We start from the raw sequence: 121,896 nt of genomic DNA on the forward strand, positions 1-121,896 counted from the left end.
AACTGCAGGATTTGAAGAAGTATTTTGACAGCTGCAATGGGGATCTAGATCCTGAAACTGTGAAGGTATGAGATAAACATCCTGGGAAACCCAAGAAGAGTAACCAAGTGCAACGTGCCTGCTTAAATACATATTGTGTGGATAGCTTGCTGTTTAGATAGCATCATCTTTGGCGTGTGTTTATGTCACATCTTGTGAAACTTGGACTTAACCACTTAAAGATGGTTTTGTCTGTATTAATCTCAGTCTTTCCCTCTCTGATGCAGTCATTCATGTACCAGCTGTTGAAAGGCCTTGCTTTCTGCCACAGTCGAAATGTTCTTCACAGAGATCTGAAGCCGCAGAATCTCCTCATAAACAGAGTGAGTGTTTATGCGCATTTGGATGGTAAATATTTGTCACCGTATGAGAAGATGATATGGTCCAGCATGTTAAAACCCAAAAGGAAAGCAAACCAAAACCAACTTGCAAACTTGACATCAGTAACAGTGTGTGTGAAATGTATAGCTAAATCTGCTGAGCTGTACGATGATGCTGTGGTCTGTCAGTCAGTGTTAAACTCACCTGGGAGGATTTGGTGACTTGTGTCTCTGTCCGTAGAATGGGGAGTTGAAGCTGGCTGACTTCGGGTTGGCTCGAGCCTTTGGCATTCCTGTGAGGTGTTACTCAGCAGAGGTAGGTTGTACTTCACTAACTGACTTCTCCCATTTTAAATGACATTTGGCACGTTCAAGATTTAAAGTGAAACCAAATCAGACTGATTTCTGAACATTTTGACTGCCGTTAAATCGGGTACTGACTGACATGAAGACATTAGTGCTCTTTAATCCAGGCTTTCATAGATGTTGTTTTCACCCCGTGCAGCTAATGTAAATGATCCCATATCTCATGCAAAAATATATGCTCCTAGCTAATATATGTTCCTAAAAATCCATGTCAGTATGAAAGGTGGTATCAACATATGGCACAATAGTCACATCTAACTCACGAACTGCAGCAGCATCGATGGCAGATCCATGGCCTCTTGTACAATATGTCATGGCTTTAGACACTTACTGTGCTCTTATTATTTTTTGTGAACAGTCAGTGGCCTCAGTTTGTTTCTCCGTGGTGCTGAAGTGAAGCTGTTAAATTAATGATGGAGAAAGAGTGGGACACACAGCAGCATGTGGTTTAAGTGCTGTTTGACTTCTTTTGTTGTTGCTGATGCCATCAGAGAAATGACAAGGCAAGTCCCAGAAAGGTTTAGTGGTTTTTGGTTGGCTGACCTAAGGGCCCGGCAAGCCACTCTCATGGGAGGGGGGGCACTTGACCCAGGGTGACAATACTGATCTGAAAATGTAATAGAGAGAAAACCAGGAGGGGAAAGGAGTGTGAGGCACTGAGAATTTGAAGTAAGGTCATTTTGAGAGGTCATTTCAGAGGATGGATTGCCCTGAGACTCAGCAAGTAGAAAAGAACGGCCCTGCAGTGGTTTCACACTGCATTTCATATCCTGTATGTAGTACATGCAGTACACATTAAATACAGTGAAGTTTTTATAATGATAATTTGGGGATTTTGTTTGCCGACCAAGTCAAATACCTAAAAATCCAAGTGAATGGTTCAGAGTGGAGATCATCAATGTTCTTACTTTTCTTAGATGCCAATGAAAACTGGCCTTTCAGCTAATTTGGTTTACATTTATTTGAATGTTGATTAATGCACGCTGTCCTTTTACAAGTGAAAAAGAAAGAAACTCCTTCTCTGGCAGCCTAAAGTTTGAGTTAAGCAGAGGCACATCATTATTTTCTATTCTACAAAAGTGCAGAGTCTCCCACACTTATCTTGAAATTTCACTCGATAAAACTGTTCATCCAGACAAATTAAAAGTCTCCCACGAGCCACAGGTGGGTAGCGGCTTTGAAACGCTCCGCTCTCGGATGTGTTGTAAAGCATTAAAAAAGGCAGTACGCTCAATTGATGTCATCTTTGTGCATCATTTTTCTGAACATTATGAATAAAAAATGAACTCTGCAAACGGTCGTGATCCACGATGCAACATTTTCACATTACTTAGCAGCTAAAAGTGCATTTATGTCATTCCGGTTGGAGAATTTACAGATTTTTCTCTGTAAAAATGACTTGTGAAAAGTTCGTTAGTGGTTTTGCAGCGTGTGATGACGTAATTCACATCTGTACAGAAGTGAACTTTTAAACTTTTCTAGCTGAATCATAAGCACTCGTAGCTGCTTTCAGTCGGCCCACACGCTCTCTCTGGGAAGCAGAACTTTTCTAGTTTCATTTTATTCTTTTTACTCCATCAGTGCACTTCACCAAACACATTTTCACATAACCTGGAAAAATGTCCATACGACACTCGACAGCTGACAAAGCAGCGGTTTGTTAAAATGTCGAGAAGGTGTAATGGGAAGCAGATGGCTGATGCGAGTCGACGGTTTCGCTTTAGTGACGGTGCTGCCAAATCCCTTTTTTTGTGAAATCAGAGTCATTCTGAGATGACACCGTCCCCAGAGAACGGGCATTACGCTGAACGCCTGGACGGTTGTGTTAACACCAGTTTGGCCGTGATAATTGGTGTAATTGGTCTAATTCTACCACTCCGCTCTGTGTTTGAACGTAGGTGGTGACATTGTGGTACCGGCCTCCAGATGTGCTGTTTGGTGCTAAACTTTATTCTACCTCAATTGACATGTGGTCTGCTGGATGCATATTTGCAGGTTTGTTAGTGATTGTTGACGTCAGTGAGGATATTATGTTCCAGACATCTCTTCTTTCTTTGTTCTGTTATACACTGGTATACAATAATACTAAAAAAAAATCAGAATAAATTGAAGTATAAAGCATTTTAAATTTACTACAATGGTTAAACATTGTTAAAAGGGTCGTATCTGCATAAATGCCTAATAATCTTATCAATGTTAGGCTCGAATGTGGATCAGCTTAGTGTTTCTATGCAGTCATGTACCAGTTTTATGCACAATACTTTGTTTTATATGCTGTTTATGTTGGGTTTTTCATACTTGATATAAAATACTAATCGTGTTCCATTTTGATTCCACGTCCCGCTCAGAGCTGGCCAACGCTGGAAGGCCGTTATTCCCCGGGAACGATGTGGACGACCAGTTGAAAAGAATCTTCAGATATCTTTTTGTTTTTTTGGACGTCATTAGTAGACAGTGTGGATGTGGGACTCTTGTTCAGGCAGAACTGTTGATTTGCTCAGTGTTCAGAGGTTGGAGACACGTGTCTGTTGAAAGTTTTTCTTTAACCATGTGGTACATTGTTGGGTACACCGACTGAAGAACAGTGGCAGACCATGACGAAACTCCCTGATTACAAGGTAAATTATTACCCTCAGTGGTTGGAGAAAACGCTTTGTTACTTTTCTTTTTGACCCCCCCCCCCCCCCTCCTTTTTCTGCCTGCAGCCATATCCCATGTATCCAGCCACCACCTCACTGGTGAACGTGGTCCCCAAACTAAGTAGCACAGGACGGGATCTTCTCCAGGTAATTCTGTTTTTGGCTTGTCTGCTTTTTATTGTTTCAGAACAAATATAATAATAAAATGTTTCTTTTTTTATTGGCCTTCCGTGGTAATGTTTATGTAAATATTTCGGCACCATCGGCTAAAAGACCCTCCAGTTGTTGCTAATATGCAGTTTTTTTTTCCTTGCAAGAAATGTGACATCGCTGTTCACTTATTAAAATGTCTCCTTTGATCTCACCCAGAACCTGTTAAAATGTAATCCAGTCCAGAGGATCTCTGCAGAAGAGGCCTTGCAGCACCCTTACTTTGCCGATTTCTGTCCACCCTAAACGCAAAATTGCCTCTCGTTGAACCTCAGCCGCAGAATCAATCATCCTTCACTCTGCTGGGTCATTAGGACCAGTCCCAACAAGGCAAATCCCTCCCAGGTTTCACCCCCCCGCCCCCCCCCCCCCCCGCTTTAATTCTGCTGTGCCTCTGTGTGGAACAAAGTCCTAGTGGCTCTGCAAGCTTTTAGGTTCTTTTAAGTTGCCAGCCTGTTTAATTTGGTGCATATACGTCTCCCGGTTAATTTGTACTGATGTGGGAGGGGGCGTCATGTGCTGCACTGAAATGGTTGTCATTCAAGAAGCCCCTCTGCTCCGAAAAAAATTAATGTGCTGTTTATTTCATTTTAATGGTTGATCAGGAATGAAAATTGGCCCCTTGAATCTGTGGTGGTCTCATTTGGTGAATTAATTTTGGATACATAAAGTTCAGAGTGCTAGCACGCACGGTGGCGTTTCTGCTGCCATTGTGTTAGCAAAGCAGTTTTTTCCATTTGTTTCCATTAAAAGAAGTCTTAACGTCTGTGGAGACTGCAGCCACACCGATAAAGGAGTTTTGATGCCAATGTTGATACGACAGTTTAGAAAATGAGATGATTTATCAGCCAATATATAAATTTTTATCCACAAACGCCAAACATAAACAAACATTTCCGATGAGGATCACTTAAATTGGATCATAAAATCAGTGTGACTGAGAGGAGATTTCTGTTCTGCAGTTTGTTGGTACTTATTAGCCACAATATTCAGCTGGACGGAGACGAGTTAATGTCCGCTGATGTATCGCCGCTAGTGGAGACCACAGATTCCCGGGCAGCTAACACGACAATGCCGCTTAATTAAATGGATCGATTTGTCAGTTTTAGCAATTAATTTGAAAATTGTGAAGGTTTAAGTCAATGTTTCTGTTTTTTTAATGTTTTTTTTTTTTGTTGTTTTTTTTTGGACTGCATGTTATTTTTTATTTTTATTTTTTTTAACAAGTCTGTTATTTCCTTGGAACGTGTAACTACTGAACTCCAGTTCAATCTGAGTAAATATTCATAAACGAATCATTAATTTCTGGAAACTTACTCTTCCATATACAATAAATTGCAAACAAATTTCAAGTTTTTGCACGTTGAGATGATCATCTAAACTGACAGACAGACTCTCCAGTCTTCACTTGCTGTTATAACATGATTAATTGGAAATCCACCAACAGAACCCTGTCTATACTTTCCCTGTAATTAGTACCAAATCACATACTTACTGAAAATTACAAGGGAATGACAGACCTGTAAAATACACAGTTAATGACTTTTTTTTTGTTCATGTGTCTAGTCTTTGAAAAAAAAAAAAAAAAAAAAAAAAAAAAAAAAAAAAAAAAGACCAGGACACACGCCAGACTTGTAATACTGATGTTTCACGCACCAACAGTAACTCTTTGTCCCACTACCTATTACAAGATTGTATCATAGCATGGGAAGCTAATTTATCATTTTCTTTGTTCTCAGGCTTTTTATTTCCCCTTTTGTATTTGTCTTTTGTGCACTTTGTAACTGACAGTTTTATTTGAAATTGTTTAGTTATCAATATTACGAAATATGTTGAACACTGACAGCCAGGATTATAGCCGGTTATCAATAAATGGGCCAATGCGCATATATATATATATATATATATATATATATATATATATATATATATATATATATATATATATATATACACACACACACACACACACACACACACACACACACACACACACACACACACACACACACACACACAGTAATGACTAGTGGACCATTAGTGACACGTGATTTTTTTCTTTCTTTCAGTATCATTATACTAATGTCTTTTTAGTTTTTTTAATGCTTTTGTAATAGTTTTCATGATTGTTTTGCACCATCAGCTGTTTCCATTCTGGTTACATATATTAACATGGTGAACAGCTTGCAGTGTTATTCTACTCCTATAACATGATGAGTTCTTTGAAGTAACTGTTCATAGGGAAAGGCTTTATTTTCATTTTGCTGATGTAAGACAAGAAAATGGATGCATGTATTTATTAATGATGGAATGTCTGCTCATGTTTTTTGCATTTGTTAAAATGTGGCACAACTTCATTTGGTACAGAAACTCTCCTTTTGAATGATTTAATGATACTGGGATCCAGAGCATTTAGCCGGCTCTTTTTAGGATTTAAAACGTTTGAAGGGTGTGTATGTGTGCGTGCGAATGTGTGTGTGTGGATGAAGTTAAAATGAAAAAACACAAAAGCACCTGCTCTCAGTATTTCATTATCTCGTGGTGACAAGACATTTCAGGCCAACTGCTGTAGAGTTGTTTTATACAGCTTGAATTTTAATTTTGAATGAAAAGTGGATTTTGCACTTTGCTCGTGTTTTTGCTTTGGTTGGTAGAATTTGGGACGGATGTCAGTGATTCTTTCAGTGTATTTTTCAGCCAGTAAGACATAAATACATGTTTGCTTTTCAGATTGCAGTTCATTCTTGACCCTTGACCTCTCACCACAGAGTCCATTTAGCAGCCGTTCTGTTCTTCACGTTTTCGCTCTCATGTTATTTTAGATTAGATGTTCATTCTCGCCAAAGACGTAGTCGACAAAAAAGTCTGGCCACAAGTTTCTTTCATTTAGCGTCTGTGGAGCTTTCGGTCATTTCCTCGACAGCTGAGCAAACTCAATCTGCCGAGTTGCGGAAACAGCTGCTGAATAGACCTTTGTGGTGAGATTCATTTACAAGTCACCTTGACTGTTTCAGCATTTTTGCAACATCTATTAGATCTACGACAGCCATGTTTGAAATAGTAAAAATAAAACCAATCCAGCAGACTGGATCTCACCCTCTTGACTTTTTAATTCTGCCAGCGTCAGTGTTTACAGGCCAGGCTGCTAGGTTTGATGCAACTGGGCGTCAACTTTGCATAAAAACCTTGAAAACTTGGTTTGAAACTTGAACTTTTTTTGCCACCTTCAGGTGGGACTGTTCTGGGTTAAATCACGAGAACGCTGCTGCTCAGCAAAGGCAACATGGACATTACTGTCTCAGCCTTGCAGTCACAGAGGCTAACAGTTTAGCAAGCTAGCGAGCGGGTAATGTCATGCAGAATGATGGCGGGAAAATGAGGTTGTTGGGAATATCACCATTTCTTCTCTACATGACTAAAATTATTACATATTAACTTATGTAACACAACTCAACTCATGAACTCTGAGGTTTCAGCAAAGTTACACTTCTAAGGTCATGAATACCACAACAGGGGGCGTCCACGCTGTACGGAGTGGTGAACAAGGTGAAGACGAGCCAGTGTGAAGGCAGCGTTTCACAACAACGTGGAAAATGTCTGAGTAAGAAACAAAGTTAGGAAGAAACATGAGGTATTATGTCAAAAAAATCGGCGATGAAGAGGATATGTTTTCAGGGCCTTTAAGTTGGCACCCAGTTTGGTTTATGAGTTGAAACGCTCACGACAGTTTCACTTAAGACTGACTACGTTACACAGTTAAGTGTGTATTAACTATTTAATGTACAGTTCAGAGTTAAAATCACATATCTACAATAAAATGCACATAAAGCACATAGAGCCAGATGAAGCAAGTGCAGCTCCCCAGATGTCTGTGCACATGAAAATCTTCACATTAACCTGTAAGAACCAGTCTTGAAGGCACATTTTAGTTTCACTTCAAGCCACATTATGTTCATCTAATCCAGAAAAATTGACAGAAGGATATTGCATTTTTTCCAACATTTTAACAATATCTTACTTTTTTTGAGTATTGCACAATCCCGAGCCTGGTTAGAGGAGGATTTTTTTTTCTCTGTATGTCATAAAGATTAAAGATCACATGATGGTGGAGAACACCACTTTGATTCATCTGGCTCCAAAAATACATTTTGGACCATACAAAGTGAATAGCATGGCTGAGATTACATTAAGAGACCAGAGATAATAGGAATACACAATGGTCATGCAGGGAAGAAAATGGGACGATGGGAGATAAATTATTAACTCTAAGAATAAAATAGTTCAAATGTAGGTGTTGGGTGACAGAAATATTTAGAATACTGTTTACTACTTGGCCATTACTATGCAGTAAATATCAGTTGAGGACTACCTAATGAGCACAAACAATTCAGTAATAGTTTCTGCCAGTTCACATACACTCTGCTGTTCTCTGACTGGTCGTAAGGCAGGGGGTGGGGAGAGAGAGAGGTAAAGACCCAGAACACGTTCACAAATCCTTCATCCACAGTTTGCGGTAAATTCTGGATCATTTTTATGCTTTTTAATCTGGCAACATGACACACACGCACACACACGCACGCTTTAAATCATCATGGCAATGCAGCATCAGAATAGCATCATTGTGTAACATGAATTGGCATTTGTGTCCCTTTATTCAGCTAATGATGGTTAATGTACAGTCGACATATCATACATCTGCGTTGCAGCTGGCAGCTGATCAGTCTACATCCATTCCAGCTGTTGAATAGCTCATGAATTGAAAAATGGGGATCCCCAATATTTTTGTGTAAATTTAACAGTTGGATCTGATTCAGTGCACTTATTGCTCATGACACAACGCCACTGATTCACCTTATTCTGTTTCCTGAAAAGTTTCCATTCGGATAAAGTCTCTGCACGAGGCGATCTCAGGCTCCTGCTGGAGTGCGCTCTTATTCCCCTTAATGCTGGAGCAGTGAACACACCGCGCGCAACAGTGTGTGTGGTTAAAACTAGAGCCATAAAAGGTAGTCACAACCATAGACGTCCGGTCATTGGCTTTCAAGTGATGGCTGATCTCCAAGGGTTTGTGCTTCACATCAACAGTCATCTAATACACAGACAACAGAGTAATAAAGCTACAGTGTTATGAACACCATTTACTTGATTGGCATTATACTTGAAAGTTTCACAAGTTAAAAAACAAAAAATAAAAATTTTCAATAAAGTATGTATGGTGAGGATATGTACCTATAAGTCCATTACTGTAGTGTCAAGGATTTAAATAACAGTGAACATTAACCATAGAGGAAGTAGACTCACACGAAGATAAGAAGAAAAGTTGTGTTCGTGAGTAAGATGGGTAAATATAGAGTTTATTATACTTAATCATTTATACATCACAAACTGTTATTTGTGACTTATTACATGTTCTGGAATAATAATAATAAAAGGACACAATGGTAACGTACAATGCATTTCTGCTGTAAATCAACTGAGCTGAATGGGGCTGAGGTGCATGATTTCCATGTTTTGAGGCAATTCTCTTGTATCTAATAAAGTCTTTTTACTTGTCAGTCATGTTATAATCACCAGAAACTCAAAGACACTTATGGTCCACCCAGACAGAAAGTCCAAATTCCTTCTGGTGTAAAAACAGATGAAGAAACACTTTTTATCTCTCTATATATCTATATTCATATATACAGTCGATAGATATATATTTGACCAATGTCTCACATGAGCAGTATAGAATTTCTTCATGGCATTTGATTGTGGGTATTTACAAATTTCTGTCAAGTTTAGGAATGTCATCGACAAGCCTTTGAAACTCTACTTATGTTCCATAGAGAATAGATTACTATCACAGGGCATTGTGCTGATGAACACCTTTAAGACACCGTAATGAAAAAAGAAAGAGCTGAGAAGTATTAAAAAGGCAAAAAGGAAAGGCTGATTGTTTCTCTTCCAATGGATTCAATGTAAATAAGGGCCAACTTTTACAACAAGCTGCATGCTAGTATTTTTTGACAGTCAGCAGGGTGACACTACCCCTCCCACCCCCCCACCCAAAAAAAATAATGAAATGTCAGCTGTATAAAGATAAAAAGATACAATCAACAGCCTTTTTCTGGCCTCCTGATTCTCTTTTTTGACCCTTACTTTATGTAAAAAGTGACTAAAGTTAACAAAAAAACATCCAATTCAGTAGTTTCTCGCATCCTGGGATCCACATGGAACAAAACTATACTTGCATATACACAAATAATCAAGTTCCTCTTCTGTTTCTAAATTGAATAAGCACAGTCGTCTAATCGATGAGACAATTCACAGCCTCATAGGAGCAAAAGGCAACATGAAACACTCGTCCAGTGTTTTTTTGATTCAGGTGTGAGCAGCTCTTCTGACCAACTCGGTTAAAGTTGAGCAGATTTCCAAAAAGCTGTTCAGTCTGGTGACAAGTATAAGGTCACTCGATACAGCATCAGTTAGACGCTGGAGACGCAACACGGATAAGAAACTGCAATGCTACACATACCAACCCAGGTCTATTATTCTAGGTTTTTTTTTTTTTTTTTTTTGGATTGGTGTACAGCAAAACTAGCACAACAGTACTGTGAAACTCATCTCACCACAGGTCAGATATCCCGTCTTTGGGCACATCTGTCGTCACTGATAGTATATTCTCAAGTGACAGCGTAAGAGAAACAAATCCACATAATGAAAACATAAATAAATCAACACTGATGCCTTGACATGGCAGTTAAACCTGAGTTCTGTTCTGGAAGTTGTCTCTTTTCTTCTGATGATAGTATTCTATTTCTATTCAGGTATTGATAAACTCTACTATACGTTTTTTGAGTTGTACACTCCGCCGTTTTCTGTTAAATACATACATTATTTCACAGTTTGCTGTCAAGTCCCCGGATGTGCCACCCTGCCCCCAACCCCTACTTTATGTTGTCAACAAGCAAACTCCTCAAAGTTGCCTAGAGTCGGGTGACGAGGTAACATGTTCGGCGTGAATCCGAGACTGTCCGAGTGACTCCGGAGGGTGTCACAGGTGCTCTGCAAAACAGAGGGAAGGGAAGGACGGAAGACGAGTTCAACCGGGTTAAGGGAGGGGTGATGAAGGGAGTGATGATGATGGTGATGTGGGAGGGAGAGGAGCCACAGGTAAAATGAGAGCGACCGGAACAATGGAGGGACGCGAAGGAAATAAAACAACAAAAAAAAAAGGTATGTGTGGCAAAGAGCAAAAACAGAAAAAATATGAGGTTGATCGTTTTCAGCGCATCAGACACGAGGATGGCGTGAGCAATGATCATGAATGACAGAAACAGTGACGAGGTGATGAATACAACAGATTTGGAAGTTCCAAGATCGGCCACATCGCGTATGTTTCACAGGTAGTGAAAAGAGAGTTTAAAGAAAAATCAGGGGAAGGTGGGAAAAAGATGAGTGAAAGGAGGGAGAAGAGAAAGAAAAACAGCACATTTTTAGTCCTGTTTTTTTTTTTTTTTTAGCATGTCAAATTGCTATAGTTACGGAGGCTGAAACATCCACATAGGTCTGCATTTCCCTGTATGTGCTCCATGAGTAGATAACGTGGATAACAACCACTGGTGGTCCCATTGGCAGAAGGGGCTATTCCAGCAGACAAAGAACCATTTGTATTTTGTGCAAACTCACTGCATGCAGACCTGTGATAACATCACAAAGTAATGCATCTAGTGATGTTATCCGGCATGAGCCTCAAATGCATTGCCTCTAAATGGACCTCAGTGCTGCAGGGAAACAAATAGATTCTCACGTGGTTCAGCTTTTTTGTACAACAATTCAATAAATTCGAAATCTTTTTTTCACAGGAGTACTGCTCTTAATCCTACGGGAGAGAAAGCATCATTATTATTCGGTGGAAGGAGCAACTTTTGCATAGTGCAGAGAGTCAAATCTGTTTGCACTTGGAGAATCCAACCAACTCATGTCTTCTGTTGAGCCGATAATACAGAAACACACCAGACTAACCTATACCGATATTAGAAATGCTCACTGCAGTTGTATAATCACCCCCTTTTTTTTTGTTGACTGTCTACTAAAGCCAACCAAATCATTTGTAGCCACTGAGGAAATGATGTATGAGATGGCATCAAGTATGTATGAAAGAGAGGGACAGCATGGGAGGGAGCATCTATTATCAATGGGGTGTGCTACCTGGGGGCATGATTAGGCGTGACACCAGGGCTGGTTGGGTTCTCTGGAAACTCCTGGAATAGACATGATGAAAAGAAAGATGGGTGAGGGTGACTGAAATGAAAATAAAACACAATGCAAATGCTAATAGTTCAAAAACTGTGAGGGAATACTGCAAAAGGGTGTTTTCCCCTCAGTGATATCACTGAAGCACTGGAGGGTGCAACTGCTGTGCCAAATGAGATTTCAGTTTGTCTAATAAGCTGGAAAAACAAAAGCCAGTCGCTGTCATCCGTAAGTGATCATTGAGGAGAATTAAAGTAAAATAAAGTCTAGCAAACTGCTTAATGCTTTACTTTATCGTCAGGTTGTTTGAGTGGAGATGTGACAATGGACTAGTTGAAAAACGGTTATTGAACATGAGAGAAAGGAAGTACAAAAGGATGGTTTATTGTAAGCAGGTGAAAATATGACATGAATGGGGCAGAACACAGTCAATATCACACTATGCAAGACTCCAGTATAAGCATGACACACTGTAAATATCAGCCCACTAAAGAAACGCTTCTTCTCCTGCCACTGTTCTAAGAACTGACCCTCCAAAAGCCAGACGGACTAAAATAAGCTCCTTCCTAACTGCACTGCCTTAAATGAACATATCTACACTTCTACAAAAGAGAATAAAACAACTTCACTTCAATCTTTTCCTCCACATCAGCCAAACCAAATCCTGAACCCGAGGCAAACCAAGCATGCAAGAGTTCAATCCACATGCAGAGACAAACCCATGGCTTTTTCACCCATTTGAAGAAAACTAAGCTCATGTCGAATTGCTGGTAATGAAAAAGTCTTGGGCTTGTACGACACACACAACAAAGTATTAGAGTATCAGATTCTGCCAACACGACTGGATGCAAACAGTACAGTACACTCAGGGACAAAAGAAACCGTCTGCACGTAACAAAAACCTGCTTCAATGCTTTTGATTAAAACAGCACCAGAAAAGAGTCAATGTTTTAGTTTTCTGTTCGTACAGTGAGCTGCAGAGTGGGATTAATGGTCTGTACTTGGACTTGAGACACGACCCATGGTCGATTGGGCTCTACCAGTGCTATACATAAATTAAGTTGTCCATACACATACATAAATGAGCATTTTCAGGAATTAATTCTAAAATAATTCACAAAAAAAAGGGAAAAAAAAGTGGACCCAAGCACGTTCCTTGTGGGACTCCTCAGGATTTATTTAGCAATTTGTTAACTTTGAGATAAAATTCTTGCTTTGTTCAGAGCTCAAGGTGAAAAAATACAACTTCTATGAAAATGAAAGCTATGATTAATGACATCAATTGAAAATTTGACTGAAAATGCTAATACACTAATGGCTCTAGAACTGCAGACTTTCCATCTTTTGGTAAAGGTTTGATTCAGCAGTCTGTGCTGAACATTTGCTCATTACTGATATTAAGAAGGTGCATTTCAGTTATAAATAATTTCTTAACTGCTCTGTATAAAGCTTACATAACAGTCTGCAGGGGAAGTGGAGGTGCCTCTGGATGCAGCGTTGAACCACTGGGCTCGACAAAATACAGTGATTTAGGGCAGGACAGAAATGCCTCGCATTACTCTAGTTTTCATTTTGAAGTTAAAATGGGTTTCATTGCCTTGAAGGCTTTGAAAATGAGTTGATCATGAAATGTTAATAAAATCTCCAGACCTCTTAATCTTGTTCAGCTTCCAGCTCATTCTTCTGCTCTCACATGAATCCGTTCTGGGTTTGCTCTGATTATACTGCCAGACATAAAGAAGTGAAACCTGAGCATAAAAACAGCCTTTTCCTGCTCAAAGTGAACCGTAATTACATGACTGAGGGTGACATGGAGAAGCTCTGTCCTGCATATTGTGTAAATGCTGAAAAGTGGGTTGGTCTGTGGATCAACTCAGGTAATTATACAGTAACAAATCACAACAAAGCTCAGAAAATTAGGTTTACAAAGTCAATTTTCTACTTGTAAATACTCATCTGCATTCCATCTATAAAACTACTGCACATTTTTGTTGTAAGAGGAATAATTCCTGCTGATATTCTATAATATTCAATATGTAAATAAAGCGCACCGTGTGGGTATACCATTAGATCCTCTGATAATGCATTCATACTGTGCAATAAGAGCAACATTTATGTATTATTAATGATTATGTTTTCCAGCACAATACATCTTTTCTGCATGGGAAATTGAAACTAATGGTGACATAATGTCCCATGGCTTTGCTTCCGCTCTGGTGCTGTTCATTAAAAGCATTTCCAGCATTAGCAGACATTTTTTGTTGTTGTTGTTGTTGTTCCTGAGCTCATCTGATATCACATCACACTCATTTCATTCCATCAAATGCATTCTGAGAGGCTAAAATTACCAGATTGTCGCTCTGACAACGCTGTGGTCGTTTCTTGCGTATGAAGTAACCCAAAACCTTATCCTTAAACACCTAAATGCAAAAACATCAGATAGACATTACTCACACATGGTATGCATCATGGTCAGTGACAAAGATTAAACATTAAAAAGTACAATTATGTTGGGAAATAAGCTTATTGGACAGTCAGATGATAACACTCTCATGTCTGTACAGTAAACATGAACAGCCAGCAGCCAGATAGCTTAGCTTAGCATAAAGACTGGGAACAGAGGGACGCAGCAACAGTTAAAAAGCTGTATTTTGTTAATGTTATCTGTATAAAAACTGAAGTGCAACAACTACAAGTTGTAGTTTTACTGGAGGTTATGTGTTAGATAGCTCATGGCAGGAGCTGCTGTCTGGCAACAAATGAAACAAACGAGATATAATAAGTTAATTAGTGAGCTTTTAAAGGTTCCAGTAGGTAGATTTTGTTATCTTCAGACAGAGCCAGGCTAGCCGTTTTCCCAGATCAAGTCTTTATGCAAAGCTAACCAAATGCTGGCTGTGGCTTCATATTTACCGGATGGACATAAACATGCTGTCTACATAAGCTTCTTTCCCAAAATGTCAAACTACTCCTTTCATAAGCAGTACAAATTTATTCAAAGGATAAATCTGACTTATTTTACAAGGTACAGTATATAAAAAAATAAAATCAATTAGCGATAAAGTGTTACACTGAAATATCTGCCTTTATTTACACTAGGGCAAGAATAAACTGAATTAGTGTTTAAAGTTTTACATTTTTATTAATGAAAACCATCACTTTACCTCATATAGGTAGTCAAATATTTCCAGTATTGTTAAGACACTGGCTCCGATAAACAGCCCCATTTGACCTCCAATGTCACCTAGAAAAGTAGAGATGAACAGATATGGGCAGGTACAGGAATTGAACAATGGTGTGTGAAACCATTCCCTGCGCTGTCACTTCCAATTCATAATCTCACACAGTAATCTGAGCAGAATTGTCAAACGTGTCCATCCAGCCCCAGCTTCTCCTCACACCCAACCTGGCTGCCCTTGCAAGAGCATCAGATTATGAAAATGTGTTCAGCCTGTTTCACAAGTTCAAAGAGGAACCCTCAAAGCACCAGGCGTGAACGCGCGATGTGAAATGTGCGGCGGGGACCCGCTGAGAGTGCTGATACTGAGGTCAGCCACACTTTTCTGTCACAATGAACCTGAGAAGTGCGAGAATCTTACCAAGAAGCCCTGCAATTTCATAGGCCTTCTTCTGCTCAATCTTCTCATAATTCAGAGCTTCAAAGAAGATGTCCAAGACCAATATATTTTCTCTGGGGAGAGGACAGACAAGAGCACACCCAAGTTTATTTCGGATGATTTTAGATGACACCAAATGATATCTCACAATTCCTGTGCAACTATCTTTCATTATTGTTACATTGAAGGTGAACGATGGAGACCCCAGTCATGCTGTGCCACAGTACATCCATCCATCAACAGAAAAATGAAAAGAGGTTGAGACCTGAATAACTGACTGCTACCATATAATACTTACCCAATATATTGCTCAGTTTTGTTGAATTTCTTAGCCAGATATTTAGCAGATGCCTTACTGGGGATCTTAACCATGGACAGCTCCTTGCCATAGCGAGTCATGTTGCAGGGGGTCTGACACACACAGTAATCGTTGTCTTTCTCTACCAAAAAGTCTGTGGATGATCAAAGTCATTTAAAAATGTTGTGATCACTGCGAAGAATCAAACAAACCTGCATACAGAGGCTCTGCTGAAAATATCTCTGCACACAAAAACTACACTCGCTGCCATCGTTCACTTTCCATGAAAGCAAATAATGACTGAAGCTATAACACAGAGGGAGAAAAAAGCTCCATGGGATTTATTTGATATCACCGAAGCATAGACACATCACAAATCTTCCTAATGGAATTTTTTAACAATAATTTTACTTTATTATTTTGCTTCAGCACTGTCTGAGATTAAAGCAATTTCAAGTTAAGCTACAGAGGCATTATATAAAGGATGGAATGGTCTCATGGCTCTGCTGCTGAACACTTGGTTGAATTCAGACATTAACGTAAAACTATCACACCAACATTTCATATTCATGCAGTGAAGTGCGTGGGCTCACCTAAAGCTGGGTCAGCACAGTCTTTGTACTGCTCAGGCGTGCAAACTGTTGAGGTTCCTGTTTGAAAAACAGAATAATTACATGTAATGTTAAAAAAAAAAAAAAAAGACATACGGACACAAGTGCATGCCACATTTTTTAATTGGTCAAGCCTTGAAGCCTGTGAAATCATACCAGGCATGTGAACCATTCTGCAGTTGCAGTTCTCCAGCAGGTAGCGGGTTTCACAGTCAATGCGGCAGGCGGTGATGCTGTACGTAGAGAAGTATTCAGAGTCTATGGGAGTAGACTTGCAATCCCCCCAAGGCGGAGGGAGGTACTGAAGCTGAAAGAGCAAACAGCACATGTTTTCCCTCAGTATATCAGCACACAGGATTACAATGAATAACATAATACAGGTCCAGTACAGCAGAAGTACAAAAGAGGACAACAAGCTGACAAAGCCCAACACAAATGTCTCACACGTAAAAAAAAAACAAAAAACAAAAAAAACATAGGCACTTAAATGAACATGTGCACTGACACAATATTGGCACAAAATATCCATTCAGACCAACATTATTGCTCATGTGTAGCAGCAAGCAGACGTCATGCAGAACATTACTGATGCAGGTCTAGTCCCCGGTAGGAAGCAGAATACCATGGGAATAGAGACAAGCTTAAGAGAAATCTGTAATATACGGAGTTTCAGACAGGACACCACAATCAATGGACAAATCTTACAACCCTGAGAACACAACTCAGAACAATAAACAGTTTACAGTTTTCAAATGAACAGATACATGAACTGAATTTAACAGACATTATACACAGCATTACATTGCAGTTTATATTAGATACTTGACGAATAAATAAATCCTAATGAATAAACTACTCTCCAGAAGCTTAGAAAAGTGTTTCTTGCATCGTCAATTAACTGTTTAGATATTGTAATCTGAGCTCATGAGAGTTCATTGCTAAACTGCCCTGCCCGCATAGCCCTGCGAGTTTAACAATAAAGTCAAAATGTAGTGTATATTCAGTTTGCAGTCTCATTAGAGGTAAAAGTCTCATTAAAAGGTGAAGAGCAGGTCATTACTTTTATGAGTAACTCTGGGAATTCTAAATGAACCCACTAATGAGGAATATTTAATGCCTGAATTTTAAGCTTTTGGTTCATACTTAACATTAAACCCATGGTGCTCGTCTTATAACTGCAGCAATGTGCCCCGTGTGTGTGTTTGTGTGTGCGTGCGCAATCTGTTTAGAGCTCTCTTTAACACTTTGAAGGAACCCCCTTTCAACACATCGACAATTAGGCGCCAACAAAACTTTCAGTCCACTTTAAGAGTCTTGTTTACGCCAATTTATGGTAATGAATGCGTACTACTCATTTTTAACACAAAAACTATCCCATTATTTATGAAGGCCACAGATGCTTGTTTGGGTATTTGAGCATGTAGCTACTAATTGCAGTGGGAGCTAGCCAACAATCAATGCCAAAGGCTCCTTCCTGACAAAGGGAAATGATAATGCTATTGTCACATTACGGCTCACTGTAATTCCCACTCGTCTCCACTGGCTCTAAGCAGGCTAACTGACAATCTCGTGGTCATTTAGTCAATAAAAAGTGACAGAGATAGAGTGGAATTCACTGAAGGAGTGGACTTAAACTGGTAAACATGATTAAGGCTTTATTGAACTCCATTTCTAGCCCACAGACTCTCATAACTGGAGTTACACTGGAGATAAAACCCTGGTGCAATAAATGCCAGACTTCAAACTGATGCCGGAGTCCTCGTGGGTAATAAAACCTAATGAATCACATTGTCTGGTCTCTCCAGATGACATTAAGCAGCGGTCCAGTGGATCGCCCCGAGAACACATAAAAGCAAGACGAACAAAAAAGAAAAAAAAAAAAAAAATGTTAACAGAAGTGTACATGGCAGTGAAAGGGTAAAGCCAAACAACAGCTTTGATGAGGACACAGACTCGGATGAATGGCTTAAAGCTGGAATGAAACACATTAGCTGCTAGTTGCTAATATCTATTAAACAGAGAAGACAATGACAACAAGGACAGACTGCGGATGTTGTTGCATGTCGTTGCTTCAGCCACACGGAGGGGGGACAGATGGATCCATTCCTCGGGGAGGGAGGGGTGGACCAGCAGATGAAAGTGAGGAACTCGATGACGGGTGTGTTGCTATTTAACAATACAGAATTTGTGGCATGCAGCAAGCCCAGACAGTCATACGCTACCCTCTGCTCTTGGGTGGAAACGAACGTTTGGAAGCCGGGGGCGACCCCGAAGCCCAGCTCATGGAGGAAAGGAGGCTCTGACTGAGTGTGAAGCTGTACCTTTATTCCGGCCTCATAGGACGTCTCATCTAGGGCGGGGGGGTGAGGGAACACAGCCCACATGATTATCAAAATTAAATGAGGAGCAACTGCAAGGCAACGGGCAGAAAGTGGTCAACCCCTCCGGACAGGAAGGCAGCCTGTTGTCAGTATAACAACCAAACAGCTGCAACTCCCAGCGGTGCGTGGAGACTTTCATCACAGCATCAGAGTACTGGTGGGTTTGTCATTCAGCCATTCTCTTCTCATATCCACTCAAGCTGGCGTGAGGACACAGTTCAGTTTCAACCGTTACATAATTCTAGTCCAGAATTTGGTGCTGTACTGTAGTCCTCTCTGAGCTCACAAGTCATAGCCTCCCATTAAAAATTTAATTCCTCTGACAGAAGCTTAACAAATGAAAAGTCTTGGAATCATAAGCGCTTCAGCCAGCTGTCGATTATTACACTGAGAGCAGTGTCACTGTACTCGTCGGAGACTGACTGAAATTAATTCTGGCCAGACTTTAATGACAGTCTAATTAATTCAGCCCATCTTTTAGGTCGTAAACACGTCCTTTAGCTGTCACTGGTGTGGGCGCGTGTGTCATCATTATAAATGACAATCCATGCACTTTTGCTTTCACGAGGAATCTCCATGATGGTGATTAATAGATCCGGTTCACTTCTCAGAGATGGCTGAATGATGGTGCACTTGGAGCATTTTACAACACTCGTACAGAGAAAGAGAAAGAGGGTGAGAAAGAGACATTACATGTTTCAAAGCTGCTTCCCAAAAAATAACATTTGTCATCTTTGTGGTGTCCAAGTGTCTGTTTTCAGAGACCAAACCCTGCCTCGATCATCCCATGTTATTCTGCTAAATCAAGGGTGGAAGATTTTATGTGACCATTTATCTCATGCTCATGAACTGACGAAGGCCATTAACTTTAGGAGCAAAATCATTTAAATTAGACTCAATAAATTGCTAAAATTAGGGCTTTGATTAGCCGCTGGAGTATCCATTTCTTCAAGTCTTCACGAGGACAGCTTATGTGGTGGAAATCTTAAAGAGCCTGCAGCTAAATCCAAAAATAAACTCCATCTCAAAGGTAATCATCGCAAAAACCTGATGTGTAAAATCCCCAAATCGAAAACGTTAGAATATTACATACAATGACATTTCCCTCCTCTGTCGCTGTTTCTGTTTGAAAATCAAAAGACTTCGAGTTCGGACTAGCGTGGACAAAAGAATTTGAATTTCTTGTCTTGGCAACATCACATTTACGGTAAGGTTACCGTAGATCTTGAATAGAAAAACCATGTGAGCTCAAGGTTATGACCTTGCACACAAGCTTTCCATATCAATTCTTACTCTTCATCCTTCACTGGCGGCAGTGAAGTTGAGGACTAGGATTTAATTTTCAACACTTTCTGCTTCACTTGATATTGTGCGCTAAATCACTCATTTTCCTGTGTCCCTAAATCATAATACATTCTAAAATATGTCTTCAAAATAGCTGAGGGTCACCTCTCTCATGTAATGACACATACTTAGAGTGTTAGAGGAATTAGGAAATAGATTAATATGATGACAGGTGGACCAGGTTTCTTTTAATAGTTCACTTTAACATCAAAGACATGATGATCGTTTTAACATCTTTCCCTGCGGATACAGGAAGTCGTGAGAGGTCAGTTATTTATAGTGATTCTTTAAAGGAGTCTGATGAAGGCTAAAAGCTGCTGCCTACAGACCATTTTAGCAATAATTTCAGCGAGAAAATCATTCCTAATGTTTAATATTACTTTTACAATTTCTTTACAGCCTGTTAATTATAGGAAATTGTTCATTCTTACTTCAAACACGTTATTTCTTATTAATCAGAGGTAATGTTTTGATCATTAAAGCCTGTTAACCGTGGCTGTGTGAGTCTTCTTCACAGTTTTTCTCTTTGAATGCGCCACTTGAGACAATTTTCACAGCATTCAAATAAACTGGATTTATTTCTTTTCCCATGCTAAAAGTAGCTCAATATGAAAAGTAAAACAAACACTGTGAGCTGCCAGATATTTCTGCATTCTGTGAAGTCTGAGTTTCCTTTGGCTCAGATAAGGACAGTATGCTTGCATGCTTCAATCCAATCATGACTTGGCCCCGCTCTGACAATATGCCTCGGCTGCTGTAATTCGTCTGTTTCATGTACCTAGAAAAACAGGGTGTTTGTACAACATTCCCCTCACAAGGTAAATCAAAGATCTGATTTTGCTCCAGGCTCTGTGACACAGAGGTAATGGGCACTGGCTGGCGAGGATTTGGGGACAAACACAAAACGAAGCGGAGCAAAAAAATAAAAATAAAAAAGGTCGAGGTTGGAGGGAAGGAGGCTGAACATTAGGTACCAGTTGCTGCTGACATGACACAAAAGTTTGAAAACCAGGGGCCACACCAAATCCCAGTTGGTCAATGAAGGGCGGCTCGTCCTGGCTGTGGATCTGAACCTTGATGCCTGCTTCGTAGGAGGTCTCATCTGTGGATATAGCACGCCAGAAAATGTAACAACAAGCACGGGTCGCCTATGGAAGCCCGCTTTTTGGCTCTGGCACTGACACTAAGTGCTCCCAAATCCCACGCTGAAAGCTAATATCAGAGAGAGACTCATATGTTAGCGTGGTGGACCGGTGTTAAACAGATTTACAACCAACGATTTACGACATACTGTCTACTTTATGATCATATGGCTCAGTGGCATTGTTGTCTGCCATAAATTGAAAACAATATGTCAGTGAATGCATTCTATTAGACCTGATGTCAGCTGTAAACATGGAGAAACATATCAAGATAATATGCTATTAAACATGCTAGTACATCACTTCTCTGGAGTGAATTCTTCAGACATTTAGCAGTAAAATGAAGACGACCTGAGAGAATCTGGGGATTTTGTTATCTATATATCAATGGATACATCCACATGTTATAGAAATGACTCGAGGAGTAATTGAGATTTACAACAAAAGGTTTCTGCAAGTTAAAACCATAAAAAACTGCACTCACCTGTCTCTCCCCAAACAGGCAGGTATTCATCCTGCTGAATATCCAGCATGATCTCCAAGCCGTTCCCCGTGCCGCCTTTTAACGTCGTCAGCAAAGGGTTGCCGTCTAACCCCGAGTTGAATGTGTAGCATTTTCCGTAGCGTGTGTAGATCTGTAAAGAGCACAGGAAACAACAGGAGCGTAAATGAAAAGTCAGAGCCTTCCCATCGTGCTGTGGTAAACTGTGCACCTGTACAAGACGTATTACAAGTCAGCCTGTAATTGTGCAGGACAGCTAATCATTGCAGAGGTTTCCTGATTATCAGAGAAAGCAGCGCCGGCTTTAAACAGGCACCTGGCTATGATTTGGGAAATTAATGAGCTTTCCTTCGCAGCAGCAGCAGCAGTGGCTATCAATCTTTACCCAATTTCACTCCAAATTTCCCCTGAGTAACTGAGAGTGAATGTACTAGCTTGCTGTCATTAAATAAGAAACATCTGAGGTGGAAGCTCTCTGGACACGCAAACAAACTCTGAATTGGGTTCGAAAGAGCCATCTGTGTGTCCTGACTTACAAACTTCTTAAGAGGCCGAACCTGTGCCAGTAAAGCTCAGCGGTGCTTAACATTTGATGTGCAGTCGCTGCGGCGGGTTTGCTCACACCAGATATCTTTCTGATTTAATTAATCCACGTGGTTTGAGTTATTTATTTTCAGTTTTTGCTTCAGCACTCACAGCTGACACCGTTTCAGAGTTTATGGATTTCCCCTGTGATTGGAAAATTCTGTCTTCTGCCCAATAAGTAAAACTAAATCTGTATCGTGATTAGATGTGGTGACATTTTAAATCCAGTCCACAGTTCAGATAAAGAAAGCTTTGCTCTGAATACAGCTTGAGGGGGTGAGTAAATACAAGATAACGCTATCAATCTGAGATAAGACCATGAAACTGTTGCACTGATTAGTTATGCAACACTCTGAGGAGCCAGAATATCTATTTTTCATGCATTTCCACACAATATAAAACCCTGCAGTGTTAAGAACAGCTGCCGTACTTGTTTTATACCATTTAAAATTGTGACAACACCGACATAAGGCTTACACACAGGCACACATGAGTTTATCAGATTACACATGCAACATGTTTTCAGCAAACAAGTACATAATCATGAAACGCCATAATACTTTGGAAGTAAAGAAAGGCTGAAAGGATTTTAATTTTATAAACAACTGAAGATCTAACAGTGGAATTTAGTCACTTCTGAATATTTCCAGTTGTTAATTGATACTACTGAATTTATAGTACAAACATATTTTACAATAAAAAACATTTATATGAATTTATGTGGTTCTCCACTTTTCAGTAAATTATTTCAGGTTGTGTAATTTAAAAGTTTGTTTTTCGATAATTTCATTGGCCTCACGAAGAAAATTCAAGTGTCCAATAAGAAACAAACAAACAAAAAAACCTATACTGAAGCTGCTTCCAGTCAATTGGTCATTTTTGGATTTCAAAATTTGAAGCCAAAAACCAGGTTGCTCAAATTGGAATGGAGAAATTCAGACAACGAAATTGAAGATGAAAAATCAGAGAGATCAAACCGGGCGGAGTCGATTCCAAAATTTGAAACGACCTCCTGGAGATTTCAAAAGCGGGACTTCTGTTCAGACGGTGAACTTAAATGTTTCGATGCAATAAAATCAGCGGTAATTTCAACATTAATTATGAATGGACGATGTCAAAATTAGCTCTGACGACGACCTCTTGTGGCTTCCATATAAACCCCTCTACAATTACAGAATAATTTGATACATTGTGCCAGATTAATGATCACAGTTGTCTCACTTGGCCACAGAGAGAGCTCATGCATGACACGGTAACACCCTGACAACAAAAATAATGCCTGCTGGGACGATGTTTTTGCTGGCTATCTCAACAATCTGGCTGTCTACGTTTAATAGTGATGACAACATCACTATTATACAGCAAGTGCTTGTAGGAAGGATGATGGTTGGTTTTCATTCCCCAGTGTGGCGAGGTCGTGGTGAGCAGCCTGATGGCAAAAACTCAACCAGCATCGCAAAGCTGATCTCAAGAGATCAGAGTCAGTGTTCCATGTCCAGACTCAGAGAGACTTACATGCAGCTCAGACAGATAAGACAGTGCTTTGGTCCTTTCCCTCTGCTGGCTGCATAATGAGGTCTGCAAAGTGACTAGTAACCTATTTTTAAAGATGCAGATTCAAGTTCAGATAAAACGGGAGCTTTGTTCAGTCACACCATGTGTTGCTTAAGATGCGAGCACGCAGCGCAGTTTAGATCCCAATTAAGAATCCAGTCTGGCCGTGAAGACTGGTTTTATAGATTGTGGAGGCTCTGCACTGGTTTGTGCAGAACATGGGAGCCACCGCTGACAGCTGACATCTCGTCATGTGCAGGACTTTGCATTTCAAACTGCCTCGAGATGAGCTGAAGTTGTTACACAGTTACATTTTTTTGTGTGACTGGAATCTAGATGCTCAGATCTACAAAGGCAAGTGGTTAAATGGGATGCCAGTAACGGGTTGGTGTTCTAAACCTACAGGATTTCAATTATTCTCAGTCCTGTGAAATAAATGAGTCACTCTGCAAGTGTACTTCTCACTGCAGAAGTTTCTCCATCGAGGCTGTTAAATATTTCCTGATGACGCTGTGTTGAAAGTATTTGATAGAAATATTATCATTCGGAAAATGAAACTATGGCTTCCAAACGTCTTCCACTTCCTCCATGCAGCCATAATAGACTTAGATACGGTGTCTTAAATGGTAAACTCAGCTGCATTTTGGAAACAAGACCATAAACGCCTCATGCCCTCCAGATGTTTAATTAGAGAAGATAAAATTTTAATTTGAACTGATCTACGACGTCTGAATTACTTATGATCTAGTTTTTCTTCCTTAATATGTTGTCACGGGTTATAAAGTAAAAAGGCGTTAAAGCAGCTGGCAAGTCAAGAACTCGCGAGGGTGAATATAACCGAATGAGAAACTGTGAAAAAAAAAAAAAGTGTAACGTAGACAGTCATTGATGATGACGTGACATTGATTTTCCACCACAACATGAGGGTAACAATGTATTTGTTTCCTTGAGCGACTTTTTGAAGACATCAAGTTTAATAAGGAGAAAAGCTGCCATGTCTGACAGGTAAAAACAGGACAGGCTTGTTTGCAGCTTTGAAACATCGACACCTTAAAACACCCTGAGAGAGTGCCTGCTGGAGGCTGCGTTGTCAAATGCTTCCATGAATTATTAATACACCTCGCAAACAACATCAAATCCACACCTGACAAACACCATCTTTCTTTCTGTACATACAGTGCTGAAGTTTTTGTAGGTGCAGGTTTCCCCGCGGAACTTGCACTCCAGCAGCATCTCCTCCAACTGGTGACCGAGGCGTCCCATCATCTCCGTGGTGTTGATGCGGTAGTCAGGGTGCGGAGTGTAGTTGTTGAAGTCCAGCAGACTCAGGAGACCCTGCTTGTGGCTGTCTTTAAGGATGGACAGGCTCCTCTCCATTACTGTGTGATTAGGATACATGAGGTCCATCCAGTAGCCGCTGTGATACAGGTCATCCTTGGTCAGCGTGGAAACACGGAACACATTTTTATTGCAGAAAGTAACAGCTGGGAAGGACATGTTGTGAGCCCACACCATGTAGATCTTGGTGATAGCCGGGTAGGACATCAGGTAGAGGATTCGATTCCAGGACCAGGTGACGAGAAGACTGACGCAAACAAAGAAGGCCATGATCCAGATGACCCGCTGCGGTTTCGACTTGTCCGGAGAGAAGATGAACTTCAAACCGTGGATCTTGGTCCTCATTATGAAATCCACCGTGATCTCTTTCCACGTCGGTTTAAGCGAGCTGGGCTCTTTGTTTTTGCGAGGGGTCTCTTGGGCATCATTCTGTCTGTGTGGCCCCAGGGCAACTGATTCGGATGTGGGTGCTTCAACCATAATTGCTTGTGTCAAGGCGGGCGTTTCTTTACCAAATACGGTTTCTTAGCAGCCCACTCTAGAGAATCCCAATTTACACACAGTGGCTTTCTCCACAACCATCTCCAGGTCTGTGTTTCTCAAATTCCAGGTAGCAGCGACTGGAGTCCTAATATACAGCTGTCCCCCTGTTCAGGCAGGAAAATTCTTTGCCGTGAGGATATAAACAAAAGGAAGTGAGCTCCTTGGGGGAGGTAAAATTGATTTACATAATGATTCCTTTATGAGAAAAAACAGCTGAATCACTCCATTAACAAAAACCATCAAGCGTAACAATCACCAGTCCTTCATCAATAGATAAATGGACGTGATAATTGCAGATGTAAGCGACGACTTCACTCCCAGAGGCAATCACTTTGAAAATCCGGAGAGGCTTACCCCTGTTGCTCAGATCTTTCACTCCTCCATCTCCCTCTCCAGTAGCAGACAATACTTGCAGATTTCGGTGGTTTCTGCCTTTGTGCTGTAGCTGCCCAGAACCCAACTCCTCCCTTTTTCCACAGATTGAAGAGATGCTTTTTAGTCTGTTGACTTGCAGCCTGCAGAAAGGAATATAAAGCTTGTTGCCCCCCTACACACACTCTCTCTACAGTCGAATGGAGAATGAGGTGGAGCCAGTGGATGAAATTGTTTTCCTCCGGTGATGAAGTAGACCTCCACTAGTATAGAGAGGCGGGGGGAGGGTATCAATCAAAGTAGAAATAATTGTGAGAAAGAAATTCTGCAACAGAGAAACGAGGAAGTCTGCTTGCTTGTGGATCAATGTATCTATATAATTGATAACTGAAGGGAGCCAGCTAGTTGGAGAAAAACACACAAAATCCCCTTCAAAATGTGTTAGAAATCTCCGTTATAGCCCATTTTCTGGTTCTCCTTTTCTGCCAGTATCACATATAATTTCACAAATGCACTGTAATGAGGGCTGACATCCTGCTGCATGCAGATGTGGCTCTGGCTGATATTAAAGGTGCTTTGCTACGTTTATGCGAGACTATCAGAGGATTCTGCTTGGCAGAAGGCTCAGCTTCACACTGAGGCTATTTCTTTCATTATGTTAGCTGGAATCTGTTCAGTCTGTAATGTGAGTATTGGCTGGGTAACCTGATCACAGCTGTCCTGATGTATGGTTGTAAAAAATGATTCTGAAAAGTGAAAAATAGCTCTAAACGTTGAATTACTGCATGTGCTTGGAGGAGAGGGGATGATATGCAAATTTAGATGGAATGGATTGGACTAAATAATTGTATTCGTCCTAGTTTAAATATAACAGAGAAGGGAATGACTGATGGGCATCACGCAGTCCCTGTCTCACTGATGCAGAAATGTCAAGAGATGCCAGAACTGCTCTGCCAATTCTGAGTCCATTATTACATTTTAATATGTCCCCTATTTCATCTTAAAGTCTATAATTTAAACCACAACTTGTTTCTCCCCCCCCCCTTTAGACTTCTGCTATCCAAACAGCCATCAAGCCTTATCTCTAGTGCCTTTCTTATTTACATACGTTCTAATGAAATTACTTGTGGTAGTGTAAATGTCTAATTTTTTTTCATAATATGCTTTCCTTTAATCAAAACCAATGATGAGTGATAAGCAAAAACAAATGAAAGCGTAAGTAGAAGAGGCTTTTGATTACTGTGTGAAATGTAATTGGATGTCATTGTTACAAACTGGGAGCATGGTTTGGTAATCACATGTTAACTTTGTGAGCACCACCCTGTCGTTCAGCAGGAAGCATCAATATTTAAAAAATGAGACAGATTTTCCTTCATTCAACAGCAATACCAAAAGGTCAGCTGTAGACTTGGGGGTAATTATGCAGCAGGCGTCTCTCTGTCTCTAATGGCACAACTGTTATTTAACTAAGATGCGAAACTTAATTCAATAAAAAAGATAATTTCAAAACACTAAATTCATCCCTAGCCATTTAATTATAACTGAATTGTTCATTCATAACAAAGGGGGGGGGGGAGTTTTCTCTGTGTTCAAAAGTTGTGGTTATAACAGTCTGATAATATTAATGAATGTCTGAATGATGAAAAATAAAGAGGCCAAAGTAACAGCTTCAATACTCTGGTAATAGTTATTTTCCCTCTGTGTGCTTTCAGGGCTTTCCGGCAGCAAAACAACTAAATTAATTGCCTGGATCCAGCTCCCCCAGCAGCTCCTGTATGTCATGTCCACACCACGCCTATTTTTTCCTGGCTTCCAGGCACGACAGATGCCTGGCATTGCTTTCTTTTTTGTCTCGCGCCCGAACCTTTTTATTCTCAGAAAGAACGGGATAGGCATTTTTTTAATTGTTGAATTAAGCATTATCTTTTTGTGAGAGAAAGATCCAATCAAAGTGAACAATAGCCTCTATTTTGGCGTCAACAGGGATAACTACCTCACTTTCAGACCCAATAGCGAAGCAAAAACAAAGAGGAGAAAACACTAATGCTGCGTGAGTGGCAGGCGGGTAAATAACTCCAACAATAGCACCTTATCAGAGTCATAGCTGACTGCCTGGTTTCTCCACTGATTGACCAGCTGTATTGATTCCCCTCATTCTTGGTTTCTTTGGAAACATGTCGATAGATATGAGGCACAATTGACTGGTGGCTTAAATGCTTGAGCGTGAGGCTCTCCCAGTCTCTCCCAGTCTCTGAATCGTCCCCGTCAGCAGTTTGATCCGAAGCTCAATTTCATTACTCCCAGGCTGCAGAGGTTACACAGGCTGTGCATGACAGTCATCATTACTCTTATTTTCATTTGCTTTCCGTCTTCCAGCCTTTTACTGTGTGGTGCGTTTAAGAACAAGCATGTTTCCGAGGCACCTCATATGCAACGTTTGATTGCTTTAATGTTACATTCGCGTTTGCGCATGTGCTTTTAAACAATTTCCCCTCGGGGATCAATAAAGTATTTCTGATTCTGATCTTTTCTGTGTGACTGCCTGTGTGTCTGTGTTATGCCTTTGCATCTAAGGTCCTGATTTTGCTGAAATTATGTAAAGGTTGGCACTGGAGTTGAAGTTGATTAAGCGATTAGTTGATCAGGGGCAGCACAAACGAGCTGTAAAAACAACATTAACATGTTATCCTCTTTTAGAGAGACGGTGGCAAACTTGTTGGCAAATAGTTGCTTATTTCCATATCGAGCAGACACAGATTCCTTGGTGGGCCATAATAGAGAACAAAGTGACCAGATGTGAACTGCTTTGCACCCTAAATGTAGAGATATCACGAATGTAGACATAAATAAATTGATTTCTTGGTACCTTGGGGCAGTGCAACAAGCTTCAAACACATTTGCACATCCAGCAGACATGGAGTGACAGCATGCTGTATGCAGTAACATTACCATTCATTAGCAATCATGTGTGTCCACCTGATGAATGAAATCTAATAGTTATCCCTCTTTTAGCTTTGTTTTTGGTCTTCATCAGCTCCTGAGCGAGGTACCTGGCTCTTTAGCTGTGAACTGCTCGCTGTCACTAACATAGTGTGTAAAGCGAGGTGTACAGCGTGTTTACAGCTATTTTTGCTGCAAACAGCTGCCTGCCTCTGCCACTGATGAATGCTGAGAGAGGGGAGCAAAACAGCTAAACTGGGGGCCTGAAAATCAAAACCATAAACTGAGACATGGTGAAACACTTGAGAGATGAGGGAAGCTGCTGGGTGGAGTTGGGCGATATATACCAAATTGACATATGATAGTGTCCACAGTAAAACATCATGATGGATGATGATATTGTTATTGGGGAATGAGTGATGGCTCCTTTTACGGGCTATTCCCATAAAATGATACTTTTTATACATATATATGTTGGATATTAATGACTAATTCTACTTTTTGCACATTTGAGCTCATTCACATCCCATCCTGACCTGCTTACCTGATCTGTCCTTGCTTTTCCACCCTATAGCCGATGCTTAAGCTGCCTCATTAAGCAGTTCATCTGATTATACAAAAATTTTAAATACTCGTCATTCTGATAAAACTGCAGAGAATACCAGTGCATTTAATTTACAATTAAAACATGTAGTTTCCTGGGAGAGAACAGGAGAGTTTGCTCTGTAGCTGAAGTTTTAATTCTCAGTTCTGTGACATGAACGAACCCCTCATTTATTAAACAGGCAGATTTTAAAATCATTTCTACTGTATGTTTGTACCTAAATTAAAATGTGCTTTCCCTGAGCAATAAATATCATGATTAAATAATAATTTCCTTTAGTAAATCAGGAGTGAGAAGTTATTAGAAAATTAGAATAAACCCATCCTTCATTTTGCACTCTATGGCTGACGCTCATTAAAATACATATTCATGATAAAATTACACTGACTGACTGGCAAAACATTTACTGCACTTTGGAGTGTGGCAGGTGTTAATTTCAGGCGCTGTTTGTTTAGTGTGTGTGTGTGTGTGTGTGTGTGTGTGTGTGTGTGTGTGTGTGTGTGTGTGTGTGTAGACTCCCCCCGGTGCAGCTTTTAAATTACGATGGCTGAGGGTTCAGTCATCAGTGACTATCAGCCATCGTCAATGCCGGGTGCTGTGGGTTCAGTCATTTTTTCCACTGTTAATATAAAAATATTGATTAGTGCAGCTTTAAGTATAATTACTGAACTACCTGAATGGTGTTACCAGCAGAATCAATGAAGCTGTGAACAGAGAAAAGAAGGTGGCAACAAGGCTCTTTCTTTGTATGTACAGGAATCTTTGTGTTACTGGAAATACAGTACGACCTGACTGTAGAAAGGTTATAAAGGTTTCACCATTTTCAATCTACTGTATGAAACAAAGCTTTCAAATCTGGTGTAACGCTGCAATCACGTTTCTGCACTGCTGTGTTTTAGAACTTTTGTCTAAATATGACGGTCGCTAACTTTTCTTAAACTGTCTTTATTTGTGAAATCGCTTCATAAAATCATTAATTTAATTAAAATATTCCCTCCAAGACCGTGCCGCAATCACTCCAGAATATAAAGCGCTCCGGGCAAAAGTTAATGATTTTTCTTCTGTAAAATTGCTATCCTCCTTATTGAAAACACATTTCTGCTGCTCATACATTTCTATTGTTATCTTCCTGAGGAGGCAAACACATTTCATCTTTGTCTCAGTATTCAAGCATGTAATTAGAGGATCAGGGTGTAATAAACATTTACCAAATTGAAACGAGCAGCTGATTGCCATTTGATGGAAAAGAAAAATGGGACTATTTGAAAGACGTATTTGCACATTTATTACCCAACTTTAAGACGAGCTCAGATATCCCTGAGACAGTCAGGGAAAGACACTAACCATCCTCTTTCATGTCAAAGCCAAGCTGAACCCCAGAGGTCTCATTAGAGGAGGAGCAGAGTTTTGACTGAGTAAAGGAAGAGCTCCTTCAAGGGCCAGTGAGAATGTTCAGCACCAAATGAAATACTGGCAGCAATTAGATGCACATCAGAAATGCACACGACACAGACAGAGACAGGGACGGAGATAAAAAGAATAAAGGCAACACTCAACATTAATGTCCAGTTCCTGTAGAGTGAACTAATTAATCCATAGTTGACAGAAATCTATAACAATTTTGATAACTAACTGTTTAAGTAATTTTGGCTGAAGCTTCTCAGTTGTGAATATTTGGTGCGTTTCTTACGGTGTCTTCACACCTGGCTCGATTGCAGCAGCTGCTTGGAAACTGGGAGCGTTTCCCTCAGAAAATCTGTTTGTTTGGCCATGCGTGAACACAGCACTCGCACTCGGAAGCAGGACAGAACAAGCGAGCCGAGACGGCCGAGAGAGGGTGGTCTCTCCGGTCGAGCTGTGGAGCCACAGCAAATGGACCAACCACCAGCGCTCTGTGCTGGAACATGTGTGATTCCAGCACCATTTCAAAAGCTAAACTACTAATAAATTCATCTGCTGATCAAGAAATCTGTTCAGGAATTGCTCTTATAATTGATCTGGAGTCAGGAACACATCCCTGATTTAGGGATGCTGTGAAAACGTTAATAAAACCAGAACACCATGATTCTGAATGTGATGCCTGCATGTTTACCACCGTCTTCCATCACCTTCTCCTCTAACAACACTCATTCAGGGATCAGAGCTGTATTTTTATGCAAATAATTTGAAAACCATGCTTACACATATGCACATCAACACGTGCATTTTCCATGATTAATAGGTCAAAAGCTGTTGAAACTTCTGTGCTTGTATCTCACTTCATTTACTTTTTGTTAAGTCCATCAAAGCGTGACAGCGATCCACAGCAATAAGCCGTAATATAACTGTACATTCTATACCTCACACATCTGTTAGTCATTATTCATAACATGAGTTGGAATCGCAGTCTAATAACACTATTAATGCTTTTATCAGTTATTTCTCTGTGAGCTCTGTGTGACGTCAAAGAACATAAATCTAAGCATCAGAAGCATTAAAGTGCTCCATAACCTCCTGTCAGTCACCGGCATTTGATTTCCCCTTGTGGGTCCTGATGATGCAGAATGACAATCTATCAATCAATCAACCAGTTACCTGTCAGTCTGCGTAACTACGTGTTTACCCCCCTTGGTCTGGACAAAATGAACTGCAGGTGTGAAGAAACCTTTACTCTTATGTCATACAGTTTTTGGATGGTTGGAAAGCAAAAACAAGCAATTTGGTTATGTATCTTGTTCTCTGGGAAACTGCGATGGGCAATTTACACAATTTTCTGACATTTCATAGGCCAAATGATGAGAGAATAATTAATCAGCAATGAAAACTAGAGGGGCACTCAGAGCGCACAGACCTCTGCCAAGGAAGACAGTCGACTCATCTATAATATGCAAATCTGCAAGCAACCCTTATATATGTCTGGATATATTTCCAAACTGTTGGAGTTCTGTCAAAACATGGTTATGCCGAGCTGAAGCCTCATCATCTCAGCTTTGAGTTCACTGCAGACAATTCACATTTGGACGTAAGAGTATAATTAGTCGCACAATATGTAGTTACGTTGCCATAGCTACAACTGCTTTCTGTGTGAAGTTTGAGGGGCTACGTGTCGGCTACCTGCCATGGAGTCATCATAGTGCTGCGACTGTCTTTATTTTGTCACTTTTGACATTAAATACCATTTAAGAATTTAAGATGTATGAGTGTTTTTCTGCCAAGGCCAAATGCTTCTCTCTCAATGTTAATGAAAGGGAAAAATAATTCATGGATCCATCTTGTGATTCAGATGGGCTCAAAGTTTAACGGGTTCACCCTTAGCCCATGCGTCACCTAAAAAGCATCTAGTTATCATTTAATTAAATCAACAAATCAATTCATTGACTAATCATTTCCATGTAGAAATCTTCCGCTGGCTTTGTACTGTATTCTCCATTGACAGCAATACATTCGATTATGTATTCAATGAGTTTTAATGGACAGACAAAATGAGCAGGCGAGCCGACAGCCACTGACATGCATAGTAGTCATGAAATTTATAGATAAAAATTAATGAACTTCTGTAATATTTGACGCTTGAATAAATAAAGCTGCCTTAATGAATATCAAGGAAATGTTCCACATATATTACACCAGACTTTTTCTACCAGTTCATGATTCCTAATGGTGTTTCTTGATATGCAGCATGTCATACGTTCACTACTCGCCCTCCGTGAGACTTTCCATACATGAAATTAAGGCCAGAGGAAGTCCCACATTAACACTGTGATTTAACATGACCAAACAAATGCAGATCTGGAGGAGACAGACGATTAGAGCCGGAGCATTTGCAAACAGGGACGTCTCTCTGGTGGACAGGCAGCTTCTTTAGCAGAGGGAGACATCTTGTGGCCTGCCTCTAAATGAAACTAACCTCCCTGCTGCCTTGAAAAGCACCACAGCCACTCTGTATGCTGCACAAGTAATGCAAGGGAAGCAAGAATGGATTTTTAGCTACGATGGGCTTGTACTTTAAAATACTTCATATAAAATTCATCAAAAGGTAAAAACATTGGCATGTACTTTGAGAGAAAACTTAGAACACCCCCCCCCAGCCCCCAAAAAAAAGATGGTTTGGAGGAGAGTACATTCACTGTATATTTTACTGGCCATGAAACTCTTTTATTTCACTGTTTATTTTTCTAAAAGTGTTATCTTGCTGCAGCATGTTTTTCGGGTTCAGTAAAAGAAAATGCAGGCTTATTTGAAATGTACAGTAATTGTAAACATCTCTGACACAGCACAGTACAGTACAGCACCCTATCCCACCCTGGCAGACCAGGTGGAGGGCAGATGCAGTCTGTATCAATAAAAAACAGACGTTGCTGGCTGCGCCCGCCGTCTTCTTCCCTTGTTCCATTCCAGGCAGAATCCGACGAACAAAACATAAGAGAGCTGTCACTCAAGCTTTCAGTCTGCAGCCCCAGAGTCACACTTTGATAAACTCATTCCTAAAATTTCCTCACCGGTACTTTCATTTGCAAGGATAATCTTGTGTTCTTTTTTTTAGCATGTTCTCATCTTGTTTGCTCAGCTGCAGGCTTTTGGTATCCGCTCCTGAATCCATTCTGCCCGCTTGCCCACAAATTAACCAAAGCAAGCACTCGCCAGAGGGCCTAAAAGTGCCATCGAGTAACAGCATTCCATCAAGAATTTCTCCTGCTGTCAGGTGAACGTATTTGGAATTCAAATCATACCCCTAAACATCCACAAGGCTACACAGACTGTCTCTCTTCCCGACGTTCAAAGAAATGGCATAACAGAATCGAAATGTAAAGGACTTTTTTAACACTTGGAAACGGATTACATCACCACTCACACTTCCAAAAAATGATTCGCTGTTTCCAACAACCTGTCACACCTGGCTTCCCCTGTACATTGACTCGCGGTGTCGAGGGGAATCTCGGTTTACTTGAAAGGAGATAGCGATAGAATACTTTAGAAGGTGCAAGGCTTTGCATTTATTGGCTAAGAGGGCAGGATATAGATCTCAGAGGCCATTAGTGGAAACAAAAGCTAAATATGGGCTCGACAGGCAATCTAAGATCAAACGGACATGTGATATGAAACCACGAGTAATTCTTTTTGCCATATAACTATCTAGTAAAATGTGAAAATCTGGACATAAAAGGGCCGAACACATGCTTTTGTTTGAATAGCAAACGATGCCAGAAGGCCGGTAATCTACAACATAACATAATGGCACTATTGGTTTTGGACGGAGCCATACTTGTGTCCGGTGTCTCAACCTAACAAGCTAATTAACTTAAGAGGTTTTGTCGGCTGGCACCTCTAATGTCTGCCTCTGGTAGTATCTGTTCTGCAATGTGCAAGTCAGCAAAAAGTGCCCCCGTTATGAATTCCTTCACTATTCCTCTTCAGAGCCATTGATCGGACTGCCAATACAGCACTTACAGTAACAGTGACTCCCAAACTGGCCTTTACTGACACTGAGTAATGGAACAAACACATTAGGTATTTGCTATTTGGCCTGTCATCTACGCTCACTGCCTCAGATTTGTTTATTTCATTGTTTGCACTGTGGAGCTGTATTTTATCTCTCCCCTCCCCTTTCATGCTCCAGGCAGCACTGTAATTTTGTGCTCCTTCACACACCTCTTCCCTTCATCTCTCCTAATGCTTCCAGTTGTGCATCGCGGCGCTGGCTCAACTCCAAAGCAGGCTGAATCACAATGATGGTGTCAGTCCTCAGCTGAGTCCCAGTCCCACCTCAATCTAAGCACAGCACAGCCTCCTCTTCCTCTGCCCCCTCCTTTATTTGTTTCCACTCTGTCTTAGCTCTCCCCTTCAACTCCATTTCTTGCTTTTCTCCATCTCTCTTGTATAAGCCAGCACTCTTGTGTCTTCTTTCCTATCTCCCACACTGCCTCTGTCTGCAGCCAGACTCATTGTTTTTGAGCAGGTCTAACACTCAATCCTGACTTCTGCTTCCTTTACTCACCTTTCTCTTTTTTTTGACCTCCAAAGCCAACTTCAGCCTCCAAACAATACTGCAGTGGATGAGGTAAAACACCGCATCCTGGTTCTGTTTTGGCAGACCCTGAACAATTCCCCAACCACCACAGACAGTCCATAATGTAATATCAAAAAGGCTCTGGATTTAGTTTCAACACCAGCTGATACCTCAACAGGAAGTTCAATTACAACACAGGAGATCAACAGTAAAAGGATAAATTGGTTAGAATCAAGTGTCCGCATTGGCACAAGCCAGCTGAAGAGCTGAGCTCGTGATCGATTGAAATGATATTACTCCAACTTCAGCATGCATCCTGCATACACACACCGACAGATGATTTATATAGTCAGAGCCAATCTTCCAGGTTTAATCCAGAGCAGCGAGTTGGGCTGTGTTGTGGTGCTTACGCTTTTGAGTATTAATGAGGCAATCAATCACGCACCAGTTCACAGACGGCGTGTAAGGCAACAAGATGGAGGCATGAGATTAATTTTGATAATGAAATAAATCCTGCGCTCACTCAGGCACATGGCCCATCGGTTGTGTTGGAATCCAAGAATATTTTCTTTGACATCATGCTGAGTGACATAAACTGTGTGACATGCATAAACATGCGCGTTTCACACACATGCAGAAGCACAGAAATCCTTGAGTGTGATCTGAACAAAGCTTATAGGCACAGTTTACTCGCAGATTGATACAGGGACATTCAAGGCTACGTTTCTGTATATATTTATAGCACTGGGTAGAAAATTTCCAGCATTCACCATCTGCCAGCCTTTTAATATCAGAGACTCGTTCTCCTCCAGTGAATTACAGCATCCTCCCCCCCAAAAATATTTCATTACTTTATGCAGAGGGAATAATTGCACTTGGGGGCCCTGATATTTCCTCTCCAAGATTTCTCAATACCACTGCACCCATATCCAGCTCATTAGTTGAAACATCTGGTCTTTCCTGTCACAGAGTTTCTTCAGCCACTGTTTCTTTGTCTGACTTTGACACAAAAAAGCCACATTCAGGCATAGCACACAAACAGACGCTGGTGCACTCAGACGCATACGGGAGGATGACTGAAACGACTACAAAGATTGAAGCATCGTGCAGGTAAAATGTTCAATTCAAAGGAGGAAAAATAATAGTGCCCAAAGAGTTTCAAATAGGAAAAAATGACAGCCTATTTATACGAATGGTCTACTGTTTTAGGAGCATATCAAAATGCATAACACTCAACAGCAAAATATATCAGCACAGGCATTTGAATAATTTTATGCATATATTTTCCACATGCAGAGAGCTAATTGTCAGATGTTGTCTAGACCTTGCGTGAGTCATCTTGCAGTGATGTTGCTGAAGTATATAATAGGTAATCTCGATTCCATCACATCTCATCTTCTATGAGAGGACCTGCCTCTGAGCCTCCCACAGTAAGATCAGCAGGCCGAGGAGGGGGAATTCAGGCAGCTCCATGAATTTTTAATTAGTCCCCTCTATACTTAGGCCCTCAGAGCGTCTCCAGTTTCTGACATTTAGCTGAAATTTGCCCTTTGTGTGTGGGGATGAGAAACAGCCAAGGTCACCTGACCAACCACAGCATATCAAAATCTGCCTTTATAAACGTACATGTGCCATTTTGTTTTTGGAGCTGCGACTCAGACCTGGCGCTCGATTTTCATGTCAAGCCTGAAGCTCTTCTTATCAGGCTTGGTCAAACCTCATCTTTCAATTTAAACCAATGTCTCTCACGCAAAATAATAGTATTGCCACTGTAGAACTAGTAAGTAATTAATATAAATCATTTGCCTCAGTTTCACTGCTGCTGGTTCGCAAAGAAATTGTGCGGCATGACAAGCCCATCTTGGTGCTAGGCTTTCATCGCTCAAATCAATGGCCCATTTCATCGAAATACAATCCTTCCCCTGTCTCCGCAGCAGGACGATTAAGTTCCATTCAAATACTGCTGACATGATTTTATCTCTTTGGTAGAGGCCTGGAAATTGAGGGGAAAAAATGGCATTTCACATAAATGAAAGCACACGAGTTAAGAAAAACTGCAATACTGACACTTACATCTTGGTGACATTACGTGGTTTCTGATTTTGTGAGAGGAGACAAAACACCAGCACATTTGGTGCCACTGCGACAATGAAGATGATCACTCTTACGAGGTATTTACAAAGAAAAACAAAATCATATCAAAACCTCTACTGGTCTTGAAAACAGCATATGTTTGCTTCATAATGCATGATGCATGATGTCAGCAGAGAATTGTTGAACCATATGGCAACTCCGTAGTTTACATGTTTCTGAGGACACGTTTCAGGAAGTAACTCTCATTTCTCCTTCAAGGAAAAGGACTATAAATAGTTGTCACGAAATGAAGAATTAGACACAGCATAAATACAACACAAAAAGCCTCACTATGAAAGACCAGGGACCATCTTGTTGTCGCCAGCTCTTGTAAACAGAGATAAAGCATTGCTTTATTAGTAATCCTCCTCATTTTTCCTGTCTTACACCCTCATACCTGTTGTTCCCCCTGGAGCTACTTAATCTTCCAAACATGCCATTAATTATTTAAAAATGAAGGATTATGGGCCAATTACTGAAAAACAAAAAACAATTAAGAAATGACAACATAATTTGAATGAAAATGACATCTCTTTCCCCAACTGCATCTGATAGGGATGTGTGTGTCTCATCATGACAATGCTCATTTTAGAAAAAGAGCCACTCTCCTGCAGCACATCTCTGCTGTCATGTCTCCTGGCGTTCATAAACATAAACTGACTCATGCAGTATTCCATTTCACCATGGGCAGGATGAAGCGTTCAAATTGTCGGATTATAATGACGAATAAATAGTTCACAGTTGTTGCCATTGTTGCCAAAGGCTTCTGCATATGTTCAAATCTGCTTTTAATTCAATTTTCCTTTAATCGAATACATTATTTTAGATTTTCTGATAAAGAGAGCCACACGAAACAGTTCAAAGCCTCATTCATAATGCTGTTCTGTCTCGTGAGATCCAATTTGCAATACCTCCAGTGGGTTGTAAAGTCCAAAAGTCAAAATGTGTTGTATTCAAAAACTGTTTGCTCTGCTGCACAACAAGGAAGCCGTACACCTGCTTTTAAATGGGTGGTCGGGAGGCAATCTAACAGCACCATAAATTACATTCATATAACCACAGCAATCTATTTCGGCTCTAACGCTATAAAATTTAATTACTTAAGTTAATTAGTGAGCGCGTCCGCTCGGCGCTCCCTCAAAACGTCATCACTTTCATACCAACAACGATGTGGAAGAAACTGCCAGTTTGGAAGCATTTTAATTTATGCCGTTATTGGATTAATCTGCTGCCTACGTGTATTTATGCTGACAAAGCTGAAAAGTTACATTCATTAAAAAAAGTTGATTCAATTAAAAAAGAGGCTTATTTAATCTGATGAGTCACAAATTGAAGTTTCATTCGAAAATCTCAGTAGATGCCTTGAATGTAACAACAACAGACATTTGGTACAGACCTACTAATAAATATTTAGTGTACATATTCAATAAAGCTGTATTTGTTGTACTGAGAAAATCTGAAATAATTAAGACCACATTTCTTCACTCTCTCACAGCTCACCATCTAAAGATCAGTCTTTTTCCTGTATTGATTCTGACGCTTTACACTTATTTCAGCTGAGGTTAGACCCTCACAAGGAGCCATACTTACTGTAGTAAAGTTCTCTGGACCACAGTCCTTGCCTCTATATTTGCAGTCAAGCAGCATCTCATCTATGTTGTGGCTAGTTCTCTGCACAAACTCCAGCATGTTGAAGGTCTTGCTGGGGAAAAACTTGCTGTTGTCCGTGGGCTGCCCCAAAGCGGCCATGAAGTCATCAAAGTCCCCTTGCTCCACACCCAAGAGCCCTGCCATCCAGAAGATGTCGTTCCTACGGAGCTGGGACTTTCGATAGCTGTTGTAGTTGCAGAGGGTGATGGCTGGGAAGTACATGACCGGACTGTCCATCTCATCCAGGATGGTGACATGAGGGTACTCGTAGTACTCGATCACACGGTCTGCCACTTGGTAGAGGAAGATGGAAAGGGAGGAGCTGAATGCGGCGGCCCAGAGCAGCCGTCGGATAGTCACTCCACCAGGCAGGAAGATGTGGCTGAGGCCGTGGAGGGTACAGTTGGCTCCAAACACTGTGATGTCCGAAGGCGGACGTGGCGCTTCCTCCTCCGGGGCTCCCATTATCACCAAAGAGTTTCCAAGTTAAGCTCTGTGACTGCTGGATGTTGCCTTGCTGCAGTGGTGGCCTACTGAATACTGGTGCTAACAGGGAGGTTCAACCAAACTAAATGGACAAAGGAGGCTGGATGAGACAGGGTTTACTTTCCTCTTTGCACCCGAGGGAGGGGAAGGGGTTGGATATCTGGGGCTGGAGAGTAGCGATGGACTGTTATATAAACCAATCCTCACTGAGATCTTAGAGGGCACATTGAATTCAAGAGATCCGGTTTCATTTGGGAAGGAAGACCTGCTCCCACAGCGGGTAGTGCTGGATGGATCAAACAGGGATACACCAGAGAAGCAAATATGAAAACTGAAGCATATTCAATTTAGTGACCTCTAACACTCTCAAATTCTTTTCTCTTTTGTATCATTCAGGGAAGGTTTCTGGACATGCGTCACTGTTTGCATAATACTTTGCAACTCCAACTTCATGAACTTAAAACTATTCTTTAACATCAGAGTAATCCAAAGCTTTTTAAAGAAAAACAGTGCGACCCAATCAAAACCCATTGGAGACATCGCAAATGTGTGGTCACAAAGCTAAAAACAAGGTTGTTCTTAGTTCCTGAAAAGTTGACATTTTGCAGATACAAAATGTCAGCAATTCCCAATTAGCATCACATTTAGTTAGAGCAGCACACACAAAGCTTGAGCTGCCATGTACAACCACAATAATCTATTGTTAGCCACTGGGAGCTACACAGGGGAAAAGGTTTAACGCCTTCCTTAATGAAACTTTAACAGACGTTGTTGTGAAAGGCCACAGTATTACTCATTCATGCTCCCATTAAGCTCCTTGCTGCTGAATTCAAAGCTGGCTGCCATCATCCCTCCTGAACTTTGAGATTTCTTGTTATGATTACACAAAATATAATGACATAATTCACCCTGGAGAGTCAAAGCAGGCATTCATCTACAGAAAATAATCAAAATAACCTCTTTAAAACCATTAAAAGGATCAAAAAACACATGATGTTCTAGTCAATACAACCATAGCTGATCCCTTAAGTTTACAGCACACATCATCTTCTATCTTGCTGCAGCCTCCCTATCATGTGTTTTGTAACAGCATCAATTATTAATGCGTGCTCCTGCATACATTTCAACTCATGGACGGAGGTGTGTATTCGCAGAGTGCAGGCCTGAGGTTGTTTCAGTCCAGCGTGATAAGCATCTGTCTTGGCTGAAATTGATTTGCTCAGAGCAGGATTCATTTAATATGAAGTTAATAAGTTAACTGATGTTGGGAGCAAAGCAAAGACCTCAGCCACCTCTAATCACCTGCCAGGACTACTTACTGATTAACCCATTCTCTCCTGTTCATCTTACCTTTCCTTACCTACCCACCAATCTCTCTTTATCACACCTAATTGCCTGCCAGGACTACTTAAAATATACCTGATTACCCAATTCTCTCCTGTTTGTCTCAGCTTTCTTGACCCAGCCACCAATCTCTCTTTATCACGCACACCTCTTCCTTCCTACATGCCTCCCTTATCTAACCTTCTGCGCATATATTCCTCCTCTCATCCTTCTCCATCTTTCACCTCCTTAAATCACTTCTGTGCATTTTTCTCTTAGCTTTACTCACTTCCTCTTACTGTCTGAGGCTTCCAGATATGTGTCATTGGTATTTTACTGATTACTGACTTAAATCTGATCCTTAACAATGCAACAAATGACAATGTGAAAGAGGTCGCTCTTAGTGATAAACCTACAGGAAATTATCGCATGAATATGAAGCTTCCCTCAACTTTACAGATCTTTACAGTGAGTTTTCAGCTCATTGTTCAGCTGTCCTGTACTGTTTTGGTAAAAGAGAGCAAATATTGGACTTTCAAATATTAGGTGACCACAAACAGGACTCCAAATGAATAATGTTACTCCATATAGTAACTCCTGTTTGTGTAAATAACCAATTGTTTGTGAGCAAATTTGCTGCATCAATTTAAAAGGTCATGATATGTCAATGTTGTGTTTACAACTTCTTTCTGCTGCTCCCAAGTGGCCAAACAAAGCAGTTATTGTGGTTTTAAACTTCATTATGTCTCAATAAAGTTCATAGTGAACTCTTAGAGTTACTGCTGTGCACTGCATTGCAACCCAAAAGTGCTGTATTATATATGTAAAATTTGAAACACATAGTGTGTAGTTTCTGCTGCGGGAGGGGTCTCAATCAATCAACAAAAGATAGAGTTTGATGAGGTTGTGAAGTAGCGTGGGATCATGGGAGTTGTTGTCTTCATTGTTAAACAACCACCACTGCGGATGAAAATGGATAATTATGCCCCATCATGAGTGAGTAAAACAAACAATAGTAAATAAAACATGACATTATTTTGGCCACTTGGGGGCAGCACACAAACCTGAAAAAACAACGATGATTTACTGATGCCTTGTAAATGATAAGGGGAACACACTGCATTCAATTAAAAAACAATTCCAGTTTAAGGCAACATCCTAATCTTACATTAAGCCAACATTTTATTCCCATTCAATCAAAGTAATTTCTATTTCTGTCTCCAACACACACACACACACACCCACACACACACACACACACACACACACACACACACACACACACACAGTGCTGTTGTTCACGCTATACTGCTGTTTGGATACCTGGCAGGTATGGTGAGTAACATTAACGCTAACACTAAAAAATGTCTTTGATCTGATGCGTTAGCTAATGGAGTCAGCAAGTTGGCAGTAAATGTTAGCTAGCTAAGGTTAATATAGCCTATATGTGCTCAATGAAACAAGTGATATAAGCTTCACTTGGTCCCAAATCTGATGTAGTCACTGAAGTTAGACTGGTTTTGTAGGAGATCTGAATATGGCATCATTCCCCAAATTTCATATACTGCCATCTTGTGGTCAATACTCAAGGCTTTTCCAAAAATTAAGTCTTACTTGTTGAAAGGGCTCACTTTTACTTTGAAACAACAATTTTATGTACTAATTGCATTTCTTTTAAGCTCCCTCAAAATTTGTAAATGACTTTATCTGCTGTTTGTTGCTGGGTAGCTGCCAGGTTGATGAGAGCAGTGAAAACAGTAAGGCTGCTGGCCATAAAAGCTCAACAGTGGGCTGAAATATGTTAAAATGCTCCAGAGAGCTCAGGGGAACAGCAGGGTGATCATTTTCTGCGGGTTAATCACTACAAATGCCCCCTTTTACATTACATGTAGTCGTTTCATCCATTGTTAATGTAAAAATATTGATTGGAGCAGCTATCGCAGCTCTAACATTACCAGTGGGGTTGTCATTGTGTGTCTGGCCTAAACACTGTCACAGCCCTCAGTCCACCACTTCATTCATGTCAGCCAGAAGAAGGACAGCGTAGGTCATATCTTCTAAGTACTACATACTTACTGTACACGTTGTTTGTCACGCTTGAAATGCATTTATTTAGCAAAAGAGAAAAGCACTGCAGTGCCAAGTCTGAACAATGTTCTGACTTCACAGAGACAATCAAGGGATACACGCAACATATTTTTCATTCAAGCAAAGCCTGTGGTTTAATGAGGAAATAATGAAAATGTTCAAACATGCTGTATTTCACAATGTTAAGAAATCTTCTCCTGGATCTGCAACAAAAACTAATCACTCGTTCCTTGGCTGATGTCCTACTGTAACTTTGCACCAAATGTCACTAAAATCTGTTTACTATCTGAGAATAACCAAATAAACAAGACAAGCAACACGCAGTGCAAAAAACATGCACCAATCTCTTTGGCAACGGTAGTAACTTCAAGTTCAGAAAGCACAAGCACAGCTGCAGTACACTTCAGCTGAGCTTTCAGCGGCTGCTGGGCAAAACCACAAAGGCAGCTGAATCCAAAAGCCGATGTTTTGAGTTGACTTTAAAGATAATGTCTGAAAGAAATTCAAACCACGGCGACCCCTCCCTCAGCGAATAATGTCAAATGGCTGAAAGAAAATTCATTAAGACAACGTCAGGTTTTGCAAAGACACATCAAAACTACAGAAGTTCACTTACAGAGCAACTTAAAGGATGTGCAGCTTCAAACTTTAGCTTCTTTCATGCACAGTTTGCAGAGGCACTGAGTAGCTCCCTTTGTTTAAGCGTAAGTAAATTCATTCAAAAGCTCTTCACGATGCTCACTTAACCGAGCACTGATGCCCTGTGAGTACCATTCTCTGTCACCTGTGGGTAAAATTGAATAATCTTTCTCCAACTACAGCAAATAGGAAAGTGGTCAAAGCACATTTCTGTAATTAATAGGTGCACTCTAAGCGAAGAGCAAGCCACTACTCAATCAATACACTGTGGAGTTTTTCCAGATGCTTTAAGCTAGGTGTGCTGGTTAATGCACTGCCGCAAGAAATCAGTAATTCAGTGCATCATGGCTTCTCCGTGGCCTGAAAACACTTTCTTTCACTCTACAGTGAGAAGAAACCAAGGCTGCATTCACACGTGTGGAGATTACTGATATCTTCAGAGACTAAGTGCTCTTTCTCATCAGTCACTTTGTATCCTGACTGTGTGGTGAATGTCAGAGTTAGTCTGCTGGATCTGACGGCGGACATGTCACAAGTGGCTACAAGAATGTCATTTTCATAATGCTGAAAGGTCATTTAAATACTGAGTAAAGGTTTCAACCTGTCCCTCTGCTTCTTCAAGTGTAATTACCTCCTTGGTCAACCAGAGTGCATCTCAGCAACCACCCAGCCATTCAAATGTTCTGTTTACAAGGAGGTTGAAGGGCTCTTGGCTATTTTTCGGTTCTTTTTTTATGATACTAAAGTTGCTTGGCCTCCTCCACAGGAAGGTGAGAGCTCAGGAACAGAGCATTGACCCTGCAGCTGGGAGGGACATCCTGATGTCCTTTGCAAGGACACTTCAAGTCACAGAGACTTTATCCAACTGTCTCCCAACTCTTTTCTAATTTCTTTGACCACATGTAGAGAGGGCCTTTCATGTACTTCCAAAATCAAAAACAGAGAGGAAGAGCCAAGTTCGAAAGTGCTGAGCTGACATATTAATGTAACGACACATTTCACATCAATAAGCTGCACCGAGATAAAGATGAACGAGGAAAATAACACTCATTAAAATGCAGGGATGGAGCAGGATGCTGGGATTCACTTCAAAATGTTTTAGACCCCAAACTCCTCCAAGCTTCAAGGTTCACCCAAGTATTACTTTCTTCAACCACTGAAATGTGCCAAAGGTCCACTTTCAATCACATCAAACTCAGAAGACTCCATCTGCTAAGAAAGGCAGTGACGTCTGGAAAAACATGGGGCTCAAACTACTTTTCATTACAGATTCATCATCAGCTGATTATTTTCTCAATTAATGGATTAATAAATGAATCTTTTAGTCGATAACATCATGAAACAGTGAGAACAGACATTCATCACAATTACCTCAAAGCAGGGTCAAAATGTTCATTTTGTCCGACCAAAATCCAAACATAGTACTTTACTATCATAGAAAGGTTAAAATACCACGGAGTACTCCAAGTTAAAAGGCTGAAAGCAGTGATTCTTGGGTATTTTTAGCTTAAAAAGGGCTTAAAAGATCAAATGAAAGAAGCTAATTAATGAATTGACGTGGTGTTTCTGTTATAGTTGAAGTTCAAAGGTAGAACATTGACCTTTAATCAAAGAGAGAAATGTTTCTGATTGCCTGGGAAAATGTAACTGCAAATGCAAATTACTTCCACCAACAAAAATCCTCCTCAAATGCATCATTAAATACATGATTACTAAGAAAACATCCTACCAGCAATCCAGTTTCAATGTTACATAAAAGTCACAAAATTGTAACTTTGATGACTCATATTACAGTCAGACAAATTTAGATTTGCATCTTTTCATTCACCATTTGTGCCAAAATATAAAACATCCATTCAAAATCACTGATCATCAACACATGTTAATGCCATACAGTTATCTGCTGCTATCCATCCACTACTCCACTTTCACTTCATAAAAGCAGATTTTTAATACCAATAATCAGAATCTGGGACTTCGCTGAATGTAGACTGCAGCTGGTTTCTCTTATGGCAAGCAGGAACTGGGCAACAAACAACGAGGAAATTCAATATTTCAGTATTGACCCTAACACATGAGAATCCTTGATAAATTGGGTATCAGCAAAGGGAAGTTGCTTTAGGTGTACACTGTGGTTTTGCTTCGGGAGGAGCGCGGTCTGTAACTTTGTATGTCAGACTCCCTCCCCGGTTTGATTTAATGCCTAATGCCATGCTGACAGTTATTCATCAGGCACAGGCAGAGGACTTCATACAGCTGCCAAAGTAATCACATGGAATATAAAAGGCAGAAAAGCTTCACTGTGGGTACTTCAAAGGACCTTTCAAAAATTAATTGCTGTCCATCTAAGACAGCAATTAGCTGTAAGTACAGTTAAGAGGAATAAAAGGTGACTTCCCCCCCGTCGTCCATTGAAGAGAGCTTTTTGAAAAAACACCCTTGAGAAGAAATTCTTATCTAAAATGACACACACATCAACCGTGTCCTCGCAGGCTGCAGAGATCATGAACCTTGAAAGGGAGAACTTTAGAGAAACATATAAATCTGATTTTATAGGTTTGTCTTGGTGTCAGGGAACATTGCTTAAACACCTTGTTCACAAAGGAAGTGACATTATATGATTTTGGGATTTGTCAATGTCAAATATTATCTGTGCCAAAAATAGAAACGTTCTGAGGAACGACGGACTACTTCACCTTTAAGACGGCATCAGAGTAACCCTGGTCATTTTCTAGGGAAGCACTTAAAGGCTCTGCTCACTGAAGATGGACCTTAAACGAAATGTCTTTCAACTTTAAAACTGAATTAGTGGTGACTATTACCAGTACCTTGGATGATCTATGACTTGTGATAATGAACACTTTTGTCCTGGGCCATCCACATCATCTGAATTCACTGACTTGGTGGAATTTGTATGATATGGTCTTGTTGGAGCTTTTATTCCCAAACCAATGCTGTTACCATTTACTATCTGTGGCTCTGAACTGAAGCACACGTCTGCAGGAAATTACAATGTCAGTGACCGGCCTCAGAGTACAGCCACAGTGTCCACAAGTTGTCCTCCTTTCTGCTTAACAGAAGAATTTCAGGAAGTCCCACTTGATGAACTCACAGATAAGAGTCTCTGTTGTCTGTAATCTTGGATAAGTTATCAAAGGTCATAGAAACAATACATGTCAGTGTCCGACAGAACCGATGGCCTGTTGGCACGGGGCTGTGAGAAGTTTATGCAGCGCAAGTAGGTTTCAACTGGTCCGCTTATGAAAAGACAGTCAGCGATGTAGCATATCAAAGGTAAACTAAAGTTCAGAACTATTAAATCAATTGTTACTGTTAGGTCAACACAATAGACAGGCTGCTTACAGTATAAATTTCTTATCACAGGCTCAGTGTGTTTGTGCCCAGAACACTGCTTGTGACAGTGCTGAGCTAACACTAAAGCTAGCTAACGTCAACTTTTACTGTAGCCCCTCTGTGGGTGGGTTGTTGGCAGGCGGTCGTCCCTTACACAAATCTCCAAGTGAGCGATGTGTCTTCCACGGGCTCTGACTGGCATCAAATGATGATGTTGTTCGCTTCTTCCCTAAACACACACAGAGTGCCTGGAAGAGTGCGTTTGATTTACTGTTCCCCCTCCGTGCCAAATTTGTGGACTGCCTCACTATTCAATATTTTGTTTGCATCAAGCAAGAACTGATAACAACAACAATAATTGCATCCCTACAATGTAATGTACTACACTCTTTGATTGGATTAAAACGATTGAAATTCCTTTCTGTATAAACAGACAGACAGACAGACAGACAGACAGACAGACAGACAGACAGACAGACAGACAGACATTGTTATCTGTTTGGTTGCACTGGCAGGCCACTCAACAATGCACTACAAGCAAATACCATTATATTCTTCCTCTCACTGTTCTATCCATATTAGCTGACATGTTATCAGACATTATCTAATTATGGGGAAAAAAAAGATTCATTTTCAATTTTTGCTGCCAGGCCAGTGAAAATAAACAGGGCCAGTAAAAGCCCGATCTACTGGCCAACTGTTGTATTTCTTGCCTTGTAAATAATAAAGCATAATGTCCACTGGAAATCAACATCCCAGCAGATTGAATCTAGGCCCCTATGCTTCACTCAACCTGTGAGGGCTCATTTTACAATAATGACCACCTCTTCCAGTTCGTGATTACAGTTATCAAGATGGCACCACACTTCAAAATGGCCCACTGAAGGTTAAGCAACGGCTTACAATGTATTGCTTACAATAACTGTGCACATTAAAGCGAACTCCCAGAATTCAATTGGCATCGTGCCTATATACTATTAAGATCTCGCACTCACACTTTATTTCTGACCATGGAAACACATTGAGGTTCAAACCGGTCTAAGCCCACACTGCTCTCCCATTATTTGCTTTTGTAACACTAGATCATGAGAAAAAGTTAAATCAGACTTCTAGAGACTGTTTATCATGAGTCATATTTCCAATCAACAGCAGAATATTACTCCGTCACGGTCTTCATCTGTGGTCGAAGGCTGCAGAAAAAGCTTAAAAACTGAACCTTGATTCAGAAGAGTATTTTACATAAAACTCTTCTTGTCCCTGTTTATAATTTGTGACAAATCAATGAAGTGTCTGCTGATTGATGGAATTCATTAGGTCTTTTTATCACTAATCATCACAGCTAAGTAGCCTGATCCCTTTAGTCAATGTGAGATGTTTTAGGGGAAAGCTGATATGATGAAATAGACTGAGTATTTAAGCAGCTCCACAGAATAACATCCTCCCTGCTTGCCCTGACTGTGCACTGCTGTACAAAGTCAGCTAACTGGATTAGCAATGACAGTCAACAGGAGGCACTGGACAGTTCCTGTCAATAAAGAATTAGTCCCTCTCCTCTTTTATGCCTGCGCGTAAAGTTTGAACTCAAGCTTGCTTCCGATTCACTCCCACAGCCATTAATTACAGCGGCTATAAATTGCTTCGGACCAATTAATATACAACTAGAGGGAGCTTGACTGTTTTGATAGCTGTCTGAAATGTGTCTGGAAATTGAAACAGAGGAGGAAGGCAGAGTAAATGCGTGGAGTGTGACAGGCCTGTAGTGCTGCCTGGTCCTGTCTGCTCTCTTCTCCCTCAGGGAGATTGGCAGGAAGTCCATCAGAGGGATGGCTGACACCTGTGTTGGCTGGATTCTCAGCTTTATAAGCCGGTGGAAGCAGTCAGTCACTCTCTCGCTCCCCTGGTATTTGGTTTGTTGTTGTGGGTGAGTTTAGACGCAGTTTTACTTCTGATGTGCATTGCAAAGCACTCCCCATTGTGTCAGTGCTTACAGAAAGCAAGTAAACAACTGGACGTGACTACATTTTCTTCAGCTGAATAAAGACAAGACAGAGACATTTCCTTTTGGCAACACGGAGGAATGACTTAAAGGTTAATGCTCACCGAGATCCAAAAGACTAAAGGCCACGTTAGAAATCTTGATGTTTTAATGGATCTCATCTTCCAAGCCACACTGAGGAAATAAGTAAATCATTTTGTAATATATGACAGCTTCACTGATGCCTTCCAGTAGGATGGACGATTACAAAAGACTCAATTCTGTCTGCTGTAAACTAGCACAGAAGTATAAACATCCTTTTTAGCTTTTTACTCCAGCTTCCAGTTAGTTTCTAGAATGGACTTTACAGTTAGTGCTATTTCACAGAGCCAAACCCAATACTTATACTAATTTTTTCTTATCAGACCACATATAGGTCGATACCAATACATCTGTGATAGGTCAATGTATCGGTTGGGCTCTAGTAGTTGCATTTAGCTACTACTCAATGCCTCCCTCAATCTTAAATGTGCCCCAAACTTCAGCCACTTTCAAATCGAACTCTATTTTACACCTTTGATTAATTTTCTCTACCACTTACTTGCTTTATTGAATTTGTGGCTCTTTGCAGTAACTGCACTAAAACTTGAATTCTTTTTCATTATTTCTTGTCTAGTTGTATTTTATATAATCTGATTTCATTATGCAGTATAGCCAAATATTTAATTTCTCTTTTCATTGTCTTCTATGTTTTTAAAATTGCTACGCAAACAAGCTCGCCTTGCTGACTCGCTCTGCACACCCTCCTGACGTTACTTATTTACATGCTGGAGATTGTCTTTGTGTTTGGTTTAATAAGCCTTTGAAAACTCGTTCGGCCCCCTCCTCTAAGCTGTGCCGTGATAGGGACGGTCTGTGTGCACACACTGAAGCCAATTACCTTCCTTCTGTACATCTGACAGGCAACTTTAAGCTGAGACTAAATAAATGGCCACATACGTCGGCTCGGGAATCGATGGCATTAAAGTCTGCATTTGTACTGATGGCGAGAATCTTTCCATATTACATCTGATCGTTCGGTGTGGCAGAGAACTGTCACAGGGCTGCAGGCTTGAGTTAACGAATCAGGCTGTCTTCGGCCTGTAATGGCTGTGTATGAAGCATGAGAAATTCAATTAAATTGGGCAAGTAAACATTCACTCAGCTACAACCTGTGACATTAATCCACGGGAACACCCTGCTGAGCCCTACTTCCTCTGGGATTAACTAAATCTTTCTGATGGTTAACCAAGCAGGACAGAAGCAAGGATACCAAGCCTTATGCATATGAATCATTTCATACGCTACAGCAATTAATCAATATTTTCTGAAACATGTTTGTGAGACGTTACAAATGACACACTGCAGAGAAAACTGGCCATTGTTCTGGAAAAATAAAGCCCAGCGCCTGACCTCTCCTGCTGTTCCATCGCTCGGTTATTACCTCCACTTCTTTACAGCTTTTTCTGGCTTTTGGCTCTCGGGGCGATGTGTACAGAACCTGTCTAGAAAGCTATGTAAACTGTAAACTGCGAAGACCAACTTTTCATTTCGGCGGTGCAGAGGTGTTGCTTCCCCATCTTCAAGGAAAAAACATGCTGACAGTTGCTACAGAGCCCTATGATTGTCTTTTTGGGAGGGGAGGCTTACATTCAGTACCAGGGCCCATTGTGTTTGGTGCATGTGTATTCTCAGAGCAGATATTTTTTTTCTTTTTCTCTGAGCCCTTTCGCAGACAGCGAAGTGAGAAGCTTCCATTATCCTTTTCAGCTGCCTCCTTAACAAGCTCTCCTGTGTGCCTCACAGCTATCTGCTACGCATCTCCACTGTTCATCCACCAAGCGCTCGCTACCAACACAGTCCCCGCAAACCGTCTTACCCCGCGGGTAGTACAGTCTTGGAGACCTCATTCCCGTGTCTCCGACAGAGAGACTTTTAAAATTCAAACAGCTGCATTGCCTGTGTATGTCAGTGGAAAAATTTACTGATAGATCCTTGAGCTGTGACGCTAAACGCTTGTTGATATATGTGAAGACGCGCGTTGAAAGGATTTGTGCTCCAGAGGTTCTATGTTTGACTCTTCCCCCAGTCAATTAAGTGATCTATTCGGTTGTGACAGCGAAATCAAAAGTCAGCCGTTGCACTGACACAGTGAAGTGTTTCAAAGAATCTTTTTTTGTGGCCTGATTCAATTAATAGAGGCTGGCAGCAGGTGGCAATGTTTATTTAGGCAGAGATACAGCATTGTGCATAAGTGCTATTGTGTCTGAAGCTGATTTGTTTTATCTTTTTATTATATTATACACCAATAATTGTTTTCCACCTCTTCTGGTTGTTCTTAAATCTGCTTATGTCCCGTCAAATTTCCTAACTATTGCTTTAAAAAAACTCTAATTAAAAATATTTTTATTATTTTCACTGTGACAGAAGCGTTCTTCTATTTTATTATCATTGAGGTTGTAGTTTGCTGTGGTGTTGAGCTGCACTGCATTATATTTAGAGTTGTCTCAAATTATTAGAAACCCATTCAACATAATGCAGCTCAGTACCACACCACCACTCAAAACAACCTCAGTAATAAGGATATAGTTGCCTTAACACCTATCCCAAAGTTTTAACAAATACAGGTAAAGGTAGAATGTGCGGCAGAACTGTTGTACTGGAATGCATTAGATTGCAAAGGTGTAGCTAATAAAGTGGCCAGGTAGTACACATTTTCATAATAACTCTTCTTTTTGTTGCACAATGGACTAAACTCTGATGACTCAGATGAAAGATATACAGTATTGAAAACACAATAATGGACATCTAACCCAGCTGTATTACATACTAACAGCTTATGAGTCAACTTAGACCTGGGAAACAAGAGACTAATGAAGTGATGAATATTGTGCAGGTAAATCCTAATAACCGTGTGAGGCACACTCACAGAAACAGCGTTCCATCATAGAGCAACTACTGAGCCACAAATCATTCTGTTAGCATAGACAAACAAGCTATTTATCTATCCTAGTCCAGATCTGCTCCTGTCAGCAGAGGCAAGCCTCCAGATTAAGTCTCAAAGGAGACTTGTGAAGTCTGTGTTCTGTGAAATTTGATTTTTTTTTTTTTTATTCTCGTGGATGTCACATTCAGTCGCTTTCATTTCAAAATGACTCAAGCCACCAAATTCAAACAAAATATGCCCAAATGATTGCACAGCTGAACATTAGCAGATTATGGCCATCATTCATCTTGTTCTACGGTGTCTAAGAGAATTGATTTATCTAACGTGAGTCCATGTAAAATATAACATTTGTGCCTTAGGGAAAAAGAAAAAACACAATAAATACCTATGAGATGTTTGACTTGTGGTTGCAGAAGGTCGCTCATACATTTCTGACACCTGAGAATTTCAATTTAATTTAAGTTCATTCGTGTGAGAGATTACAGTGGGTCTGGGGGCCTGTGAGAGCTGCTGGTACATGGCAGTGGAAGAGGAATTGGCTCTCCACCTATTACTCTCAAGCCTCCATGACCAATAGCATACAGGAAGGCAAACAAGTCTGTCCACCCATGATAAATGCTCTTAGGGCAAATCTGTGGGTGACAGAAAAGCTGGTGCCATGTGCTGCCAATTGTACTTGCGTACGCAGTTTATAATTTAAGGGTAATCATTTTCCCTGACGCTTTGATCACGTCCGGTGTACAATGAGATAGGGAAAAGATAGGAGTGAGGTCTCGATGTGGTATATTAGCTACATCACTTCATATCTACGTCGATTTACTGGTGCAATCAGCGCAGTCAAGAGACAATTATGCACCTAATCATTAGTATCTATACAGTGCATACAATGCTCTGTACACAAAACAGATGCTCAGTCAGTTGGAACAGAGAGAAAGGCTGTTATTTTAGTGATCAATTGGTCTTTAGATCTCTCTGCCTCCTCACACTAATAACGCAGTTTGTGTGCAGCCGTGTGTCATTAAGGTGTGAGAGGAGAGACACGGGATTAACTCCATTTCAGAACGGACTGGTCCAATGATGGGCATGTTTTGATGGATGACAGGGTGACTTTAGTTTCAGGGCTGCAGCTTTTTAATTTGTGAAGGATCATTAGCTGGAGAGGGCTCCTGCTTGTAGCTCCTGGGGGGTGGGGAATCAAATAGATGCAGCACAAAGAGGTACCTCTTCATCCATCTAGTTGCTGTTGTAGCCATCACAGCTGGTCAGAAGAGGATATTATTCACGCATTACAATGCGACATGAAACACCACTATAGACCGTAAGCTGCATGTGGTGGGTCTTGGCGTGAAAACTACCCTTCTGTGTGAATTATGAGGCTTTTGAAATCCACAGGAATACCAAGTGAGCTTGAGTCAAGCACTGTATATCCTGGACTTGTCATCCAATCCCCCTCCTACACACCCAGCAATGTGTGTGGGCATGGAGTGTCAGGCTAGGGTCTCATTTACAGCCGCAGTCACTATGTAAAGTAAATTCATATATGCAAACAGTGTACACAACTGATTCAGATTTGCCCACAGGTTAAAAATAGATGTTCTCAACTTGTCTACTTTCCACCACTAACATGACTACAGAGCAGATTACGGCTCCATCATCACGTTTATTTCTGAGTGAAGTATAATTTCACAGTGAGAATTCACCTGTCATGCAGCACTCACAGAGTGCAGACATGATATCTTGAGGGCTAATGACGATGATAAGTATGTTTTCTGTCATGTTGTGATCCACTGCTCTGCCTGCCACACTTAGGCACAAATACTATCATTTTCATACACCCCAAGGTGCTGTTTTCTATGGTTTAGTAGGGGTTAAACAAGCTTTTTCCTTATGCCTCCTGTGTTATGAAGAACAAACACTCTGCGGCATCTGTTTTTTTTTTTTTATCCTTGAGCCCACTCACATGGTGCCTTTTGATTCCCCCCCCCAAAATCAATTGAAAGGAAACAATACAATCAAGTGCCCGAGGCAAGCTGCTCGTTCTATTGAACACATGTCCACATCATGATTGCTTCAGGAGATGGAGTATAATCATAGCATACCCGACATTTTCCTGTTTTTTTAACAGATACTAAAAAGGAATAAATGAAGAGGATTAAACTCTTTCAAGTGTTTAAGTCCAGAAGAGAAATTCACCAAAACATACCTGATGTTCATACGTTATATACATAAGATTACAAAAACACCTTCAGTAGTGTTATCAATGTTTACTCTTAAGACAAAATTAATTTTACTAGAGATGATGTGACTTTTAAAGCGGTGGACATGTAAGCAAATCAAACTGATAAAACTGTATGTTCTAAAAAAAAAAAACAGCAATATAGTAATGACCTAACCTAACTACCTAACACTGAAAAAACTAAAGGTTAAGCTTAAGCTGTTCTGTGTTCTTCTACAAATAAGCTTCTGACCAAACTCGATGAATATTCGTGCATGACTGAACTCATTTACTGTAACCCTCCTTTCCAGGAAAGGGCAATGAGGCAGTTAGCTAATTAGCGGGAGGCATTTCTTATTATTAATTGTAAGGGAGGTATGTGCCCATGTCATGTAGTTTTGCCATCCTGCCGTCAGTGTAAAGGCTCGGGAATAAAACTGAGCAGGCTATTTATAGAAACAGGGCAGGTTGGTGATTTACAGCAGCATAGTGCAGAGACCCTTGGAGAAGATTTACCACGGCTGTTTTCAAAAGGATTTTCCTTGCAAAGGGGGACGGGAGGGTTTTGCTGTATCAGTCAAATTACATGTAAACTGAAAATATGATGGTGCAAAATAAAAGGTATTTAAATGTAAAGATGTATGTAATCTTTAATCATTTTGGCCCCAATAATCCCTTCTTACAATGCGTAGAGGCTGCATATGAAGAGAGTCAGTCGAGCTTTAAAGAGAAGGCACCTGAGCAGGTGTGGCATGGAGACTCTTGTTTTTAAATGAGATAGAACACATATTGTTTTTCTCTGCACAAACTGATCGAAGGTTATTAATAAAAGCACAACTGTTGCTGGTGGCACAGTCAACCTCAGAAGGTTGAGGATACATCTCGTGATAAGTTCAATATGTTCACACTTTCATCACTGCAACAATCCAAAAAGTTTTGTGGACATAAACAATTTGAAGGCTTTTCAGGAATTTGTCAGTCTATGACCTATTAATTCTTATCTTAGCCTACACTATCCTATTAATTCAACGAGGTAAATTAGATATTCATGAGGGGGAACGCTCCCCCTTGTCGATAACACTGCCACCACTAAGTGATTATGCAAAATTCATGATTCATTAAATTGACAGCACAATTTTCATTGCTCTTTGTCTTTGCCATAAACTGCCAGTTCTTGCCTTTTCATCTCCTGAACTTATCACGTTCCTGCTGTTATCTTTCATTTCTCCAGGCATCTGTATAATAAGCACATAATCTTGTCATCATTCACTTAATTATGGTTAACAGTATGATCATCTCCACCTGGAAAAGGATGGATTGTATCATGTTGGTAGATCACTTGGCACAATTGTGTAATTGCATGACTCCAACGGTACAAAGTCTCACAAGAAAAACAATTAACTTCTGGTTGTTGATTAAATATCCAAAACAAGGTTTTTATCTCGCTGAACTTCATCATAACTCCCACTTCCCAATCATGTGTTTCAAATGTGTTTTATTTCCCTGGATGGTGCCTGGTGGAGATTATTTGCATAGTCAGAGAGAAATGTTGTTGCCCTGACAGACAGACAGAAGACCAACACCACATCAGAGGATCACTGCACAGTCAATCCTTTTCGTTAACTGTACTAAGGAGCATGCAAGATGCATGCAATCGCTGTTGCACACAGATCTCCCCTCATTTGCTTGGTTGAACTTTGACTTGGCTGAACTCACTCTCAGCAAACTTAAAATGGAGAAACTGCTCACCTGTTTCACATATCACAAAACTCTGCCAGAGTACAACTGGTAGATGAAATCAGTGGATGTAATATGAGAGGAAATTAAAGCTGATATCCCTCATGGTTTTTAAATTAACGCTCCATTACAGGTCTAGTGTCTAGGATTCAATGGCATCTAGCGGTGAGGTTGCACACTACAACCAATTGAATACTCCTTTGTTCACCTTCCTCTAAGGTGGCTGCTAAAAACGGGAAAGAAGGTGAAAGGCCCTCTCTACAGACTGTTTGGTCTGTCTGCTCTGGGCTGCTGTAGAAACACTGTGGTGCAACAGGCAGACTCCATGGAAGAGGACCTGCTCCCGTTGTAGGTATAAAGAGCTCATCCTGAGGTAATGAAAACACAACAACTCCTATTTTCAGGTGATTATACACTGAAGAAAACATACTTATATTTATTTCTGTCAATAGAGCCTGGTAAAGCTGACACTCTGGACCTTTAAAGAGCAACCTGGCAACCAACCTTCGAGCCTGAATACATCCACTTCACACATATACAGAAAAAAAGAACCCCAACTGCAACCAACAACTGCTGAATGCACGCTCTTGATGTCTCTAAATTATAACCCTCCAATACGAGTTACATTTGTTACTGCAGTTCTTTGAATGTTGGATGACAGCCACAGAGAATATGTAATACCTGGATTTCTGCCATCTGTGGCAGTCAGGAAGAATGAGGCAGAACTCTCCGCACCACCGTGGGTTGATTTCACTTTTAATGTGTATTGATGGGGGACGTTGCCAAATCGGACCGAACGTGACTTTGCCTTATACCTTGGAGACGCGGAATACACAGCACCATCAGAGATTTTCTTCAGCTGAGAAATTGAATTGTTTGATTTTGTCTGGAAAAGGTTAAAAAACTGACATTGCAATGAACTATTAACTATATACTGGAGCAAGAATCAATTGATGGTATAATACAGGGACTGTAATTCACTTTAAAAACGTGTATCTGTCTGTGGTGGAGAATCTTACAAACTACTTGGTTCGAATGATTCAAAATATGTCAGCTAATATGATTATAAGGTTGTTCCTGTCCTAGTTTGCAATGCCAAAGAAGTCTGTTAACACATCAGCATCAGAATACCAGCACCATCACATATAGCTAGCTGCAGAAGTTTTGCAGTTGTGTGAATTAAAAAAAAAACAAAAAAAAAACACAGTTGAGGGCAAAAAAACAGGACATTGCTCATCCTGAGTGCAATAGGTTAGGTGTAATACACCGCAGGCTATTTCTAAATAGCACTAATGCATTTTTGCTTGCTTCATTGAGCCATTTCTCTCTCTTTTGTTATTTACCTAGATATATAGCTACACATAATAGCTGTAATATTTGAGCAAATTCCTTAAAAAAGCTGTTGTGAATACTGCAGTAAGCCTGGCAGTAATAGGTACATGTTTGGTAGTGAAACATAATGGCATTTGTGCATGTTCACTTTAAATTTATTCTATCTCTACAAATCATTGCTAAACACTACTCATTAATCCATTCTACTAAGAATAATCACTGGGATCAGGACACCTCATTGTGCCGCCTTGCATTAAGAAAGCCTACCATTTGAATTGCTGTCCAGTTAAGGTGTTCACCCAACCGTTTTCTGTGCAGCACTGTGTGTCTCATTCAGTCTGTGTACCTGGATAATGGCTGCCTCTCTCAAAGGCTTCATCAGAGAACTCTGGCACCTGACGCAGAGACACTTGGCAGCTTTCTCTCACCCTTCTCTGATCGTTTTATCTCTTCATGCTCTTTCATGGGGATGATGTTTGGGTGTTTTGGAAGGTTTGTGATATTGCCACCATATCATGCAGACTTTTGAAACATATTGCATTAGGCTTCATAACACTTTAGTAAATAAGCTCAAAATGACACTGTACTTTCTACAAATTCTTCTGTCTGGCTTTATCTGTCTGCATTTCTCAGAGGGACTGACATCATTTTCATTACAGTCAGCACTGTCAAGAGCAAAAAGGTCATTACAAAAGCCAACAATCTGGGATTAGTTTAAAGAAGACTCAAAAAAAAACCAAAAAAAAAAAACCGCTGGCTCAATCCAGACAGTAGGAGGTCTGATGCAAATCCACTTGATAAAGGAGATTACATTTTATGTAAATCAACAAGAATCAGTTGATAATCTGTAATAAATCCTCTGGAGAGTGTGGCAGCTGCCAAATGTAATTTCGCCTTATTTGTCATTGCACATAAGCAATACTGTCTCTTCATATCACAAACAAAAGGAGGAGAAGAAATGTTTAAATCAGGGATTACTGGGGCTGAAATAAAAATGTGTTTTTTCTGTCATCAGCAACACCATCCTTGAGCTTTCACTTAATAATGAGCCCCAGAGCAGCTTCTGTATCCTGAGGTTTCATCTCAGCTACGACTGCAATAATTTGGCCTTTGCATAGTTAATCAACACGCATAAATTGAATACATATCAGTACATACCTATGTAAATATACTCAGGGAAATACTATGGAAGGCATTGCTGTTATTTAAACCTCATTACAGTCATTATTTCAGCAGCACCAGTGAAATTGTTTTTTGAGCCCTTCCTAATTATGAGGCTGGTCTCGTCGTGCCTTGCCGACTCTCTCAGCATTCATGATTGAAGGTTCAGCAAAGAATGGAAGCAAATTTTCTGATACAACCTAATATGGTGCATCCATTTGTTCCCTTGTATTGAAGGAGAGCAGTGGTTTAATCAGTTCTGGTGTAATTAAATGTCGAAATTTAACATTTAGAGTCATGCAAAAAGAGGAGAATTTCATTTGTTTTCCTTTTGGCTAGAACTAGAATGAGAGGAGGTTTGAGGTGTGTCTACAGAAAAGTAAAAGTCCTGCTTCAGTGGAGCAGAAATCTTAAGCCAGGAAGGTCTTTTGCCTTCAATCTTTGCTGCAGAAAATACATTTCAGGAATTTTCCACTGAGCTACACTAACTGATTTAAATGTAAAGCTCCAAACAAGTAAGTTAATGTAAAATGATAATGTCATACTAATGCTTGGGCGTTAGGAACAAGTGATCAGTATTGACATATCCATACCTGAGGTCTACTAATGTGGAGCTAAAAAGTCATGCTGTATTATCATTAAGTTTGAGATTTTTCATGAAAACACTGGTACAGCCATGATTTGCTGAAATAATAAGTCCATGAAATGATTTCATTTATTATTTCATTTATTCAATTGAATGAAAATGAATTCACGAAAATTTTCATGTGCTACTTATTAAACCCACAACGAGATATTTTTTTGTCCACCTGGGAACAGCAGAACAAGCTGCAACCAGAACGGCAAAACTAAATCAAAACACCAAAGTTGTTTCTGTTCCTTACTACAACTCCTTTCACATGACACAGTCAACTGTTTCACTGTTAATATATGAGACATACATTGGCTGGTTACACCTTCTAAAATTTGGGAATTTGCAGCTTCTGTTTTGTATCATTTTACATTCAGTCGCTGGGCTATGGGAAACTGTAATGGGCAAATGTCACTATTTTCTGACGACTTAAAAGACTAAATGTTGATTATTTTTCAATTACTTGATGATCTGGATGAATTGATAAGAAAAATGCAGGCATACAGTTTGTTGGTACACAGAAGTTTTGTCAAAATTTCTGTTCCAATGAATAGCTAATCGAGTTAAAGATGGCCTGATTCTAAAAACACAAAGTTAATGATGACCCATTTGGTAAATGTTTTAAACAAGATTACTTTCTTTATTTCATGCATTGCACTTTTGAGGTCTAATCAACAGATTGTCAATGGTGTTTAGGTCGTTGCTAGCTAGGTGTCGACATGTCGGGGCGACTGACGTATGGCTTTACTAAGCCAAATCAACGCGATCCTTACAGATGACGTAGAAACACAAAAGGCAGACAATGAATGACAATGACAATGACAATGACAAAGAACACTAGAGCTGAAAGTGTGTATTATAGGTTTTCTTGACTTTTTGTAATGCTTTTATTGCGGACATGACTGACTCGGGCACAATGCTGGGAGGGAAGGAGCAAATGAGAGAGAGCATGTATGAGGCAGAGGTACTGAAACTCAACATCAAATAGACCCCGGGGCGAAATGATCAAAGACTGTCATATCGATAAGATCCGACGTTACTGCTTGTTGTATCAGCACTTTTGAATGTTTTGGTGTAATGTATTATCTCACTACAGCATCTCCTCTGCTCCCTGTGTCGCGGTTGAGCTCTTCCAACCTCAACCCGTTACTGTAAGTTCAATACAACCATTGCAAGCAGAAATCAATACGCCTGTTCAATAAGCATAAACACGTAAACATGAAAAGCGCTACCTTAATCTGCTCTGTCTGCAGTCTCTCATCCACACAAGCACAGCGCGCTAGCTCGGCTAATAGCGAATTGTTACAAAGCTAAAACAAAAGCTGTGTGTATGTAGTCGAACCGTTTAGCTTAGTTTGCAAATTCTTGTGAACGCCCCTCCTCCGTCTACCAGCGGTACATGCAGACAGCTCGCATCAGCAGCGGGAGGAGGACAGAGGACAGGATGAATGACTGATACTGACTGATGTCTTTGTTCTTCCTTCTTTCTCAACTTCACTCAGTATCACGATGGCAGGTTTATTATTTATTTTATTGACAATTTAACTTTGTTTCCAGTGGGATAATACGGAGCTTATCGAGTGACTTTGTTATTGTAGACATTACTGTTCATTACTGCTCTAGAAACAACCACCATATTTATTGAAACGTCACGGTTAAGGAAGTCTGTGTTAAGCTGTGTTACATTACCTTTTCTGTATTGTTTCTGGATACATTTGAGCCACCTAAAATGTACTTTGCCCAACAAATTAAGGGGCTTGGTGGCCTGTGGGGCCAGTGCTTAAAAATAGTTGCATATATCCCTGAAATCCACTTATTTTCTTGGCTGAGGAGTGCTGAATCATATGCTGTGTATAAGGTAGTTTATGAAGTGCTAAACAGGAGTCTGTTGATCAGGTGTTTGAATTAAATTATGCCGAGGGAAAAAATATCAGTGAGGAGGAGGATGACTAAATGCACCTTCCAGGGTAATGAAGCTGATGCACAAATACAGGTCTTGACATGCAAATGAAGATGATCATGAACACTCTGTATGATCATAAACTGGTGTTTTTCTGTACCGTCACGGATTCTCCACCTTTTTTAGAAGCAAACAAAATATCCCTCTCACTCCACAGTCTATGACATGTCGGCCTGAAGCTCGATCTTCATTCCTGCACTGCACTGTCACATGGAATGAAAAAACTGCTGTCCAGTGTTGTCCTTTTTATTGCTTTCTTACTTTCTCTCTCTTCCCTGCACTGATGGGAAATGAATCATTTAGTGGGATGGGGTATGATAAAGCTTGGGTAGCATTCAAATCTATTTGATACCAAAATGGGTCTTTTGATACTGGTTCCTTAACAATACTACACAACAATATCTAAAAACCGGAGATACAGTGAATAGGTGCAAACAGTTCAATGAAAAACAAAGTTGCCTTTGCTGAATGCCAACTTCAATACATTTAAGACCTTTAGGTCCTAAAAAAGGCAGTCTCAGCAGTTCCTCTCTATCTGATTTTGGCTGTTTTGGGCTTTTTTTCAGCATTTCAGATCTTTCCCCAATTAAAACAGTGTCAGTGAAAGAGCACATTTGATTCTCTGACAGAAATGTGTTGAATTTCCACACAGCAGATCCGGAAATCCAAAGTTGTTTTAACACTGCAAACATTACACTGCAAAAATCAGGCAGCACTTACCACACACATTCAAATCTGACTTTCAAATGTCACAATTTTAAAACTTTGGAAATCCAAAGCTCCAGCTCCAGTCTTATGAGTGAGTGTGAGTGTGATTTCACCTCATAGTACTGTCTCTAAACTGGTTACAAACTCAATAGCAGCAGTCCGGAGCTCTGATCTTTCATCTTACACAGGAAGAACTCTGAGCTGTAATATTGGATTCTTTACCCTGAGGACGAAGGAGTATTAGTTACTACACTAACATTCACTGCCGAAAAGCCATGGAAAGCAACAAGGTAATTTTGCAATGTCACACCAATGCACAGCTTTAAAACAACAGAAAAGGTGGCCTAACAGGACCTGGATTTTCTTGTATTTTGGGTATATTTTAGGGTTAGAACTGATAGTCCTGCCATGCCATACATAAAGTTGTAAAGCTTATCTGGATGCAAATTCATACAAACATTGGCCAAGCCTTCAAAGTCATGTAACACCAAAGGAGCAGTTCCGCACTGCATTAAAGATTAGAGCCTTGTTTTTCCAGGATGTTCATGGTCACAATAATGACTGAGCTGTCACAGTAAGGTTCAACTGAGACTTATTATAAGTCAATGAGCCCCTGAGTTAAAATTTTTCAAGCATTAAATGATCACTGAACAAAACCATTCACTCTGAAAATACCTCTCCCTACTGTGAATTTCAACTATGACTTTCAGGATTACTGGTGGCAAAACACATTTTATGAGCATATTCTACTGAAAGATAGAAATGTTACTGTACAACAACACTTTAACCTTAAAAACATAACCTCTTTAGCCAGGGGGGACATTTCTATGTAACACACTGTCTGCTTAAAAGCTGCATTCCTCTAAAAGACTTCCAGCAAAGAGACCACCATATATGCACTGATAGAGAGGCTCTGGTTAAGGTCGGGAAGCAGGCACAGGGTCAGGATGACTGTTTCTGCTTAAAATGAGTAGATCGCTACTGTAGACAGATGTCAGTAAAGCATGAAATGAGCCATCCCTACGGAGGCGTCTCTACAGCAGCGTGTACAGCAGGTACCTCTATTTCACACTGCACAACACCAACCTGCTTAAAGTGGCTCCATAGAGATGGTGCAGCTCGTCTGCACTCACCTCCACATGTCAACAAAGCTGCTGATCTGCTGTTCATTATTACTGAAATAACAAAAATCACATTCCTAGGGTTTGATAGTGTTTTGTCAAATTTGAAACCATCATCAGATCCACTTTTAAGAGCAAATCTGGTTTATCTAGCACTAAAACTCAACAAACTGTAACTGAGGCAGAAACACTGCAGTTAGCCTAATTAAAATTAACAACTAGTAGTTGAAAATGAAGTGAGCTGCATTAGATATGTTCCACTGATGAAATATGTATTTGACACATTGAACATTTTCATCATTTCGACTCAGGGTTTTGTTACATGAAAATTGACAATCCATGTAACAAAAGGCAGATGGACACCTACCTATTGGCGTGCGGAGAGCACTTTAACCAGTAAACAGCCAAATTTTCATTTAACTCCATTAACCATTGATAATGCTAATCCATCCTAACAATGAAACCAGAGCGAGCTAAAAATGAGAGGCCTACTGCCTAAAAGTTCCTGCCATTATAAGTTTTTGGTGATTGGTTAGCATCAGAATTAAGCAAATCTGGGTATTTTGCTGACAGCAAACTGGATCCAAAATGCAACTTACAATCCAAACCCAAACCTACACACTCCATGTTTGCCTCCATTAACACATCAAAACTAGGTGTGCAGTCATGATGTTGGCTGCAGAGAGGACTGACAAAAATAATAACCTGGGGTGTAAAACGACTCAGCAAATCCTGTCATTTCCCTAAAGCCAAGCCACCAAAACAAGTCCCCCAAGTCGTAATGAGGAGGAAAAATGTGACGGGAAACAACTGCGAAGCCACTGTGTGAGTGGGGAACATGGGCCAGCTGCTCACTAGATCAGCTTCAGCAGGGGTATCTCACTCCATCACCACCGCATCAGTGAACACATCACATAGATGGAAAGAGGCTGCATCAATCAAACACCACGCCACAGGGAACTCAAGCTTTTAGGCCCTTGGGGAAAACTTCGGAGACAATGTCAAATGACAACAAAATATCACGAATGAACCTTTGGTTAGAACATATTTTGAGTGTAAAAAAACATATCTACAGATGCCCGACTGATACTGATGTGTGCACTTCCTTCCCATGCTTAAACAACTTGGTACACTCTGAAGGAGAACAACTAAACACCCAGAGACGGTGGGAATCAAAAGAAAGAGAGGATGCAAGAAGCTGTAGAATAAACAGGTTCTGGTTTATTTATAACAAGCTTCAGTGCACTGAAGATTATTTCTGGGGATCAATAACACAAATGGCTGATGAGGAAATCATTCTGATCGGCAGAGGTAACAGATACAGCCGCCTGCCCTTTCAGCATTAGGAATAGCAAGGTCGTGTCAGTCATTGCGACAGGATATTGAAGTCTTTAACATTTGGAGACGGTGTCAAATTCAGCTGAAAACACGCTACACATAATAGAAACGAACATGTAGCATCACAAAACCGGATTACAAAATCTAGTTGTGAACTGTGTATGTTGCATTTGATGCACTGCACGAAAATAAATACAAAATGTGCCTGTTTTTCACCATACTGTGCTAAAATGCAGCTGGAGAAGGAAGCAGCTGAGAGCAGAGACCGTGTGTGCACTGATTTTGGAAAGAAGACGCAATAAAGACGAGTATAGGGCTACATGCCAATTGTGGAGGATAGAATGGTTAAGGAGACGTGAGCTGCATGTGGTGTTTGTTCTGCAGAGAGCTGGAGGTAAATTATAAAACCAAAAACAATTAAGTCCAATCAATCCAGCATGCGACACTGTTCCTTTTTCTGACGTTCGTGCTGCTGCAGAGCATCTTCTCACTCCCAACTGTTGCCCACCGTTGTCCTATTTAGTGTTGTCTCACAGAGCAAAAGCATTGTAGATTTTATGCTGACAAAAATCAAACATGTTTGAAAATCTCCAAATGTCTGAAGGGGCTCAAAAAGTAGATCAGGCTTCCTCTCTGCTCGAACTTAAAGAGCCGTTCCAGTGTGATTTCTGATTTCACTTTGACGTAGTTTATTTTTTATTTTCTTCCCCGTCTTTGATATTGAAGTTAAAATGATATTTGAATTTGCTTCACTTTTTGTGTGAGAAAATCAAAAGTTTAATGATACGGCAGCATTTTTTTCTGGATTTTTCAAAAGAGAATAAAACTGTTTGGACATATTTGTGGAACAATTGTCTATGCCTCGGAGGCCTCTGAGGTGTTCCCTTGGCAGCTGTTGACTGAAAACTGCGAGCAAGTGTTTCTAACAGATGCTCTGTCAACTTTTGTTCTGTGCTATTGACTGTGGTTTGTGATAATGTACATACTATGGAAGTTTATGCAAGCTGTTTTGTTCCCTTTTTGTGCTGCTGGCCTTTAAGCTCTGTCCCTTTCCAAAATTCAATATTTGAGAGAACAGGAGGGTGGTCCTGCAAGCAGTAAGATCTCTTTCATGGATCCAGTTGTGCTGATGGCCTGCGCTCTGTAACTGCCTGTGTGGCTGGATTGAAATAATATAAGAAACCATTTTTAGTACCGGCCCACAGAGATATTGCATCAATCAAATGATTGAGTGCCATCATCATCAGTTGATATCAATAATCCTTTTTTCAGTAGGGCTGGGCAATTAATCACATTTTACGTTCAATTATGATTTTGGCTTTCAAAGATTATGAAAACAAGATAATCGAGATAAAAATGATTATTGTGCCGCATTGCGTTTCGCAATGATGCTTTGGGTTTTGTCTTGTATTATAAATTTAATGTACCCCTTTCTTTTACAGCGGTGCGCTTTCACCCCTCCCTAACAGCCCAAACTCACCTCAGCCAGGCTGCAGCATGTTTAGTTCAGTTACTTCAGCTGTCGGAAAGGATGATAACGTGCACGTACATACGGACTCATACACGGTGAACAAACGTTGGGAGAGCAGACAGAGATGCTGGTTATGTACTGTGGCTACCAAAACCTTGTGCAAATTACTCAGAAGAGAGCCTAAGCATGTGAAAGCTCACAGCGCATGCATTGGCTCTCTGCAGTGATGACTGTGTGTGAATAACGTGGCCAGAGCGGAGAGTGCATCCCCGGTCACAATGCATGTTCAAGACCGAATGAGGGAGAGAAAACTCAGAGGTATCACACACACAAAACTGAATGAAAGGACACGTTGAAGGCTGCAATCCCACCCTAGCGCTATATTACATTTATTCGGTTTTCAGTTGGGTCATATATATATATGTATTTTTTTATGTGAAGCACTTAGTGCATGTGATTTTGTCACTGAAAAGTAATTGAGCTGCCAGAGAGAGAGAGAGATAAAAAAAGTCAAATTTGACTTCAGTTTGACTTTAATCCTTATGCAATATACCTTTAATGTGACAGAATGTCTTATTTTTGCCGTACCCCTCTGCCTTGTTGTTGTCGTTTCCAAATTGCATATAAAACACCTCCACAATATTTGAGTTTAGCCAGTAAAGACATGTACCACTGTGAACAAGAAGCAGAAAATCTGTGGTTCATCAGGACCCACCTTCTGTCAATGCATAGGACAAGCAGAAAAATGATAAATAGAGCCAATCAGAATAAGATTCCAGTTGCTTCATATTCAGTACAAAGGTAGTCAGCTGGGACCTATTACTGCGCGAGTACCATTTACCAAATCAAGACATATTGTGTTTTTGTCAGTTATGTATCTTAATAAGCTACATAAAAAGCATCAAATACAGCGTAATGCCATTCAAGCAGACTGTGGGAATATATGTAGGAGTATGATGTCCCTGAGCATAGAGATTTTGTCAAAGCCAGTTGAATAATAGCAGCAATTCACCAAGATAGTCTGTTATTATACTGTTCCAAAAGCAAATCCTTATGCTTCTCACAAGAAACACACAAAATGCTCTCTTCAGCAGGTCTGAGTTTATACCGTTGAACTGGGCTCAAATTCAAGCAACTTTAAACATCAAACAGGATTTATGGCATACATCCCTTACCCGCTGTCATTCATGCACACACATGTGCACAAACACATGCACACACGTGAACGTCAACACAGCCTCATAAAATAATTAAAGGAGATAATGACAGCACAAGCCTGAATGCTAAATTAAAGACCAGCTGAGCGTCTTTTTAGCACCCAGGGAGAGAAAAGTGAAGGTTCAAAACTCTCTGATGCAGACTTAAGAGGCAGGTTGGATTTTAATAGAAATGCTCAGGACGTGGCGCGTTTCATGGTATGTGTGTTTGTGCATGATTTCTATCCTGCGTGTTTATGTGTGTGGGAGGCTGCATTGTATATTTGTGTGTGTCTGTGTACAAACCAGTGGGTGGATGAGTGCATGCATGGGAATGTGTTTCTGTCTGTCCGTGTGTCTGTGTCTGTGTGTATCCACAAACAGTTATTTGCTTTTCCAGGTCCTGCCTTGAATGTACACCGGCTGAATTTGACCTTTAAACATCGTCCAAAGCACCAAACAGGCAAAAGATCATGAAAACTGTGACAGCGATCAATTCTTTCATTTGCCCTCTTATGCTCCCCTGGGTTTTCCGTTAGGCCCTTTCTTCTCTGGCCTAAAACAGAATTAATTGACCTCCTGCACTATGAAACTTCTCTGCTCAAAACTTTACCCTATCATCAAAAGGATAATGAAGTGACTGATAATTAATTAATGCAGCCCCTTCCCTCTGTTAATACGACAGGCCTCAGTCGGGTAGATAATACTCATATCTGTACCTGTATTAGGAAGCCACGCTTCAGTGCTTGTGATAATGTCCTGACAAAATGGTAGGTGACTGTCTGGGAGAAGCACAACACGCCTGATGTAAATAAAACACAAGAAGGAGAGTTCTGCAACCCTCCTCCCCCCTACATTCCTGCACTCCTACACCAGAATGACATCTAGTCATCAGATTATTCACAGGGAATGTAAAGAGTGCTAAATAGAAAATATTTAACAGATCAGTCAGGTTCTTCATTTCAAAAGAGATTTACTGTCTTTTTCTGTCGATTTAGCTGCTTGGTAACAATCTTTTAGAGCATTTGTGAACTGGATTTTGTTTGTGAATGAAAACTGGTGTCTATGTACATGTGTGATGTTTAGCTCTAGCTTTGCTTCAGACTCCTTAATTTCTGCTTTTATTTCAGGATTTTCAGTGATTCAAATATGTCTGCTGTTGTGTTGACCAGTGGCCGCTCCTTTCAATGGATAAACAACTGATCCAATCAGAGCTTTGTAGGCATGTTGGGACACAATCAATTAAATTGCTGTGGCAACATCTCCTAAGGTGGGGCAGTAAACCTGCCAATGCAAGGTGCACCTTGTGTGGCTCACGTGATGAATTACAGGAAATGACACAGACTCTGGGTTACGCATTTGAAAAATGATGGAGGCTGAGATTAATGGTCATTGATTACAGGTCATGTAATCACTGACCATTTATGTAATTTCACAGGGATACTATTTCCCTTGCTAAACATGACTCCTGTAACACAAAGATGTGGAAAATACAAGGAAAGTACACCAATTTCCCTGTAGATGGCTGCAAGAAGCAAATCAAAAGTCTTACATATTCCAACCATCTGAGGAAGCGAAGACCCAGTGGATTCACGTCATTTTTGATGGAAATGTCTCCACAACAACAACAACAACAACAACAACAACAACAACAACAACAACAACAACAACAACAACAACAGGAAAACCACTTTGCATTGGACCGCTTTCTCAATGGGGGCCATCAAAAATCAGGCTTTGCTTGAAAAATGAAGCTCAAGGACAGATCGATGCCGACTTCAAACTTAGAACCTGTACGCTGTTTCACTGTTTATTTTGCAGGTTAGCCTGTTGAACTTGGCATTAGCATGTTCCGTGGCTAATACGGATAGCATCTATTCAGCATCTATCCAAAAGCAATGTTGGAGTATCTAACATTGAGGGACCATCAAGAGAAATGGTGAATGTTAAGCCTCAAGATGTGGGTGACTGTTTTTTCATGTTGCTTTTTGTGGAACTTCATACTGCAGCACAAGCTCGGCTGGCTTTGTTGTTACACAGAAACCCCTTCTGCTCCATAATCCTCGCTGGTATGCGTGTCTGTTGCTGCCGTATGTAAATGTGTTTGATAGACATGCCCCGTGGTACACTGACTGTTGTACTTATATAATATACTTTGGGTTTTCTGCCAAATAAATGCTGTTGAGATGCCTAATCCTACCTGTTTTCTAACTCTGAGAATGAATCACATGACATCATATTTATATATGGAGCCAATAAACACTTCCGGTTTTAATAATTTTTTTCTTTCTTAAGAAACATTGCACTGCCAACAGACTGAAGAAAGTTAGCATCATGTCACCATAAAAAAACAACTAAAAACAACTAAAAAAAAAGGATGTTAATGAAAACTGGGAAACTGATGGGAAAAACTTTCAATACTGGTACAAAACCAACACCTTGACTCCGATACTGATTTCTTTTTATACCAATTTCCTAAAATCTGTTTAAACATGAGAACATTACAGCACAAATTACCCACAAATGAGGAAGCTGTTCAAACAATTGAGAGCAGCTGGAGAAAGTGTTTTCTTCTCTACACACTCTACTCAAGTTGGATAACGAAAACTAGGAAACTGATGGCATGTCTGTACAGCATTAGACTATAGAAAAAAATACAAATAACTATCAAAGAGAACAGTAACAAACAGTGAAGGGCAGCAATTTGCCATCTAGTCTGCCAAATCCAATGTGACGGTTGAGTATTGAAAAAAAGTGGTAGAGCGAGACCTCTGTGTGCTAGAGAGCAGCTCACCTGGGTCTGACAACTATCCACTCTGTCAAATTCATTTACTTAGTTATTTGTGTAGATAAGCGGCTAAAAACTGTGTCTCATCTCTGGACATAACGTACCGTTTTTCCTGCATGCCTCCATGATGTGTAACGTCAGACAGTCAATCACCAGCATGATGAGATTTGGCACTGAATAACAAGGTCTTTTTTGATGCTTGACAGTATTGAAGCAATTCGGTCAGTGCCATAAAAGCACAGAAGTTGGTACCTAGCCCTAACTAGGGGATTGATTAATCAAGAAAACAATTGCCTGATCAATAATAAAAAATAATCCGTAGTGGGCCTAATTTAGTTTTAATTATCAGGATTTGTGAATGCTACATCACCACCGTTTTTGTCTTATACAGACAATTCAACAGTTACTTAACCATTATCATGATGGATAGACTGATAGAGCAACTGCCCAAAGCATTACAGATATTATCATTCTGCTACTTGGAAGATACCAGTGTCGAGGAAAAGCACATTAACTGTTGCAAGTCCTCATAAAATGCTAGTATCCAGCTCACCCCTTGTTAATACTTGGCTTCAAACCAAGATAACAAACAAATCATGAATGCTATTAAGTAAAATATGCTGAAATACCCCATCACAACATTGCTGCTAAAACACTAGCGACTAAGCAGAAATATAGAGAGTGTATTCAATTTTTCCTTGGCACCTCACAGTACCATTACTGTGTGTGGGAACTGGCTATGGTTGTTAATAATGCCCCTGTGAAACCTGTATGCATTAATAATGAACTCAATCCACCCTTCCTCCTCCCTATCAGCTGTTAATTTAGTTAGAGAGGATAAACAAACCTCAGTCAGACTACAAACATGACCTTTTAAACTTTGGCTTGGTGTCAGCTGAGCAACTGTCACTCTGTCTCATTGAACACTGGGTGATACTTTCAGGCATCAGGAAACCTATAGCCAAAGGGACACATTGAAAGATCTGACACGAATGTTTCAGTGTGTTGCAGAGGCTCAGTCAATATTCCACTTGGCTTTATCTAAACTTGTCGAACGCCTCGGGCTGATTGATAGTCCTATTTTATCTACTAAAAGCAATTCAAGCCACCCCAGGTTGCACAGAAGCTGGAGTCAAGGACGGCAACTCAGGCAACTCTGGAAACATAATTACAACAGATTTTCTGAGATTTGCCTCTCTAAATTCTGGTCACAAGTAACAGCTGTCAGTAGGTGAAATAATCCCTCACACATTTATCACAACCAGCCTAATGGATCCACATGCACATGCAGACAAATCTCTCTCAGCTGTCAATCTGGTGTCACAAGGAGAATACAAATTAAATGTATTACTTATTGAGCTTTTTTAAAAATCCTTACGGCAGGGCAACAAAACAAGAACAAAAGTGTGGTATTCCCATGGTCTGCTGGACTGCAGCTGATGACTTCAGGGTAACATAAACCGAAATGTAAAGCTGCCCTCGCAGCAGATTTGGTTTTGAGCGCAGGAAACAGCCCTGTCCTGAAGGGAGAGGTATTGTATAAGTGGCAACAGAATTGGCTGCCGCAAGAGATGCCAATTTCCTGATGTGTTTCAAACCGCCAGCAGAGAATAAACAAAGTAATATCATGAAGACATCTGAGAGAACGATCTAAAGAAAGGCTTCTTCTAAAGACTGGCATGCTGGCATGCCTGCCCATCGTTCTCCTTTCATCTTTTAAAGAACATGGTTTGGTTTTTGTTGAGTCGCATGATTACACAAGTACGGATCTCACTCCCCTCTGACTTAGAAGTATAATCTATTTTGGTTAGATCAAAAAGTGTCACTGAATAAAATGCAGACACAGCTTTTAAGTTAGAGATATTTGTAGTGGAAACGTTCCCTTTAATTTCAGGACTGTAACTCCGCGTCCTAACTGGATACGCTGTGAGCGATCGTCAGCAACAAAATCGCTTCGGTCGCATTATTTTCTATTGGAATGTCCTAATCGGCCATGAGCGGTGCAACATTTAGAGCTGAATTTCTGTTTGATGCCCTGTTTTTATCATTTCTGTCGCCAGCATTGAAAGCACTGCATCATGGATGAGGGACAGTTGATTCATGAAGTTGAAATGTGGACTCATCTGTACGATACCTCCTCATTTAGCTACAAAAACCTAAATAAGGTGGCAGCTGGCTGGAGGGAGACTGCAAGGGAGCTGGATGTTCCTGGTAAGAATAAGATATTTTTTTTTGGCTATATTGTGTGTCACTTTGATTAAAGAAACATCACAAAAGTGTGTTTCCTGTTTCAGAAGTACTAACATGGTATGATAGCAAGCATCTTTTACTTGAGTGGTTACGTCTCCAGTTTGATCTGGAGTGCACAGCTGATAGGTACGTGATTTGTTTACATGACCTGAGAGAAATGCATATTTAACAGATTACTGTGTAGTCCATTTAACACGATGCTATGCCAGTCGGATGCTCGCTTGCTGTTAGGACACGGTATAACAGACGCAGATGAGATGTAAACAGCAGAGGAGAGAACACGGTAAGGATATTTGATTATTTGGTATGATGCAAAACTCAGAGGTAGCCTGGCTCTTCTTGTATGCATCTTTCGGCAATACTACCAGAACTAATAACATATTTCTCATAATCTCACAATTTGTGTACCAGTCCAAGTACTGTCACCTACAGTACAGCCAGAAATGGATTGTCCACACTCTGCCATTGGAATATGTGTGAAAGCTTGTCTTTTCACAATCTAATGTTGTTGAATCTACCTTGGCAACATTTTCTTCTTGTACCTCCCTATTTATTTATTCAATGATGTTGTAAACAGATATACTGTCATCATTTATTAATGTACAACAATTATGACTTCTATGAAGACGTACTTTATATTATTACAGCCGTGTTTTACAATATTGTTATACTTTATCTGTTTCCAGCCTCCTCCTACGGGTGCCCATGGGAGGACTTCTAGTTGTTGACAAAATACATTAAAAACACTTAAATCTGTTTATAGTCTGGAAGAAACCATTAACTGTTTATATACTGCTTATAAATGCTAAATGGGGGATTAAAGTGTTTCCTTCCTACAGCCTTAGATCTGCAAGAAAATCTTGCCTCTGCAGGAGATTTGTATTTTCTTCCAGAACTTTCTTAACAAATTGTCCCAGACAATTAATTGATAAAAGTGTTTTGAGAACCATTATTATCCATGATGCCAGTTTGTCTGTAAATGTATGTGAATTATCAACGTTTCTCATTTGTTCTTCCATGAACAGGCAGTGAATAAACTTTCCTTTGGAGGACAGACAGTATCTGTACGTTTGTCTGTCCCCGCCTGTCTGTTGGTCTCTCTCTGTTATTGTACTTCTCTTCAGCCATCCATCTACATCAAAGCTTTGACAGCTGTAGTGAGCTACACCACCACTGTGTGATCATGCGTTACAACTTCATTTGACAACAGTAAAAGTGTAACAACTTTGCACACTATTGTCTCTCGCAGCAATTACTCAGGCACCCTGCCAGGCTAACTGCTTTGCAAGTCTAAACTCCACACTTAAAGACTGCTGACAAAATATTTCACCACGTGAAAAACATGAAGTTAAACAGCGGCTGCAGTCTGCAGTATTTCTGCTTCACAACTACAGAAAGTCTTCATAGAGGAAAAAGTCATTTTAAGCCTGTAGCTCTGAAGTGTAATATTCATTCATCCTTGGTCTGCACACAAGAATCCTAGCAAGAATAAAGCTATCCCAAAGCAGCCCATCATCAACCTCCAAAAGGTGAAGCGGTCAGTCAGCCAAAAGCCAGCAGGGACAGAAGCCCAAAAAGCTGCATTGTGGCTTCTTAATACACACAGAAAAACATTTGGGTGACTGTCCGATAGATTCGACTGCTATGCGATATTACCGTACACCTGAGCGGTTTGCAAGTGTTTTCACGGTCTTGAAAGCATCACATCCAGAGTCTCCGCCTGAGGGCTGCAACAACAACAATCAACAACAGAGACTTGGTATTAGAAACAACCTTAGACTCTATCACATCACGCAGACTCATACATACTGGGAAAAAAGCGAAAAGTTTTCAACCGAAGGAATCTTGTAGGGTGACTGTATTTAGCCATCATTTCATATATACTGTATGCAAAATGCCTCAAGAATTTCTGGAACCTTGAACTCAGGAAGCAGCAAGCGAAAATGCACTGATGAAGAATCGGCCCCACAGGAGAAGTCAACTCGACTCCTATGTACCAGAGTCGGTATTTGACTGTGAAAAAGCAATTCAGCGAGTGAATATGCAATAGACTTGACTCTTCAACCCAGTGTAAATCTGTGACTGATACTGTGGAAATATTTGGTTACGCAGATAAAAGTTATATTGATAAAAAGGCTTATGGGGAGCTAAATCCCTTTGCTCACCCATCAATAACAGCCACTCTCTCCCTCTCTGAATCCCAGGCAACTCTCACCTTGCTGACTGTGACAGCATTCATATGATTGCTATATGCAGTGAGATGGAGCAGATTGAAGGGTTGTCATGAGAAACACTTACCTAAGCATCCAGTTTTTACTCAGTGTTAATGTGTACAGACACTGCCATATTCACATATTATTCAAGCCTGTGTACAGCCTGTTTCCAGCTGCACAATTACCAAAGTAGCCAGCGAATGCCCATGAAACATTACCACTTGACCACAAGTGCTCCTCGATAATAAAGCACAGTGTGAACTGTGCAGGACTGGAGGAACCTTCCGGAAATCAAAACAAAAAGCCTCCTGACATCGCCAGGTCACTGCCTCAAAGTATGTCTTGGTGCTCTGTAAACAGAGGGAACCCTCAGGTCAGGCTGACAGAACAGATGCAACCATTACTGCGTCTGGGTGTGTCACAACCTCACATAAATATCTCCACTGCGCCACAGCCAGACGGGAGAGTGTGCACAGAACGCATAACTGCAGTTACACACAGATTTGACTCTCTTTGATTTCTCCTAACGCATGCAGACCACTCATGCACAACACACACGCACAGTGGTGCTGCAATTGCTTCTGTTCCCAATGTAATCATGAAAGCTTGGTTTTGACTCTGCTCTTCTATTCCCTTTTGCCATCCACACTATTTTAATTCTGTTCCTAATCCCACCTACAGAGGCCCAGGTAATTACATATGTTCAACACCGGTCCACAATGCAATATAGAATGCTACTTGGAGGGGAAAAAAAAGCTCCAGCAGCTCTGTGCACTGTGTCTGTTTGTGCTTCACTATGGAACAAAGGGACAATGCAGCTGCCTCGTCATTTGCTCATTCATATTGCTCTCTGTCTGACAATGTTCATGGACAATGACAGAACGCAGATCCAATGAGCTGCCCTGGGATTCTCACACCCATATGGGACTGTGTGCTCTATGACTGATCTTTGATTTCTGCACACGACAGAGGCTTTGGGCACAGTGGATTTAGCTGGATATTTATTTCAATGACAATGCAGTTGTGTATGCAATTTGAGCACATTAGGAGTAAAAATAGAACTAGAATTATTAATAGATTAGCAGACTTGATAAAGGCATAGTGTAAGATAAAGGCACCTTGTGTTAAAGCAGTAATCGTTCCGTGGGACAAAGTCAGCAAAAAATAAATAAAAATAAAGATTTAAATCCAAAAGATTCTGATTTGGTGTGATTTGTTTGAAATGTGAGGTACATAAAGACCTTTATTAGGCACCTGGCTACTACATTAATCAAGGAAGTGTGCTTTCGGTGCTTAGATCCAGCTGAGGCTGGCTGGATATCTGATCGCTGTGGCTCTGTGATGGATTGTGTGTATACTGTGTTCCCCAAGCTAGCAGTGGCGCTCCCTGGGCCGGGCCAGCCCGAGTGGCACAAAGCCATGAGAAATTAGCTGAGTGTGCCCGACATTTTTCTACCCTGACATGAATCTGCAGATCCTCTGTGGTCGACATAACACATGGTCTTGGCTAGGAGGAGAAACATGTGGTGTGACTCATCATTCCGACTTGTAAAGATGCTTGGAATATTCAAGTATGGACTGGCATGTATGTCACCATCCAGCTGCTTCCTAATATCTGCCTGCGAAAAAATACACAGTATAACCTACAACTAATCAGTTTACAGCTGAGAAAAAAGGAAAGCTGCTCTTTGAAATAAAGATGGGGAAGAAGTCAATTCACTTAAGGCAGCTATAATTGATATTTTCATATGAACAATGTATTAAATGACAATGTGACACCATGAAAGGGGGTAGTTCATAGTGATAGAATTAGCACTTGAATCTGCTGCTGCCCTCAGCTTTACAGACCTTCACAGCCATTTCAGCTCACTGTTTACCTGTCCGGACTGTAACGTTACTCTTTTGGTTCCCACTGCTCCCATAGTGTCATTTTAGGCAGTTTTCAGTGAAACCAACAGCAGAAAAACACACTTAGTGACAAACTGCAGAGCTTAGTGGAGCATTTAGCTGCTGAAGAGCAAAATATTTTACTCAGGAGTCGGTGGAGACCAAAAACAGAGTGAAAAGAGAGTGAACATTGGACATACATTTGCCAGATTGCCGGACACGTGACTCCAAATGAATAATAATGTTGCTCTGTAGCTGGTGGATGTAATGTTTGCTAACAGGTTTGCTGCAACTCCAAAGGTGATATGTCTATATTATGTTAACCACTCCCCAAGTGGCCAAAATTAAAACAATTATTTATTGCAGGCTTAATCTTGTACAATTCTGAATGTATTCACAAATTCTAAAACTTGATTTTGTTAATTCTTAATAACACTGTTGCTTCTGATCACTATGTTGACAGAATGGAAATGCCGGAACTGTGTCATGAGGGCACTGTGCAGCTAGCGGGGGATGTTAGACATGTATGCGAGTTAGCATTTCAGTGCATTCATATTTTATATCTTTGCTTACCTCATAGCAAAGATCGAAGTAGAGAAGTATAACCCGATCAGCAAACCATGATCAGGAGAAAAAAATAACCTGCATAACCTGAAAAAAGCTGCATCTGCATTGCAGATAATGATGGGTTTTCTGTGGTACTGGCGTTGCAACACAGAGGATGTTTTGCTAGCAAAAGCACACTATCATCATGTCATACTGCATCAACACCAGTTAACTGCCAGTTATTTTTCATGTAGCACGTCAGTGACTGGTGTTAATGGTTTGGCACACAGCGCACTGCACCAAGGGTCTGAAACTAGCTCTCTCTCTTGTGTTTACTGAATGAATAATCCATTCACGGAATTGTTGGTGTTTACTGTGTAATCACTTAATGGCTGTGGATGGGTAATTTCATTACAATAATTAATAACAACTTTAATTAATAAGTTATTAGATATTCACCAACTTCAGTCACAACAGGTTCAATTGCTAATTTAGATTTAAATGAGATTCTCTGTGAATAAATTGATAATTGTGAATCATCAGCAACAGTTGGCAGGACACGAGTTTGTGCTGGAGACAGCAGCCTTGTCACCTCTCAGCATACGGGTAAACATGCTGTATTCTCGCCAAAAACAGCAGGGCAAATTACAAACATGAATCAAGAGCACGCTTTTAACATGCTGAAGATGAAGGCAACCTGCTTTGGGCGAAGACTGTTTGATTCAGGCAGATGTTATGGCTGTTTAAATATCACATACCATTTTGTATTCGTCATTCGTACAACCCCAAAAAGACACAAAAAATGGTAGGCGGAGGGGAGGGGAGCAGGGAATTTGCTTGCAACGCCTTGGTGCCTGACGTTTGCTGAATCAATGAGATAAACATAAGGGCTCTGAATGTCAGAGTTTACATCTACAAGATTGAAGACTTAAATTTGGTCACTGGCGACTGCTCTTGGGGAATAAACCATTTAAAAAGGTCAGCCTCAACCCTCCTCATACTGAGTAACTAAATGTCTGGGTCCCTGTGTGGCTGCGGCATTCTTATCAAAAGCATGCAATTGTTTTAAATGCCTTTGCCTTTGTTTAACAAAACCACCCATTTCTGGAAAGCACAGAAAGTTGCTATATCAACATAAATATCTGCACCTATACTACAATTCTTTCACTTTTAACAACCGAGTGTGCAACCTCGATTCGAACAAGTCAGATTGTGGCTTGGCATTGTCTTGCTGGAAGCAGGTACGTCCCTGAAAAAGACATCTGAAAGCAGCACACGTTACTCCAAAGCCTGTATGTACCTCTCAGCATTAATGGTGCCTTCAAATCCCAATTGCTTTGGAATCTCGGTTGTAGAACGTTAGAATTTTAACCCATGCCTTGATTTTAAAAATTGTCTCATTGATACGTACAATACTCTCCATCAATGACTCAATTAATCAACTCAATCAATCAACTCAATTGGCCATCGCATCTGTGGGGTGGTATTAAAAGTCAAAAATTAATTTTCTGCGTAATGAACTGTGTAGTTCAATCACACCTAAACAACGGAGATTAGCTAAACACTTGGCACTGATGCTTGCTTATTCATACAAGTCACTGCCAGGGTCCTTGCTGAGGTCTGATGGTGGGACTACAGCTTCATAAGGAAACCTGGCTGCCTTACGGATGGGTCTCTGGCTAGGATTAGATTTACAACAGAAGACCAGGTGGCAGTGCAGTAGGAGGCTCTTGGCAGGAGGCGGTTTTGTGAGACTGGAGGGGAGGAGAATGTTATCCTGCTGGCTGAGGGAGCTGTTTCTCACCCCCTGGTACAAGCCGAGCACCCTTCTGCCAGAACACGCCTGTGGCGTGTGGGACTTTCACCAAGTCTGGAAGGGAAAAACTGAACTTCAGAATTATTAAGTTTGGTATTGTGAATCTGTACTGTATTTTAGAGTATATGATTTTATGTTCTATTTTATAGATGGTCATGATTTTATTGATATTTCTCAAAATAATGTTTCCTGAAAATATACACCCCCATCTCTGCCTTAGAGTTTGTTGATCTGCACACAGGTCTTCTATGCAGGTATGTGTTCCAGGGTAAAAAAAAACCCCTCTGCTGCACAGCATGTGACAGATGCAGCAATTGTTTGGAGTACATAATAAGAAGTGCTCCGCACTTAGCATGAACAGCAATAGCCCCCATATCTAAATAGAGCAGACAAAGAAAAAAAACAAAAGGAAAAAACATCGCATTACTGGTGATACCAATTTACTGGGATATGCAGTAGAGAAGCACCACAGCAGCGAAAGCAGAGTATAAAAGATCTTACAGACTACACTTAAACATGCACTATTGAAATGTATATTTTTAGAATGAAGCCAGAATTTATATAGTTGTACTGTTTCATATGCAATGTTGTTCACTGTGATGTTTTGGTGTTAGGCCAGACGCTGCCTTCATGTGCCAAACATGTCAGAGAATGTGCCCTCATGTTCGCAGGAGACAAGAACATGGCATTTTTCACATTGGCTCTGGTTTGCAGACAAGAGAGGAAATTGGTCTGGTAAATGAGATTGGGTGTGGGCTGTGGGTGAAGGATGTAGGAGGCATGAGTTTGAGTGAAATTCTCTTTAAAAGGACTGGAGGAAAGATAGTCTGCGACAAGCCTGAATGAGGATGGACCTAACCTGGCAAATTAGGAAGAACAGCAGTTTAAGTGAGTTTTGCCCCTGCTCAGACACTGGCTCAGGCAGAAATGCCTCAGATAATAAGTAAAAAACACAACAACATAGGTCTCAAATGAAATGCATAACAATGAGTAATACTGCATAACAATCTGCATCTAAGCATCTGCCTGCAACTCTTTTTGTTCCCTCCTTTCCTTCAACCACAGAAACTTATTTCTCCGATTTCAAAGCTAGTGGAGATTTTTATTTATTTATTTTTTTAGACTTCCTCCGAGAATTTATGCAGCAGTCAGAAGTCTATCCAAACCAACGTGAAGCACTCTTAACTCTTCCATGTGTTGTAAGTCCTGAAAATCCCCTGTTTGAATCACTAGCACAACTGTTGTTCCTAAACGTCACATGGGCAGATTCCCATGGATCTAGCTAATCTTGTCACGTGTTCCATTCCTCTGGTTCGACTAATTTCATCATTTTTAACTGTTTTAATAATTCATGTGTAAGAGAGGAAAGATGATATAACAGATGAGATCAACCCTCATGAAACTGTATTCACAGCAGCATCTACAATGACAACATGGCAATTAGATTGCTTGGAAATAAGAATTACTGTGCCAATAAATATGGCAGTGTAGTCACAGAATGCTACAGTGTTTCTTAACACACGGGCCAAATGAAATATAGAAAATAAACTTGTGGTGAAATATCACTTGCCAACAGCCTCCAATCAGTTGTGCCAACAGAGGACAATTATCAGACCCATAATGAGTTCATTAGGATAATGAAAGAGCCAAGGCTGATTTCTATTTTGCATCTTAAACCCTTGTATTAGGTTCTCCACTTGCAATTTAGATTAGCAAACCCAAAGATAGACTCAAAAATGCATTAAGCAGATAAGACACTTCTGTTGCTAAACACACAGAGGTTACAAAACATTTGTTGAGAAGTTAGATGAACATTAAAGAGCTCATCTAGATGAATATGGCAAAGTCTATTTGGAAAGTGACACATTTTATTGTGCTGGCTCTGTAACACAGGAGCTAGTTTCACTAAAATATTTCAAACTATAGCCTGAACAAGTTTTGACAGAATGCAGTAACAGTGTTCAGTAGTGAGGACATTGTCGTCAACTATCCTGAGCCGCATAACGAAGCCACAGCATCTCAGCTCTGCTACAGTGCTGCGCCGCTTTGAGATTTTATGCTACTGAAAGTTTTCCTTCACTGAAGTTTCGCAGAAAAACGTGGACTGTAACTGTTGAATGCTTCTGGATGGCAAAGAGTTTCTGCTGGAGTGAAAAGAGCTGAGCGGTTAGACACAGTTGGTTCAGTCAGCCATGTTTACCAGTTTGAAAACAAAAAAAAGTTAGGGCTAAGGTTGCAGCTGAGTGGAGCTATGCTTGGAATTACATCGTGTCACAAAACTCTATGGACCAATAAAGATTGTAACACGGCAAGTTGTCCCACACTAACAGATGCAGCAGAACTAACAGGAGACAGTGAGGGAGATGTCAATGAAGCCTAGTTTGTAACCACATAATCCTGACAAGAGATCTAATCAGGCAACACAAGTGAAGGCACCAGTGTGGATAGAGGGTTAGGGACTTTAAGGAAAGACTGTTTGTACCTACATCCGATGAACTCCAGGCCTTTTTATTTACAGACCCCCAGTGTTTGAGGCGCCAATGGTAAGTTACCTTACAATAAATCTCACAGTATCGATAATCACTTAGCATCTTCACTTGCAATGCTCCCCTGCAGTTATATTCACTTCTTAATTTTTTAGGGGGATTTTCTGATACATAAGGTCATGTAATGGACCTCACTGCTTTTGCTGCACATTTGGGGTCATTGTCCCATGTCCCAATGTATAAAAAGGGCAACTAGTCCTACATTTATCACTCAATATGGATGTAAATGCCCTTAAAATTAAAAGTCAGCACTCCAACTGTATAATTATTGTTTTATTTCAAATCCAATATGCTGGAGCAGAGAAAAACAACTGAAAATGTGTCATCGTCACGATACATATGGGCCACATTGTACACAGGATGCTGGTGTGTAAGTGCTAATTACAATATGACTAAGCTGGTGATCGTTGCCCACAAAAACCAAAACACAGAGAAAACGCCAAAAAAACAACCTGGTTGAAAAAGAGAGCCTTTGATAAGAACCCTGGTGCGAGTCCCATTTTGTTCAATCTTTTCAAAATGTGGCACACACATGTACAATGCTTTATGTGCCGATGGTAAACAAACGGTTATAAAAGCACGGCAAAAACAGAATGGCAATGAATCACTGATCATTCATTTGCAGCGCTGCCCATAAATTCATGATGGTGGTCGTTACTCATCCTCAGCTTGAAGCATGCGAATGAGGTCGACGCTCCCGTCATTAGCCTCTGTGAAATAAGCACCACCTCTCAGTGAGAAGTTGGAAACAGCACTCAGCATCAGAGCAGATAATAAAGCATGGACAAGGCTATCTGCTTTAATTGATATGCAGGCAGACAGTGATCTGCCTCCGGCATGTTAGGCCTGACTAAGCAGAGTGAGTGAGACATTGACTTGTCTGCAGAGAGCCTTCCCACGACCCACTGAAGAGAAACACATCTCCTTCGGCTCTGGGCAACGACACCACACTGACGTACGGAGACTCTATTGTCTACAAGAACGTCTTACCGTGATCTTGAATGGACCTCACAGTTGCCATATGGCATCGGCTTGTAGAGTAAACAGGACTTTGAAAAGAACTGCGACAATCGCGGTATTATCAGGAGACTACATCTGGGGAACATGTAGCCTAAAACCAGGCATTAGGGAAAGCTAGTTCAGCTACCAAAGCAGCAGTTTCTTAATAACAATTACTGTTTTAAGTGTTCAGTGTGAAGTGTCTTCAAAAAGGAATGTTCCCCTGTGGCTGTCATACACAGCGACTCCTAATAGACTTTATAGGCAGATATGAGAGAGAGAGAGAGGCAGAGACGGAGAGGAAGATGGAGATGAAACAAAGAGGGGATAAGGAAGACATGAGGACAGAGTAAGAGAGAAAAAGCGATTCCCTCGGCTTTCCGGGGCACATAAATTATCTGACTGCTGCAGTTGTTCAATGCAAAAAAGGATACTGTAAGTGCAATGCTCCATTATTTTAGTGAATACTATATTCTGAGGAAACCAATAATCACTAAAATAACTGTTCTTTTATGTGAGGAATTTTCAAAACAAAGCTATTCAAAGCATTGGCATTTACAGCCAAAGGAGTTGGGAGGGGTCTGTTTGAGCTAATACTGATATCTGACAGGAAAAGAAAGCAGCTGGCAGAAGAGAGCACATACATATACAGAGAAAGGCAGATAATAAAATGCACTATGCAGATATTACATATGAACTTGGGTCAAATAATATGTTGTTCTGTTTGTTTAACCATACCAAGAAATCTACATTTCCTGATCAAAATAGTCTGTGGATTGTGTTGTAATGGGCAAAGTGCGAATCAGCAGCGGCAAAGGTTTACTAATCCACAGATACAGAGGCAGAGATGGGAGACAGGAAGGTACGAACTGTGCTGCAGAACAGAGACACTTTGAGATAAGCACAGTTACAGAAAATGCAAACTAGATGAGTCACCACTCCTCCTCGCACATATCAGAACAACACATTTTCAGGTAAGGTCATTATAATTACAGATAACAATATAGTGCCAAAATTCAGTGCTGTGCTAACTGTGTGATTGTGTTTCACTATCTCTTGCAGGTTTGCAGTTCTGTCGATGCCCTCCCTGTAACCCCTCCAGTTCACTTAGTGGGAGCTTTGGTCCTCGTTTATTGTGCTATTGTTGAAACCACTGCAAATCTAAAGATTGGCATGGTGGTGATACAGACACTGTCTGATTCATGGTGCTTTCTCAATATTACCAGGAGTGCAAGCTGAGAGAACACATTCACAACACCTACAGTGCATTTCTGGCTCTGCTCTGCAATAACACAATGCCCACTTTCGATTGCCCTCCATTAAAATCCACAGGTGGCGTGTAGGCTTCCAATCAAACCCATTAATAAATGAGAGCCATTGTCATTTTGAATTACACCAAACTCTGAACTCAGCCCGAGTCACATTTGGATATCCATGACAACAGTCAGTTTAATACTTTTGAAGGGTGTGACCGTGAATACACACTTAGCATTTCAGTGTCCACACTGCAATGCCCCAGCACCTTAACAAAACAAAACAAGCAAACACACACACACAGGGGTAGAAGCTTTACATTCCAAAAATGTGTTCCTGGTAAGAATCATGTCCCCAGTGAAACCATTATTTTATATCCTCCAGTTCCACAGTCATAATGAGTCTCAGGGGAGTGCATAGTAATAACAAGCATCTAGCTCAAAACACAAAGGAAGACAGGAAAGGCTTAGAAACTGAAACGTGTTACAGTCGTCAAATTGAGGATCAATAACCAAACAAGTGTAAACAGGAAACCTTATACAGCAACAGTGTGTTGTTACACAACTTGCTGTAAGAAATGTAGACGTACAGTCACTACAGGGGGCTGTCACTTTACATCAACAAAATCAAGAATGAGTGAGAGCTAAAGCCTAACGCCACATTTACTCGTCAAGACATGCAAGCGCAAACAGTTTGTAAAAGGTAGTGTGTGCAATGAAGAAGAGCAAAGAATTCAACAAAGAAGCTAATGATGCTAAAAACTACATAACTGCAATATTTGTTCTCTAACCAGTTGTTGTCCTTTCTGATGTTTTCTGCCATGTTTAGATCTTTTAGATTTTTAAGTGAAAGACCAAATTATAACTGCCTCTAGTGCAAACTCCAGATACGATAAGATTGAGTGAAACATTACTGAAACATATTTTTAAAATGGACTTATCATTTAAGATGCCCTTTCCTGGTGAGAGGTTTCTCTTCAAATATTCCAGAAAAAAAAACAATCTCATTGTGCTCACGCTCACACATTGATCCTCTTGAGTGAAGAGTGCCACCTTCAGCATGTCGTTATGTTCCCTGATCCAATATATTGATCAGCAGGGTAATGAGATGTCATTTTGTACAGTCAAATGTTGGTGATTCACTGTGCCCTGCATAAAGAGGTACTTTGGAACAAAGGGCAAAAAAAAAAAGAAAAAAACACAGGATATAGGGTTGAAGTTTGCATTGCACACCACGTGAACCACAGCAAGAGTGCTGTTGCACCTTAAGAGCTGGTTAGACAAGTCGAGTAATTGTGCTGAACGTAGAGTAATGCAATCCGTGATAACAGCATAGCAGCATGCTTCACAGACGACTACCATGGCAACAGACTGGCCCAAGGTAGCAAGGGGCTAGATTTTATTTCAGTTCACACTGAAACGAGAAAACAGATTCATCATGAACCAATACATCAAGCTTTGATCTATTTAAGTAGATAACAGTCAAAGATGTCAGTATTTAACACAGGTAGGTTATCAACTGTGTTTAAACACGAGATCTGCTGGAGAGCAGGCTTTAAACATTTATTTTTTATCCATGTGAATGGACTGGCACAGACTGCTACAAGCCCAGAGCACGGGAAATATTAATTTACTGTTTCTGTTCTCTCTTCATTTGCAGCTAGCCTGTCTTTTGCAAATCCTGACATAATCAATCACAACAATGAACTCTGTTAAACAGCAGTCCTAATCCTATTAACTATTCAAATTCCAGGCTTTCAATAGCTTTCATGCATTGCAGCAGATATGATGGTCTTTTTGATGGTCACAGTTGGACCCAGTATACAGAGACAAGAATAATTATGATCCAGTAAATTTTCAAAGGGCAGGCACTGTACTCCCTTGTCAATGCAACGACTTTCCCTTTGGCTACATCCTTTGAAATCTTGGAGTCACCAGGATGGAGAGAGATTGAAAAAAATTTGGCAGGACGGGTCGTTGGATCGTTAGATAATGTATTTCATAAAAATGATAATTAACTTTACATGCTTTCATGCTTATTCAAGAGCTTTGTAGAGCTGAAACGATTAGACAAATTATCAATTAGCTGACAGAAAATGAGTGTGCAACAATTTTCACAGTCATTTCATCTATAAAATCTTTCTTTTTTTTTTAAAGGAGAAATGCCAAACATTCCCCAGCTTCTAAAATGTAAATATTTGTTGGTTTGACTCTAACCTTTGGGTTCTGAATCGCTAATGAGCCAAAACATAAAAGGAAGAAAAAAAAGTATGTCAAAGAATCCAATGATTAAATGTCAAACATCACACGCATACAAAGCTGTGGTTGCTGTGCAGGCCACTTTCTCAGGATGAATGAGGTTAAAATAAATAAATGCAGTCAAACATTCCAAGAAAAATTCAAATGTCAGCTCAGATGGTTACACGCAGGGAAGGCTGAGGAATGCTGGAGTGGTCTGTTACTCTCATAGCAGAGGTGTGACCTTCTGCCTGGCCAGTGACTGCCAGCTATCACATCATCTAAAAGCTTCGTGTCTCTATGTTCACCATGTTCTACAACTGCTGACTGTAACAGCGTATAGAAATAAACTTTTTGCAAAGCCTTTTGGTAATGGTGTCTCTATTTCTGGCCGCGGCACTGTAAGATTGGATTTTCGCAAGTACTGAAGTGTTTGAGGGCCAGTGACCTACTATGTGTTACTCAACATATTTCAGCTGACACTGTGAAAGGAAGCGCCAGTGATGCTATACAATATGTAACACACAAGCTGCCAGAATAAGAATAAAATCCATGTTTGAAGTAAAAGGATCCTCTGGATTTAACACTAAGTGCAAATTAAAGGATTTTGAAATATTATTGTATTGGCCATGGTTGTTAAAGGAAAAATGAAAGGGACGAATCATGACAGAGCATATTGTGGACCAAGTGGAAACTAAGTGGGTTTGATAAAGAAAAAAAAAAGGAGCCAGTGTTAAGCTCAGAGGCACACACCAATCTCTCCAAGATTAATTTCATTAAAGAACAGTAACTCAAGACTGCAAGCTATCTTAATATCAAAGCAAAAGCACAGCAGACAAACAACATGGAACATTTTCAGCATTAGGGCAAAATATAATCTTTTTGGTAAATTAAGATATTCTGTTATTCCTACGTATTTGATATTCATGCAAGACTTATGGGACAAACAGGAGCAGTGCTACTCTGTCATAAACTGAGCTTGTACAATACAGAGGGACTTATTGACAATCTGGCCTTGATATAAAGTAATCCAGTCTTGGTGAAGATAAACGAACCACCACGGCCCATTAATGTAAATGAGTTAAGGACTGCAGCCCTATTTATGACGGTGCGACGCAGGTCACAATCAAGGTAACGACAGGTGAAATGGTTTCTCGCTCAGTTCTGTCTGTGTGATTAGTGGTTTGATGGAATAAAATGTAAGGAACTAAAGCAGTCGCTTGTTTTCAAGTTCTGGGCAAAAATTTGGTGGGAATTAATAAACATTCTGAACATGTAGGAGGCAGAATCGATTTACTCAGAGACATATTCATTTGCGTTTCCTCATTGTGTTGCTATACTTTAATGGAAAAAGCACTCATGCAAATACGAGGTGCAAAATGCTCACTGTGCCCGAGCAAAACGAAAAAATATAGAAGTGCCTGTTTTGCAAAAGTGAAATCATTTCCAGTGCCACTGTTGTTCTATACTATCAAGTCATGAATGTGAATTAAAGTAGCTTAACCTTTGCTTACAGTACAAGTAACTGTGCTTTCCACCAGAACAATGCGCAGCCCTACGAATAATTTCATCTGATATTACTTAATCTGAGGTCACAGTGATCACAAATCCACAACAGTCTCAAGAGAAGCGAGTGAGTCAGTGCTCCTTTGTATTTGCAAAAACACAGGAGGCCAGAAATTGACCACATTCACATGAACACATTCTTCTACTTTCAATCTGAGGTAATCTTCCTCATGTGGAGACCTGACACTTGAGACTCCTTTTTCATTTTTGTGGCACTGCATTTAAAATTCTCTCTTGAAGTGTGACAGACTCTCATCATGCTTAGTGTAATGTTACTGGATTGTGGTTACTTTTATCATGCAAAGCATCTTACTAAATATCTTCACATATCAATAGTGAGACTGCTGCTATTGCACTAATTATGAGTGCTGTGGTAATTAGTACAATATTAACTTTCCCTATACCACCCACGTCTATTTCAGACCAAGGTCTGAGGCAAGCCAGGAAAAGTAACACCTGTCACAGCAACAGCAAAGAAGAGGGAAACGCAGAGGCCATGGCTGCAATAATTTGCATTATTTGGTGCTGATGATCAAAGAACAACAAGCTTGTTTTCTTGTGAACACAATAAACTTTACACAACCAAGTTGTCTAAAAAATGTACAAGACTGCCATGTAGCAATCATCATCAAGCATATGACAGTTCCTGTCAGGGATTGTTTTTTTTTTGTTTGTTTTTTTTTGTCACTACAAACTTACTTGTGATAACTACAGTGTCAGTGCCAACAGGAATATTTTAGGGATATTGGAGCAGACCTGTCGTTTGGTTGCAGCAGCAGTAGGCAGTAATAACTAATGTTGTTATCTGCTAATGTCAAATGTGAGCAGTGACATAAGGCAATCTCAGGCGGAGATTAGACTCATTCGAAACGCCCTGACTGGAATGCAGACGAGAATAACCAGCTTAGGATGGGGGGAAATGGCAAAAACTGCAGTCAAGTTGGACAGTTTCAGCTTTCCTGCAATGATGCTCAAAGTCAGTCAAATATTTGTCACACTGCTGCAAAAATGTTCCTACAGATGTTTTGGTAGGGTATAAGATAAGAGGTGTCTTGCTCAAATGGATTTAAATATCACAGTTACCAGTAATTGTTGCGGTTTTATGTCCCCATTAAATAAACACTATGAATATGATGGGACAGCAAGCCACGCAAAACTTCTAACTTTTAACCAGCAAGCTTGTTAGGTCAGGATCGCAAGATAATTATTCAGTGATGACAAAACAAACCATAAAAAGAATAACACCCATGGTGTCTCACTTCTTCTGAACTAATTCACCTGCAGTCAGCGCTGTATTATCTTCGTAGGTGGGAATACTGCCTGCTTCATTTTCGTAGTCTATCAGCCTGCTATTAACATTACTGAATTCCAAAGTAACTGCCTTGAACGAAAGGGCGTTTTTTTCTCTCGACTTACAGCCCACCTTTTTCCATGGCATCGTAAATTTATTTTTAGATCTGGTTTCATACTTATGAAGGAAGGGATGGCAGAGAAAAATAGGCCCATACTTCATTCTGTAACCACTCTTCTCCCTCTTAGAGATACTGCTGCTTACCACACGCAGATATTCTCTCCCTCTGCGTCTTTGTCATGCCCTCCTCTAAGTAATGGAGACCCCGGTGTTACAGGTAAGGTTGTAAACATTAGCAAGGGACTGGTGATCCACGATAAGTTAAAGGAAAGGCAATTTCAGCTCTAAAACATGTCCCACATTAAGTGTGACAAAGGGTCCTCTATTTGTCACAAGGACACATACCATTCCCTCTGAGACCACCGGTCCAAGCGAAGCCAAATTGCCCTGTCTGTATTTTCACCAATGAAGTTAAGTATGTACACACTGTTGCTTGTAATCGCTTTGCATTTAGACCACATCATCATTAATGATGACAGGTTTAATGTGCATATACAACCTGACAGGATCGCTTACATGGCTTGTTGAATAAAATATATCTATTTGCCCAAAGATATTTCCTTTAAGGACAGATTTTTGTATGTTGGAGTATGAGCATGTTAAATGAAGTACTTAGCGCTGACATATGCCCTAAAAAGAAATAACTCTTAACACATTTGCTTGTGTGCATCCACATCACAAACCTGCACCACTGAGTGAGTCACTCTTCAACCCAGTAAATGGTTTAAATCCCTTAAACCGCCATCAGAACGAGGGCAAGGAGATATTTGATTTTGTCGGCTATGAAAAATAGAGAAAATGGTCACAGATTTCCATTTAAAAAAGGCATCATTCCTTCACTCTATTTGTAGTATATTTTTACAAGTTATCTTACTTTCCAGATATGCTCACGATCTCCTGTTTTCCCATCTTCCTCTGTTCGTGAGTTTATACAGAGTACGTCTGCTACACTCTGCTAACTTCTCACAACTCATCACCTCTTGAGAAACTCATGAAACATTATTCAGTGAAGCGTCTTGTTGTCTTCCTTCCTGACACTCTCCAACGTTGTTTCCCTTCACCGTATTCACATATCAATTGCTGTTGCCGAGCAGCTGGTGGTGCAGCACGGACACATTCTTCTTTTTTTTTTTTTTTTACTAAAACTGATGATCTTACTGATGCAAATATAAAGACTACTTGTTCCCACCAGCTGAATTCTGAGGAAAGCTTTGTTCCATAAAGTCAGCCCATATACCCACTTAACAAAACCAAACTAGCTGGGAACTAGCTTGTGAAGTGTTCTCACTGTACTGTATAACCCTGTATGTGTACATAAGGCTCCATGTGGTGTCATGTTCCTGACTGCAGGCATGCCTCTATGTATTATGTCTGCCTATGCCTATGTAAACATGGTAAGAAGATATGCAAACAAAAGTTTGAGCGTGTGCATCCATTATACCCTGACTAATGCTGGATTTTGGCAGCAAATCCCAGTATATGGGAGTACAAATTTGAAAACAACAATGCATAGTGTTTTCAGATAGCAGACACAGCGGGAAAAGCAAGTGGGTAATGAAAAAGTTTAAAGCTGTATTGATCAATATTTTTGTAACGGATCAAGAGACTACGTCATAACAAAGAGGCCACACATATAACGAACCTACAGAGAAACTGCAGTTTCAAGCAGCTGTTGCGAGTGAAAAAGCTCCACTACACAGACTGCATACAGCCAAGCACTGAACAGCAGGCAAAGTTAGTGACTAACTGGTGAACACTGTCAAGCATGAAACAGCTTAGGAGCCAGAGATCTTTCTCAGATGATCGAATGGCTTGGTGGAGAAAATCATGACTCCAAATGAATCAATGTTGCTCCCTGTCTGCAGGAAGTGAAAATAGAAAACTGTTTGCTGACACATTTGCCATTGCAAAATTATCAGTATGTCAGTATTGTGTTTTCAGTTTGATCCCCTGCCCCCTAGTTAAAAAAAACAAAAACTATTAATGCTGCTTTAATTATGGCTCCATTCTATGTAGTTTCATGACACCGCTACACTCAAAACAAAATGCAGCTGTTATTACTTCCACCGTGTTTGAAAAGTCAATATGTCCTCTGTGAGAAAGGTCTCCTGGCTGATATTCACGAACTGACGCTATTTTCACAGACCTCTAAATTTTGAATAAAGATACATGTTTAAAGGGTTTCCTACAGCTAATCATTAGAGTCATTATTAACAGAATCTGCATCACCATCTGCTGAACTGTGATATTTTACTCAGCTGCCACAGAGTGTTTTCAACAAAAGAACCTGCTCTGCAAATAATGAAATTATGGCTTAAAGTGTGTCTTATGGCACTGTGTACTCTTATTTAACTTCTGCTAACAGACAGTATCTGTGATAAGGCAACAATACTGGGGTTGTGGAAGTATATCGTCTGGCTCTAGCGTCATTGGGTTAGAGGGGAAATGAGCCTCCAAATGTTGGGTGCCTAAAAACATAAAAACACCCAGCGTGTAGATCCACAAGTCACATTGTGTCAGTCAGCCTCATCTCAACTATAGCCATGTTCCATTCCCTTGGCACCTGCTGTCGTCTGGATGATAAGATGAAAGACAGCTTGCATTTTAAAGACTGAGCTTCAGCAAATTGTGATGATGAATACTGATTTTAAACACTCTGTAAGAAATGCACAGAAATGTTGCCCAGAGGGACTTGTCATGACCTGTCAAGACTTAAGAACGGAGCGCTACATCCACACTATCAGATTATGATAATCAACCTCTTGTTCACTAGCTGCAGTATATCATAGACTGAGGTTCCATTTACATACAGTGTTAGTCATAGGCAGCTCATGCAGTCTTTCAGAGCCACAGCAAGTCAATAAATACATATTGATAAAGGTCATTTTGTTGACAGCCACTCAAGATCAAATACCACATTAAAAATATACATGTGCTGTATGAACAAGTATAATCCCCAGTAATTTAAACTACTTAGGTGGATTACTGTTGATAGGGTGACAAAATGTCAAAATTAAAATCTGGTTAATCCCACTATTATCTTTCAATAGAAAAAGCATTAGCTGAGGTTTCAGGATTACTATTTTAGTGAGGATGGAAAGCAGCTTTTGTGAGATTTCAGGAGAAGATTTAAACTCCGATTCACTTCTGACTGGAAGGTATTTTTTGACACCACACCAAAGAGATTGTGTTAAATGTATTCTGAAGAGTGAGCTCACTCTGGAGGAAATTCAAGCATAAAAATTCAGAGGTTACAGAATATCATCTCATCTAAAGACCACAATATCGTAAGGAGATAAGAGCTGCCCTGGAAAAGGCTGATTTTAAAAATTGAAACAGCTTGCCCTGACCTAAGAACTGACAAGCCACTAGAGAGCTAACTTCTTTGATAACATTCATGTTTTGACAAGCTGAAGCGGCTATTTTGAATTTCAACCGGAGGTACAAATTGTTCTGAAAACAGGGTCATGGTCCACATGAAAAACCTCTTTTTTTTTCAGGACACTGGTAACATGTGCGCCATAAAAACATTAACAGGAATTACAATGGTTAACTGTATTGGAATTACAAATTGCCATTCTCCCCTTGCCCATCCATCCATTACAATGCAAAACATTTTGAATGCTTTGTTTCCCAACTGCATCATAGACCCAGACTTAATGGAATTCTTCCTTCATTTATTCAAGGTCAAAGCTCATCACTCCCACAGTCCTTTGCATTGTAAATCTTCCTCTCAACATGTCTGTGGGGGAAATTGAGTAATTGAAAATTTCCTGTAGTCGTCGTCTAAACATCAGTATACTGCCAGTGAATGGCAATTCTGTCTTTAAAAAAGAAAACAACATGAACACATATAAGTAGACAAAGACAACAAAATAACTACAACCTGGTATAATGGAAATATATTTTGATTTCATATTTTTGCTGAAGATTTCTAAGATTTTCCCCACTGAGACAGGTTATGAACTCAGTTACTCCATTAGTGAGCTGGCCTCAGTGTTCATGGTTAGTTGTGTGAGATTACAATCAAATACAGCACTGAATCCTCAGCTAGATGGGTATGGAATGCTGGCGCTCATCTAAGTCCTGACAAACACATCTCTGTCCACTGAGAGCATAATATGGCGTGGTGCGGCACTGCTTTAGCTACTCCATCCAAACAACACACCACAATGGTGGATGGGAATCAACAAGGCTGCTCAGATCTGATGCCAGGAATTCATGGCCAGGTGAAAGTTCACGGTTTGCTGGACAATCAAATGTGCCCAACAAAAACAAATAAACATGCAGCAAAACTAAATTCATTAACTGTTTCTACCAGCTCATTTGATGCTGTAAGCACTTTGAATCAAGCAATACAACGGCAATTAGCTTCCCATGACTGGTTTGTTCCTCAAGACTCTCTTGAGTGCGGCATGGAAACAAACATGTAAATGGCAAGATTCCCAACTGACAATATTTGTGATACAAATGGAAAAGAAATAAGATTGAAGAGCAATATTAAATTAGTGTTTTATCTCCTCCTACAGCAGGGAAGAGTTCTGATCAATGCTGAAGATTACAGAGTCAGTCACTTAAAAACTGGCCATCTGCTGGGATTTCTTTCAGGGTTGATTAAAGATTCATTGTAGATAAGAATCGTATTTTTGAGAGTGGAGAGACTCAATTGAGAGATAAGTAAGTTAGGTATTACTCCATCAAACCTGCACTTTAAGAGATGGAATACAGGATGCAGACACAGTGAGAATAATAAAATCCCTTAAAAAAGAGTGGGATGTGAAACAGAAACAAGTGATATTGCAGTTCTGCCTATCCCTTGGCTGTATCTTTATTATTTTTCCCTTTTTGGCAGAATGTACAGTACTCTTCTTTAAATAAAATAATGGCCAAACCAGACGAGGCCAAGGAGAGCTTGGTCTAATGCTTTTTGGGTCTGTATTTCACTCAAATAAAATGGGCTAATAGGGATGAAACAGTCTGATTAAACACAAACTTCTATTCCTGTATTGGGTAGCAGTGAGAGTGGACAACACAGGTTGCATGACAGGAAAAAAAAAACATCCAGAGCAATATCTAATTACATTTTAATTGAAGATAAAATACACAGAAATAACAGCAAAAACAGTAACATAATCATACTTGGTTGCTTGATATTTTTCATGACGCTGATTTAACTGTAGCACTAATTTAACCCTTGAAAATATGACTCAGGAAATACATCATTTTACCTCCTTAGCAATATTTTTATTTCTGCAAAAATGCAAAAACTAACTACAAGACTATCATTTACATTACAGCAACATCAGTGTATATTGTAGTGCAGCTGAGGTACTTCGATGGGTTATGATCATTATGAAGACATACTGTCTGACATCACCTAGATCCAGGTCTCTAAGTAATATATTCCATTACTGCTAACCAACACACAAAACTACTGTGGGGCCAAGTTCATGTTAATATGTCTATTTCAAACTACTTTTCAATTTAACCCCCATCGTTAAATGGGCATGTATTATCAGCTATGAGCAATGTCTTTCAATGAATACGGATTCACTGTTAACACAGCAAACCAAAAGTGAACCATTTACCATTTAGTAAATTTCATTCATACTGTGTGGTGAATGAAGAAATCAGCTTGATTGGATACGTAGCCAAATGGAGTAAAGAATCAATCAAAGCACGGAGTATGACTGCTTAGTGCATCATAGCACCTTTTTGTGAATGATCTCTAAAATAATCTTTGTAGAAGTATCAGTTTTGTTTTGACATTTTGAAAAGCACAAAAAAAAAATTACATTTTTTCACTGACTACTAGAATAACAAATCATTTCAAGCAGCACTGGTGAATATTGGAATCATCAGAATAAACAAAGGTAGGAAAATAATGACAACAGACGGCACACTGACCCCCAACCTCATAACAAGGCAATGATTGGTTAAGAACTTATTAAAGCATCTGTCAGATTTGCACAAACAAATGCTTCTGTGCATGCTTAAACCATCCATTTAACCTTAGTACACCTCATGGAAAAAAATGTTTTCCTCAAGATATGAGGATACACAACACCTGCCAAAATAATTTCCCTTTTCTTGAAAGCCAAACTGTCTTCAGTGATCACTAAGCGAGTCAGTAATGGCAAAAAAGGGAAATCTTTGCAGAATTTCACCTCAGGACCTTACCCTTATTACAGATTTAGGCACTATTTGCTCTCAGCACAGCACAAACATCAATTACAGTGCATTACAGTGCACAAGGCAACACCTACAACAACAAGAGTTCTGTAAGTACGACTTTAGAAAGCACAACCACAATCTTCACATTGGACTTTATCATAGTACAAAATACATTAAAGCCTGGCATCTGTTTCATATAAATTGCTCCATTAACATCAAAACTAAGCTCATCTGAACATAAAACAAGGGAGAGTCTGTCAGGTCTGGCAGGAAATGGAACAGTTGACTGTGCAGACTTACAGCATGTTAAGATAAGAGAGCATGCACGCATGAATACTCACTGTGGTGAAGTTGAGCGGGTAGCAATCCTCTCCTCGGAAGGTGCACTGCAGTAGCATGTCATTGATGTCATGACCTGTACGGTTATAGAAATCAGTCATGTTGAACAGTTTGGGCTTGAAGTTCTGGAAGTTTGCCTTATCCTTTAGGGCAGCTAGAACCTCGGGCTCAGCCAAGTGTGGATTGGCTATTTGGTAGTTATTATTGAGGAGGGCCAGGAGCTCCCCCACATGATAGAGGTCATTTCTGGTGATTTTGGAGAAGCGGAACTCATTGAGGTTACAGAATGTAACAGCTGGGAACGTGAGGTTAGTCGCCGCCACCTCATCCAGCTTGGTGACATGAGGGTACTCCAGGTAATATGACACTCGATCCATGCAGACCAGCAACAATAAGCAGAGTGAACCAAGGAAGGAAAGAGTCCAAAGAAACCGACGGAATGTCATGTGCCCATAGGCAAATATGTGACTCATGCCATGTAGAGTGGATATGTTAGCAAAAGCTTGCAGGTTGGAGGGCCTGATGCTCTCAATGCTTTCCTCTGAGCTCCCTTTCATGGTTGCGGAGTGATGTTCAACACTGTCTCCTCAAGAACTTCAGGTTAAAGATTTTGCTTAGCAACAGCAATAGCAGAATCCAACCGGCAGTGTTGGTTCGGCACACTGCTTCTTTATTTCCACAAGAAGTGGTAATGGTCTCAATAAATAGCTACCTTAAAACGGTTGTCAGTCTCTGTAACAGTTTTCTTTTCATCACAAGTCACCTTCCAGTGGTTGTCAGCTGTTGTTGTAGTCCCAGGTCCCCCCTTTTCTTTCAGGCTGCTATTTTATTATCTCCAAAGCTGTCTCTCTCTCTCCCTGCTCAGCTGTCCTTTGTAGCGGCACCAAACACAATGACAGCTCCAGAAACACCCACTTCTACCAAAACGCAATGCCTCCTGATTCCTGAGTGGTGTGAAAAGGGACAAGAATACAAGGGACAAGAAAAGAGAGAAGAACAGAGAAAATAGCGGACGTAAGGATAGAGGCGAGAGATGAGTGGGGGGGGGGCTGCAATGAAAAGGGCTAGCGTTTGGAGAGAGGTGCTAAGCCTCAGCAGTCAATGGGACCCTTCCTCCTCTAATCGGAGAGAATGCCTCTACATCGCTGTGATAATGGGATGCAATGGTTTTGTGAATGGAGGTAATAAAGAGAGAAATGGCTCACTGGTCCCTCGCTGCCACCTTCCTTTTTCTCTCGTGTCTCTTTTGCTCTTCTCTTTTCTTCCAGAGATGAAAATGAGGGGGTCAAAGACCTCCGACCAGCCCACCACTGTGGTTGACAACCGGCGTTCACAGCTTCCACGGGTTCCACTTCCTTATTTGCACAGATCCTCAGTTAATAGGGAAGACCACCTCTTGATGCTTTATGGTCACCCCCCAACGGCATAACCACTAAAGCCGCTTCGAGACCTCCAGCTTTAGTCCTGTTAACATACAGATTTATATTCTGCCGTGTGGAGCCTTTCACTCTCTTTTTCGCTTCCTCTCGCTCTCTCCCACCACTCCCCCATTTCTCTCTCCCTCTCTCTCTCTCTCTCTCTCTCTCTCTCTCAGTCTCCCTCTCTCTCCCTCTCTCTCCCTCTTCCTCTTTAGTAGTCAGGATCCATCCCACTGCTGAATGGCTGCTTTGCCTGTGTGTCTGTGCTCACAGGGGAAGTCTCTCAATCTGGACACCACCTTCACCGTGTTATTATTTTCTAATCTGTTCCAACAGCCTCCACCAACATGTTTGCTTGCATACAAGAATGCTACAGGTTGCATGTTTATTGCACTGACATACATAATGGAGTTCATAATAATGGAGTTCCAGTACCTTTTCATAACAATGTTAACAAGTAAAGCAGGCAGATATATGACCAAACCACATGGTGAAATGTTTTCTTGATTATATATATATGATTCATTACTGATCTAAGTTAATTGTGTATTGTCTTCCTTTGTGACAGCATGGGTAAAATATTTTCATTTTTTTGTCATTCAAAGCGATGGCCTAATCCCAAAAGCATTTCACATTCCGGCAATGGCAGTCCTAAGATATGGTTCGCTGTGTATGACTACATGAGAAATTCAGGCTTGGCAAGTAATGGAGTTGGTTATTTCATTGGGGTTAAAATGTCAGCACACCATTCTGGGAAACCTTTCATTTCTCCAAGGACCAAACAAGATTATCACTCATAGGTTACCCTGGGATGTCTTATTATCATAACAATAGGTGAACTGCCAAGGATATGACCACAGCTCTTGAGGATTAAATCAATATTCTACCCTAGTAACCAAGCACAGGGACCATAGCAACCATTACCCCCAACACTACAGAGGCATGCAATTCAGATAAAACTACGCAAACCATTTCATCCGTTAACTCCGAAATGCAGTGTCAACCATACACTGTCACAGCTGAGATGCAATTTAAAAAATGCTCACAGAAAGAAATGCAACAAGATGCCTGAAGTGATGGACTATCACAGTCCTTTTAGCTGACAGGGAATGCTAAGACTGAAGATTAGGTCTGCCAGAACAATATCTGAGGTACTGCAATTTGCAGACTACAAGACGGCAGCCTTTTTTCTGTCCTTCTACCCAAAAGTATTACGAACGAAAATCAAAACAGAATAGAGCCACTTTCAAAAACTCATAACATCATGACACTTTAAATATATCAGATACTATTCCTTCTCAAAATGTCACTGACTTGATGATGAAGATATTTGAATTTACAAGTAGTTGACGCCTGACTCAAGGCTAGCTAATCCTCTCTTATGCTTTCAAACGTATAAAATTCAAACGCAGTCCTTTGCATTCACAGTCATGACTTATACTGAATGAATGATGTTCGAAAAGACACTTAACAGTGACGGGTGATACTGTGCCCATTTAACATATGAGACCTTCACAGTATTTTAATATGTCGTCATTCACAAACAGTGCTGAATAAGTCAATGCTGCACTGACGAAGTAAAAACCCCCCAATAAGGAGGGACATTTGAGTTGGTGTCAGAAACACAAATCAACTAAGGATTTGGCTGAATGGATATGGTACTTTCCAGATACTATTCTAAAGTGAGAATAAAGTGCACCCATAAATCACGGAGCATATAGGGAAGACTAGAACATGTATACTGTTGCGGTGTTTGCTGAAAAAATACTAGAAAATCAAGCCGTAAATAAGCCATCAGGAACAACTGCGTATAAGTATTATTAGTAGTAGTACTGGACCAGTTTGTGGAGTGTGGTAGATGTGTATTGAGCTGACTATAATCTGACTCAATGTGTCCATGATATTAAGTATCCCATCAGAACTGAATTTACCTTTTAGAAAAAAATGAAAATGAAAATGAAATCCTGTGAACTCAGTGATGATATTACATACATGGCTTCACAGTAAATGAAGAATGATTAATAATAAAACCTGAATAAAAAGTAGATCAATATCTGGGTATAGTCATTTTTGCCATCACTGCTGTATAAATCCGCATTTGACATTCAATTTCCATAATCAGTAATAGAATGCAAATACTCTCACTGCAGTTATTTGCATTCTCTGTACATTTGGGTAACAATGTCCTGTGTAAAGATTAGCAAACTGAAATTCCAAATTCATACTGGCAGGCATGCCTGTTGTTGCAGATTGCAGGATGAAAGTGGTGGACTTTTCAACAGTAATTGGCTTTCAAGTGGATGGTAGAATGCACAGTATAATGCAGGGAATATTAATGAGGAGAGGCAATATTTGTGGCACTGCTAAGCACTTTACTCTCTTTTTTGAGGGCCTTTGAATTTGACTTTTAACTATCAAGTGATGTTTTGAAAAATTCCAGGCCTAAAACACCTCTGGCTCACAGACTAGTGGTTAGTCTGTTCCTTCACAACTGACACAATGTCATAACTGCATATATTAATGAGTGCAGAATGTCTGTAAAAGCAGCTTAGCATTGTAAAGAATGAAGCAATAAACCATATAGGCTGGTCAAGTGAGGTGCTTTTTCTATATAAAAAAAAAAAAAAACACAATTCACAGTGTGTTTTATATGTGAGCCTGTCTAACACATCACTAAATATAATTCAGCCCTCAATAATCTCTGCTCTTTCATGTTCCTATATCAACACATCCTCATACCTAATTGACTGCATAGGTTGGTTGCCCATAACTCCCAGAGCTACCCATATCACCGCTGTAGAGTACAAGCGACAGGCGTGCCTGAACTTAATCCTACCGAGCGTTTATCCTCACATGGTTAATGTTGCAAAACGGTCACAGTTTCCTTAGGTTTGGGCACCAAAACTATTTGGTCAGGTTTAGGCAACAAAACTAGTTGGTTAGGTTTAGGAAAAGATAATAGGTTGACATAAGAACATTGCAATAAGGTATGCAGCATAATTTAAACACGTTATGGAAGTTAAAATAGGTCAACACTGACTTTTGGTTTCACACAGGACACCAACAGCGCTTTCCTGGGTGAAAGTCCAGTGTTTGCCTGACCCATCCATCCAATCTGTCTTACTCCATATGTGGACTTCCTTGCTCTTTACACATCACCTGATTTCCTCCTTTGTTCCTAACATAATTACCACGGCCACTAGATGTCACTGCCTAACAAGAATCATAGATACAGCTCATACCTTACTTGCACAGACAACCTATACGGCTGTTTTTCTTGCAAGGACAGGCTGCTATATATTTGATCATACTTTCTGTAAATGCTATGTAGTTTATATGTGTTGTGTAATCCACAGAAGCTTTAACTGGGAGAATGCACATTAACATGTTTTAGCATTGCCAGAAAATATGAATGTACTCAAGAGCTGCTGTATGATACATTAACTGAAAGCAAGATTTTTGATAACTGAAAGACAGAAATGCTTTTTTCTTATCAGTTTTAATCTGACTTGTTTCTCAACAAGATTGATATGGTTTAGGTGGGTTTATAATGCAGTCATAAACAATGTGATTCATAGTGCTGGCCTGCTGTGCTGTACATCTGCTGTCACCCATGATGTGTTGCAAAAGCCTTGGCCAAATACTCTCGAGGAAGGTTTAACCTGACAAGTGAACATCTTAATATAGTGAAAACAGCACAGCAGCACTGTTGCCACTCACACTATGTGGACCTAAATAATGTTGGATATCAAGTAAACCGCCCCGATATGATGGCTAAAAGGAGCAATTATGGTAAGTCATTCTTTGTGACGCCCAAATTATGCAGATTTGGCAAGCACCTCAGAGGACAAACTGGCCTACTGGGAAGTGAACCCTGCACTTAAGCAGTCGACATTTAAAAGCGCATACATCATGAAGTTAAAGAAGGAGCAGCAGAGATGCAACAGTGCACTGAACAGAGCAGTGCCAGTAAAACGATGCAGAGGCACAACTTGAACCACAGATTAGACTGAAAGTGCAATCCTTTGCAACTATTGTAGCCTCTCAGCACTTTGTTTTACTATCTCCAATGATCAGCAGCACACACAAACACATACATTGCAACTAAAACAAAGTCAATGATCGGAACTGTCTGAGTTTAAATGCAAACACTTCAACCCAAACCTCCAGTCTGCAGTAGTTCAGATGTGTGTAGCCCGTATTAGACAACAAATACTTTGTTTGCAGTGGTAGCTACATCACAAAACAATGTCAGGGACATTGTTTCACCTTTTTCATCTGTAAGTGTATCACTTTTATCTTTTATTGTTCCGATATATGCTAAATGCTGTTTTGCTATGTTCATACAATAATGCCAAACAAAATTCTAAAGCTCTAGCATCTGCTTGAGTGTGGATATATTCACAGAAACACAAACTGGTATTGTACACAAGACTGAAACAACTTGTGCATTTGGCAGCTTCCGAGTAATCACTGTAGGTATTGAGATAAGCTTTGTTCTATTAAGCTACAAACCCCGCAGAAAAAAAATAAAATAAAACAAACACTCAACGTAGCCTTGAGCAATATGTAGATATGAAAGGCTGCAATAAACAGAAGGGGCAACATTTTTCTTTTGGTGACTATTAGACAGACATAGCGGGCTAGCAGATGTGCACACAAACTCACCTTTTTTCCATCTTCTCTTCACAGATGAAACAAATAAACAGCTGAAATCTGCCAGACAACAGAGAAAAAGATGGCCTTCACAATACAGACAACCAATGGCTGCTATTCAACGTGTGTGGCAGTTGCTGCAAATGACCTTGCATAAATGCTGTCTGAGATAAGGGCCTATTCATATGTAATCTACTGCTCTATATCTGCTGTGCGCTTGTGGAGAACAAAACTGAGAGGGGAAGAAAAAGTCAAAGGCCTTAGACGCAGGAATCTCAATGTACTATGAAGAGATTTGGCAGTAATTGCAAACTGAAATAGTAAGACTAATGTGTCATTCATCAACACAAATGGACTCATTTCTTATAGAAAAAGAAATAAAGGAAGCTGTCTCACATAACAGAGGGTCAGGGAAGTTTTACAGCAACAAAATTTCATGCTACACCAAAAGACAAGATTCTACTCTACTGCTAAGTGAAATGTGACACATATAGTTTTTAAGACATAACTGCAAATTGCTAATGTTTTAAATAATGAGACCAGAGCTATTTAAAACCAAAAAAGACAAGACGAGATGATGAAGCTGTTATTGCCAAGCTTCACTACTTATTAGAGCTTGCAGGTGTTTCCTTTCGCACTTCTGTCAATTTACTTCAACCTACAACCAAAATAGCCTACCTTATAGAAAGCGATGCTGCAGTCACTTGCTCACATTCACTGCTTACCTGTTATAAGGCTATTCATGATATGGATGCATCTAAAAATTGAATAGAACCTCAGCAGCATGTTTAAAGCTAATACAAGCGTGCCAAGCGTTGGTACGATAGGAATGAATGAGCCTGACAAACTGCTTTCCCGTTTAGAGAGATGTTTTAGATGATGAAAGGTATAATTTGTGTTCCGGTCCTTCAAGTGCCTTGGATCTCATCAATCAAACAGACATGCTATGACATACAATATACACAAATGACAGAGACACATTACACAAGATGGATACATCTTTGAATTGTGTTACTGGCTTATACGTTAACTGGTCTGTCAGCGTTAGGAAGTTGATCATTATAAATAGGGGACAATGTTCAACTGAAACCAGAAACATGGCCAAATAGTCAGTCAGTCAGTAGATGCTGTCATGTTTTCTAATCAAATCTGGATGCAGTTCGTCCTCCAATGTGCGGTTATACTGAAAGACTCTAACAATCATACACCGAGGGCCAATTTAGATGTCAAATCTTTCATTCTGAATAAAACAAGGATAACTAATGAAGAAAATACAGGCCTGGAGCAGAAACATCTTTACCCCAATTATCAGCATGAACTTCTTCCATTTATCAGAATGTTCCACACATAAAAGTGTCCAGAATCATCACAAGCTTAGCGATGTAAACACACCATTACTAAACAAACAAATAGCCCCATTACCACAATCAGACACCACAGTAACACCAACTAAAACTGAAATTCATTATGTGTACAGGATCAAGAGGGCAGACACACCCACTAGGGGGCCTTAAAGATGTGTTACTTTGCACTTACTGATGCTGTAGATATTGCTGAAGATATTGCAAACTGGCTATAAAGTATGTGAATTTTCCGAGTATCTTAATGTGATGAAAGGATATGTTGAGGATACGCCTAAGTTATAATTTGCCAAGTAAATCAAAAACCAATCATTAGCACAAAGCTGGAACACTCCTAGGCCTTTGCAATTAGTGCCAATTAGCAATTTGTTTAGATACAAAATAATTTATGCACAAAGTAGCAAAAGACATTCTCAATTAAAATGATAGTGGCTTTCCACAACACTCCACTATATTACAAAGCTTCAAGATTAAACATTAATTGTGCAAATTCCCAAACATATCTGCATTTTTTTCAGGCTGACACATTAAATAAAGACAAAATGACCCTGGGCTTTGCAAGGCTGGGGCTCTCGGGAAAGTGCCTGTTTTAATCCAGCCTTGCATATAACAGCATACATTTTTAATAAGCATAGTCTTAGTGTCTGTTGACCTCTCTGAAAATAACGCAGGCATGCATGTAAATCAAGCTTACTTAAACACTGATTGTGACTACAAATGCTGCTCATCAGTGTTTTCCTGGAAATTTTATGGCCTCTAAATATACACTAGGTCTAACAAGGTTTGTGAATGACAAGCTTCTTGGAAGATTGCAATGAATTAGTGGAATCTACCACAGGTATTGTACCCCACTAATGAGGATTCGTGCCGCTTATAAACTGATGCAAGTTTGCCACCTAGTGGACGCCGTCAAGATGTGGAATTGTGTGGTATAACGCCAACTCCATTTATCATGCCAGGCAAGACTGCAATACAACAACAAATCTACCCTCCAAAAGCAAAACAGGTGAGCTAAATCAGTCTAATGAAGCCACGCTACATAAACAGCTGCCCGTGAACCAGACACCTGGGATCACTTGTCCTAAACCACTTGACACAGTATCTAACGAACTTAACATTGGCGAAGTTCACCTATTTGACAGTTTAAAAAAAAATGAGTAATGACATATCTCGAAAGAAGGGGAAGAGCTCGAGTGAGAAAAAGGCGAAGAGAAAGTCTAGAAGAAGAGAGACTTACGCGATGTACATCTATAAAGTTTTGAAACAGGTGGGTGAAGAAAATCAAGCCGAAGTTTAAACTGCTTCGGTTTTCCTGTCTAAACGAACTAACAGCAATTTCCCTCCTGCTCTCAAAGGTTCACCCGGACACGGGGATTTCAAGCAAAGCCATGAGCATCATGAACTCCTTCGTGAATGACCTGTTTGAGAGGATTGCCACAGAGGCGTCCCGGCTGGCTCTGTACAATAAGCGCTCCACCATCACCAGCAGAGAAGTGCAGACTGCGGTGAGGCTGCTGCTGCCCGGGGAGCTGGCCAAGCACGCCGTGTCCGAGGGCACCAAAGCGGTCACAAAGTACACCAGCTCCAAATGAAGCCTTCCACGCACTAAAAGTTCTTATGACAAGGATTTCAACCCTGTGCATCAGTGGATTTGTAAACCGGATGATTTACATAACACACAAAAAGCTTATTTTTATTTTTTTAAACGCCTCTTCTGAAAAGCAGCAACATGTCGGCATTAGCCACTAGATGGGGTACTTTCACTTTTTATATTACAGGCGTATTTACTCAGAGTATTGAGTGTCTTTGATAAACAGCCCTATGAGGAGATATGGCTGCATACAAGATTACTATCAGCTGTACCTTGTTTCTGTTTGAAATGTCGTTTTGTACTTTACAGCTACAAATGTTCCTACTTACAGATGCACTATAGAACTGTTACTTAAAATTAACTGCACAATAAACCAGGAGTATGTTGCTTCATGTATCCTTAATATTTTCATTTGCTCATTACATATCTAGCTCTCAGGTTATGCTGGTCTTCACGTTCTTTTAACTCTTAGCATAATTTAACTGAGCCCACTCTGCCAACATAACAGAGGACAACGCTGTAGAAGAGCTGAAACGCTAGTCAATACATATTTTATAGTCCTATAAAATATTGATCACAATATACCAGAGATGAAAAATCACATTTCTTAATTCAGAAAAGTTCGACTTCCAACTGGTTTGTTAAGAATCATAATGCAATCTTCAGTCCAAAAGCAACACAAATTTGACAACACATATAAGGATACACAAAGCACACATAGATCCATACCAGTATCGAATTAAGCAGGTGACTACAACGTTAACTGTTAACAAACCAGAGCTAGCATAAAGCAAAACTAAGCTATTGCCAGTCAGCTAATCCGTTCTCGATATTAGTATTTTATCCCTTGAACGTAACATTACTTCACTGCAATGATTAAAAGACTTCTTAAATGCGATGGAAAAGACGCTTAATTGATGCGACCACAAGTTTTTAGCTAGTACTCGGTGGCCACACCTAGCTAGCTAGCTAGCGTATTAGCAAAAACTGACCTTTTTGAACAGGTACTCCAACTAGCGTACGTTGTGGTCATAGCAGCAGCGATGATGATACGCAAAGCTAACTTAATCGTTTGTGTGTTGACACGGTAAAACTTCACACGAATAGTGTCATTTGACAACAATTGCCAGTGTTTCGAAAATATCTCTGCGTTTCTCAAAGTCTCTGTCCAGCTCTGACAAAACAAACATCCCGCCTGTAACAAGTATTTTTAAACCTGTTTCCAAAGTTGAAGATAGCGAAACAAAGATGGTAACCGGAAGTGACGTTTCTTGCTCGTTCGCTAGGCCGCAACAAAACTCAGTTGAACAGGATGTATGTTATATTATCATATGGAGGAAAATGTGAATCATTTTTAAGATGAAAATAACATTGATATTGATATCAACTGATGATAACACCCTCATTCTGGTAATGTGTTTTACAAAATGAGAAAAAAAAAGAGAGTATTTATAACAAAACAGCCACATCAACCAAATATAAAAAATAAGCTGAGGAAAAATGGTCAAAGATCACAGTCACAAAATATTTTTGTGCCAGCTGCTAGAAGTGTTATGAAACAGTTTTTCAAAGTTTGTTTTTGATGTTTGAGGAAAAATTGGTGCGTAGCTCTGACTCAGTTGTTATCATTGTTTATCTGACATGTAAAGACACCATGAATACATGCAAGGTACAAACTGTTTACTAATCATTATATTTCAAAATACCACAATGCTTCAATTTAAAAGTAGTCTTTTTCACCCCTGATGGATTCATCCAAACCCCAGCAAGATACATGATTCATTTAGGTTTAAAAGGGGACATATTTATAAACTGACAGAGGAAAGAATGCAACATTGTATTCCTGTTATGTATTCTAATCAGGTGTTAAAAGACGACACTGTCAACTGAATAGTACTTGATTACAGGATAATCACACTAGCGTTTGCACCAGTCCAATCTGCATAAAATGGAGGAACTGATAAAGGTCTCTCTAATTAGGATGGTGTTTACATCAGGCTTTACATACACCTATTAGGCGACCCTTGTCAACATCCTACAAAGCCGGGCTCGCTGTGATAATGCACTTGGATGTGACTGCCACCACTGACTGTTATTGTTGAGATACCCATTTTACATGTTTCCCGGTATACTTGGTAATGATATGAAATCTACAGATGTTATTATGAGGGTGATACAGCCTCTGATGGCAGTGACTTTGCTCATGATTATCATAGCCATTTAGGTTTTGTATCTTGCACACTTCCCCATATCCCCTCTCATGCCCATGCCAAGCGGTAGTCATCGCTGTCTCCTTTAGGCCGACTGCTATGAACACATTATGGATGGGTGCATTAGTGAGTGATGCAGAGCACGGGCTGGCTTGCCTTGTTTTCATGTGAGAGTGCATCATTAGAAAATGTTCCACTTGGCAGGGAAGCGCGTATTAACTGCAACCGCAATGAAATGAGGTTGTGATAGATGGTTAAAGTTATACGGGACTATTACACTGAAATATGAACCTCTCAATTGTCATGATGAAACAGAGGGCTATTTGCGTGGTGATCAGTGCATTGAGAGACAATTGGAATCTGCAAAGACCGATACAATACATTATAGGTAGTGGGCTCAGAGCTGAAAGAGTACAGAAAAAGTAATCATGCTTCCACAGAATAGTTTGAGGCTACTGTTCAATTCAAGGCTCTATAAATTCATTTATGTTCTCCACCAACATCTCAAGCATCATGATGAGACCTGGAGGAGATTTGCAAAGGGAGCACCTTGTCTGAGCCCTGTTGTCGACTCTGATGAGCTGTATATATATCAAAGTAAACCAGTGTTGATTGGCTATCAAAGGTGATTTAATGGCATCAACGGCTTAAAGAAGACTGTGTCTACCTTAACGTGTCCGTATGGAACTGTCAGAGTCAATATGATATTAAAACAATTAGAATATGCAAAGACTTAAATCAAAACCGTGCACTAATGCAGCAACTAGCTTCCCATTAGATAATGTCGCTATTCAATTAAGCATGCTCATTACATCTTATCATGTTTCCATGGTGACCCTCCAATTAGTCTCCCATTGGATACAAATTTCAGATCTTATTTCTCTTTAACTCCTGAGATGTGAACATGAAACATGAAAATTGCATATGAATTGCCCTCTTTCTAGCACAGAATTGTCCATATACCAGACATGCTGTGGATTCCTCTGATAGGAATGACAATAAGTAAGACATAAATCATTAAAATAAGAAACACCTGACGGATAATTGGGTGCTCTGATATTATGGTGACGCGCTCTCTAAACTTAGACTTTCTTTGGGTGCACTGACTCTGTCTTAAACTAACAACAGATCCAATTGCAAACCCATTAGCATTTAATATTACTGTAATTACTGTGTACATTTCATTATGTTCTCAGTATATTAAATGACTGCTCAGTGTGGAGGGAGGGCTATAGTTTAATCTCTTTCTGTATTACTGTGTGCCACAGTACTCAAAACAGCATTAAGAGGCACATAATCAGAGGGAACTAATTGCCTATGATTGCATAAATGAAGTGCCTCACTCTCATCAGGGCTGCTGCTGATGTCCAGCCTCTTACTGCCTTGGGAGAGGAAGGTGGTTGACCACAATGCAGAAAACCTTGGAAGGCAGCTACTGGTGGGTAATGTGAGGAAACCAAAGATTTAATATGTCCACGGGGGGCTGTGAGGGCAGCGGGTGTTACTACTGCTGATGGGTTTTTTTTGTTGCCATCAGAGTTGCCTCCGCTTCACAGAGAGAGGGGAAAAAAAGAAACATGAATGCCCACCATTTGAGAAATGAATTTATCGAAGTCGCTGTCTTTTTCCCCATTAGTAAGTGTTTAGTTCAGCGTTTTAAATAATTGCGTTACCAGGAATGATATTTAAAATACATTTGGGAGTCAATGAGGCGGGAAAGTGCCTACATGTTTTGCTGATGACACCCGGGCCATTTGGAAGACATCAAAGTAGAGAGGAGGTAGCCCAGATGCATATTATAAACTCATTATGTATATCATTTAAAAGGATGTACTCCAGCCGCAAAAACAATATTCCTAGTCTCTCTCTGGTAATGTGTGTTTTCAAAGTTGAAACTCTTACTCGCCTTCAGTTTAATGTGGCATCTATTACCAAACTGTAACATAAAATAAATGACCTTGATTTCCATACCAGAACAGTCGTTAAGGTATAGATGAGATGCAGCGATGCTTCTGTCTTCAAATGGGAAAGAAGGTAAAACCTCCCCACGAATATGTTGTATTTCTCCACCTGTGGTGCCAACCTTGTTTTCTGCAGAGCTTACATGCACCTTGATAGACTCCAACACAGAGGTGGATAAACAGACATTAAAATATGTGCCATTTAAATACATTGTGTACCAAATACAGCAAATTTTAATCCATGGAGATATCAGAGCACATGACAGCTTCAGGTAAGTCTCAAAGGTAATTCTGAGCTAACTTTGCCAGCCATGAAAACCTGTTCCTGGTGTCTTGAGAGTTAAAAGATGAGATCAGTTTTGCTACTGGGTAGAATTTCTACCAGCTCTGGAAAATGGTGGTCCATCAGTCAAAAGAGATGTTTGTCAGAAGCTTAGCGAGTAGGCTTAAGAGGCTTAATTATGCGCCGTCCCTCCACCATCAGAACACTGCACGTGGGGCAGAGTGACACAGCGGTTGCCAGTCATTCAGGCTAATGTTCTAATGGAGGGAGCCATGTGCATACATAAAACCCATTAAGGCTCTTGAAAAAAAAAAAAAAAAAAAAAAATCTGAGCACAGCAGCTCACAAATAGGCCATTCTTATTTGCTCTTATTTTAAATATAAAATTTAAGACAAAATTTGACCTTAAAAGTTGGCTAAATGTTTAAGATTGCATTTGAGCTAATTGTATGAGCCGAACAGTGAAAGCCCTGCTGAGAATGATAAAGGTTTATAATCCAATAACTTGACCCTTCACATGGACTCTTCTTGCTCAGCACATTTAAAAATATCTGGAATAAGTATTATTTTTCTGTGCTGCACTTTAAAATCTGTAAATATAATGTTCCGTATATATTTTTTAAAGAAGCTAACTCCCAATTTGCCACTGATTAAAGTTTAGTCTAATAAGATACTGTGCCTGACAGAGACACTTCATGGCTGTAACTTTGCTGTAGGCAAATAGGAGAGGCTTGAGTGGCTGCATGTGAGACATAAAAATAGCATTACTTGTCACACCGCAGGGAGGGTCTCATACCAAATATCAAAACAACTCTGTGAACCAACCCTGTGAACAGCCGGCAGGCACATAGTGGACATTAGCCAGAGAGAGGGAGACAACAACAGAAACAGAGAGACAGGCCCTTTCAGACTGTGTCCAACCACTTTTGTCTAAGCCATTCAGCATGTCGCGAGGCAGCTTTGTCTTCACGCCAATGGCCTTGCGCTCTCTTGAACTTGATGAGGACATGCTGGAGAGACACAACTACAAGAAGCAGGTGGCCTCCCACCACTTCAACAGCTATATGCTGAAGAAGGAGGTCAGGGACAGGGCACAGTTTAGGTCCGGGACTACCCTGCCAGCAGCTGTCTGCCAAGACGTGGTCGTCCAGAACGCTCTTTATACAGGAGACCTAGAGGCCCTGCAGCACTTCTTTCCTAGAGGCTCCACAGTAAACCTCATCATTGAGCCACAAGGAGGGGACATGCGCTGGGTCTGTGCAGGGGAAGGTAGGAGACAACGTCTGTCTTCATTAGGGAATTAAGGAATTCATATAATTTGGCACAGCTAAGTGGCTTTACTGTATTTCCTGGAGACTATAGCATCAAAAAGTTGAGATTTTAAAGGTACAGTTGTTTTAACAAAAGTGCCACACGTTAGTTGTGTTGTGGAAAGGAGACAAAGTTAATCACTGCTTTAAAAAGATTTTAATTTGCATCTATGAGCAGTATGTTAGTGGTACATGTCACCCTGAGGCAGCTTTTAAAGATGCAGGGATGCAATATTTTTAGAAACACAACACGATGCAATATTTATAGAAACATCACGTGTCCACCATATTATCAGACTAGATTCAACAGCGGACTTTCACTGGAAAAAACAAAACAAAAACAAAAACAAAAGTTAACTTTTTAATTTGTGGAAAACACAAAAAAACATTTTGAGTCAGTTTTGGCTTGCTGAGTTGCTGGAAATCCATATGAGTGAATACATAACACTAATAATGGTCCTGTGAAATACACAATGTTACCATAATCATTCTATTTGTCGGATCAATGTGTTCCTCCAAAGTTTGTTGAATGCAACAGAGCATTGTCCGTTGACTTCAGTGGATTTGCTGAATCAGAAGCCCAGTGACATGCAACACACCAGCCAGTGGGTCCCATACCACTGAAGTTAATCAGGTCAAACAAAATATCATATAACACCGCCCTGAAATAGCCCTGTCTGCACAAACAACCTGCATTAGTGCTTTTTCCTTCAGGAGAAATCACCCTACTAAAACAACCTAGTTAGCTCCAGTATGGCTTATGTAGCACCAAAGGTTAAGTGGCGCAAACCAAAGACATACCGTAACGACGTGATCGCCACAGCCAAAGCCACGGGTTGTGTCTTGCAGTTCTGGAACTCCCTGCTTGTGGGCGATGAGCTGACGATTCTCAGCATTGTGGACGACGACGAGTACGACTACCTTATCGACGCCATTTATGATACCAGCAACATAGAAGAATGGAAGAACTTCAGATTTAACTACAGATGCCTGAGTAGGTTTACCAGAACTTAGATTGTCTATCAAACTGTCGACAGTTATGCAAAAAGGCTATGGTCTTTTATTGAGGGTTATCAAGTACTGGAAAGAGTCATGCAACCACTAATACTTTGAAAAGTGTCCTAATTGACACCAAAACCACTCTTAGATCACTTTATATCTGCTTATTTACAATGATCCGAAGGTTTGAGCTCCAAGCTGACATGCCATTGTACTCCCTACCGGCAGGACTATGGTCACTGAGTTATGAGCAGGAGCTGACCACACCACTACACATCACCGCTGGCCGAGGCTTTACAGACTGCCTGAGACTCCTGCTGCAGCGTGGGGCCAATGTAGACCTGGCACCCGGGGGCACCACTGCCCTGCATGAGTCCTGTGAAAACTGCCAGCCAGAGTGTACCAAACTGCTGCTGGTCCATGGTGCCAACGCCAATGCTGTTTCTGAAGATGGTCTTATGCCTTTGCACATTTGTACAAGCCCAGAATCCCTCGAGTGAGTATAGCAGAACTAAAGTAGAGAGTGTATGCCTGTGTTTCATCTAAAGCAGTGATTCTAGGCTATTTGTACCCAAGGAAGGACTTCCACAGTTTCCACAGGATATGCAGAAAGTTGGAACAGCTCAGCTAATTAGAAGAAATAGAAATCAGGATTTGGTGTTTAGCAGCCACTGAGGGCACAAGTGACAATTACAGGGTAAAATTAAATGCTAAAACATTAGCTAGTGTAACAGTAGCACAAGAGCACAATCAACAAGTCAGTGAATTAGCTCATTTATGTCAGTTATACCACAATTTTGCGAAACATTTCCCAAACATTCTAACATTAGCTGGCGTTAGCTGTGGTAAAACTATTGCTCATACCTGACCAAGTGAGACTGCTGTAGCTACAAAACCCCTGAGTGGATTAAAATGAGAAATGATGCATTCATTGCTAATGAATTCAACTTTTGTGCAACACAGTTCCCCCCAAAATTGGGATGATGTAAAAGGCAAATACAAACAGAATGCAATCATTCTGCAAAATGAACTGTGTTTACTGACAAGTGTCCCTATCTGACTTTAACAGTTGAAAGTGCATGAAAAGTAGCAGTCAAGCAGAGAAGGCAACAGATAGCTAAAAGTGCTGGTTATAGTACAATGTGGCTAAAATAGAAACTTGATTAAACCCACTGGCCAAAAAAAACCCCCCCAAAAAACAAGATCCAGCCTACAAATTTAGGATCACTGTCTTGCCAGAAATGTATTAGAGTAATATCCATTTTTATATAAGTAATGGTTTTAAATGACTTCAAGTTTAAAATCTATTTAAATTAATTTGTAATATGGCAAATGGTGCTGATGAAAGGGTCCTTGAGCTCATATGACAGGACTATGAGTCTGAAAAGAAAAGAGGCTGGGAACCACTGATCTTACATGTGTGCAGGACCACATCTTGTGTTATATTACAAAACAGGATTCTGTAATTCTTCCTGCAGATGTGCCAAGTATCTCCTTCAGTATGGTGCAGCAATCAATGGTCGCACCACTGAAGAAGATGACACTCCCTTACATGTGGCAGCCAGGAATGGCCTCCAAGACCACATCGAGCTCTACCTGCGTTACGGAGCTGCTGTGGACAAACAGAATTTAGAGGGCCTCACACCCCTAAATGCTGCTTGTTCACAATGCCAGGAGTTGGAGGACCTTCAGCGTTACTTCAAGGTGTGCCACTTGCTGCTGTTGGCAGGGGCCAAAGTGAACACTGTGGACCAGGACAAACGTAGTCCTTTGCACATGGCCTGTAAGAATGTAAATCCAGACATAGTGGATCTGCTGCTGGCAAACGGCGCTTGTGTTAATGATATGGACTATGGTGGTGAAGCTCCCATGCACAACATCTTGAAGGTGGTGTGCTACAAGATTTCCCATCAGCCTGAGAGGATCGTCCGTGCTCTGCTCAACCATGGTTCTATTCGGGTGTGGCCTGGAGCTCTGCCCATGGTGGGAATCAAGTTATCTAAAAATACTAAAGGATAAATTATGTGTGTGTGCATTTCATGTGAGATAAAGCCTTCCAGATTGGTTTGTAGCAGTGTTGTATTTGCACTATGAACCAGTTATTCATCAAGGTGGCTCATTTTGCATAATTAGCAAGTACTGCACATGTTACACCTTGGAAAAAAAAGAGTCTGGAAACACTTAACTGTTCTTTGCAATATTCCAGACTTCACAACTTCACATTCAAATCCTTCTCATTTCATGACACAACATGAAGTGTTGCACTCTCTGCGGGAAACAGACTACAACTATCAGTGAACCCACGTGCACTAGACGAAATGCCTGGTTCCTAATTAGGCAAGTGTTAATAGGAGATTAATTAGCACTAATTGCATAATTTCCAGTTAAACCCCTGGAGGGAAGACCAATCTGTTCATTTCACAAGTGTTTAATTACTTTATTTCTTCAGTTCTATGGAGTCACAAGCTCACTCATGAACTTAAATGATGATAATATGAGTCCTATTGCTTTACTCTGTGTTGGGGTGTTTCTTCTAGCTTTTGAAGCACTGCTCTGAGTCTCCACGCACCATCGAGGTTCTTCTGAACGCCTACAGTCACCTCAAAGTCACGGACATCTGGGTTGAGTCCGTACCACCTACGGCGTTACAGGCAAGCTTGTTAATCAATATAATCATGAGTAAGGTTTGACCAGTGTGAGTGTTTTAAGACAAATGCTTTTAGATTGTATGTTTTTTGTGTACACTGGGCTGATATTGAATTTCTTTAAAATTAAAAAAAAAAAAGATAATGTTTTCATCACCAAATGTTGCACGTTTTGGGCACATTATCTGGACAGCTCCAAGACCATGAAAATTCAGCGCTGATCAATTTAATTTTGATAGTTTTCTTAAACTCGAGGTGACCCACCACATTTATTCAAGTGGTAAAAGAAACTCTGAGATATAGCCTTTAAATGCAGAATGAATGCACAAAAACAAAAGGATGATTATAGGAATAAATCAAAATGTACAAAAAAAAAAAAAAAAGTCATTTGCAGGGTGTGCAGGATGCCTAGAGCTGTACTGGGTCATGCTTGATATTCACAAAGAGCTACAGTAGGACATAGCTAATGGTAGATGAATTGCTTACTGGATGTATATTTAATACTACTTCTACATTTCAAAATATTGAAATATCATAATGACTGACTGTAAAGTGAGAGAACTAACATCAATGCTTCACCAAATGACCTCGTGCTCATCTGTGTTCTTATCCAATCAGGAGCACAAAGAGTTCTACCAGTCAGTGTTCTCTTTGCAACTGACTCCTCGCTCTCTGCAACACTTGGCACGCTGCACACTAAGGAGCTTCCTGAATGTGCGGGTGCACAAAGTGGTCCCTAAACTTGGCCTGCCCACCTACATCAAGAACTACCTGCTCCTGGAGTGCAGAGGTTATGTCCACTGAAAGCACTTTGTTCGGTCTGTAAGTCCTGGTGACGATTGCGTGCTGTGAGAAAAGCAGCGGCTATTCACAGTATCAGTAACAGTCTCGATCATAATTAAATCGTAATTAAAATAGTGACATCAGCTGTAGCACCACAGACAAGTACACATCATATGTTAAAGTACATTTTACAAGCTTGTCAGGAGCAGCTGCGTATTCTCTGACACTTTTATTCCAGATCAGTCTCTCTGCACGGCTCATGTTTGATGTTGCACCACAAGAGGGCGCTACAGACCTGGGTTGTTAAAGTATAATAGCAGATAAGCAACTGTATGTTTTATATTTTATTTTATCTTTACTTTTTTTAAAAAAACTCTGCATTTGATAGTAAAACTCCTCAGATGCTTGTATTTTTTACATGATAATTATCATGGTAGTTTGAGGTTACTGGAAAAGTGATGATGTGTTGTATGTTGCCATAAAATATTTGCATAAATAATTATTCCACCGCTATGATTATAAATACGCGTTGTTTTTTTGTTTTTTTTTTTTTTATCAAAATATGCTTGACATAAAATTGAATATCCCACCATGGCCATGCAATCTATCAGTATTATTTTATGATTTCTTGTTTTATATCTTTGCTTTCTCCTCTCATGCTTTTTGAGAAGGGTATTAATGACAGAAAATACACTATAAAAAAAAATCTGATGAAGGATTTGTTTTAAAAAGTTACGTTTAAAAGTGTCAGCGGAGAGTTCAACATTAAAAACAAATTGCAAGTGCATTAAACCATGTTGAACACCTTTGGCTTCTTGTAATTTGTGTTGTTATCCAGACGTTCCGATCAGGTTATCCTTCAACCTCCGCTTCAGAAATTAATGAAAAGCTCTGACACGGCGGCGATACGAGAAAAAGACAAACGACAAGAGTTCAGCAAGTTGCACCTGCCAGTCTCTCCCATCACTCATCTGCGGAATATAAAGTTGGAGGGATCATTGTGGTCACATTTAGCAGAATGACAATTATCTGCAGCACTGACAAGATTGTAATCAACTCTTGCGATAATTCAAATATATACGACCTATTGTTAATCACAGGTTATAGGACACTTTGTATTAGGCCTGCTTCAGCCATTGTGTATAAGACTATTATATAAAAGAATAAAATAGATCAAAAATAATAAATATGCTATCTGAATGTAAACTGATTTGGTGACTGTGACTGAGGAATCGTTAATAATAATAAAATAATAATAATGATGATAAAAAGTGTGAGGGGAGCTGTGGAACATCAGGATTCCTCCCAAAAAGAAAGGGGGGGAGAGGAGCTCGCCAAATGGTTTCAATAGATCAAAGCGAGGTGCTGCTGAAGTCACTTGCAATTACAAGAATTAGCCTGGCCTGGCCCTCCACTGCTAATCAGAGTCGGTGGTGATATGTTTATGTCCTCATGCAATCAGACGACCAGTTGGAGAGCCCGGGCACCCAGGACTCAATAGGGCTAATCATCATCAGTTCCCATTGCCATTTAAAAGGTGAAATGATCTGCGATTAAACTAGTCCTTAAAGAAAAGAGAAAAGTGATTTTTTTCCCCCTCCCTCATCCACATGCATTTTTGATCAGGGATGAATTACAACCCCCAAAGCGCAAAGCAAAATGTGCGTTATTTAATTTATAGAAAGCCTTTTAGGGGCGATTTAGTTGACAGATCATCGGAGAGAGACGTTAAAGTTTCTAATTCACGGGCTTTTTTGAATGAGTTCAAGCAAATTTGACTTTGGCCACTGTGCGTCCGTGTCCACACTGCAGTTGACCTCGCCTAAACGCCTTTTATCTGAATCTAATTTCGCGCAGAGTATCTCTCTCCAGGGAACAATTGTTGCAGCACTTCTTTTTCTGCGGCCGAACGCATTGGTTTGTAGCCGGGGAGAATGGAGCAGAGAGCGGAGGAACATCTGCCTCTCCTCCCTCCTGACTCTGATGCCCATCGGCCCCAATATTTCAACAAAAGCCGCCGTTGTTTTACGCTGTCCCTTGCATCCAGAGTAATTACTTATCATCAATCAAAATTAATAATAGCTGATTGGGTTGGTGTGGTCAACGATTATAGAAGGGGAAGGGCTGGAGCAGTCTCTCACACCGTTTTGCAGTCAATGGTGAACCTGGCAAAAGGGGAGGAGGGCTGGGGGTGCGACCCGTCTATTTGGTCTCCACTGGGAAACTACCGCCTCTCAATACGGCCAAAAAGTCAGAGGCTGAATAAGGAAATGAAGCGTAATTTGAGGAAGATGGATGAGCCCCCAGGGAAACACCCCCTTTTCATTCCTCTTGTATTGCAGATGATAACCAATGCGCTCTCGCCCTCTCTCTCTACGCGCGCACGCACACACACAAGACATACACACACACACACGATGCGTCGGAGAGGGGCGGAGGGAGGAATTGGAGAGTGGGGAGAGGTAGATAGATAGAGAGAGCGTGTGTTTATGTCTCAGTGTGTGACAAATAAGAGGGGAAAGGTAGCGGTGGGGCCCACAACAAAGCGCCCGACTGACTGACGCATATAGAGTGCAGAGATCCGGAGAAGCAGTCCACGCCAATACGGGATGACAGTACGGCAGAGGATCTACTTTCAGTTCACTCTGTCTTTGCACTGAAAGTTTCTGCGCGTCGCCGAGGAGAAGGACACCTGCGTTCAAGTTTCCAGCAAATAAAAGTGTTTGCCTGCAAAATGCAGAGACCAGGCGGCCAAGGGACGGCGTTTTCAATCGATTCTCTGATCGGGACCCCTCAGCCCAGACCGGGACACCTGCTCTACACGGGCTATCCTATGTTCATGCCGTACAGACCTTTGGTTATTCCACAAGCTTTATCCCACTCGCCTTTATCGTCTGGTATACCTCCACTCGCGCCTTTGGCTTCTTTTGCGGGACGGCTCACGAACACGTTCTGTGCCAGTTTGGGACAGGGAGTGCCATCCATGGTTGCGCTCACCACGACGATGCCGAGTTTCTCGGATCCTCCGGACAGTTTCTACCCACCACAAGAACTCCCTGGTCCCCGTTTAAGCGCCGCCGATCCCGGAGCGAGGAGGCAGGAAAGTCCGCACTCCGAGGAGCTGCACAGCCGGGACAAGAGCTCCGACCTGCTGAACTTCTCGGAAACTTTTCAAACAATATCAGGTAAGCTCGGCCTCATTCCTTTTATTGTAAGGCATTTTAATAAATCCAAAAGTCAAGACTGGAGCGTCAAATGTGACGAACGTGCGTAAAATGCGTTAAAGCAGATATTGTTTATGTTTGGTTCTCAGAGATGCACTCAAATTTAAGGCAAACCCCATCTTACATCAGTTTTAACACAGTTGCATGGTGACAGAAATATTAATACCACGTTCATTATTGTCCAAATTCTTGGGGATGCAACCTGATGACAGTTAAGCTATAAAATGTGTCGTTTCAGACAATTCGTTTTTAAAGAACAGGGATTATTTCTCAATAGTTCTTCACAATATTATAATGACAACGAACTGGACAGCGTGCTTAGCCTGATTTTAAGAAAGCTTCAGATGGATGATTTTGTAGGGAGATGAAATAAAACCTGTTCTAAGTTGCCACAAACAGAGCTGTAGAGGAAACTTGCAGAACAACTCGGTGTTCACTTGACAGCTGTAATGGCCCACTGTGACTTCAGTTAATGCTGCTGCTTGTAAAAAATTTAATTTAAATGAAGCTTTTTTTTCCCCACGCAATTTTGTTCTTGGCTATTCTCTCTACCAGCCTCCTGAAACAGGCCATGACTGATGTCCAATGTTGTGCGTAACGGTCTCTTTTGGCTTGCGCACTCATGAAGGAACTCAGTGTGAACGCGTTTCTTCTCTCTCTTCACGTTTCAGGTGAGACCAAACTGTACAGCTCAGACGACGAGAAGCTGGATCTTAAATCAGCGGACACCGTATGCAGTGACCGGGAGGACAGCTCCGCGGACAGCGAGAACGAAAGCTTCTCGGACGGGAACAACTGTGGCTCCCTGTCCCAGAAGAGCAAACTAAAAACCGGCTCGCAGGAGGCGCTACCGACCGGCAGCTCAGCGGGGAAGAGCCGGAGGAGACGAACAGCTTTTACCAGCGAGCAGCTGCTCGAACTTGAAAAGGAGTTTCACTGTAAAAAGTACCTTTCTCTGACTGAACGCTCCCAGATCGCGCACGCACTTAAACTGAGCGAGGTGCAGGTGAAGATCTGGTTTCAGAACCGCAGGGCCAAGTGGAAACGGATCAAAGCCGGCAACGTGAACAACCGCTCAGGAGAGCCGGTGAGAAACCCCAAAATCGTGGTCCCCATCCCTGTGCACGTCAACAGGTTTGCTGTGAGGAGTCAGCATCAACAAATAGAGCAAGGGACCAGGCCTTGAACTCAGATGAAAAGCTCCGAAATATCAATAATAATAAAACAAAACAGAAACACTTTCATTGACTCTATGTTCCGCTGATTTGTTGAACGCATGAAGCACAAAAAGGAGGATCCGATTATTTTGTCAGAGAGGTGAGACTGAGCAGAGATTTGCTCGCAGACAGGTCAATGATTTGGCAATACGCTGTCATTTTTATTTATTGCGCTGTGAATATGTAAATATAAATGGGTAAAAATTGGTACAAATGGGCACTATGAGATGAGACTGTAAAGATTTTTTTAAGTATTTATATGTAGGGCCAAAATGTTCTGTTGGTTATGTGCATGTCCTCATCTGGTGAAGCTGACCTTTTTGTTTTGTGTTTGGTACAATTTGTTGAGCGCATTTGCATGTAAAGACGTTTTGACATTTTGTTTGGCGACTGTAGGAACCACCTTTGACAGCTATTTGTGAAAAAAAGAGAAAAGATGTGAAGGAAATAACGACCAAACAAGGGACACCTGTAAAATATATTGACCTAATAAATCGCTTTATACGAAAGTTGGAATCCACGCTGAATCGTTCTTATTCAGAGAGGAGAGGAACAATGTTTGCCTGGTCGCGATAAATGTTTAGGAATTATTTTATCCTGTTAAGATGAAAAATGTGGCCTACGCTGTTCACAGCAATTCATCCTGAAAAAAAGACTAGCAACAGTACAAACTGCAGTCACAGGCGGCTATTTTCATAATATTTAACGAATTTTAAATTAGAAAAATCATTTTTAAATCCTGAAGAAATCATTTTAAGTTGCATCATGACAATATTTATATATAATTTCTAAATTTATAAAGGCTTTAATTGAAAAACTATGGGACATTTTTACCTTTAATATTAATTAAGAGCTTCAGAGTTGCAAGTTGACTAACATTTAATGTTTTCAGTGATGCTTCCTGCGCCAGTTTTGATCCAGTCATGTTACAAATGATCATTTTTCTTACTGAAACATCATGACCTGAGAGGTAAATGGTTAGTCTTTTTATTTGTTAAATAGCAGCAGTGATTGATTTCTCTTTAGGAGGCCATGTTTTCTCAAGTGGACTGATGGATCCTCATTAGACTGGGCACATTCAACACACTGTAATGAACTTATCTATCAGTCACTGCAGAGAGAGAAGCACACTGACAGCAGCCCTCTCTAATCTCAGAGCCAAACATTTGATTTGGGTGAAACAAAAAAAAAGGGGACTCTCTCATAAATATAAAATCCTAACTAGAAGTAATAGATTAAGAAACATAGAGGCTTAAAATCATATTTTAAAATCTGCTAAAAAAAAAAAAAAAAAGATAATAAGATAATGTGGAATATCACATTGCATCATCCAATGGATACCTTTGTTAAATATTGTGTTATTTTCTTTATAAAACTGATTTTCAGAGAGATTTGCTAAGAAATATAGACACCTGTGGGAGAATTCTTGAAAATAAAACTGTTTTAAAATGAGGTTTGAATACTTCGATGGGAGAATATTTCATGAATTTGATTTGAATGCAGAAAAAGAAACATACAACTTCTAAAAATGACAGTTTTTGTAAAAATATAAAAGCCTAAGACTAAAATTATTTGCTACAGAACTACTGGCACTATAGATCTAATCTGTAAGACCACAGTGACATAAGCAAATAAATGTGACAGCCTGCTCACTCACACCAAATATGGAAAGTTACATAGTAATGCAGGATTTCAGAGCAGCACTATTAAAATAATCTGAAACTAAAATAATGTCTGGCCATGGAGCTCTCCTGTTACAGGAAAGGGAAAACAGGGCTCGATGTTTTATGCAAACTTTCATAGGGGTCTCTGTTCTCTGAACTGTTTCCAGAAAAGGCTCATGTTGGAATAATTTCACTTCAGCTCAGATGGGAGAAAGTGATTGGTTTTCCTGTTTCCAAAATAGACTCCTGCCTCAAGCCATGTTTAACCTCCTGCAGCAGCACCTGTTGAAGTATGATGATAGGGCGAGGTTCTTCAAATATTTTATTAGTATTAATATTTTATTAAATGAACCAGCTCTCTCCTTGGTCAGTATTTAGCCAAAATATGGTGGTTTTGGGCTGAGAGGGTTTGGAAAAATCTTCCTGAATCCAGCAGGAAACATGTTATTATCTTACATTTCATTTCCCCCGAGCCTCTCACGGGTGCACACACTGAAAATGATTTTATGTCCGTTTGACCTCAGAGCATAAATAGACATTTCATGACCTGGGCACCCATGAGTAGTAAAGTTTATTTCACCGTCCACCTCATAGATCAAGACTGTGACACTTGGATGGGGATTCAAGGAGTGATGATCGTGTGAGGGAGCAGTGGAAGTTTTATAGTGGTCCAAGAGCTGACTAATATAGACGGTCAATTCCACGACACTGTGCCACAGTGCAACAGCTATTTCGGTGCCCATGAGCTGCAAGGTGGAGGTGACGATGAGGAGCCATGACACAGCTCAGACACTAAGTTGATGTTGGTTGTTATTATCAAGATCCTGTGAGTGAGACTGTCTCAGTTTCATTCTGAAGTGGGTTTTTCTGCTGGAATGGGCAGGAAAAAATAATTATCAGTAAAATTGTTAGCTAAAAAGGATACATCTCATAGGATCTGCTTTTTCAAAACAGTAAAAAATCAATAGCATGTTGCTTTATTTGGCTAGAACAGATGCTTTTTTCATTGATTTCCTTGTGAATTTCTTAATCCTTTATGAGCTTTATTAACCTCTCCTCCACTGAAGCTACACTTTAAGTGAGCAGACAGTATCTGGATCATCCTGCCACTTGAATCACAAATTGAAATATCAGAAGTTCTCTCCAGCAAAGACATTAAAACATTTCCACATTCCCCACCTGGAGAGAGAGAGGGAGAGGAAAGCGAGGGATCTCATTACTTGCTGGTTGTGTGAGTGCAGGCTGCTCAGCCCCGACTGGAGGCCTGACTTCTTAGGAGGGTCCGGACGGTCGTGGCTACAGTGATGTATGGGCAGATGCATCAAATCGCACAAGATAAACAAGCGATGAGTTTCATCAGGGCCATCATAGCTTTAATTTGGCTGCCTAATGAGTCAGATCTAGTGGCGGAGATA

At 40.4% G+C, this 121,896-nt stretch overlaps 5 protein-coding genes across 11 annotated transcripts in view; 4 read left to right on the forward strand and 1 right to left on the reverse strand.

Moving 5' to 3' along the window:
- The window catches only part of cdk5 (cyclin dependent kinase 5), a 6,136-nt gene extending 990 nt beyond the window's left edge, over positions 1 to 5,146 (forward strand). Inside the window, exons 5-12 of the mRNA XM_070974670.1 lie at positions 9 to 65; positions 267 to 362; positions 601 to 675; positions 2,624 to 2,720; positions 3,074 to 3,143; positions 3,283 to 3,343; positions 3,431 to 3,511; positions 3,734 to 5,146. Coding sequence (XP_070830771.1) covers positions 9 to 65; positions 267 to 362; positions 601 to 675; positions 2,624 to 2,720; positions 3,074 to 3,143; positions 3,283 to 3,343; positions 3,431 to 3,511; positions 3,734 to 3,820 — 624 coding nt within the window. The 3' untranslated portion in view covers positions 3,821 to 5,146. The remainder of the gene's footprint in view (positions 1 to 8; positions 66 to 266; positions 363 to 600; positions 676 to 2,623; positions 2,721 to 3,073; positions 3,144 to 3,282; positions 3,344 to 3,430; positions 3,512 to 3,733) is intronic.
- Positions 5,147 to 10,099: 4,953 nt separating this feature from the next.
- Positions 10,100 to 96,729, reverse strand: asic1c (acid-sensing (proton-gated) ion channel 1c). 7 transcript variants are annotated; one of them, XM_070974326.1, is made up of 11 exons: positions 95,162 to 96,713; positions 21,690 to 21,840; positions 21,038 to 21,165; positions 16,495 to 16,645; positions 16,321 to 16,377; positions 15,728 to 15,881; positions 15,412 to 15,503; positions 14,977 to 15,056; positions 14,161 to 14,232; positions 11,768 to 11,820; positions 10,100 to 10,621 (listed from the first exon to the last, which is right to left on the reverse strand). In XM_070974326.1, the coding sequence occupies exons 1-11, from the start codon at positions 95,714 to 95,716 to the stop codon at positions 10,543 to 10,545; spliced, it is 1,572 nt and encodes a 523-aa protein (XP_070830427.1). In that variant the 5' UTR covers positions 95,717 to 96,713; the 3' UTR covers positions 10,100 to 10,542. The 7 variants fall into 7 exon arrangements, with proteins under 7 accessions (XP_070830427.1, XP_070830428.1, XP_070830425.1 ...); XM_070974327.1 differs by lacking the exon at positions 21,038 to 21,165 and adding an exon at positions 18,561 to 18,688 and having other exon boundaries at positions 95,162 to 96,651; XM_070974324.1 differs by lacking the exons at positions 21,038 to 21,165; positions 95,162 to 96,713 and adding exons at positions 18,561 to 18,688; positions 25,023 to 25,754.
- A 7,018-nt stretch (positions 96,730 to 103,747) lies between these two features.
- Positions 103,748 to 104,186, forward strand: h2bk1 (H2B.K variant histone 1). The gene is made up of 2 exons (XM_070974277.1): positions 103,748 to 103,861; positions 103,950 to 104,186. The coding sequence occupies exons 1-2, from the start codon at positions 103,748 to 103,750 to the stop codon at positions 104,184 to 104,186; spliced, it is 351 nt and encodes a 116-aa protein (XP_070830378.1).
- A 5,397-nt stretch (positions 104,187 to 109,583) lies between these two features.
- Positions 109,584 to 114,397, forward strand: asb10 (ankyrin repeat and SOCS box containing 10). The gene is made up of 5 exons (XM_070974717.1): positions 109,584 to 109,908; positions 111,177 to 111,444; positions 112,427 to 112,931; positions 113,486 to 113,599; positions 114,212 to 114,397. The coding sequence occupies exons 1-5, from the start codon at positions 109,584 to 109,586 to the stop codon at positions 114,395 to 114,397; spliced, it is 1,398 nt and encodes a 465-aa protein (XP_070830818.1).
- A 2,475-nt stretch (positions 114,398 to 116,872) lies between these two features.
- Positions 116,873 to 119,323, forward strand: gbx1 (gastrulation brain homeobox 1). Its single transcript, XM_070974718.1, has 2 exons — positions 116,873 to 117,561; positions 118,272 to 119,323. The coding sequence occupies exons 1-2, from the start codon at positions 117,111 to 117,113 to the stop codon at positions 118,784 to 118,786; spliced, it is 966 nt and encodes a 321-aa protein (XP_070830819.1). The 5' UTR covers positions 116,873 to 117,110; the 3' UTR covers positions 118,787 to 119,323.
- The last annotated feature ends 2,573 nt before the right edge of the window (positions 119,324 to 121,896 follow it).

The sequence above is a fragment of the Chaetodon trifascialis genome, chromosome 11 (genome assembly GCF_039877785.1).
Source record: "Chaetodon trifascialis isolate fChaTrf1 chromosome 11, fChaTrf1.hap1, whole genome shotgun sequence".
NCBI classification, from domain to species: Eukaryota; Metazoa; Chordata; class Actinopteri; order Chaetodontiformes; family Chaetodontidae; genus Chaetodon; species Chaetodon trifascialis.

Coding starts and splice junctions, on each gene's coding strand:
- asic1c (XM_070974324.1), bottom strand. CDS start 25,664: ATGGTTGAAGCACCCACATCCGAATCAGTTGCCCTGGGGCCACACAGA. Junction 15,882..16,320: donor CTGTGCTGACCCAGCTTTAG/GTGAGCCCACGC, acceptor GATCATCCACAG/ACTTTTTGGTAGAGAAAGAC. Junction 15,504..15,727: donor AAAACTGAGCAATATATTGG/GTAAGTATTATA, acceptor TCCTCTCCCCAG/AGAAAATATATTGGTCTTGG.
- h2bk1 (XM_070974277.1), top strand. CDS start 103,748: ATGAGTAATGACATATCTCGAAAGAAGGGGAAGAGCTCGAGTGAGAAA. Junction 103,862..103,949: donor TCTATAAAGTTTTGAAACAG/GTGGGTGAAGAA, acceptor CTGCTCTCAAAG/GTTCACCCGGACACGGGGAT.
- asb10 (XM_070974717.1), top strand. CDS start 109,584: ATGTCGCGAGGCAGCTTTGTCTTCACGCCAATGGCCTTGCGCTCTCTT. Junction 112,932..113,485: donor GGCCTGGAGCTCTGCCCATG/GTGGGAATCAAG, acceptor TGTTTCTTCTAG/CTTTTGAAGCACTGCTCTGA. Junction 113,600..114,211: donor TACCACCTACGGCGTTACAG/GCAAGCTTGTTA, acceptor TTATCCAATCAG/GAGCACAAAGAGTTCTACCA.
- gbx1 (XM_070974718.1), top strand. CDS start 117,111: ATGCAGAGACCAGGCGGCCAAGGGACGGCGTTTTCAATCGATTCTCTG. Junction 117,562..118,271: donor AACTTTTCAAACAATATCAG/GTAAGCTCGGCC, acceptor TTCACGTTTCAG/GTGAGACCAAACTGTACAGC.